The sequence below is a fragment of the Prionailurus bengalensis genome, chromosome B4 (assembly GCF_016509475.1).
Source record: "Prionailurus bengalensis isolate Pbe53 chromosome B4, Fcat_Pben_1.1_paternal_pri, whole genome shotgun sequence".
Lineage (NCBI taxonomy): Eukaryota > Metazoa > Chordata > Mammalia > Carnivora > Felidae > Prionailurus > Prionailurus bengalensis.
The window spans coordinates 43,374,186-43,518,364 of record NC_057358.1 but is presented as its reverse complement, the minus strand read 5'-3'; the positions used below and the strand labels follow the sequence as shown (position 1 = coordinate 43,518,364).

Genomic DNA, 144,179 nt, shown 5'->3' with positions numbered 1-144,179 from the left:
TCTCCAGGATGCTTCTTGGCCCTCAAAGTATTCTACAACCTGCATAATAGTTTTCTGCTAGTCCCATTTTCCTCTAACTCCCGGGAAAAAACGATAACCCACCTGGCATGGTAAGCTCTCCATCCTTGAAATGGCTGAAGACAGATTTCCACCTGGAGCCTTCTGTTTTTAAAGGCAAGGAAATCGCATTAGCATTCACCAAATCAAGTCCATCAAGTCGTTACAGGAAGCTTGGCTCTCACCTTTATCCCTGATAACATGAGGACCTTCCAGACTCTTTCACCATGAAGATGATACTCCCACTTTGATTTGAGTGCATACGTTTTCTATGGGTACCTTGGATCCCTGAGGCCCATTTATGGAAGTCATGTGTAAACTCCCTGGATAAGTGAATTTTCCCTTCAGAGTCTAGTTCCCAAACACAGTCATATGGACCCCGCACCTAAATTTTAGGAAGATTCATAGCAGAGCCCAGGAAGACTGAGTGTAACCGTGACTATTGAGAAGCTAGCTACAAAAGAATTCTTCAGTTCAAACTGTCTGTTGTTCCCTTCCAGAATTTTGAGGTCAGAAAGAAAATACAAATTTTGCATTGCAGAGTTGGCTTTAAAATATTTGATAACCTCCTAAGAATTTATGTGTTTACTCTGTCAACCAATACAATGGCAGTGTTTTTGTCAAGGCGATACAAGTTTTTCGAGTATTTTTATCAGGCTCAGCCAACTGAGATCCTACAAGGAAATCAACTAAAGTTCCTGTGTCCCCCGGGCACCTGGGTGGTTGAGTCAGTTAAGCTTCTGACTTCAGCTTAGGTCATAATCTCATGGTTGGTAAGTTTGATCCCCACGTGGAGGGACACTGCTGACAGTTCAGAGCCTGGAGCCGGCTTCACATTCTGTGTCTCCCTCTCTCTCTGCCCTCTCCCGCTTACCCTCTTTGTCTCTCTCTCCCAAAAATAAAGAACACTACAAACGAAATAGTTTTAAACCCTTCAACAAAACTACAGACAAATCATATTGATTAACATAGATTTGTTAAGATCTTAAAAGGTTGCTTAGAAAAGTAATGTGTTAGGGGCTCCGGAATGGCTTAGTCGGTTAAGCCTCTGACCTGAGCTCAAGTCATGATCTCATGGTTAGTGAGCTCCAGCCCAACTTCCTGTGAGCCCTGCTTCTCTCTCCCCGCCCCCTTCCCCTGGCTCACCTGGGCCCAGTCTCGCTCCCTCTCAAAAAAAAAAATCAAAAATAAAAGCAATATATTAGGAAGAAGTACACTTTACTGCAGGAATTCAAGAACGGTTCGGCATATAGGAATCAATTAACATTATCTGTTTAGGTTGTAAATTAACACTATAAACTGAGGAAGACAAGTCCCGGTGATCATGCCTATAGGGGCCAAGGAAAAGATGTGATGCTCAACAGCAACGTTCACATTTTAAAAAATTCTCATCAAATTAGATGCAGTGAAGCACTTTTTTTTTTTAATTTCAGACAAGTTAATTAGCATATAGTGCAACCATGATTTCAGGAAGAGATCCTTAATGCCCCTTGCCCATTTAGCCCATCCCCCCCTCCCACAATCCCTCCGATAACCCCCTGTTTCTTCTCCATATTTAAGAGTCTCCTACGTTTTGTAATACTCCATTGTATACATTTATCACATCAATGTATTACTCCATTGTATATATATATATCACATCTCCTTTATCCATTCATCTGTCGATGGACATTTGGGCTCTTTCCTTACTTTGGCTATTGTTGGTAAACACTTTTTACAAAATGAATGAATATAGATAGGACAGGTATTTTAACGCTGACGTTTGTTTCTTCTCTTATATTTTTGAGTATTTCTTCTTTTTTCAATTTTTTACATTTAATGTTTATTAATTTTGAGAAAGAGACAGAGACAAAGAGCGAGCAGAGGAGGGCCAAAGAGAGAAAGAGGGACACAGAATCTGAAGCGATCTCCTGGCTCTGAGCTGTTAGCACAGAACCTCACGTGGGGCTTGAACTCATCAACCACGATATCATGACTGGAGCAGAAGGCAGATGATTAACCGACTGCGCCACTCAGGTGCTACTTTATCTACTTTTTCTAGACCCGTGGTCTGTTCTTTCCAAGCCTTTGGTCCCTGTCCCATGGAGATCATATCTTTGCGTTCTGCTCTCTTGACGATGAGCAGGTTTCACTTTAAATTTCTATCCAATTTATGTAGTACATCATTTAAAAAACTGAGCTCCTTTTTGAGTGTCTGATCCTCCTTCTTCATATTTAACACTGTTTCTTTTTATAGTCCCCGTTTTGAAACATTTTTATTAATCTCCAATGGGTAGGATTCTTGCCAGACTCCGGGGCTAAGAGGCATGTAGATTTCCCTTGGGTGATTTCATTTGACATACATACGTGTGGGTTGAATGCCCTTCAAGGAGCAATATTTACCAGTCACTTGGTTGTCATTAGCATTTACCTCAATTCCTAGTGGTCTACCTCAAATCTTTCATCGAAGGCAGTGTTTGTTAAACTCAAGATCACAACGTATTAACAGAGCCTGATATCACTTTAGAAAATCACACCCAGAAATGTCCATGTGCATTGCACGTAACTGTGTAACGACTGCTTAGCCATGGCTGTTTTCAGTTGTATGTACGTATTCATGCATATGTGCGTAAAATGCGTTTCTTACTGTGGATGTGCTCTGCTAAAATCGGTTGATACCTTAGTCCCACCTTCTTAAATCCACCTTCTGATGCACGTGTGTGTCACACATCAAAAGAGATTAAAACTTTCTCTGATACTCTGACGCGTCTCTCCTTCCCTATTTCCTCAACGCTGCTGGCCCTGGCCTTTGCGAAGACTGCTTTTCAACACAGTGATAAAAGATTCAATGCAATGGATAGCGTCGATAGTACAGGGATAACTGACTGTTCCTTTAACAGGACCCTAAATCTCTTAACAAGGGAGAGGAAAGGAGGCAAGAGTGAAGTATCTTTCAGGCTCCTCAGGTACATGGAGCTTCTGTATCTGTTTCGAACCCATCATCACTATCTGTGCATTCAGTGGAAGGAAATCGTGATTTTCTAGTAGTCTTTTAGTTAACTTTTTTTTTTTTTCCCCCAACTCGTCTGTTTCATGCTGCATATTTCCTGGAGAAACTGCAGTAAAATTTCCGGTCTGACAACATTTGAAAGTACCCTTTATTTTATTTCTTTTTCTTTTTCTTTTAAATTATTCATGTTTGAAAGATAGAGAGACACACAGTGCAAATGGAGGGGGGCAGAGAGAGAGGGAGACACAGAATTCCAAGCAGGCTGCAGGTTCCAAACTGTCAGCACAGAACCCGATGCGGGGCTCGAACTCACGGACTGCAAGAGCGTGACCTGAGTCGAAGTCAGCCGCTCAACCGACTGAGCCACCCAGGCGCCCCTTCTTTGATTTTATTTTTAAGTTTATTTATTTGTTTGTTTATTTATTTATTTATTTATTTATTTCTGGAGATAGAGACATCACAAGTCTCGGAGGGGCAGAGAGAGAGGGAGAAAGAGAGAATCCCAAGCAGGCCGTGGGTTGCCCCCACCGAGCCCCATGTGGGGATCTAAGTCAGGAGAAGGTGGGATCATACCTGAGCCGAAACCCATAGTCTGACACTGAATCGACTAAGCCACCCAGGTGTCCCCGAAAGCACTGATTGTATTTATTTAAAATTGTCACCTGCCTGTTTTGTCCATCATTATATCCACGTTTTTTCTCTCATCTCTTTTTCTCTTTCATTTTGTGTCCTTTGCAACTTTGGGGAAGAATTTCAACCTCAAATTGGACCCAGAGGATCCAAAAGGAAATATCTCCTGCGTACGTGCTCTGCAATTAGGAAAACAACGTGTAAGAACTACGGGGCTGATTTTCCATAAGTGCCCGATTTACAGAAAACTAATAACTTTGACATCGTCTGAAATGATAGGGAATTGGTCAGGGGTTGCCTTGTGTGACCCTCGTGATGTGTTGATTCACCTACAGTGTCCAGACATGTGAACAGGAAATGCCCCCGATCAGGTCGGTCTCACCAAAGAAGCCCAAGGGAACTGCATTTGGATGATTGGATTGCTTTTGTCTGCTGGGGGAATTTTCAAAGCTGCTCTCTCTTTTCATTCTAGCAGATTCTGAGTGCCTCTCCCCTCTTTGGATTCCCAGCTCATTAACACAGCCTCCGCCACGCCCTCAACTCACCCACCTGTGCCTTGCCTCACTTTGCCCGGTTCAAATTGCAATTCCTCCTTACTCCCAAAGTCATCTGTTTTGAGTTTGGAGCTTCTTTTTTAGGTGAATATTCCTTGGATCAAAGTAGGATTCAGGGGGCTGCCTAGGTGGCTCAGTGGGTTAAGCGTCCGACTTCAGCTAAGGTCCAGAGCTCATGGTTGTTGAGTTCAAGTCCCACATCTGGCTCTGTGCTAACAGCTGGGGGGGTGGAGCCTTCTTCAGATCTGTGACTCCCTCTCTTGGCCCTGCTCCTGGTTACACGTTCTCTCTCTCAAAAATAAATAAACATTTTTAAAAATTTTTTTAAAGTTAATAAAAGGGGGTAATGGAAACTCTGAAACATGGGTTCTAGAAAGATCCTACTGCCCAGAGATCCATGGAACTGCATGAGGAAGTCATCTTCCCACATGAGGAGAGAGAGAACTGAAAACCATAACTGAACGAAAGGCTTGATTTCCCACTCAACACCAGCAAGAAAGAAAGAGAGTAATTGAAACCCTGTTATGCAAATTAACGATAGGGTTGCCACAACTAAGATTACGAACTATTTACAAAGAAATGAAAATAAAGACTCATCACACCACAACCACCAGGACAGAAGAAAAGTAGCACTGTGAGGACAAGGTCTGATTTCAAATATGCTAATAGAAGAAAGACTGTCAAGAATTCTCTCAATACCACATGTTATGAAATTAAACATCTTAAGAGGGGCACATGGGAGGCTCAGTCTGTTAAGCGTCTGACTTGAGCTGAGGTCACCATCACTCGGGTTATGAGTTAGAGCCACGGGTCCCCCTCTGTGCTGACAGCTCAGAGCCTGGAGCCTGCTTCAGTTCCTGTGTCTCCCTCTCTCTCTGTCCCTCCCCTGCTCATACACACACACACACACACACACACACTCTCTCTCTCTCTCTCTCTCTCTCAAAAATAAATAAAATAACAAAAACTTTGTGAATCTTACAAAAAGCTAACTTCCAAGAATTTCAAGAGTGACCTAACAAAGATCAAAGTAAAAAGAAATAAAATAGAAAATCGCACTTAAAAGAGCAGTGAAATCTAAACCTAGACTTTTCCGGGAGACCTGGGTGGCTGAGGCAGTTAAGCCTCTTAAGTTGGCTCAGGTCATGATCTCCAGGTTTGTGAGTTCGAGCGCCGTGTCGGGCTCCATGCTGACACCTCGGAGCCTGGAGCCTACTTCAAATTCTGTGTCTCCCTCTCTCTCTACCCCTCCCCCCACCTATCCTCACTCTCTCTCTCTCTCTCTCTCTCTCTCTATGTAGTCAAAAATAAATACTTGTTAAAAATTTTTTTCAAATGGAGACTCTTCCTAGTATAAAGTAAATGGCTACATTTGACACAAGGTAATCAAAAGCTAGAACAGATTCCATACCCAGAAAAGATCACCAAGATTGCTTGACAAATAGAGTCACCTAGACATGGCTTCCTACCTGAGTTACATACTTAACCTTGACAGAGCTGGGCACTTACAATAATATTTCAACTGTTATCCCAACAAGGGACTCGCCTTCATTTGATCAAGTCAGCTTAATGCCAAAACGCCCAGATATGGCCCCAACAACGAAAACTAATCAATACCAAATAGGAGTAGAGGTGAACAATTCTACCTAAAATACAATCAAATACAATCCAGCCACACATCAAAATAATACATTTTATTTACAGATACAATAATCATTGAACATCAAGACACCTTTTGGTACAACCTCTTATAACAACACCGTATATTCATTGGACTCTCCACTTATCACAATTGCAGTTGCCTTTAAAACATCATTTCTCAAATTTCGATGCGGCCGTCAGACCTCTAATGGCGCTGGTGACAAGTAAGCCCAGGTCGAGGTACACAAAAGTAACACGGATTCACAGTGTTGCACTCTCTGAAATCTTGAGTCGATGAAAGCAAGTCCACGAATATTTCCAGTGGCTGATCTTCTACAAGCAGTGGTCATTTCAGAGCATGTAGCATATTTGAAACAAGTTCTTCCTGGAAGAAACGTTTAAAACATGTTAAAATTAATTGTGCACTTCCGGGGTGCTGTGGGTAGCTGGAGACTTGGATAAAGTCCACACTTCAGAAACAAAATGTGAAAAGAAATATTCTCTTCAGTGACCTGACACGTGTGTTCTGTATACTCTCACGGTATTCTCAAGATGAACACAAGTGATAAGTTTCGTATTTGTAAGACTTTGCATCACAACACTCAGACAGACAGGGATGCCTGGGAGCTATGTTGGTTAAGCCCCCAAATCTTGGTTTCAGCTCACGTCACAACCTAATGCTTTCTTGAGTTCGAGCCCTACGTCCGGCTCTGGGCTGACAACATGGAGACTGTTTGGGGTTCTCTCTCTCTCTCTCTGCCCCTCCCCAACTCATGCCCTAGCAGCCATGTTGCCTCTCTCCCTCTCTCTCTCTCAAACTACATAAATAAAGTTTAACAATATATCTATTTTTTAAAAAGTTAATAAATTGGACAACACAAAGAATGAGGTGTCTTATGGGTTTCATTGTTGATGGGGATCTCAGCCCACGGCCGCTGGTCAAGCCAAAGAAACCGCAAAGAAACACATAAAGGTGTTGGAAAAAGACAGAATTCAGTGACCATGGAGCAGGTTGGGAGTACTCACACAGCTCTTCACTTCTTCCATTGTTTCGTACAACATTTTGAGAAACTGTCTCCTCTTTTTATGGTGCGAGATTACCTTAAGGAAAACACAATCAAATGGGACGTATTATTCAATCTTATTTCATGCAAAATTTTGGAAACTCTATTCTTTCATTGTCCACGTTTTCATCACTGCAAACTGTTCATGTTGCTGTACTCTCCAGATGAGTACAACTCTGGGAAATTGCAACTATTGGAAACGACTCTCTTTTCTTTCCTAATAATACCAAGTTAGAGGCTATTCTCCTTGGAAGGAGACCTCTGACATCAAGACACATGGCCATTTTGGGGAGACGAATTTTCCGCACGACTTGCCATCGGCCTTACCTTTTTCCGGCCATGGTGGCGAGTTTTCCTGAGTTTCTTCTCTGTTCTTGATTCCCACATTCCATCCTGGTCCCGCTCAGGAACCAGCGATGTTTTCTCTGCCTCCTGATCATCCGGCTTCCAATCTGACACTTCAAAGAAAGCCAGCTCTGAAGGGGAAATGAAGAAGGTCAGTTTTTCCAGACTTGGGGATATTTGAGATTAAGATCCACCCATGTAGAAATATATACATGAAAGAGTGACTATGTGAATGAACAATCCAACTGATAGAGGCTAAAATCCTGAAATCTGTCCAAAGCATATGCAAGAAACCAGAAATACAACATCTGGTCTCTGATGTCTCATCCCTAACTTTTGCCCCACCCCAGTCATCTTCAAAACCTCTTAGAGACACAGACAAACCTCGTGAAGGAGCTTGACACACATCTTCCTTTCCTGTCATTTCTTTTTCTCCATTTGCTGGCATCTCCAACAGCATTTTAATATCATCTTCCATTTCATAGTTTTGGAGAAACTGGGCTAGAAACCCATCGCCAACAACGGGTTTATCTGATAATACAGAAAAGAAATGGTGAAATTTGGAGACTCCAGGGATATTATATTTCCCAAAACATATTTTTCTGTACAACACTCAGTAATACCCCTACATCATGAATTAGAGTTAAGCCATGGGTGGGTGCTATGGAAAACAGAGCAGAAAACAGTTAGATAACAAAGAGAGAGGGGCGCCTGGGTGTCTCAGTCATTAAGCATCTGACTCTTGGTTTCCAGTAAGGTCATGATCTCACAGTTCTTGGGATCCAGCCCGCGTCCACCTTTGCACTGACAACATGGAGTTTGTTTGGTTTTTTCTCTCCCCCTCTCTCTTCTGCCCTCTCCCCCCCGCCCACCCTGACACAAATAAACAATTAGAAACAAAAAAACATGAGGGATACAGGTATCATCTGAGAGCGATATATTCACTCAGGTCTTAGAGTAAAAGACAAGTAAAGATTTCAATTCCTACAAGGCTAAAAGCTCTCACATTTAAACACATAGTCTTGTCCTTGGCATTGAGTTCTTCCTTTGCCTAACCAGCAGAGAAGTGTTGAAAGGTCAATAGATAGACATTAAGGATCTTAAAGGCAACAGCTTAAAGGAATAACACACACAAATTCTAAAGAGAAGGACAGTGTTGTCAAAAGAATACCTGTATGGGAGATATCCTCTCTTTGACGTATGTTCACGGGAATTTCCATTGAACGATTCTGGAAAACAAAATGGAGAAGATTTTCAATATGGTGGGACTTCTGAGCCCATTGGAGCAGATAGATTTCTTAGACATGGTGGACGACCAAAGGCGATATTTGTGAGGGTCTTTTTGCTCAATACTGTCACTCGGAAGGTGAACTGAAACTAAGGCTGTAATCTCCACAAACTTTAATGGTATCTGATACGTTTAGTCCGGACACTGGTAGGCAGTTAGGTCCTTGAAGGCAAGTTGGAGACAATTGCACAGTCTATGGCTTTGCCCTGATGCCACCCGCTGTGACTCTGGGCCCAGCATTTGGCTCATGAAACATCCAATACAGTTGCAGACTATCAATCCAGCCTCCATTGTTATACTCCCATACTCCTCACAAGCACCTTTACAATTCTAGGTAATTCTCGAGAGCCCCCAAGTATTAAGCGGTGCCATAGTTCAATGCTAATCTTTCCTTCATGCAACAGCCCCTCCGTGTTAAGCATGCCCTCGACATGGACTCACTAGTATTTCCACGTGCCCAAGGTCAAAACTCCCCTAGGCATCTCCAGGATGCTTCTTGGCCCTCAGAGTATTCTACAACCTGCATAATAGTTTTCTGCTAGTCCCATTTTCCTCTAACTCCCGGGAAAAAACGATAACCCACCTGGCATGGCAAGCTCTCCATCCTTGAAATGGCTGAAGACAGATTTCCACCTGGAGCCTTCTGTTTTTAAAGGCAAGGAAATCGCATTAGCATTCACCAAATCAAGTCCATCAAGTCGTTACAGGAAGCTTGGCTCTCACCTTTATCCCTGATAACATGAGGACCTTCCAGACTCTTTCACCATGAAGATGATACTCCCACTTTGATTTGAGTGCATACGTTTTCTATGGGTACCTTGGATCCCTGAGGCCCATTTATGGAAGTCACGTGTAAAATCCCTGGATAAGTGAATTTTCAGGGTCAGAGTCTAGTTCCCAAACACAATCATATGGACCCCGCACCTAAATTTTAGGAAGATTCGTAGCAGAGCCCAGGGAGACTGAGTGTAACCGTAACTATTGAGAAGCCAGCTACAAAAGAATTCTTCAGTTCAAATTATCTGTTGTTTCCTTCTAGAATTTTGATTTCAGCAAGAAAATACAAATTTGGCATTGCAGAGTTGGCTTTAAAATATATGATAACCTCCTAAGAATTTATGTGTTTACTCTGTCAACCAATACAATGGCAGTGTTTTTGTCAAGGCGATACAAGTTTTTCGAGTATTTTTATCAGGCTCAGCCAACTGAAATCCTACTAGGAAATCAACTAAAGTTCCTGTGTCCCCCGGGCACCTGGGTGGTTGAGTCAGTTAAGCTTCTGACTTCAGCTTAGGTCATAATCTCATGGTTGGTAAGTTTGATCCCCACGTGGAGGGACACTGCTGACAGTTCAGAGCCTGGAGCCGGCTTCACATTCTGTGTCTCCCTCTCTCTCTGCCCTCCCCCGCTTACCCTCTTTGTCTCTCTCTCCCAAAAATAAAGAACACTACAAACGAAATTGTTTTAAACCCTTCAACAAAACTACAGACAAATCATATTGATTAACATAGATTTGTTAAGATCTTAAAAGGTTGCTTAGAAAAGTAATGTGTTAGGGGCTCCGGAATGGCTTAGTGGGTTAAGCCTCTGACCTGGGCTCAAGTCATGATCTCATGGTTAGTGAGCTCCAGCCCAACTTCCTGTGAGCCCTGTTTCTCTCTCCCCACCCCCTTCCCCTGGCTCACCTGGGCCCAGTCTCGCTCCCTCTCAAAAAAAATAAAAAAGAAAAGCAATATATTAGGAAGAAGTACACTTTACTGCAGGAATTCAAGAACGGTTCGGCATATAGGAATCAATTAACATTATCTGTTTAGGTTGCAAATTAACACTATAAACTGAGGAAGACAAGTCCCAGTGATAATGCTGATAGGTATCAGAGGAAAATATGTGATGCTCTACAGCAACTTTCACATTTTAAGAAATTCTCATCAAATTAGATGCAGTGAAGCACTTTTTTTTTAATTTCAGACAAGTTAATTAGCATATAGTGCAACCATGATTTCAGGAGTAGATTCCTTAATGCCCCTTGACCTATTAGCCCATCCCACCTCCCACAATCCCTCCAATAACCCCCTGTTCATTCTCCATATTTAAGAGTCTCCTACGTTTTGTAATCCTCCATTGTGTATATTTATCACATCAATGTATTACTCCATTGTATATGTATATATCACATGTCCTTTTCCATTCATCTGTCGATGGACATTTGGGCTCTTTCCTTACTTTGGCTATTGTTGGTAAACACTTTTTACAAAATGAATGAATATAGATAGGACAGATATTTTAACGTTGACGTTTTTTTCTTCTCTTATATTTTTGAGTATTTCTTCTCTTTTCCATTTTTTACATTTAATGTTTATTAATTTTGAGAAAGAGACAGAGACAAAGAGTGAGCAGAGGAGGGCCAAAGAGAGAAAGAGGGACACAGAATCTGAAGCTATCTCCTGGCTCTGAGCTGTTAGCACAGAACCTCACATGGGGCTTGAACTCATGAACCACGATATCATGACTGGAGCAGAAGGCAGATGATTAACCGACTGCGCCACTCAGGTGCTACTTTATCTAATTTTTCTAGGCCCATGGTCTGTTCTTTCCAAGCCTTAGGTCCCAGTCCAATGGAGATTATATCTTTGCATTCTGCTCTCTTGACGATGAGCAGTTTTCAGTAACTTTCTATCCAATTTTTTTAGTATATCATTTAAAAAACTGAGCTCTTTTTTGAGTGTATGATCCTCCTTCTTCATATTTAACACTGTTTCTTTTTCATACTCCCCTTTTTAAAATATTTTTTTCATCTTCAAATGGGTAGGATTCTTGCCAGACTCCCGGGCTAAGAGGCATGTAGATTTCCCTTGGCTTATTGCATTTGATAAGCCTATGTGTGGGTTGAATGCCCTTCTAAGAGCAATGTTTACCCGTCGCTCTGTTGTCATTAGCACTCACCTCAATTCCTAGTGGTCTACCTCAAATCTTTCATCGAAGGCAGTGTTTGTTAAACTGAAGATCACAACATATTAACAGATCCTGATATCACTTTAGAAAATCACACCTAGAAATGTCCATGTGCATTGCACGTAACTGTGTAATGACTGCTTAACCATGGCTGTTTTCAGTTGTATGTACGTATTCATGCATATGTGCGTAAAATGCGTTTCTTACTGTGGTCATAGTCACAATTGTTGAAGAGCACTGCTCTTGGCTGGATATGCTGTACTAACATCAGTTGATACCTTAGTCCCACTGCCTGTCTCTCGAATCCTTTGAAATACAGGAACGTAACAAAATTTAAATCCACCGTCTGAGGCACGAGTTGTCACACATCAAAAGAGAATAAAACTTTCTCTGATACTCTGACGCGTCTCTCCTTCCCTATTTCCTCAACCCTGCTGGCCCTGGCCTTTGCAAAGACTGCTTTTCAACGCAGTGATAAAGGATTAAATGCAATGGATAGCGTCCACAGTTCAGGGATAACTAACTGTTCCATATTATGCTTTAACAGGACCCTATATCTCTAAACAAGGGAGAGGAAAGGAGGCAAGAATAAAGTATCTTTCAGACTCCTCTCAGGTAGATGGAGCTGCTGTATCTGTTTACAACCCATCATCACCACCATCTGTGCATTCAGTGGAAGGAAATCGTGATTTACTATTATTCTTTTACTTAACTTTTTTTTTTTTTTCCAAACTCGTCTGTTTCATGCTACGTATTTCCTGGAGAAACTGCAGTAAAATTTCCAGTCTGATGACATTTGAAACAACTTATTTTATTTATTTTTTTAATTTCTTTTTTTAACATTTATGCGTTTTTGAAAGACAGAGTGACACATTGTACGAATGGGGGAGGGGCAGAGAGAGGGGAAGACACAGAATTCCAAGCAGGCTCCAGGTTCCAAACTGTCAGCACAGAACCCGATGCGGGGCTCGAACTCATGGACCCCAAGAGCGTGACCTGAGTCGAAATCAGCCGCTCAACTCAGGTGCCCCTTCTTTGATTTTATTTTTTAAGTTTATTTAATTATTTATTTTGAGATAGAGACATCACAAGTCTCGGAGGGGCAGAGAGAGAGGGAGACAGAGAGAATCTCAAGCAGGCTGTGGGCTGCCCCCACAGAGCCCAATCTGGGGCTCTAACTCACGAGAAAGTGGGATCATACCTGAGCCGCAACCCACAGTCTGTCACTGAATCGACTCAGCCACCCAGGTGTCCCCGAAAGCACCTATTTTATTTATTAAAATCGTCACCTGCCTGTTTTGTGTATCATTATATCCACTTTTTTTCTCTCATCTCTTTTTCTCTTTCATTTTGTGTTCTTTGCCACTTTGGGAAAGAATTTCAACCTCAAATTGGACCCAGAGGATCCAGAAGGAAATATCCCCTGCATACGTGCTCTGCACTTAGGAAAACAACGTGTGAGAACTACGGGGCTGATTTTCCATAAGTGCCCGATTTACAGAAAACTGATAACGTTGACATCGTCTGAAATGATAGGGAATTGGTCAGGGGTTGCCTTGTGTGACCCTCGTGATGTGTTGATTCACCTACAGTGTCCAGACATGTGAACAGGAAATGCCCCCGATCAGGTCGGTCTCACCAAAGAAGCCCAAGGGAACTGCATTTGGATGATTGGATTGCTTTTGTCTGCTGGGGGAATTTTCAAAAGCTGGCGTCTGTTTTTATTTAAACAGATTTTGAGTCAACTCTCCCCTCTTGATCCCCTGCTCATAATCACAATGGTAATATCCACTTCCTTCAGGATGCCTACACTTCTGTCTTTAGAAATAATTACAGGACATTGAAGCACTTAGGCCCTCCCCATACACACTTGTTCTTACCCACAACTAATGAAAGGGCATATACTAAATCAAGCACTTAGAAAACATTCACGCTCTGGTAGAACAGTCTTTCCACAGTCCGTTCCAGATGAAGACACACCTCACAACTCACAGCCTGGAAACTTTTTCTGTTGGAAAGACAGCTCCAAAAACACTCTTCAACGTCACCGGCAAGGCCTCTACCAACTATTATTATTAACCAATCTCTGTGCAGCCAGACTTCAAGGCACAGACTCCTGGATTCATGGGTCCCACCCCAAGTAAGCCCCACATCTGCATGGACTTGTACACCAACTAGTGACCTGACACTGAAAATTCCTGGGAACTGAAGCAGACAGCATCTGAAGTAGACAACCTACCCGAGGTATACAGACCAGACCTGTATAACTTGACATTTTTTTAAATTACTCTAGGCTTAATATTTCATCCCATTCAGGCCTTCCATTGATCTTGCTCTAGTTTTCCTGACATTCTTTACTTTAGCTTTAACACATCATTTTATCCCTACCTTACAGAAACTCTGATTCTGCTACCTTACTGATTATTGGATTTATGCCAGAGCAAATAATGCTCATGATGAACCCGAATTGTGGCGCAACTATTGTCTTTAGAAGGATGGCGAAACCTATCTGGCAAAGATAACGGATCTTCCTGTGGTAACTTTGAAACCATTCACGTCCTCTTTCTAGAAGTGTGGCACCAAATATTATGGCTTTCCATTGGGTTTCCCTTACTCATAAAGGGATACCCTCACTCAGGTCTGGACTCTTACCCAAAATCTGTTTTGAAAACTATTATGAAAGTGGAAACACTCTAGGATATCTCCCACTAACTACTTATAACTATGTTATTTTATATAACCAAATAAACATGAGGGAAACTTAATTCAACTTGCTTCTTCCCTAGATATCTTTTTCCCCCAGATATCCAGACTTCCAGCAAAACCTTACTGATATTACATCAACTCACTTGTTACTTCAGGTCTATACAAATTTAAGATGTTCACATAACCATTCCCATAATGCTAGTAAACCAGATTATCATATGCTCCATGTAAATGATTCTATTTCTGGTCATGCTATTCTCTCTTTCATTTTAGGAAAAAGAATTTGGTCAAAGGGACCCAAGTATGCTCGACTATGCTTTATGCTTAGAATACATTGGATATTTCTTTCTATGTGGGAAAAAAAAAAAAAAGGTATATTCTATCCTTTCCCTTAATTGGAAGGGACATTGTGGGATCATTGCCGTCACCCCTGATGCCAAAATTAGGAACACTCTTTCCTCTATTGCTTATATATCTAATCTAGAGTCTTTCTCCTATCAACTTAAAAGGACACAGCAGAACTGGGAAGTTTACACTTTTGGGTGGATATCTACAAATAACCCTATAGAAATGGTTTGGGGCATGCTTTCTCCAGGGACTTTTGAGCTTGGATTGGAGTAGCAGACCTTGAAAAAGCAATTTGTGGTCTTTCTAGAATCATGTCTACCACTTTCGATGCTTCTGTCTGAGCTTTTAACTACCAACAAGCCCAAATAAGCCTCGCAGGAATAAGCTTTACTACAACTTTAGGCTGCAGAGCCCTAATCCTGCTTAGCAGGGGGGAGCATGTGCCCTCCTTAAAAAGTTGTTTTTGATGTTGTTTTGATGTCAGTAACCTGGAAAATGTTGTTTTGATGTCAGTAACCTGGAAAAAATAACACAAGCACTAAAAATAATGAAAGACACTATCGGGCAGAATACTGCCTTCTTCTGCTAGTGGAAGTTAGCCAAACTCTTGGAACCTGGGACACGTTTGATCTACTAAGCATAAGCAATTGGGCAAATTGGCTGAGAAGTACATTTTAATCACTAGCTATCATTGAGGTTTTGGTCATCAGTTTACTTGTTTTCTTAAATCTCTATTGTTTTGTATTAGTAAGCAAATGTCTTCTTCCCAAATATAGGTACAAAATAAAATTCTTTCCTTTTCAAAGGCTTTTCCTGGAACTCAACTAACCATGGAAACTAAACCATCCACCCTAGAGGGACATAACTGGGATTCTTCGTTTTCAACCCTCTTGTTCAAATAAGGCCAGTGAAATCCCATATCACGTTCCTCCTCTGTGGGACAAGACGCAAAAAGATGATCCTCCTCAGCTTCATGGAAAAAGACCCCTGCACCTGAGAACAGCCCTTCTCAGCTCCAGGGAACATACAATACAATCTGCATTGTATACAAATGAATACAATGAATTGTAACAATGAATACAACCAACATTGTTTTCTATGAAAGATCTTGATCAAAGGAGGAAATGGAGGGGGGTGGGGGGGGGGAAGAAAGGAGGAGAGGGATATGAAAGAATTTGGAAACGGAAAGTGGAGAATGGAAAGTCTCATGTATGTGCCTTCAAGGGGAAAAGACATAAGGAATGAGAGAGAGACTGATTTCCCATAAATGCCTGATTTACAGAAAACAGATAATGTGGAATTTTCTTAAATGATAGGGAATTAGTCAGGGGTTCCCTCTCATGAGCATTGTGGAAATTTTTGCTTGTGGTTTCCAGAGACACGAACAATGAACCGGGTCAGGACGATCTCACAAAAAGCTGACTTGAGCTTTATGTGTATGATTGAACTGGTTCTGTCTGCTAGGGGACTTTTCAAAGCTGGTCTATGTTTTTTATTCTAAATGAATTCTCCCCCCTTTCTATTCCCTGCCCATAAATGCAACCAATCCCAAACCCTCAACAGTAGCTTGCTCGAGTTTGTGTGTCCCACAATGCGATTCCTCTGTTATTCCCAAATAAATTCATCTTTTTTGAGCTCGCCGCAGTTTACTTCTTTACTAGGTCGACAATTTCTTTCTGTTTTTTACTACTTTACCTTATTTTTCATATTTGACCTTTTTTCTTTAGCATACATCTATTTTCCTCTTTTTCAGTTTTCACTTAACTTGTTCATTATTTTAACAGTTTGTTACATTCTTTTAACCATGGCTCTGTTTCACCTTTTCATGGACTTATCCATGTTTTGCATTAGAAAACGTTATCCCGGGGCGCCTGGGTGGCGCAGTCGGTTAAGCGTCCGGCTTCAGCCAGGTCACGATCTCGCGGTCCGGGAGTTCGAGCCCCGCGTCGGGCTCTGGGCTGATGATGGCTCAGAGCCTGGAGCCTGTTTCTGATTCTGTGTCTCCCTCTCTCTCTGCCCCTCCCCTGTTCATGCTCTGTCTCTGTCCCAAAAATAAATAAACGTTGAAAAAAAAAAATTTAAAAAAAAAAAAAAAAAAAGAAAACGTTATCCTGAAGGTACAGTTGTTTCAATTTCTGGACTTTTCTTCTCACAGTCTCAAAAAAGTTCTAACTTCCTTAATAGTCACTCTGTTATCTCACCTGCAGTTTCCCCTTTCTCAATCCCCATGCAAAAAATTTGAAATTGTAATTCTAAAGATTTACAACCCAAAATCTGCACCACGATCCCATGATACTCACACGTCAGTGACCACCGTAATGTCTGTTTTTTCCCACTCCACGTATAGTCCAATTCTTCCAAGAGAACGAATGAAATATAAAATACGTAATATCTTACGTAGGATCATTCAGCGCTGATTAAATCCTGAAGACGCATTACTGCATAATAGGAAAGAGAGATTACAATTTATGAGAATCTTAAAAATAAATCTCAGATTTAACCGTTAAGAGTAATCAGCTTACTTCCAAAGGCTTCGTGAGGGTTGCCTTCCCTGTTTCTTGTAATAAATTTGTCAGTTGATTTGCCAACAGATAATTAAGAGTAAGAACCTATTTCTGTTACTCTACGTTTTTGGAAAATAGCGTTCCATCTTTCTGTTTCTGATTTGGTGAAAAATAATAATAATCATATCATAAATACAATAATACAATAATAACGTTGGATTGATTTCTCAGGCAAGATGTGAAATGAAATGCATAAGAGGCTCTTCTGGAATTTATTTTAAACACTTAAAACTTTGGGGGGCCTGAGTGTCTCGGTCAGTCATCTGACTCCTGATTTCAGCTCAGGTCTTGACCTCAGGGTCGTGAGTTCAAGCCCTGCATTGGGCTCGGTGCTGAGTGTGGAGCCTAACTAAAAGAAAGAAAGAAAGAAAGAAAGAAAGAAAGAAAGAAAGAAGAAAGAAAGAAGAAAAGACAAATAAAGCACAAATGGCTCGTGGATTTTCCTTGTCCGAAGGAGGGGCACTTGCCCTGATGCAATTGCCCCATCCTTGAATACAACCTCGTAGTTGGAGAAGGCGCCTCGGGCTTAACTTCTTTTCCTCCCAACATCTGTCCCTCTGTCCTCTAGCTTGGAGCTCCTTTAGGAGATCTGGGTGACTCAAAGATCCCTTTTAAAAAGATTTTCAACCTAGAACATCTGTCCCTGAAAACACTACTTTTCTGAGTAGTTCCTTAAAAATGTATGCTTATTGGGGCGCCTGGGTGGCTCAGTCGGTTAAGCATCCGACTTCAGCTCAGGCTATGATCTCACGGTTCATGAGTTCGAGCCCTGCATCAGGCCCTGTGCTGACAGCTCAGAGCCCGGAACCTGCTTCGGATTCTTTGTCTCCCTCTTTCTCTGCTTCTCTCCCACTCCTTCTCTCTCTCAAAAATAAATAAATAAATGTTACAAAACAAAACAAAACAAAACATTTTTTAAATGCAAGTTTATTGTCTTCTTAGAAAATTGCAAAATAGCATCTCTCAGACTCACATTTTTGTTTGGAAAAAATCAGGGTTCAAAGATTGTTATGTTACTCTTAGTTATTGCTGTATAAAATCATTTTATTACAAAATCAATCAGGAAAACATGTTTATCACTGAAACTGACCTTTGACATTGACTCTCCGGTCATTCACTGACTATGGAATAAGCTGCCTGGACTCCAAAAAGAGTTTTACATCATTTTACAAAATCTTTATTTCAATACTACCTCAAAAATATTATTACATAGCAATATTCCACCATCAGAAACAATAATAAAGTGGAAGAGTGCAAAAGAGAATTGCATGTCTATCTTTCTTACATTAGCTAATATCTTAACCATTTAAAAACATGCTTACAAAGGGGCGCCTGGGTGGCTCAGTCGGTTAAGCGTCCGACTTCAGCTCAGGTCATGATCTCACGGCACATGAGTTCGAGTCCTGCGTCGGGCTCTCGGCTGACAGCTCAGAGCCTGGAGCCTGCTTCGGATTCTGTGTCTCCCTCTCTCTCTGCCCCTCCTCCTGCTCAAGCTCTGTCTGTCTCTCTCAAAACTAAATAAAAGATTAAAAAGAAACATGTTTACATGTACAAGACAATGTATGTTTACCCGTGTCCTTAGCAAAAAGGAAGGACTGTTGTGTTCTGTTGATAAAAGTATGTAATTGAATCTTGTTAATTGATTTCTTGCAGAAAGACAAGTTTAACAACACATTAGGTACATCTTAACTCATTCTCCTTGAAATATTATTGTTCCATACCAAATATATACATACAGTTCAATGGATTCCTTTATAATTTTTATTTATTTTGTAAGAGAGAAAAAGCAAGTGTCGCATCTCGTGGGCCCATGATTCTTCATTCATTTACTCGACAATGATTGAATGCTTGCTATTATTGGATATGGTTCCCATTCACAAGGATCAGTGATCAACAAAACTGCATTTAAAATGGCAGTCTACCGGGGCGCCTGGGTGGCTCAGTAGGTTAAGCGTCCGACTTCAGCTCAGGTCACGATCTCGCGGTCCGTGAGTTCGAGCCCGATGGGGCTCTGGGCTGATGGCTCAGAGCCTGGAGCCTGCTTCCAATTCTGTGTCTTCCTCTCTCTCTCTGCCCCTTCCCCATTCATGCTCTGTCTCTCTCTGTCTCAAAAATAAATAAAAACATTAAAAAAATTTTAAAAAAATAAAATGGCAGTCTACCTCCTATCTTGTGGCATTACTGATCTCTCTTGTTCTGCTAGTAACTGCAAGCATTATGAATAAATGGATGAAGAATCATGTGCCCATGAGACATGACACTTATTTCTCATTGAGAAGATGATTGAGAAGATGATTGAGAAGATGATTGAGAAGATGATGAGAAGATGATGAGAAGATGACGGGTGAGCAAAAGTAGAAGAGAGGAAGTTAGCGAAGTTAAGTTAGCCATGTCAGTATCTGGGAGAAGAGAAATACAGGTGAAGGGAACAAAAAGCACAAAGTCTTTAAGGCGGGAAAGCTTCTAGGCTCTGGAGGAAAGCAAGTGCCGTATGGCTAACGCAGACAAGGTAGAATCAGCAGTTTGGGCGTGAGGAGACAGGGGATCACAGGACCGTGGGGGAGGGTTGTGGGGGGAATAGAAAATGTCACGCTCCTGACCAAAATTTCCAAAGATTATTCAGAGGCAGGAAATTGAGCTGCATCGAACGTTATTTTGCCACTGGGGTAGTTTTTAATGATGTCCATGAAGAAAATACTACTGCCATCTAAAGGAGAAATCACAGCTCAGCTGACAAGCCCATTGGCCTGATCTCTGAATCATCATGGTGACATTAAACATGAGTCTTTCTAATAAGACCCCCCCGAAAAGCATCTTCCTTATATTCTTATTATCATTCACCTTGCTTCTCAAAATCTGACTGGAAATCCTTAATGGATAGAAATGTGTCCTTTACGCTCCAGAATTTTCCAGCTTGCTCTCTACTATAAGGATAAAAATGTGTCCCTTATGCTCCAGAATGTTCCAGCTTGCTCTCTACTAAGCCAAGTATTCACGGGGAGAAAAATATATATATACCCCAAATCAGCAAGTTACTATAGAGGGTAAATTATCACAGCCAGGATTTCTGGTTCTTTCATCCATTAAAAACATCGCTATGAATGTCCCACATGTGTTAAAACAAGTTTCAAGTTTATTCTACACCTGGCAATGCTGCTAACTCTACCCCCCTACTCCACGTACACTAAGGTGGCAAGGACACTCATTCGCATCCGCTCACGGTTGCTCAATGCTCTGTAAACATACTTTTCTTTGAAAATAACATTGGTTTAGAGCTGTGTCCAAAGGTAATGACGTCTTTCATAGAGTTTTTTTAATAGCTTTATTTTAAGAATTTTTAAAAATGTATTTGTTCGATTAACATTATATCAGCATGATCAGTGATACAAAGTCGACTCTTGATGTTTACTTACTCTCCTCTAGTCTTCGTTTATGTACATATTTAATGCCATTATTAGAGCCATAACTTAGCTTTTGTTCTCTTTTTCACGTAGCAGCAAATAGCAGTAATAATTTACATGTTAACTAGTGTGATCCAATCATGCAGGAATTATTGTCATTAAGTCAATGTTACAGGTGAAGAAGCAGAAACACTGAGAGGTTGCGTAATTTGCCCAGGACGGCACAGGAAGTGAGGAACCTTGGGATTTCATCCCAGACGGTTCGGCAAGTGAGTCTATTGTGTGAACCCCTGTGCTGTCCTACCTTAAGTCCAGTTAAAATATTCTCACATTGTATTTCAGATTTCTTCTTTTCCAGACACTTTTCTTGCTTATATGAACACGATTTTAGCCAGGAAATGCTGTCAAATTATTTTATTTATTACTGCATTCAACAAATATTTATTAAGTCTCTATTAAACTGATGCTTGGAATTCCGTTACTGTATGTTCTTTCATGTGAGTTTAGTGGCTACCTACTATTAAAAATTGGAATGCTGGGACACTGATCTCTGACCTCAACATTTGGCTAAAACCTGCCATTCAGGTTCAGCCTTGGCCTCAACCTATTTCAACATCATTTCTGGATCCCTCAAATTGTGCATGATCAATAATCCAATGGTCTTTGTGGGTCATAATTATATAAAATCATTATCATAATGTTGATAATATAATCCAAGTATAATTTGTGGATCTATTTTAATATATGAATTTTCACTTACGGTTATATGTATTTTAGATCTATCTTGCAGTGGAAAACTTCTTGCTCATCTCTTCCAAAAGGACAAATCAAAATATTGATATTTGCAAAAACTCCCTTGAGACATCAAAGCCCACTGTTGACGTTATTCATCCATCTGTCCTAAACATATTCTTGGTATAAAAAATATAACATTATAAATATAGGGTAAATTAGGCTCACTTTTGAATTTTCTGTACTCACACATTTCATAAGGGTGGGTGGCAGAAATAATGACAACTTTCATGTAAATCCCCACCTCTTTTCTGCAACTCTTGTCAATGTCTATTGCGCCTGAGAGTTCTGTAGGAATAAAGCAGAGAGCATGGGAAGAAATACTGAAGCCTGGTGTCTTCATCTAGGCAACAAATCCCCAGCAAGACCCTACCTTATCTCAGAATTTAGAAGTCAGACAATTGCCACAGGGATGTATATTTATAGGCTTAAGAGAATTAAAAATGAAGCAATATCTGTCCTATCAGAAATGTTTCATTCGACCAATTATTTTGACAATGAGAACTGGCTTTGCAAAATCAGCTTATCGGTAAACATTTTCTAGAAATGTGATCAGCTAAATGTGTAAGTCATCATTTAGAAAATAGGTTAAAGAATTTTATAAAGTTTTATATTTTAAAAGTATAATTGAATTAATATTTCAATTTTCCAAAATTTCTTGAGTATATTAAGTGTGTGTCTTTAAGTAAGAAAGTAACCATCAGTAGCCATTTATAAGTGCTGATAAGTCTTTTTTGTGTGCTTTCTAGAGACTGAATATGAGGATGATTCTAATGGCTGAGTTCCAAATTCTTTAGCAATTGACCTAGTTTCCAGTACTTTGCTTTCAACAAAATTAAGGAGGCTATTTGTTTTTCAGCCGAAAAGTAATTAAAATTATATTTAATTATGATCATAGTGTGCCTTTTGGTTTATAACCTAGATGCCTAAATAATTAAATGATATTGTTCTAATAGAACTTCTCTCATTTCTGTCTCTTTATGTGAAAAAGTTGCTTTGGTGCCTACACCTTTATGACAGGAAACAGAGCAGGGATATTCTAGAATAGAAGTAGAATAGAATCGGGTTGCCTGCATGGCTCAGTCAGTTAAGCATCGACTCTTGCTTTCAGCTCAGGTCATGATCTCACAGTTCGTGGGTTCAAACCCCACATCGGATTCGCCCTGACAACGTGGAACCTACTTGGGATTCTCTCTCTCCTTCTCTCCCTGCCCCTCCCCTGCTCATGCTCTCTCTCTCTCTCAAATAAATAAATAAACATTAAAAAGATTTTTAGAATAGAATAGAAAAAAAACGGAAGTAAACAAAGAGTGGAAACTTGTCTCAATCGAGCAATAAGTAATATTTATCCAAAGATAAAAAATCTGATTGGGGGAACCAGATGGGTGAAATATACAATTTCTTTCATTAAGAAATTATTTTCATACAAAATTTTATCTCTTGTGTTTAACATTTATTAAGATTGTAGTAGATATGTATGATCTTGATAAGTAATATACTGATAATATTTGTAATGATAACTCAAACCAAAAAATCGTATTTCTACTCAGAACCTTATAGCTACAAAAAACTTTTTTTATAATTCTGATTATCTTTAGTTATAGAAATGAATGATAAGGTATTCATTAAGGTGTATTGAAGAATAAAACACCAGGATAAAATTATGTGGGGAATTAGAATGGAAATACAAGATCAAGAAGAAACAAGATTGATGTAAAATTTCCAGCTGGTAACAAAGGAGTTCATGTGTGTTTTAAATGGATGATGACTATACCAATAAATGACTATGGTATTCACATTTCACTGCATGTATTTGAAAAGCGATATTACAGTTTTATTTTAAAAATATCATTATTTATAACATGGTTTTTGGCATCTTGCACATGATGACAAAGTTTTAAGTTAAAGAAGTGTGAAGATTTATATGTTTAATAAAATTCTTTTAAGGAATATAAGAAAAAAGGTTGAAGACCAAAGTGTATAAAAGCCATCGTTGAGAATCCTGAGAAAGAATTATTTACAACATATAATAAATATTTTAAGTGTACCTAATAAAATTCGCAATTAAAAATCAAAATGATAGGGGTGCTGGATGGTTTTGTTGGTTAAGTGATTCACTCTTGACTTCAGCCCAGGTTATGATCTCACTAGTAGTGGGATTGAGCCCCGTGTCGGGCTCCATGCTGAGCTCCAGCCTGGGATTCTCTCTCTCCCTCTCTCTCTCTGCCCCTCCCCTGCTCATTCTCTCCCCCCGCCCAAAATAAGGAAATAAACTTAAAAAGAATCAAAATAATAAAGTTTGCATGACACCCAATATGTCCTTCCATTCTCAAAGTTCAAGCTATGAGTTTTGCTTCATCCAATATGGATTTTTATTTTCCATTATTAGGCATTTGGCCAACATATAGGGTTGTTGCACATCCAAAAAGTTTAATTATGCCTAGGGAAAAGAACATGGAGGCCTCTTAACATCATTTATTATTTATTATAAGTTCATTGACCCCACATGAAGTCTGTAGAGTGTAAAGGTATTATTTATGACAGTGCAGGAGTGAAGGAAGAAAGCACTGAGGAGATCGGTAGAAAAGAACATAAAGATTCTAGTGAGGGCACAACCCAAAATGAAACAGAAGAGATTTGTACTCATTCAGCAAGCAATTTACCAACTAGTAAGGGCCAGGACAATGTGTTATTATGGTTTATTCTATTTGACTTGGCATTATATCTCCCATTGAATTTATTACCCTCCTTGAAGTTTTAATATCTTACCTATCTGTAGTTTTACGGTTCGCAAGAGTTGCCATGTAAATTATCTTCACTTCTCACTCTTTCAGATTATTTAGAAAAATGTATGTCAAAACCAAAATATACTTCATCCACAGAAATGCCTGTTTCTCATCACATCATATTTTTTAGAGTTTAAATTGATTCTCTATTCAAAACACGCACACTTCATTTTGGGGGGGTGTTAAATTCATGTAATAGTGTGGATCTTTCATATTTTCAGGATCTCTTACAAATAGATTCTAACACCGGAATAGCTCTTGGGAACTCAATAGGATGCTGAGTCACTATTGATAAGATATTTTTACATTGCTCAAGGTAAAATTAAACAAGAACATTCATCAAATAAAGGTCATTTCCTTGGGGAATAAAATGAATTAATTGGCTTTATAGTCTAGATGTTCAGTGAACTAAGAAACAATAAGAATGTATTATATGGGTGGTATTCTAATGAACTAGTATTTTCTTTATAAACACACATAGGGTTACTATAAAATGCAAGCTTTAAACTGCTAAACAAGGGAGAGATTGTCTTTAGAGTTATTGTGTTTAAAATCCTGTGATAAATTTCACTTCTTTGTTTCACCAAAGAACCATATGTATCACCCAGCGATTGCACTACTAGGCACTTACCCAAAGGATACAGGTGTGCTGTTTCGAAGGGACACATGCACCCCCATGTTTATAGCAGCACTATCGACAATAGACAAAGTATGGAAAGAGCCCAAATGCCCATCGATGGATGAATGGATAAAGAAGATGTGGTAAATATATACAATGGAGTATTACTCGGCAATCAAAAAGAATGAAATCTTGCCATTTGCAGCCATGTGGATGGAACTAGAGGGTATTAAGCTAAGTGAAATTAGTCAGTCAGAGAAAGACAAATATCATATGACTTCACTCATATGAGGACTTTAAGATACAAAACAGATGAACATAAGAGAAGGGAAGCAAAAATAATATAAAAACAGGGAGGGGGACAAAACAGAAGGGACTCTTAAATACACTGAACAAACAGGGGTTGTGGGAGAAGGGATGGTCCAGATGGGTAGGGGCATTAAGGAATCTACTCCTGAAATCATTGTTGCACTATATGCTAAGTAACTTGGATGTAAATTAAATAATAATAATAATAATAGATTTTTTAAAAACTTAAAAAAAAATAATAAAGAACCATATGGGATAAAGCTTGTTCCCTGAACTACCAAGAAGATATTTAGGACATGTGTTTACATTAATAGCTATTTTTAAAAAAATGAAAGTCAAGAATATTCACTGAGGGACACCTGGGTGGCTCAGTCGGTTAAGGATATGACTTCTGTTCAGGTCATGATCTCACGGTTCACGGGTTCGAGCCCTGCATCAGACTCTGAGCTGTCAGCTCAGAGCCTGGAGCCTGCTTGAGATTCTGTGTCTCCCTCTCTCTCTGCCCCTCCCCTGCTTGCATTCTATCACTCTCTCAAGAATAAATAAACATTAAAAAACTTTTTTAAAAAAGAATATTAACTGTTTTCATCAAGTCATATAATTTATTTTGCTTCTTCTTCAAAATAGGTTAGGTACCGATTGATAATCAGAGACAGTGTAGCCTGAAAGCAATATTTTTCAAGGACAGAACATTTGAGAAAGTGGATAAAAGAATACTGATGGCCATAGAAATAATCTGGAATTGATTTTTTTATACTGGAAGTAGTTAATATGTTACAAAAATAAAGGGTTAGCAGTTTACTTTCACTGCCCACCAGGTAAAATAAAAACCAGTGATTCTAGGACAAGACCAGAGTTCAAGGAATCAAGGGGCTCAGATTCCTCTTATTTCCTATTTCTCTCCACACCATGAGGGGAAATCAGCTGCCCAGTCCAGTCTTGATTCTACTTTTTCTGCTTCTTCCCAGAGATGCCTTCACTGCTTCAAAACCGTAAGCAACAACATTTTCAGAAAATTCCGTTGTCCTTCTCTTTCCCATTGTTTTATCTGCTTCTTAATGTCTCTCTTATTTATCTTCTGATTTCCCGTGAATTTATCGGCTGTTGAAGGGGCTTAGAAGGGTCAATAAGTTGTTATTGCTCATGTGGAAAGAGGCATCCTCTAATTCTAGAAAACACAGAGACATGGGGCAGTCACGTTTACGAAACATTCACCGAATAAGAATACAGAATTATACAACATTTATTAAATAATAATCTAGAACTCCTGCCAAAAAGAAAAAAAAAAAAAAAGGATACATCCTTCATTGGCTCATGAAAAGGGCTGCAGTGCCCGTCCAGTGTGAAATAACTCAATCTCTGTATTTTCCCCTGGTCGAAGATCACGGAGATGAATAGATGACTTTCAGAGAAGCCAGGATTTTTGTGTCAGATCACTCAAATTCTTGAGCAAACCCGTAGGGGCTGGTGTCTAGATCTTGGGAATACACAGATTAACACAACGTGGACCCTGTCCTCAACACTTCACGGTATAGAGAATAGAAAAAGTGTGCAGGGAAAGGAATACAGTGCAAAACCAGAAGCTAGCCTTGCGGGATTCTGTGAGAACGCTCGCAGACAAAACCTACCTCCTCCTGGAAGCTGCGAGCCATATAAGGGAAGGGACGTCGCCTAAGTCTTCAGAGAGAAACTTGTTTGGAAAGAAGTCTTACGAAGCAAATAGGACTTATCCAGATAGACAAGGACACTTCAGGAAGAGAGAGAGAGGCGCGGGCAACCAGAACATCGCAAAGCGCAGCATGTGTGGTGGTAGTAAATGGTGGGCGAAGCAACTGGAAAGTGGTAGTTTCTTCTGGGTGTGCATGTTAATATATTTGGTGACTAGCCTCGCATGGCTCCATCGACTCCGCTTCCCTCATCACAGAGTGAAAGAAAGAAAAGAGCCAACATTGCTTCTGAAATAGTACTGAGAAGCAATGCCACTCCTCCTTATCCATTAAATATCATCTATTTAGTGTCCTAGAATAAAGAAATTCATATCGCCCACGTGAAACCCAAGACCACATGTAGACAGGTTCTTAAGGCTTTCGATGATAATTAATGGTTAATCACGTTTTGTTGTTGCTCAAACAAACATTGTTTTAGCTTCACGGGCATACAATTGACAAAATTATGAAATATTTTAAAAGTCCAACGTGATGGTTAAATTTACCTATATACTGGAAGGATTCCTCCCATTGGCTTAATTCACACATCCACCTCTTGAGTATTTATTTACTCTTCTTTTTTGTGTGTGTGAGAACAGTCTAATTCTCCTTCCAGCAGATTTCATTCATACAATGCAGAGTTATCAACTGTAGTCACTGTGTCACACATTATATCTTCAGACTTTATTCATCTTATTATAACTGAAAGTTTGTACCCTTTTACCAACTTCTCCCTATTTCCTTCAACAGCGCCCCCTACCCTGCCCCGCCCCTAGTAATCACACGACCATTGTCTGTTCTGTTTCTGTGAATTTGATTTTATTTAAAAGGGTCTATATAAGTGACAGCATGCAATATTATCTTTCTCTGGCATATCTCACATATATATATTTCTTTAGAGAGAGAGGGAGAGTGCACATGAATGGGGGAGAGGGGCAAAAGGAGAGAGAGAGAGGAAGAGAGAGAGAGAATCCCAAGCAGGCTCCACACTCAACACGGAGCCCAACACAAGGCTCAATCCCACCACCCTGGGATCACAACCAGAGTCGAAATCAAGAGTTGGATGCTCAACTGACTGAGCCACCCAGGCACCCCTGGCATATTTCACTTATAATGTCCTCAAAGCCCATCCATGTTGTTGCAAACAATGGGATTTCCTTTTTTAAGGGTGAATAATATCCCATTATACATCATCCCATTTTCTTGATCCATTTCTAAATTTCAAAGCACATGATTCATGGATTGCTTATCCATAGCTTAGGAATAGTTCTATGATTGGTGATTACAGAAAAGATTATCTAGAAAGCAGCCACAATCATGACATCTTTTTAACCTTTCCATGGTTGACCCAGAGCCCTCTTCTCCACAGGCAGTACCTGGTGCTGGTCCCATCTCAGCTGTACACTGGGGTTCCTGAGAAGGCCTGTGTCATGCTCAATCACCTGAATGAGACGATGACACTGAACATAACTCTGGACTATGGAATGCAGATCAGTACCCTCCTCACCGAGCTGGTGACAGAGAAGAACTACTTCTCCTGCAACCCCTTCATTGTCAGTAGGACTCTTTGGGATATGGAAGCTCGTTAGAGAAAGAGCGTATTAGCTGATGCCTTGTATTCTGACCCCCAGCAATCAAAAAGCATAATGAAGAAACACATGAGAAGTACAAAGTGAAAGTTTCTACTGAATACGCTTTCATAATATTTACAAACAGTCCTAGTGCAATATATGAAAAGTAATGGTAGTTATAGGAAAGGTTTCATTGGCTCCTACAATTTGGAGATGAATAAAGGCCATGCCGTTGCCCATTACAAACACTGAAATTCATAGATTTAAGTGACTTATTTAAGATCTCACACGTGGTTGATGGTTAATGTACTGTCCTTCTAACTTTGTGCTACATAAGGTATTAAATAGTTAATTAATCACACTGGCTTGCTACCAGTGATAATATGTAACGTTGACATTGACCATTGGACAATAACATTTGATAATTACTTCAACGCCATCATCCTGCTGTGGAAATTAGAGTTTGTCATTGCCTTCACTGTCATCACTATTTGAAGACTTAGTTGGTTTTATTTCGGTGACATTTTCCCTTTAAATCAACAAAGTGTTCCTGTCATGTTACAGAAGCATGAGAGTCTATAATTCTTGACTTATCCCTTACTAATTCTCTGGGACTAACCAGAGCAAGAACAAAGTCAGAAAGGCTGAGACATTCAGACATGGGTCCGGGCAGATTTGTCAGTGCTTTTCTGTTTTACAGATCCCAAAGCTGTTAACTTCCTCAGGGTTCATTACCGTGGAGGTGAAAGGGGCAACCCAGCAATTCATAAAGAAGAAAATCATACATGTAAGGAGAGCAGAGACCGTTGTCATTGCCCAAACAGACAAACCCGTCTACAAACCAGGACAAAAAGGTATAAGGAACCAAACTGGCAAGAGCAACTTTAAGGGGTGGGTGTGTGGCTACCTATTACTTTATTCTGCAGTCATGAAAACACAAGCATGCTGTTATCTGTGTTACTGCCTTGGATTCCCGCGGTAGGGTTTCACGGGGAAAATCTCTGTGTTTCAGTGAGATTCCGCATCGTCTCTGTGGATGTCAATTTTCACCCTGTGAATGAAACGGTAAGTCTCCTGACAGTGGATGAGTGTGGGGAAAACAAGCACAAACTTAAGGCCCATTCTTTTGAAAAACATGAGACCAATATGATCTCATAAGTGGTACCACTGCTGGAGAATGAGATCAGTTCATCAACCACATTATCAAAATACAATATTCCGTTGAAATTATCTTTTTAAAGAGCCCAGTCATTTTGGGGGCGCCCGGGGAGCTCAGTCTGTAAAGCGTTCAACTTCAGCTCAGATTATGATCTTGCAGTTCCTGAGTTCAAGCCCTGCCTCAGGCTCTCTGTTGTCAGCCCAGAGCCCACTTAGGATCCTCTGTCTCTCTCTCCGCCCCCCTAACCCCCCTCCCTTCCTCTTCCGCTCCCGTGTGTGCACACGCTCTCTCTCTCTCTCTCTCTGTCTCAAAAAATAAATAAACATTTAAAAAAATCTTTTTTAAATGTTTATTTATTTTTTGAGACAGAGAGAGAGAGAGAGAGAGAGAGAGAGAGAGAGCCTGAGTGGGGGATGAGCAGAGAGAAAGGGAGACGCAGAATCTGAAGCAGGTTCAAGGCTCCCAGCCATCAGCACAGAGCCTGACACGGGGCTCAAACCCACGAACTGTGAGATCACGACCTGAACCGAAGTCAGATGCTTAACCAACTGAGCCACCCAGGCGCCCCAAAAATAAATAAATATTTTTTTAACCCCAGTAACTTTTATTAAACAAAGGAAAGTAAGTGAACTTGATTTCTCTCTTAGAGAGATGGAGAATTTCTCAGAGATAAATTTCATCTGCAAAATAAACTCACTCTTTTGACCTTTTTACTTAAGTGTAGGTTTCCTCCATTGTACATTATTTCATAAAAGGAAAGTCATGACTTCTCAAGAGATATATACGAGAACTAAACATGTAAAACTAAACTAAACATGTAAAATGCATGTGAACCAAACTGGGGCACATTTCCTTGTTTGGATAAAAAATATATACAGACTCACTTCCCCTGATCCAGATAGGCTATCAATGCTGAGGTCATGGCTTTCTTTTTCTAACCTCCATGCCACACTCATACTATCTTTTTTTTTTCTTTACAGTTCTCCGTGGTTTATATTGAGGTAGGTAAGATCTTATGCATCTCCGTTGGGATGTGAACTTACTACAAGTTAGGTTCCACTGCCTCTCCCGCCTCCTCCGTCCCCTCTAGCACTCCACCAAAACTAAACACTGTTTTCCCTATCTATCTTAAATCCTCTGGAGACTGGGTAAGATGTAAATGAAAGAACAAAATCCCCTGAGATGATACAATTTAGCGACTTTTCCAGTATTTCTAACCAAAATGGGTACCCGTTGTATGTAATCTTTAACATCTCATAGCTAGTAACCTTGATGTCCTTTTCTGAGCATAGAATTCCTAGAAAACTTTGCTCACTACCTTTGATTTGTAGCAGTCAAAGTACCTTTGATTTGATTTGATGTAGTCAATTTGCCAACTGTCTTACTATCCGACTCCCAATGTGCCCTCCCTGGAAAGCTGCCCCTCTACTCAAAATACCTGTTTCAGTGGTTTCTATGAACTCTTGTTTTTACCTATAGAATCCCAAGAGGAATCGAATTTTCCAATGGCAAAATGTCAGACTGCAAGGGGGACTCATCCAGCTCTCCTTCCCACTCTCGGTGGAGCCCACCCTGGGTACCTATCATATTATGATGCAGAAGGAGTCAGGGGGAACACGACAGCACTCCTTTGAGGTGAAGGAATATGGTAAGAATTCGGCATGCGCTCGAGACATTTATGACATTAAGAGTATTTAAAGGACCTCTTGCAGGAACAGCTAATCTTACACAACTGTGAGAGAGGCCGGAAAAGTAAGGGTCCAGCAGGAGGAGCTAATGAGTCAGAGGAAATTACTAACCAGTTCTCCGGAAGCATGGGTGGGGACAAATAAGTTAGCACCCGCAAGGGTCCCTTCAGATGCCAAAGTGGACCCCCAAGGGCCACCGCCATAGAAGAATCTATGGAAGGCCGTACATATACATATCTCTTCATATCCACTGCTTCAGTATTTCTGTAGTCAAGCGTCTAGTGGTAGATCTTGGGCCTCTATCAGTCAGCAGGACTCGCAGCTGGGAGGAAATGGACACAGAGAAGGACAGAATTAGGACAAATTGGAATCAACTGGCTTCTCTGTACCTGTCACCACATCCAACCATGCGGATCTTTAGAGACTCAGGGTGCTTCTTTCCTTCCGTCTTTGAAATCTTAAACAAATTCAAAGGAGATGCTAGGAAAGGTAATCCCAGCTTAACCAAGTTAACGCAGGACAGACTACCCGTGGTCATAAACACATCACCCTCGTCAGTGGTGGCTCTGCTGCTCCTTATTTCCGTTGACATCATTTCATGTGATCTTACATTATAAGGTTCTGCAATAGAATCATTACTAATACTTGCGAGATATCCCGCCCACCTTCATGTCTTTCTCCCTTCTGTTGACAACAGTTTTGCCCAAATTTGAGGTCCAAGTGAAAATGCCCAAGGTTATCGGCTTTCTAGATGAAGAATTTGTGGTATCCGCCTGTGGCCTGTGAGTTACACTTTTTTTTTTCATTCCAATTCTATTTCCCGGCTCTATTTGCATTGGTAACTGGACTTGAAGGTGTTTTAATTCGAGAATGACTTTCTCCAACTAGGGAGCATGAGAGGCAGCATATGACATCCTACTAATAATAAAACTATTGCCTGACCCCTGAAAATGTGCAAGACCGTGTTTTAAGTGCCTTGCCCCTATTAACATTTATTCTCACACTAATCTTGTGAGATGGGGATAGTTATCCTTAGTTTGCAAATGAGGAAACTATAACACATAGAGGATAAAAAAAAAAAACTTGCTCAAGTTTCTACAGATAGTAAATGACAAACTGGAATTTAACCCAACAGTCTGGCTCCAGGGCGTGAACTCTTCACCCCTATCCTATATTGCTTCTGCAATTAAATACAAAAAAAAATCTAGTTTCATGAAACTTTCTACAACCAAAATTGAATGCAAGATGTCCAACTCAAGGTCATGCTCATGCTCATAAATTCTGTGTTATTCTGTGTCATACAATCCCCATTTTTTTTTATTGCTCCTGATTTCCTAAACTATGGGAAATTAGAAAAAAAATTAAGAACTTTTCTTAAGTAGATATATAGATATATAATGTATAGATATATAGATATATAGAGATGTATACATGTGTCACAGTTATTTCTTCCCTGGTTACCTTTTGGTGTAGTAAGACACTCTTCACGTGTACTGAAGAGACACTTTACCTCTTGGTTTTGAAAGCAGTGTGAGGATCATCATATCTTCATCTTTCTCGCCAGTTTTGATGCCGTAGATCTTTCCCTTAGAAGGGGGAGCACTTTCAGTCAGGTTTAAAGATTCCTCAAAGTGAGAGTTAGTAAATCATTTATTGCTTTATCAGCATTGCTAGAAAATGGGGTGGGGAGGACTATAAGAAGAGGAGACTTGGGGCCATTGAAGCCAACTGTCACCTACCCCACAGTTTTGGCTAAAGCAATAAGTCTCAAACTTAAGTGAGCAGCTGGATCTATTGAGGTGATTAGCTAAAATGTAGTTTCCTTGGCCACGCCTCTGGAGATTCCAATCATGAACCTAAGGAAAGACTGAGGACTCCGAATCACAATACCTATCTCAGGTAACTTCAGGGTAGATGGTCCATGAAGCATACGTTGAGAAAGAACAGACTAACCTGGCTTCACATCATATCTTCATTCAGCCTGCTCTGACACATACCACAGAATGGTTAGTTTATAAACAACAGAAATTTGTTGCTCACAGTTCTAGAGGTTGGGAACTCCAAGGTTAAAGTGCTGGCATGGTCACATTCTGGTGAAGGTTCTCTTTCTTGCTCATGGCTGGTTGCCTTCTTGCCATGTCCTCATATGGTGGAAGGGGCAAGCGATCTCTCTGGAGCCTCTTTTATAGAGGCACCAATCACATTCATGAGGGTTCCACCCTCATGATCTAAGCACCTCCCAAAGACCTCACGCCTAATGCCTTCATCCTTGGTGTTTAGGATTTTCACATACAAATTGGGGGGGTGCAAACATTCAGAGCATACCATAGCATATCCTTCCCTCAGATTTGGCAGAATCAGACTAAGTCATTATGATACTGTTCATTTATAACATTTCTGTTCGATAGCTAGTGCTTTTGAATATTTAAATTTCCAGTTAAGTTCTCATTTATCTTCTTAAAATATATACGAATTAGAGATGACTTAGAAATAAACCATCTAGAGACCCTTAAATTTTTGCCCCAAACAACTTAGGAGGCATTGTCAAAGGTGGAATTATAACTTAGATAATCCGATGGCAGAGAAAGAAGGAAATAAGACAGAGTAAAACCCCAACTGGAAAGGAGGAAAGATCTGAGAAAAACCACATTGTTAATTTTTCATTTGGCGGTGTTTCAAAAACATTCAGTAAGTATTTTCTCTTAGAGCTGTAGATGTATATCCACTTGGATAATTAAGACGGTTTCAGAACAAGTGCTTCTAAAGAACAAATGCTATAGGGGCGCCTGGGTGGCGCAGTCGGTTAAGCGTCCGACTTCAGCCAGGTCACGATCTCGCGGTCCGGGAGTTCGAGCCCCGCGTCGGGCTCTGGGCTGATGGCTCAGAGCCTGGAGCCTGTTTCCCATTCTGTGTCTCCCTCTCTCTCTGCCCCTCCCCCGTTCATGCTCTGTCTTTCTCTGTCCCCCCAAAAAAAAAAAGTTGAAAAAAAGAACAAATGCTATAGAAGGAATCACGACAGCTATAGATGAACAAGATGGATATATGAATGGATCAAATTATGTGAAAAAATACCTGAGTTATTTATATTAAACATATTCTCATCTATAACTGCTTGACTGTCACAGATACACATATGGAAAGCCGGTCTCTGGTCTGGTGACAATTAACGTATGCAGAAAATATTCACGATACCATTCCAACTGCCATGGAAGATATTCGCAACAGATCTGTGAAGAATTCAGTCAACAGGTATATGGAAACCACTCTGCCCAGGACACTAACAACAGATCTTGTTTTCTCAGGGATTATATAATGCAATAAGGAATATCATACAATAGAATACAGTATGGTATTGTGAAAACGGTATAACAAAGAGTAGTGTTTGAAATGGTCCCCTAGAGGGGCGCCTGGGTGGCGCAGTCGGTTAAGCGTCCCACTTCAGCCAGGTCACGATCTCGCGGTCCGTGAGTTCGAGCCCCGCGTCGGGCTCTGGGCTGACGGCTCAGAGCCTGGAGCCTGTTTCCGATTCTGTGTCTCCCTCTCTCTCTGCCCCTCGCCCGTTCATGCTCTGTCTCTCTCTGTCCCAAAAATACATAAATGTTGAAAAAAAAAAAAAGTTTAAAAAAAACCAAAAACTGAAATGGTCCCCTAGAAAAAAATATAGAATAAGGGAAACATTGTAAGATTGCCTGGCAACGTTAGGAGGTTTCTTGATAGTTGGGTTCATGAATTTATACTGGTATTTATGCGGCCACTTTTGTAATTCCTTCTGACAGCGATCAGCATGCCAGATATAAAGCCATAAAATAATGCGAAGGTATCCAAAGTTGGCTTTTATCAAAAAGATAGCAGAAAAAAAAAAAAATGTAGCCAATGTTAAGAATTTGGTCAGTGGGAGGAGGGAGCCCGGCTGGCTCAGTTGATAGAGCCTTCGATGCTTGAACTTGGGGGTTTGCATTCCAGCCCCATCTGGGGTGAAAAGCTTACTTAAAAAAAGAATTTGGTTTGTAGGAGAATCAAATGACATGCTATCGAATCGAAAGGGCATATGGAAGAATATGAAACCAGCATCCGGTTTAAGAGAAAGAGACCTACAGGGACAATGAAGCCCTCAATGACGTCAAAGAATGTAATAACATCAGAAAGTAGAATCTGTCGTATTAAAAAAGAAATGTATAGGGGCGCCTGGGTGGCTCAGTCGGTTAAGCGTCTGGCTTTGGTTCAGGTCATGATCTCACAGCTGGTGAGTTCAAGCCCCGCCTCGGGCTCTGTGCTGACAGGTCAAAGCCTGGAGCCTGCTTCGGATTCTGTGTCTCCCTCTCTCTCTGCCCCTCCCCAGCTCATGCTCTGCCTCTCTCTCCTTCAAAAATAAATAAGCATTAAAAAAAATTAAAGAAAAAAAAGAAATGTATAAATTACCAAGTTCAGAAAAAGAGTACACAAAAGCCCAGAGAGTGGCATTATCCATGATAATGAATGTCAAGACAAACATCAATAAGCGACATAAACATGAGAGGAATTTAGTTACAAAACCTTTAAAATATCAGGGATAAGTGATGAATTTTTATTTTCAAGTGAGTAAATTAAAATACGATTAAGTAAATTAGACGTAAATTAAGTATGATTACATTTTATTATGCAATGAATATTTTCATGGAAATAAATAAAAAAATGAAAACAAATCTTTCTTAAGGTATGGATCCCAATATTTAGTTGGGAAATCTATTATAATGATTCATATATTCAATGAATATATGTTTTGATTAGTGTCCTAGACATGGAGAAATATAGTGAAGAAAACATAATCCTCAGTCGAAGTTTAGATGAAGGTGGTCACAGAGGAGATGTTACATCTTTTTTTAATTAATGTTTTATTTATTTATTTTGAGAGAGAGAGAGAGAGAGCAAGCAAGGGAGAAGCAAACAGAGAGAGGGAGAGGGAGAATGCCAAGCAGGCTCCACGCTGTCAGCACAGAGCCTGATGTGGGGCTCGAACTCACAAACTGTGAGATCATGACCTGAGCTGAAACCAAGAGTCAGATGCTTAACCGACTGAGTCACCCAGGTGCCCCAGAGATATTATGTCTGAGCTGAGTTTAGAAGAGTAGTAACCGTTAGCCCGGATAAGAATGGGAGCAAGAACGTCATCGTCGGAGGAACAGCATATGCAGAGAGGCAGAATTACAAAATATGGCAGTGCATTTGGAAACCAGGAAGTTTAAATTTGTTTTTAATGTTTATTTATTTTGGGGACAGAGAGAGACAGAGCATGAATGGGGGAGGGGCAGAGAGAGAGGGAGACACAGAATCAGAAGCAGGCTCCAGGCTGCGAGCCATCAGCCCAGAGCCTGACGCGGGGCTCGAACTCACAGACCGCGAGTTCGTGACCTGGCTGAAGTCGGATGCTTAACCGACTGAGCCACCCAGGCGCCCCAAGGAAACCAGGAAGTTTAATTGGGCAGAAGCAGAATAGGCTTTCAGAAGAGGAGAGAGAAGCCAGAGGCAATGAGGAACTCGATTAATGAAGAAATATGATGTCTTCTTTGGCTTGGGAAGGGATAAGCACCTGAAAGATGTTCGGAACATTTGTAAAATTGCCTTTGGCAGGAAATGTTGAGCACAAAATTTTCGTAGATTGCTAACTGACTTTTGTGGCAGCAAATCAGAAGACCCAGGAATTCTCTTTCTTTCCTTTCAGGCAGACGATAAAGGCTGTTTCACACAACTCGTAAAGACGAAAATATTCCAGCTGAGACAAAAGGGGTATGACATGGCAATACAAGTGGAAGCCAAGGTCAAAGAGGAGGGAACAGGTTGGCATTGTTTTTAAATATTGATTAATTCATTAGGTTACTAGTTTATTAACCTTTTTTCAAGGTTATGTATGTATGTGTGTGCATGTGTGTGTCTATGTGTGTGTGTGTGTGTGTGTGTGTGTGTGTGCATATATTTACAACCATAATAACATTTTCACAAGAAATGTAAAAACTAGGAGCACCTGAGTAGTTCAGTGGGTTAAGCGTCAACTCTTGACTTCGGCTCAAGTCATGATCTCACGGTTGGTGAGTCGGTCGGGCTCTGCCCTGACAGTGTGGAGTCTGCTTAGGATTCTCTCTCTCCCCCTCTCTCTCTGCCCTACCCACCCTTTCACTCTGTCTCTCAAAATAGATGAACATTAAAAAAAAAAAAAAAAGAAATGTAAAACCTAAAGTCCAAATGAGCATGAAGAGAATTAATTCTAATAGAGAGGCAAAGTTTATAAAGTAGCATGTGGGCTGATTTGTACAGAATGGATAATATTTTGAAAGCTAGCAATGGACTGAGAAAAAAACATGATTCATGTAAAATAAATGTGTTTGGTCTCAGAAGGATCTGAAAATGTAGGTAGGGGCTAAGGTGTGTAAAAAGTAAATCATATGCCAAAAAGGTTAGACTTTATTATGAAAAGCCTTGGATATCTTCAGATATATTGGAGTAGAATGTTCTAAATAAATTGATCTTTTAAAAATATAATTCTAGCAGACATGAAGGGGACAGGCTAGATGAAACAATTTTAAGGTATCACAGTGTGATACAGCAGAGTATTCAAAATCGCTTCAAAGATTACAAATCTGGGGCCTGGAAAATTGAATTGCCATTAACCAAGATAAGGAGTAGATGTGAAAAAGTTATGGTAAGGAGAATGTGTCAAAGACAATTAATTATAATCTGGAACACCAAGGTAGAATATGATTCGTTCATCCTCAAAAATAATTTTAAAAGAAAACCAGAGAAAAATCAGGACCATAAATGCAGATCTGAAACAATTCCTATTGTATCTAGACCCTTGTAAAAGTAAATGCAATTGTTCTGAAAGAGAACTCACTTAGCTTTGCTAAATTGAGGCTAGAGGCAGACAAGGAGAGGCCCAAGGACAAAAATAACTACATTTAGGACACAGTATCAAATCAGTCAGAATAATAAAATTAGAAGTCCTAGGGATGGGGGGAAATAATAAAGTAGGGTTTCTTAGAAGACACTGGAATGGTTTCAGTGGTACCGATGTATGAAGTATTTCTGAGAACTCACTTGGATGAAGTCTGAGATGAAAATACTATAGTGGGAGAAAATAAGGGATTTTTTAGACTTTGATAGAACAGTGCTTTAGATGATGAAGAGAAAACACAGATTACACTTGAATAAATGGAAAGGCACCAAGTGTTGGCTATATCTTGGAAGGGCCATACAAGTGAAAGGAAGGGTCTTTCTGGGTAAGAGGTTTGTGATAGAAAATAAGCATATTTTAAACATGATTCCAATGTAAAGAATCATGTTGCATGCAGAAAGTCATGGGGAGAGGGCAGGGATCTGAGAGAGATAGAAACAAAAATGGCGCAAGATCACAGAAGAGGTGAGAAGAGCTTAAGAACGTAGAGCAAGTAAGATGTTTGCGAAACCAGAGGAATTGGGGAATGAGGTAAAATAATTTCTTATACGAAGGTGAAGCTAAGGTCATGTTGCTTATATTTTCTAAGTGTGAGGAATTCTAGAAAGGAGAAGATATAGAATAGAGATAGTAATTTGTTATGATGGAGTGAAGCTGGCTTGGAGGTGGGAGGTGCGTTGAATATATAGAAGAGTTCAACCTCGCTTATTTCTTTTTCAGAGTTGGAATTAACTGGGCATGCATCATGCGCAATCACAAGCACCTTAAGCAAATTGAAATTTACAAAAGTGGATACATTTTACAGACATGGGCTCCCTTTCTTTGGACAGGTAAAATATCTTTTCAATAGAATCATAATGTGGGGGATGTGGCCTTTAAGAAAATGAATTTTTGTACCCCAAAGTATAATTTGTTCTAAAAATAAATATTTATTTTGAGTGAGGAAAGAAATTATGGCAAATGACAAACTTAAAAGGCAAACACTATCACATGCAGAAACATAAAGCACACTTTTATTAACTTCTAACACACCTCTAGAATACATTTTTCCCTGTGTAGTTTGACTGCATACTCTCTACCTGTTTATAAACAATGATTTTGTTTTATAATTTTTTAAAGATACTCTTTCATCTAGATGATTGAGATTGAATTTTTCATATCGATAGTTTTAAACACATTTTTTTCAGCTTCAAAGATTAGTATCGGTCATCATATTGGTAAATTTTCAGACTGATATCCTGCTGAGTAAGTAAGCTATCAGTTTTCTTTCGTATAAGAGATAGAAGTTTTCTGGACATTTAAAATTTTCTTCTTTAGTAACTAATCTTTAACCTGACAGTTGATAGGCAATTTCCTTATTTTAGTGATGTTGTGAATTGTATATTTTCTTCATTTATTGCAGTATTTTGCATCAAATTGGCAAAAAATTAATAAATGTATAGATATGGCTGTGTAAGACCGTTTCAAACCAAGAGGAGGACATGAGCGAACTGAGGACTTAAAAGATGAATATGACTTGGCCAGAAATTTAAGAAAGAGGGGAGAATGGCCAAGGCTCTAGGTTTCAAATAGCTTTTAAAGACCAAGGAAGCGGGGCGTCTGGGTGGCTGAGTCAGGTGAACGTCCAACCCTTGATTTCGGCTCAGGTCATGATCCCACAGTTCATGAGATCGAGTCAGCGTCAGGCTCAGAGCTGACAGTGAGGAGCCTGCTTGGCATTCTTTCTCTGCACCTCTCTTGCTCGTGTTCTCTGTCTCAAAATAAATAAACAAACAAAATTTTTTTTATTTAATTTAAGCAAATTATTTTAACTGAAAAGCGAAGAGCTAAGAGGTACCCAGGGTGACTGGCTGAGATAGAAGACATAACTGGATTGACTGTATAGTTGTAGGTAAACCAGAGCAGCCCTTGAGGGCCTTTTAGAATAAGCTCAGAATTTTGTACTGAGGAGTTACTAAAGGTTTTAAGGAGAATAGCATGATCAGTTTAGCTCAGGCGGTATAGAGAATGGTTTGAAGCCAGCAGGAAGCAGGAAGGAGGTGAACTGTGTAAGATTAAATAAAATGGGGGCGCCTGGGTGGCGCAGTCGGTTAAGCGTGCGACTTCAGCCAGGTCACGATCTCGCGGTCCGTGAGTTCGAGCCCCGCGTCGGGCTCTGGGCTGATGGCTCAGAGCCTGGAGCCTGTTTCCGATTCTGTGTCTCCCTCTCTCTCTGCCCCTCCCCCGTTCATGCTCTGTCTCTCTCTGTCCCAAAAATAAATAAACGTTGAAAAAAAAAATTTTTTTTTAAAAAAAGATTAAATAAAATGGTATTGGAAACCAGATGGAGAAAAATATCGTGTCCTGTCATCTGAGAAAAGAGGTAGAGTTAAAATAAAAACCAAGCTTTCAGAATTGCAATTTGGGAAACGTGGATTTGGGCAACAATTCAAATAGTGCCCCCTCGCCCGCAAGAACAAAAACCAACGGTTTTTCAAGACAAAGGGGAATTCTTGTACATGTCTTTTATGAGGAATTTCGATTGGCGTTGGTGGCAGAAGACTAATCTTGACTGAATGTAAGTGGTTACTAAGGATATCATCGAGCAAAATCTCCTGTAGCAGGTTGCAGGTGTTCGGGCTGAGTTTGGTCCAGTTCCGAAGTTCATGGTTCTTCTGGTGAGGACGTGCCTAAGGCTGATCTCCTTAATGGCCTCCCAGCTCCATTGTAAACCTTTTGATAAGAGACCTCATTTTATTTCACTTTCACAGGTTGTAACTGGAATGGCAGCAATGAATCTAGAGAGAAATGAATAGGAATAAAATGCGTTCAACAGGGAAAGAGATAGCATTTGGCCAATGGTTAGATACAGTCAGTCAAAGAGAGAAAAATGATTTAAAAAGAGAAGAAAAAAAGCCTATGGGATGAATAGAAGCACCATATACTGAGACAGAGAACAGCGGGGAGGAAGAAAATTGGGAAAGGTAATATCACGAGTCCCTTCTGGGATATTCACAGTTGTTTCAGGCTCAGGGAATATCTATATAGAAAAGCCAAATAGTCTAGAGCCCAGAAAACAAGTCTAATTTTCAGATTCTAAGATCTTCGGTAAATGACAGCAGCCACGAGGTCAAGAGGTGAATGCGACAAAGAACGGAAGATGCCATTGCCACGTAACCCTTGACACCAGCTATCTCTTCCTCACTTCTAGGTTCTTCTAGTCAATGAGAAGGATCAGCCAATCCCCAATAAAACTGTAGTCGTCACTGTGGATGGAAATGCGTATCATTCCAACTTTATCACGGATGACCATGGTTTGGTAGACATTTCCATTAATACCACCAGGTTCACATCTTCTTCATTCACAGTTTCGGTAGGTGGGAAGGGGCATCTGGGGCTGCAAAAAGATTGCTGAGGCCGCATAATTTAAGGGTATATGGGAAGCAGGTAAATTCTACGGAAAAAGAAATGGCAACACAGAGGAAAATAGAAATGAAGCAATGTGGAGACCTAACTCAGAAGAAAACATGATCTGCCAGAAACCTTTTACTTTAGATTGACTCCATTTACAACCTGCCGTAGACATTTATTGGCTCCTCTTGACCTTCCCTCGTAAAATTCAATGTTTTCGCAATTCTGTTACAGATTAGATTTTCTTGATTTCTTCGATGTGCCGCTATTGTTTGTTTTCTGTAGAAGGTTCAAATAACTTTATGCAGTTTATAGGCACAAGGGTATGAAGAAAAAGTAATTGGTCTTGACTGTGAGTGAATATCATCTACTAAATCAGTATGGCACAAGCATGAATAAAGTTAAGGGAAAGTCACTCACAGATTATGCTTTATGTGGGAAAACAAACTGTAATGGAGCCAAATAAACATGGTTCACATAAAATCTTTAGTAAATGAGGGAAACCTGGGTGGCTCAGTCAGTTAAGCGTCCGACTTCGGCTCAGGTCATGATCTCACAGTCCGTGAGTTGGAGAGCCCGCGTCGGGCTCTGTGCTGATGGCTCAGAGCCCGGAGCCTGCTTCTGCTTCTGTGTCTCCCTCTCTCTCTGACCCTCCCCCGTTCATGCTCTCTCGCTGTCTCAAAAATAAGTAAACATTAAAAAAAAGAATCTTGGGGCGCCTGGGTGGCGCAGTCGGTTAAGCGTCCGACTTCAGCCAGGTCACGATCTCGCGGTCCGTGAGTTCGAGCCCCGCGTCAGGCTCTGGGCTGATGGCTCGGAGCCTGGAGCCTGTTTCCGATTCTGTGTCTCCCTCTCTCTCTGCCCCTCCCCCGTTCATGCTCTGTCTCTCTCTGTCCCAAAAATAAATAAACATTAAGAAAAAAAATTAAAAAAAAAAATAAATAAAAGAATCTTTAGTAAATGACCGAGTGACCAACATGTACATAATGTATTTTCAAGACCTTTATTCTTTCCACTAGGTCACTTACAAAAAGAACAGCCGCTGTTTTGATAACTGGTGGCTTGAAGAATATCATATGCCGGCACAGCACACTGTAAAGCGTATTTCCTCCCCGAGCAAGAGTTATCTACACCTTGAACCTGTTACTGGTACCGTGGCCTGTGGACAAATCCAGGAGATCCGGGCACACTACATCCTGAATGAACAGATTCTAAAGGATGAAAAAGATTTGACCTTCTATTATTTGGTAAGAATAGAAGTAGCTCTTCCTAATTGCAAGACCTCAAAAAGATTGAGTTCTTATCGAAGTGATACGCTTTGTAAGACATCAGTGAAAACCTTTTCTTGTCCTTGTTTTTATGCTTGAAGAGAAGTAGTTTCCTAATACATTATCAATGCTTTCATTTCTCATTTATGCTCTGGTCTCCACTGGAATTCCTAAGCTTTTTTCTGAGTTCCAATGGAAAATTATTGAAGGAGAGAGGAAAAAGCCAGGGAGAATGCCTTGTTAGACAAAAATAATGTTTTTCTTAGAACTCAATAGATAAATAAGCAAAGGGTAAGAAATCAAGAACTTATTCAACAGGAAATAAAATTATAAACAAGCTTCTGGAAAATATTCAGTTTTGACATTAATTGAAGAAGTGAAATATAAAACAACAAAGCAGTAGCAATACACCTGTAAAGCTTCTAAATAATTACAAAGCTCATGACCAGTGTTAAATGAAGGGAAAAAGGGCATTGACAGACATGTCATAAATTGATATGATACTTTTGAGTCCAATAAACCTATTTGTGCCCTGAGATTAAAAATATAATCCCAAACTGGCAGTTACTCAGATAAGTCATTTTAAGAAAAAAAAAATTACATGTAAGAGACTCTGTATAGGAAGATTAACTGTAGACAATATTTGTTTTTAATTTTTTTTAATGTTTTTGTTTATTTTTGAGAGAGACAGAGAGAGAATGTGAGCGGGTTAGGGGCAGAGAGAGAGGGAGACACAGAATCCGAAGCAGGCTCCAGGCTCTGAGCTGTCAGCACAGAGCCCGACGCGGGGCTCGAACTCTCGAGCTGTGAGATCATGACCTGAGCCAAAGTCAGACGCTCAACCGACTGAGCCACCTAGGCGCCCTGTAGACAATATTTTTAAAAATTCTATTGAAGTTTTTTAAAAAGTTGACAGTAAGTCAGAATCTTAGTTTTATTGCTTGTTAGTTATGTGACGTTGGGCAATTTACCTGATCTCATTTGTAAAGACAAACGTCAATCATCTTACCTGAATACTAGGGATGAGATTTATACCCACTTCATGGGAATACTGTGCACATTAAATAAAATCCTATAACTAAATAATTTAGCTCAATGCCTGGCACAAAGAGAGTGTCAATACCTTTGGTTTTTTAACAATAGAGAATACTTACATCTATTTTATATCTATCTGCCTTTAGTACCTATTGCCTTGTGTATGTTTAAAATATTTGTTGAAAGAATATGCAAATTTGAAATATCAATATTCAAGATAAGTAGCAAATACTAAATAAAATACTAAAACATTGCAAAACATATATTTGTTATTTGAAGTATGTAACTCTAGGGGCGCCTGGGTGGCTCAGCCGGTTAAGCGGCCAACTTCGGCTCAGGTCATGATCTCACGGTCCATGGGTTCGAGCCCCCCATCGGGCTCTGTGCTGACAGCTCGGAGCCTGGAGCCTGTTTCGGATTCTGTGTCTCCCTCTCTCTCTGCCCCTCCCCTGTTCATGCTCTGTCTCTCTCTGTCTCAAAAATCAATAAGCGTTAAAAAAAAAAAAAAATTAAATAAATAAATAAATAAAGTATGTAACTCTACATATAGGAAAATACTGAAAGACAACTTTAGTGCTCAAAACTTCTGGGTTGCAGTAGTGAGATAATTTATTTATATATTTTGCATAGGTTCTTGTAAGTTTAATATGTGCCTTTTAAAACGATAATGGATATCTTTCCGTCTTCAGATCAAAGCAAGAGGAATCATCTCCCGATCAGGAATCCACGTGTTGTCCCTTGAGCACGGAGAATGTAAGTACTTCCAGGATTTCCCTTTTTTTTTTTTTTTTCTCTCGTATACTCAAATTCTGTACATTCTAGCAAGACGGAGCTACTTTTACATTTTACATTTGCATTTTACAGAGGTCATGGTCACCAACCTTCTTCCATCAACCAAAGACGAGGATAAGCTAATACAAAACAAATAAACATTTTAAAGGTTGCGGGGGGGCGGGAGGCACCTGGGTGGCTCAGTTGGTGAGGTGTCCGATTTTTTATTTCAGCTCAGGTTGTGATCTCACAGTTGTGAGATCTAGCCCTGTGAGATGGAGCCTGCTTGTAATTGTCTCTCTCCCTCTCTCTCTCTCTCTCCTCCTCTCCCCTACTAGCCCTCTCTCTCTCTCTCTCTCTCTCAAATACATAAACATGCAAAACGGTGGCATACTAGGTTCATTTTAGTCCATTTAGTAATTTCTCTGATTTTTGTAACATTTCTATATTTTAAATCTTATTCCTAAAGTAAAATATATTCATTTGATAATTAAATGTTTTCAAATGCATATATTTTTATTAAAATGTTAATTTTTATTAACTTATTTATTTAAAAGCGCAGAAAATCACCAAGGAAAAATTTTACTGTGTACGTCTTTGTATTCATTTCCTATTGCTGCCGTAATACATTACCACCCACTTTCTGGCTTCTAACTGCAAATTTATCATTTTACACTTCTGTAGGTCAGAAGTCTCACTGGGTTAATATCAGGGTGACAGCAGGACTGGCTGCCTTCTAGTGTTCTAAGGAGTTACCCGTTTCCTTGCCTTAGGTCCTCCTGCATTCCTCAGTTTGTGGCCCCTCTGTCTTCAACCCCAGGAGCACTTCATCTTCAAATCTCTCTCTTACATTTCTGCCCCCTTTTTAAAGATCACTATGATTCAGGGGTGCCTGGGTGGCTCAGTCGACTGAGCGTCCGACTTCGGCTCAGGTCATGATCTCACAGTTGTCTCCCTCTCTCTCTCTCTGCCCCTCCCCGACTCATGCTCTGTCTCTCTCTGTCTCAGAAATAAATAAACGTTAAAAAAAAATTTTGGGGGGGCGCCTGGGTGGCTCAGTCGGTTAAGCGTCCGACTTCAGCCAGGTCACGATCTCGCGGTCCGGGAGTTCGAGCCCCGCGTCAGGCTCTGGGCTGATGGCTCAGAGCCTGGAGCCTGGTTCCGATTCTGTGTCTCCCTCTCTCTCTGCCCCTCCCCCGCTCATGCTCTGTCTCTCTCTGTCTCAAAAATAAATAAATGTTAAAAAAAAATTTTTTTAAAAAAAAATTTTTTTTTTGAAATAAAGATCACTATTGGGCTCACTTGGATAACCTAGAATGATCTCCCCCTCTCAAAGTCCCTGACGTAATCACATTTGCAAAGTCCCTTTTGCTGTGTAACATAACATGTACACAACTTTTTCAGATTATATCTTTGGGGAGGACGTTAAGCTGCCTACCACAAACTGCCCTCTGGCCCCAAAGATTCACATCCGTCCCATACGCAAAATGCACTCACCCTATCCCAACAGCCCTAAGAGACTCCATCCTTTACAGCATTAACTCAAGTCCAAAATCTCATGTAAGTCTCATCATCTCAAAAGTCCCAAATTATCATCTTATTGCCTAAGTTAGATATTGGTGGGGCCTTAAGTGTAACCCTTTCTAGGACAAAAAGAGTTATCAGTCCCAAGAAATTTTGAAAGCCGGTTGGACAAACAACGTTAGGTTTCAGAATACTGCTTAAGCTGCAGCATACAAGTATTTGCATGGGATATTTTCATTTGTGCTCAGTTCGAAACATTGTCAGATTTCCCTTTTAATTTCTTCTTTGGACTCTGGGTGAGTCATAAAATAAGTATGTTTTTTAGTGTCTAAATATTGAGGTATTTTTCAGAAACTTTTCTTAGTGATTTCTAACTTCATGCCATTGTGGTCATTTCTTTTAAATTTACTGAGACATGTTTTATGGCCCCACATATGGTCTATCTTGATAAATGTTAGTATTTCTATTCTTCTGCTCTTCAGCGTTTTCTAAATGTCATTTAAGTCAAGTTGGTTCATAACATTTCTATATCTTATATGGCACTTTCCTTCTGAATTTTCTTGAATCACCAACATCTCTCGATTTCTGTTATCCCAGGAAGGATAATTAACTTTAAAAAAGGGGGGGGGGGAGGGTCGTTACAAAAAGATAAATACATTTGGTCTGTTTATTTGTTATATGTCCCTAGGCTAAATCTCATAAATAGCTTCCTTTTTTTCTGTTCATTTGATAATTATACGCTATAATTTTACAAAAACAAAATAAAAATAAAATAAAAACTTTTATTAGCAGCATGTTTAGGAATCAAAAAGCTCATTCACCCAAGGTGAATCAGGATATGCAGGAAAAAATGAAGGAGTACCCATTACAAAAATTAAAATATGTTTGTCTTTTACCTTTGAAACCCCATTTCCGGGGCGCCTGGGTGGCTCAGTCGGTTAAGCGTCCGACTTCAGCCCGGGTCACGATCTCGCGGTCCGTGAGTTCGAGCCCCGCGTCGGGCTCTGGGCTGATGGCTCAGAGCCTGGAGCCTGCTTCCGATTCTGTGTCTCCCTCTCTCTCTGCCTCTCCCCCGTTCGTGCTCTGTCTCTCTCTGTCCCAAAAATAAATAAACGTTAAAAAAAAAACTTTAAAAAAAAAAAAGAAAAGAAACCCCATTTCCGTGTCCTTGGCACAGAGTGGGTACACAAGAAATATTTTTAAAGTAATTCATAAATAAAGGATAAGATATCTCTTTGTCTACAACCTGTGGTAGCTAAACTTTATTTGAAGTTTACATATTTGAACTATATTTGAAGAGAACTAACTTTGAAAATAATATAGCTTCCTGTCCTGATATATCTCTATAATAAGAGTTTTGGATAAAAAGTCCATGCCCTCAAGATGTTGTTATGCTATTTTTTATGTTTATTTATTTTTGAGAGAGAGAAAGAGAATGCGAGCAAGGGAGGGGCACAGAGAGAGGGAGACACAGAATCCGAAGGAGGCTCCAGGCTCCGAGCTGTCAGCACAGAGCCCGACGCGGGGCTCGAACCCACGAACTGCGAGATCATGACCTGAGCCAAAGTTGGATGCTTAACCACATGAGCCACCCAGGCGTCCCTGTTGTGACACTTTTTATGTGCTCTTTATATGGTTTTAGTATTCTGGTTTCAAATTACTTTATTGAAGTATAATTAACACACAGTGCTGTAGTAATGTCAGGTGTCCAATATACTGGCTTGACAATTCTTTACATTATTCAGTGCTCACCATGATAAGTATAGTCACCATGTGTCATCATACAATGTTACTACAATATCATTGACTATACTCCCTAGGAGATCTGGCCATTAGCGGCAACATGGATGGACATAGAGCATGTTATGCTAGATGACAGAAGCCAGAAGTTTCGAATTTATTTTGACCCTGCTGTTTCCGTGCTTCTTCACCCCAAGCTGCCCGCCAACTTTCTGAAGATACAGGAAAGCTATACTTTTGAAAGAATTTCCTGCTACCCAGAACTTAGCTCGTTTACGAGAAAATTAAGTGTGGACATCACATAAGCACTATGCAATGCACGCAGAAAGAAGCAACTAAGATAAATATAGGCAATTCCCGGGAAAACTCAGATTCACACCTGGTTTTGTCGGTAATTATTCGTACCCATATCTCTGCGGTATTGAAAATGCCCTGAAGGTCCAGACGAGGTTGCGTTCTTTGCCTTTTCCTCGTGCATATGACAGGAATTGTGTTGATGTGGATCATAGGTAGAGGTAATTAATGATATCTAGAAGTTCTTCCCTCTTGATTTCTTTCTTAAGAAATCTTTTTTTTTTTTTCCTTCCAAGATTTTATTCAAATTCAAGTTAGTTAACATATAGCGGAGCCACTGGCTTCAGAAGAATTTAAGTGATTCCTTACTTCCGTATAACACCCAGTGCTCATCCCAACGAGTGCCCTCCTCGATGCCCATCCCCCATCTAGCCCATCCCCCACCCACTCCCCTCCTACAACCCTCAGTTCGTTCTCTACAGTAGAGTCTTAAATCTTTTTTTCAATTGAAAAACAGAAAGGCGCATTAAATGCGTTTTTCGACTTGAGCAGAGGAAATGCACAATGGATCCTACACTTTTCCGGAAAAACGTCAGTGGCTCAGCATGTCCGCACTCAACACAACTGCATACACGATGGTGTGAATGCAAGTCTTCTCTTCCTTTAGTGTGCTCCAAATGTTAGAAGGAGTTAAGTCATTAGAGGGTCTCTTCGGTATAAAGTTGAGAACTCCTCCCTCTTCCTAATCAAGTATCTTGAACGTTTTCTTCCTCTCCAGTGAAAGGGGTATTTTCCTTCTCCTTTCGAGTGGAGTCGGACATCGCTTCTGATGCCCAGTTGCTGCTGTATGCTTTTTTGCCTGATGGAGAAATCATTGCCGACACGGAGAAAATCAACATCGAAAACTGTTTTGCCAATAAGGTGAGTCACCTGTATCAGCAGTCCTTTTATTCATCTTCCCTTTTGAAGGACGGAAAAGAAAGATGCCGCGGCCGTTTCTAAAACTGCCACATAGTGTCCCTGGAACTTTCCTCCGAAGGACATCCAGAGGCCGAGAGTGATGCCATACCCTGAGAGGGCTGGTGAAGAAGTTCAAAGCAGGTGGCCCTAGACACACAATGTTTGACAAGTTTCTTGTTTTATCTCAAAATTCATGTGCAATTCAAAATCTATTCTGTTATGCAACCTGAATAGTTTTAATCTTGACGTTTCGTTCCCCAAATTTTCAGTTAAAAATGATGTCTCCCCAGGATGTGTCCATTTTATCCCATCATACCCCCGATGCACCTCAGTGTGCTATTGCAGAAACCAGTAACTCATTGTGAGTTTAAATTCAGTTTGATAATACAGAACAGGGGTATATGTATGTGCCCCATGTTGAGAAACACAGCCTGGGCACTCTAATAATGACTATAGCATAAAAATATAACATAGTTGCAGATGGAGTCTTCTCATGTTTCCAAAGAATATATAGTTGTAACAAGAAGCCTTTATCCCAACAGAATTTGGTGCTTAACGTGAACAATCAGAGAGCATCCACCAACTTCACTTATCTTTTTAAAAATATACCTAGGACTCTTTAACATGAATTTTATGAAGATTCAAACTATGCAAGGTACCTGGGTGGCTCAGTTGGTTAAGCGTCCGACTTTGGCTCAGGTCATGATGTTGCAGTCCCGTGGGTTCGAGCCCAGACTCAGGCTCTGTGCTGACAGCTCAGAGCCTGGAGCCTGCTTCAGATTCTGTGTGTCCCTCTCTCTCTGCCCCTCTCTGCTCACGCTCTGTCTCTCTCTCTCTCTCAAAAATAAATAAACATTAAAAAAAATGTTTTTACGAACAAACAAAAAACTACACATTTAGGGGCGCCTGGGTGCCTCATTTAACTGCCTGACTTTTGACTTTGGCTCAGGTCATGATCTCACGGTTCATGAGTTCAAGCCCCACATTGGGCTCTGCAATGAGAGCGCAGAGCCTGCTTGGAATTCTCTCTCTCTCCTTCTCTTTCCACCCCTCCTGCATGTGCCCGTGCTCTGTCTCTCAAAATAAATAAGGAAACTTAAAAAAAAAAAAAAAAAAAAAAAAACTACGCTTTGATGGCAAGTGAACGTTTCTGCAATGCGAACTACATTAGATTATCTTTTTTAAAAAACATACAATGATCTAAGAAAAATACACAATGGATTCTGATATAAAATCTTAATTCTATCGTACTAAAGAATGCTAGTAAACAGGACAGGTGTCCAAGGGCATAGTTTCTTCTGCTCTGTTTGGATGTTCTTTGTGTTCCATGTGAACCTAGAAGAGATTCCTGTCTCAAACTTCAATGCCCTTACTGCTAATCGTGGGTAGTTAGTTGTTGGTTACACCTTGGAATGGCCATGTTATGCTATAGCTTTCGGCACACTTTGCTTATTCCAGCAGGGACTTCTTGCTGGTAGAAAACAGGTGACCATTCCTGAGTAACACCAGAAAATTGCCACAGAGGAGTGCAAGCCCCTGGATATCATTCTCAGTCTCTTCGTATCAAATATCTCGTAACGTATTCATCACGAGTAGAGAGACGCTGTGAAAACCAGAAAAGTATTTAGAAGAAAGGGGGCTATTTTCATTTGCCACCAGAAGTTAGAAAAAAAGAGGTATGAAAAAGCTAAAAACTGAGGACCTTAGAAGGTAGACAGCCTGGCAGGCTGATGAACAAACAGAGGCAAGAACAGGCTGAGAATGGGAGGGAAGAGCCAAGTCGGTCTGAGACGTGTGTTCCCTCAAACCAATAATATACTTCAAGTATTCTCTTCAATCTTCATTAGGATAGAGAAAAACTGTTTTCTATCCAAAATTCGTATCTCTCTTTCTTACTTTAACAATAACAGATCTAGTATATAGGTTAAATACCACGTAACACTTTGCCTGTCATTCTTAACTGGATCGAATTATTTACGAAGGATAACATTGATTAACTCTCTCTCTTTCACAAATAAATAAACATCAAAACAAATTTTTTAAGGGGCGTGTTGGTGATTCAGTCGGGTAAGCATCTGACTTCAGCTCAGGTCACGATCTCATGGTTCGTGAGTTCGAGCCCGGCGTCAGGCTCTGTGCTGACAGCTCGGAGCTTGGAGCCCCCTTCGGATTCTGTGTCTCCCTCTCTCTCTGCCCCTCCCCTGCTGATGCTCTGTCTCTCTGTCTCAAAAAATAAATTAAAAAAAATTTTTTTAATTTAAAAAATAAACATTACAAACATTTTTAAAGGATAACACTGATTAATATGGATAAGTGCAGACTCTCCAACTATGCCTTAAAATCCTTTGTTCGCATATCAGTAAAGCATTTTACATTTTCTAATGTAGTCACTTCTTGATTAATAGTCGTTTCGGTGGATTATAATGCCAAATAATTCATGTGTTCATTTGAAATAGGCACTCACAAACATGTTTTCATACGCTTAAATTTTCTGAAAACAAAAACAAACACGTTTTGTTTGAATTCTCCATACGCCATGTTTTCATAATATAGTGAACTACCGAGATGAATACTCCCTCATTTTGAGAATAAATCTATTAATTGTTTTTCGTGTAGCTCTCATGATACATGAATCCAATTGTTACGTTAATTCACAGACCGCATAGCAGGATGATCACGGTTAAATTCAGCAACGCAAGTTAGATATTATTTTAACTAAGCATACGGACATTTCATTCCAATCCAAATCACCTTGCCGTTCAAGAACCCAGAAAGTTTCCTGGTGCTACTACAGACTCTAGATTATAAATTATTTTCTTTTCTATATTGAATATAAAATAAAACTCAGACTCTGCTCCAGAAATATTTACAGAAACATGAAGAACGGATAGGTTCACTTATCAGTGAGTTTCTCCTGGCCGAAGTGGCCCTGCACCCCTTTAGAATGTCAGACGACTAAGACTGCGACCTGGAGGAGGCTTCAGGCGGCTGGTCTCAGAGGTGGAGCGTGACTTTTCACGGCACCGTGCAAACTGTGTGCCTTCACCACGAAAACACTGCACGGAGATAGGTCAACTGCAGCAGAGTATGTATCTTTGTTAGCAGTGTGTGCTCTTTTCCCCGTTGGGGATTCTGTCTCAATGTGATCAAAACCAATGTACATTTCACCAGTTACCCGAGGACCAGGAAACCTCAGTGAACTGGAGCTACATTTCCAATTTATCCCAGAGATCGTTCACTGGTAGTCCCCACGGGTACGCACCTCTTAAGCCTGCTCCAAAAAGGATGAAGGGAAACCAAGCGTAGAAAGAATTAGTCCTCGTCTGGGGTAGAGGTGTTGAGGCTGTAATACTTAGAACATTTGCTGTCATAATCATATCTTTTTTACAGGTCAATTTGAGCTTCTCCTCAGCCCAGAGCCCACCGGCCTCAAACATCAACCTGGAGGTCACAGCCACTCCCCATTCTCTCTGTGCCCTCCGTGCGGTTGACCAGAGCGTTCTGCTCATGAAGCCTGAAGCTGAGCTCTCGCCTCATTTGGTGAGTCCCCTTTCAGCCTTGGATGTCAGAAAATGCACGTATGCTAAGACCAGTTATAACTGAGAGGGTGCGTCCTTCAGAGTGTCAGGCATACTCTGGCAAGTTATGTATGAATTGGACTTGAATTCAGTTCCACAAAAGACATTGCGCCAGGTGCTTAACATAATCTGCTCTCACTTCATTCTCTCTCCTGATATATTCTCAGTGAGGGAGCAATATGGTTCCCCACTGCATTCACCGCCTAGCACAGTACTTTATGAATAAAAGGTGCTCAACACATTGTTAGGGAATCAACACATGAGTAATAATTCCTTAAGGTGGTCATTATTACCTTAATTTTATGAATGAAGAAAACACAGCTATGACAGATAAAGCCACTATAGAATATATTAAAATATAATATATATTATATATAACGTTATAATATATACTGTATATAATATATATTATATATTATATAAATTATATACTATATATAATGTTATAATATATACTATATAATATATATTATATAAATTATATATTATATATATTTAAATATAATGTATATGTTATATTACATAATATAACATACATATATTATGTAAAATTACATAATATATATTATATATAACATATACATTATATTTAAATATAAAATATAATATATATCATATAAAATATATGTAATCCACAAAAATATTATATAGTATATATTATATAGAAATACATATTATATAATATATAACATAATTTATATAATATATATTTATATTATATTAATATTATATAATATATATTTAATATAGATTATATACAAATTATATTATTTATAATATAATTATAATAATTATAATAATAATATAAACTATGTTGTATATAATATATAATAATTATAATTGTATATTATATATTTATATTATATTTATATAATATAATATATATTTATGTATCCACAAATATATAAATATAATATATATTTATGTATAATATATTATATAAAATATATAATATATATTATATGTAAAATATATAATATATATAAAATATATTTTAAGGGTGGAGTTTGAATCAAATCTCATTCCATGCCACCTTTAATGCACCACATCAAGATAGTATGTGAAATGCCTGATTTTTAAGCTTCCCCTAAAATCTAGGTGCTTGCTCACCGGTTTGAAGTATGGACAAAAGAGAGTTTCCATTCAAACTTGTCTTTTACAGATGTCTCTTGTAATAGAGCACTTTCAAAAGGCCTTATAGTTTACTTTCTCTGTCTGTTTATTTATGTCACAAATCTTCACTGCCTCTTCCCTAGAGGCTGGATCCCGCTCTGGGAACAGGAGTTCTAATGGTAAACTTTCAGATGTCGGTTTTGACCATCTTAGACTAATGGTCTTATGAGGCATTAACGTAAACAAGTAAGCAACAAAAACATAAACATATAATAGTTCCCAATTTGGGTGAGGATAGTGAAAGAAATAAAAAAGATGCTGAGATAAAGAAAAAAAGAGTTGGACATTGTTTCAAGTGGAGATTAAGAGTGTCTTCTCGGGGCACCTGGGTGGCTCCGTCGGTTGGGTGTCCAACTGGCTCAGGTCATGATCTCACGGTCCGTGAGTTCGAACCCCGAGTCGGGCTCTGTGCTGACAGCTCGGAGCCTGGAGCCTGTTTCAGATTCTGTGTCTCCCTCTCTCTCTGCTCCTCCCCAGTTCATGCTCTGTCTCTCTCTGTCTCAAAAATAAATAAAAGTTAAAAAAATTTAAAAAAAAAGAGTGTCTTCTCATGGTCAGAGAATGAAGGAAAAAGGACAAGTATTACAAAGAATGAGGGCAGCGCGCCCAAAGGGCTTGAGGTCAGAACAAGACTGGAGTGTTCTAAAAGGAAAAGGTAATAACCTAATAAGTAATGGGGAGAGACGCGGATGGTAGGGACTGTAGGTAAAATGGAAAGTAAGGAAGATTGTGACGAGCTCTGTTAGCCTGGAGTGGAGTTTGGAGGTGACAGCAAATGCTATGGTAAATCTGAAGAGTTGTAAGCAGAAGAGTGCCAATTCCGATTTATCTGTTAAGGAGATGCTGTTTGCTGCTGAGCGAATGAGAGCAAGAATGAAAGAATGGGAACAATTAGTAGGTTATTGTAGTAGCATAGGCAAGAGGTGAATGCAGCCACATTAGAAGGTCTGTGTTTATTTAATGGGCCTGGGTACTATGTGACTGAGCAGGTGGCCTGACACCAGGCTCTGGGCAAAAACTGAACTGCAATTGATTTATTTCTAGGTTGCCTGGGCACCTAGTTTTTGGTCAAGCTAGAGTTGGAACTAAAATAGTAGACTAAAACAAACAAAGACAAAAAACTCAGTAAGAGTTCAAAAGAACTTAATCATAGAAAATGGGAAAAGGAATGAATTGGGAATGTACGGAAATTATTTCTGACTGTTGGGATTCTGAGTGGCTTTTGTGCTCCTGTCACACTTCTCTATGCTGTCCACATTTTTGGCTTCCTTTTAAAAGCGGGCACTTGGGGGGCACGTGGGTGGCTCAGTTGGTTAAGCATCCAACTCTTGATATCGGCTCAGGCTGTGAGCTCATGGTTGTGAGATCGAGCCCCATGTTGGGCTCCACACTAGGCATGGAGCCTACTTGGGATTCTCTGTCTCTCTCTCTCTCTCTGCCTGTCTGTCTGTCTGTCTCTCTCTCTCAAAATAAATCAATAAACTTAAAAAAAAAAAAGATAGGCATTTGGTCTAGGAGACAGGAGACGAGTTTTATTCTTACTCAACCAAAATGGGCTCTGAGACTTTGATCAATTAATTTCATTTCTCTATGTATTAATGTCTTTTGTACAACAACAGGATTAGGATCCCTAACATTTATTATCTCCCCATGATTTGTCTGTGGTTCTTTGTATCATTGGCATGGGAGTATTCAATAAACAGCACAATCTTTTAAATCCCAGATTGAACATTATCACACTAAAAATGAACTCAAAAGGCAAGACAAAACAAGAATTTTCCCTTTGTTCTCTCAATTTTGCAGGTCTATGAATTGCTGCCACCAAAGAGGGTCCCTAGCGTTGCACACGGAGGTCCCCTGAATGCATATGGTGAAAAATGTATCAATGCAGAAGACATAGTTCACAATGGAATTGTTTACACACCAAAGTGGGCCGTAAAAGAGGATGACGTTTACAGTGTTTTTGAGGTAATTCACCTTCCCAAAAGTATAAACAACATTGAGTTTTAAGTTTTTGTTGAAGTGGAGAACAAATGGGCTTCTAAGCTCTAGAATCTGATCCTGCACCCCGCAAAACAAAGCTAAGCTTAACAGAAAAACACTGAAACCTCAGAAGCACGGGGAACTTTGTACACATACGGATATTCAATCATCAATGTATCTTGCACTCTTTAGTGCAAGTGGTATGCTTTTAGGGCCCACAGCCTCAACCAGGTTGATCCCAAAGCTGTTTACGACTGCCATAGCCCCCTCAGCAATTGTCAGAGATTCTAGTGTGCGAGCATAGTGAAACATTTTCCACAGTGAAAGGTGAGTACCTTATTGGCGGCCATTATTGTCAGTCTGTTGCACAATACATACAATGTTGAATAAATAAATGACTGAATACACAAAGTATAATACTTTCATCATCTTTACTGCAGTAAAATTTCCGGGAAAACTGAAAGTAGTCTTTCACAAAGAAAAGATTTACAAAACTTGGGTCGGAATGTGAGCAGGCCTGGGGCGGGTTACATAAAATGTCTAGCTTTCAGATTAACTGTAACTAGACAGTGTCACGAAGGGAGACTTTGTCCAGCTTTGAGATGAAGTCTTATCACACGACCAAAGAGGGCTTAAAACCCTTATTGTAGCTTGAGGAAACGTGCCCTTCTTCCGCAGCGTAGCGGAGAGCAATTTAAATCTCCTTCTTCTAGAGCCTCCGGGATCGTAAATCAGTTGGTGAGAGAGGGGTAGGTAGAGGACTCTTTAGGCTCATTAGCTAACTGTTTCATCTTTAAACATTTGCTTCTGACTTCTTTCTCCCTATTTCATGTCACTGCCACCACTGATAACTGTGTCTCAGCCTCGCACAGTTTCCCGCGTATTCGGAGGTAAGACAGCGAGTGGTATTTCCTGGTGACTAATAGTGAGGAAAGAGGCCGCTGGGACCAGGTGAACTCGAGGAATGAGGCTACTGTAGGCATCTGCATGTATGTTTTGGATGCAGAGATTCAAGATACCTGCAAGAAAATGAGAAAGAAAAGAAGCAAGACTAAATTAGGAAAGGGATGGGCTGAGCATAGATATTTAGGGAAAGACACATTTTCCAATAAAACTTAAAGAATACAAAGTGTAACTAACTGTGAAGAAAAATCTCCAATGTGCAACCCTATAATTTCAAATGAAAAGAAACATAAACAATTATTCTGTGCACACACACACACACACACACTATATATATATATATATATATATATATATATATATTTGTTTGGAGAAACAAATATTGGTTGGTTGGAGAAAAGGAAGGGAAGATAAACATACAGGTGCAAAATAGTTTCTTGGATGCAAAAGATAATTAAAGAGGCATCAGCGTATAGCAACAAAATTCAGAAATAGGAATCAGTGGAATCAGGGTTCTAATCCCAACTGCTAGTCACCAACTGGATGAACTGGACTGTCTGTGACTCCGTTTTCATATTTATAAAATAGCTCTCTTCCTTTTTGTGTGGCACTTTCATGATGATCCTATGGGCTAGCATGATAATAATGAAAGTGTGATCGTGTAGGGAAGGAAAAATTCCTCCTCTACGCCTCGGGGTGTTCCGGCTGGACTAAGAATTCGATTTCCAGGAGACAGATTAACAGGAGAGAAAAACGGTTTTATTACATGCTCTGGGGGCCCAATAATGAAATGGAGACCTAAAGAAATGAACAAACAGGAAGCTTTTGTACTTTTTAGCCAAAGAGAAGACAAATCTGTGGGAAACTGACAGGATAAAGAAAACATGTTCGGGAGCTTTAGAATTCTAAATGGAATTTGGGCTGAGGTCATAGATTAAAAAAATAATAACGGGGTTTGTTTCTACAACATTCTTGGCTTTAAAGTTCCTATCTCTGGTGATAAGGATTTTTATTTCCCTTACCCTTTCCATGAAAGGGTACCTTTCATGTGGGAGATTTATTTACCACTGTGAGGAAGACCGAGGAGGGATTGAGTGTCCTTGAACCAAATGTTTCCCAACTAGCCTCAATTCAAAATAATCAATATGCTATATTCGCTTTGGGCAGCCTGCTCTTGACCCCTACAGTACAAATGTAAGAAAAGCTTCCATTCTCAGGATTGGATTGCCAATATGCTTTAATAACCCATTTTCTTCCAGTCTGCAGGATTAAATATTTTTACCAACTCAAAACTCCACAGTGTGTCTTTTTGTTGGCTGCCTCCACCATATCCTGTAGTCTATGAAGACGGTAAGGAGGAGATACCTTTGCCTGCTAGGATAATAGGGGAAAAAATGATGTTTTGCTGGGGTGGGGTGGGATGAAAAGTTATTTTTCTGAGTATTGAATCTTGTGACTCTTGTGAATCTGCAGCGACTTCTTGGTGAGTTTTCTTCAAATAACACCCCCTCCCCTCCAAAAAGAAACAATTTTTAAAACAATTATCGTTTCATTTTTTTACTCTGTCTCTGAAATCAAAGTTGACTGCTTTTTTGTCCTAGCCTTCAGTAGTCGCGATTTCAAATCCTCCCTATCCAGTGTGGGTTCAACACCTCAATTAGTCAGCATAAGACAGATTTTACTGCAATAACAACCAAACTCCCACAGCTCAGCAACTAAGATGACAACAGTTTGCTTTTCTTTGTTCGCTCACACAAAACTGCATATGCATCCAGTAGCTGTCCAGAACGGCTCCCTCCCAATCAGTGAGTTAGGGGTACCTGTTCTATTTTCATCTTGTGACTCCATTTCCCCTGTGCCATCCAAGACCATTACCATGGGAAAGGAGGGAAATGATTATTTTGTCCTGCTGTGGAAGTGGCATATCTGCCCTTCCTACAAGGAAGGCTGAGAAATGTGAAAGATCGTATGGACATTAATTGTCTCTGTCATATTCTTTTATGAAAATCAAAGTGACTTTGATATGTCGAACGAAACAGAATAGCCCAACTTTTGGCAGTTAGACTACTGGTCTCCTTGTGTGTTTCAAGTATACCTGGCAAAGAGGAAAATTTGAAAAGATGCTGAGTATTCTTTTCTATTGCTGTCACGTCTAGAGAAAGTTTTCTCTACGCATTTGTATATCCACTAGTCCTACTTTCTAATAAGAAATGTTCTAGTATAAAGTGTTCCTTAAAAACAAAATAAACACGGACTTGACTACAGTAGACATTATTTACCTAAGAAGACAAAGAATCAAGTTCTAGTTGGCAACAGAGGAGCAAATCAGAATATTCCCTCAACAGAAAGAAAATTCTGTATCGTGAAAAAAGCAGTGTGCTCAGGGCCAAGGGACGTGTTCTTATCTGTGTGGTAGGTCATATGGGACTTTCCAAATTCACAGACTAAGGCTCAACTTCTTCAAATCTGAAATCAGAATGACAACATCAAAGTTACTGAGCATGTGTTGTGAGCATAAGTGAAAAAATGTAATCATGTTGCCATGAATAGTATATGTTTAAAAAAATAATTGAAAAGAGGGGTGACTGGGTGGCTCAGTCAGTTAAGCTTCTGACTCTTGATTTCAGCTCAGTTGATGATCTCGCGGTTCATAAGTTTGAGCCCTGCATTGGGCTCTGCACTGGCAGTACACAGCTTGCTTGGGATTCTCTCCTCTCTCTCTCCCTCTCTCTCTGCCACCCAACCCCTCTCAAGATAAAGACATAAACCTAAAAAATAATAATGATAATAATAATAATTGAAAAGCACTATTACTTTATTTTCCTATCCCTCTTAATACCAAGTGTGTATTTTCTTTCCCAACATAAGAGAAAACGTGCTCATAGAATGATCCAGAAAACCTAAAAACAGAGTAGTGTCATTACATTCTTACCCCAAATATTCTGTAAGACTCTATGCAAACTTTGCATTTGTATTTGTCACCTACCCATTCTTTCCTTTTCCTTCTCAGTTATACCACCTTATTCTTGTGCCTCATTATTTCATAACGAAATTACTTACAAACCACCCTAATTTACTTTTCTTGCCTCCGGTCCTTCTTCACGTCGGTCTATCCTGGATACTGTGAAGGGCACTATCACCCTTAAACGTTGCTCTTATCATGTCACTTATTTCCCATAGATGGTCACCATTTCCAGAATTCATAGAATTATTGTACTTAAGGCTTTAAAAAGGCATGTTCCACTGTATTATTTTATGTGTATGTAAAATATATATCATATTTATATTTATATATTTACACCCGTGATCTTTAGATCTTCTGATCTCTAGAGTGTCACTTTTTTTTTTTAATTTTTTTTTCAACGTTTATTTATTTTTGGGACAGAGAGAGACAGAGCATGAACGGGGGAGAGGCAGAGAGAGAGGGAGACACAGCATCAGAAACAGGCTCCAGGCTCTGAGCCATCAGCCCAGAGCCCGACGCGGGGCTCGAACTCACGGACCGCGAGATCGTGACCTGGCTGAAGTCGGACGCTTAACCAACTGCACCACCCAGGCGCCCCTCTAGAGTGTCACTTTTATTTAAATCAAGCTAACTCCTGCATTAACAGATCTACTTTATTTGCCCTAATCTTCCTGGTACTTCATTATATAACTACACCTACTGTTTACTCAACAAACCCTCAAGATAGACATCTCACTCCCTTTTCCCTGTGGAGGATCCCTTCTGACTTCTGTGTACATACTTTTAGAGCCCTTTCCTTCAAATATCTCCTCGATTCTCCTTTGTTTCTCATCTTTCAATGATCATCGAAAATTCTACTTTGGTAAAGTCGTTCCTGGTCACTCAAAAGTTCATTTTCTGTCCTTTATTGAGTTTCTGGGGTCTATAACATCCTCTACTGTATTCTAGTGTTTGTGTCCCTATCTCATTCACTGTCAAGGAAAAAAGCGTTTCTTAAATCCCTTCTGTAGCTACTACTCATTCTTCTCATTCAGTTCTCACTGCAAGTGGAGAACACGTGATCATCCTTTCAGTGTAAAGGCACTATTTGGTGTGTTATTCCTCCCGTTGCTAGTTGAATAATCCACAGAGAGCTACATTTGTTTTCATTTCTGGAGACAAATACATTTACCTCCAGACTCTTTGAAGGAGATAGGATTAGCTTTCCCAGAGAACAAATGGGTAAGTGAACAAAGTAACAAGCTGATAGGTTAAATTGCTCTGATGATGAACATTCCCTGAGCAAATGACCATATTCTGCTTGAGAAACTAGGCAACGCGAAGAAATTCATGATAAAAATGAGGTTTACGTTGGGCCCTTCGTATTGTCTTTCCACAGCCCTTCCACAAGTCTTACCACAAGTAGCACCTGGTGTTGGAGGAAGAGCTCAATCAATAGCAATGAATGAGAATGTTCCAGCCATAGTAGAACGTCCCATGAAAGAGACAATCCGAAAGTACTTCCCTGAGACCTGGATCTGGGACTTGGTACCCCTCGAGTAAGTTGTGTGTTGCCCAGAATTTAGTTTAGGAAAAGATGTGACTCCTCCTCTTTGATTCTGGTGTTAGCGTTGGTTCCTGAGCCCTTCAGTGCTGTTCCATTTCTTTCCAGTAAACATTTAGGCTCATAGTTCATTGATCTCATAGATCAGCAATGCGAATTTTTTTCTAATTTCATCCTGAGATATCTAAAACAATGGAAAGTGGGAAGCTACCCTTGCCTCTAAAAAGAAAAGAAAAACTTCCAGAGACCTCCTGAGGAGTCCCAAGTTTAGCACTGGCCACACTGGGTTACTAAGTTGCCCCGCTCTGGAATCAGCTACGGCCCGTGTTAAAAAACGTGTTGACTCACAGCGTTCCTCTTTTTTCCTTCTCCAGTTTATCAGGTAGAAGTGAGTTGGCAGCGAAGGTCCCTGACACCATCACTGAGTGGAAGGCCCATGCACTCTGCTTGTCTGGAAACACAGGGCTGGGTCTCTCCCCCATCATCTCTCTTCAAGTGTTCCAGCCCTTCTTCGTGGAACTCACTCTCCCCTACTCCGTGGTTCGAGGAGAAGACTTTACCCTCAAAGCCACCGTGTTCAATTATTTGTCCCACTGCATTTGGGTAAGGGCCCTTCTCTGGGAGCAAGCAAGAGTTCAAGGAAGGCACCCAGTCGCCATTCATTATCCCGGTCTCCTACATAATCCCCCAGCAAATCATAGCTGAATAATGATGTAGGCTAATTTTGGAATGGAATAGGTGCTAAGAGCAAAGCTACCTGGCCCGTCCAAGGTGGCAACGTTATATTTGCTTGGGGTTCTATATTTTCTGCGTATTCCTAAATTCAGATATTATTTCCACCTGATTCCTTCTTTCCCCCCCCCCCCCCCCGTGTTCTTTCTCACACTTGTGGGCGGGTATGGGGTTCAGGTCAGTGTGCAGCTAGAAGCCTTCCCTGACAACTCGGCCGACCTAGTGAGAAAGAACGAAGCCAATCACTGCGTCTGTGGAAGCAGGCAGAAAACGGTGTCCTGGACTGTGACTCCAAAGTCACTGGGTGAGTGATAAGGTTGTTGGCAACTCCCACTCCCTGCGTTGTAGTGATTTGCTTTCCGCCCTGACCCGGATACGTGGGGGTTTTCCCTCCTCCTTCAACCATGAGGCACTGAAAGAAAACCATCGTATCTACTGGAGAAACTTAAAAAGAGAAACCATTCAATATGGAATCACTGTTTAACTCCTTAAGGACCTTATTTTCCAGGCAAGGTGAATTTCACAGCTACCGTGGAGGCCCTGCAGTCTGAAGAATTGTGTGGCAACGAGGTGCCTAGAGTCCCGGTAGCTGGGCAGAAGGACACTGTAGTCAAGCCCTTATTAGTCGAGGTACGTGGGTAAACTTCCTGAGTCTCAGAGGCCTTATTATATTATATAGCACTACCTACTATGTATGTGAGTGCCATTTCGTTCCCAAGAATAGAAATGGATCTGCAGCTCAGTGTCTTACTAACATTTTCTCCTCTCCTTTCGAGTAATTGGGTGGTTTTTTCTCTACACTCAGTATGACTTTACTTTTTCACTTTTTTTTTTTTCCCAACGAAAAGCCTGAAGGAATAGAACAGGAGGAAACTTTCAACACACTCCTCTGTGCATCAGGTAAGGGTCAAAAGTAGACAAAATTCGCACGTTCAGCCGCTCGCGCCCAAGTGTAGAGTTGTAGAATGCCATATGCGGTATGGTTTCCTCTGGAGAAAAAAAGTAGCATACTCTCCCAAGGGCAAACCTCAGGGCAGTTGATTCAGAACGGTCTTTTCCAGATGAAGACTCAAAGAAGTTAAAAGACTTACCTAAAAGCTTCCGGCTAATAAGGAGAACCAAAGCTGATGACCGCAGAACAGGATTCTTTCCAATGCACCTGCGTTTTCAAACTTCTCCCTAAAGAATTTTCAAAGTATTGAAATACCTGTGTGGCAAGAGTAGTCATTATTCAATGACTAGTTTAAATGTACTCAAATTTAACTTACTCATGTAAGTCATTTGAAGAAGAACTTCAGGTCACTAGCATATATAGAAAGCCAATATCTTACTAATGCTATCAACAAAACGATATAAAAATTACCATGAAAATGTTCAACTCTGCACCATCTAGAATCCTCTTGAGAACAGTGCTCCGTGTGCAGATCTCTCCTGTATGTAAGCATCCCTTGATAATCTCATTCAGTCACAGAACTTGAATAACTTGAATAACTCCAGCTTTGCACTGGAGACAGCAAAATGTACAACTTGGGTCCACACTGCCTTCCCAGTTCAGACTCGTGTATTCAGCTGCCCACTTATCAACTCCACTGACGGGCCTGTGGACTCATAGGTATTTCAAAGCCAGCATGTTCAAAGCTACACTTCTGGTTCCCACAAACCTGCTCCTCCTGCCATTTTTTTTTTTTTTATCCATCTCAGATGATAAAAATCCCATTCTTCTACTTGCCTGAAGCAAAAATTTCATAGTCATCCTTCACCATCACTTCATTACATTCCACACCCAATCTGTTTTCAACTATGATCGGCTCCACCTTGACATTTTATCCAGAACCTTCTTACTTCTCACCATGTGCACGTCTACTCTAGTCTTTCCTCTCCTGGATCATCTCAATAACCTCCTAACCGGTCGCCTGGCCACCTGCCCTTGATCCCTGACAGCAGGAGGGATTATTTAAAGCACACTTCAGATCATGTGCCCCGTCTGTTCAGACCTTCCGAGAATTTCCCATGTCCCTGAAAGTTACAGCCTATTCCTCCAGTGTCCCCTCCAAACCCTCACGAGTGCCATGACTTCATACCCGTGACTCTCTCCCTCACTCACCCTCCTCTGGGCACAGTGGACTCCCAGTCTGGTCTCGGAACACAGCCAGCATGCTCTAATCTCTGGAGTCTTTTCGCTTTTTGTTCCTTTTCCCTGGAAGTCTCTTCCCCCAGATATGTGTAAATCATATCCCTTGACATCCTTCAAATCTCCGGTCACCTATGATTTTATTGAAGAGAGGAGCTTACTTCACACCAGCTCTGTCTTTGTCTTACCAGCTGTCCCATATAAACATTCTGCTTTAATTTTCTCTATAGAACTTCTTTTTTTTTTAATTTTTTTAACATTTATTTATTTTTGAGACAGAGAGAGACAGAGCATGAACGGGGGAGGGGCAGAGAGAGAGGGAGACACAGAATCGGAAGCAGGCTCCAGGCTTTGAGCCATCAGCCCAGAGCCCGACGCGGGGCTCGAACTCACGGACCGCGAGATCGCGACCTGAGCCGAAGTCGGACGCTCAACCGACTGAGCCACCCAGGCGCCCCACTATAGAACTTCTTAACGCCTATCATACTAAATATTTGTTTGTTATCTGATTCCTCCCGTTAAAATGAAAACTCTGGGAAGTCAGGAATTTTTTTTTTTTTTGAAAATTGTTGTATCATTGCACTTGAAGCAGAAGCCGGTATATCGCGTGCACTTAATGCATATTTATGGAATGGAGGTATTTTTATAAAAAACACTCATCATATATATCAGCATAAACAGTTAGGGGAAGAAAATCGTCATAACATAAGGCATGTGCTCAGAAGGAAATCGGTACAAATTTAGCACGGACATATATTAGTTAATACGGACTTCACTGCGAGATGAACCATGACTTTAGGAGAAACTTGGACGGCATCAAAGAAATTATACAGTGATCCAGAGAAAGGACAGGTGGGAATTTGATCAAAAAGGGGAAGAACTTGAAACAAAAGTAGGACATTGCTCTCTTGTTGTCCCTCCCTTGTACATATTTGTCTTCTTTCGTTAGAAACTGGAGTGTCTGAAAAGCTGTCACTCAAAGTTCCTTCGGATGTGGTTGAAGGATCTGCCAGGGCGACATATTCGGTTTTGGGTGAGTCTGCCAGCCCGAGGCAAACAATTTTCCATCTCACTATTCCCGTGCACGCAGCCTCACTATCCACAGTTAAGGCATTGGCTGTAGGCATTCGTTTGAGAGCAAGAGTGCTAAGCTAAGAATCGCATTGGGTATTAGTCAGAAGGGGGGCTGAACAGATGTTGTGCTACCTTGACACACTCTAAAAAGTACCAAGGGTCACCTCTCGGTGCCCTCAAATTCAAGAGACTGACTAGGTGGTGAGGCATCCTAAAAGTCGGTTTTTACCGGACAAGTTGTTCATCAGAAAAGATGGTTCCTGCCAGATTTTTCCATCCTTGAACCACTGACTTTATTTTTTCCACTTTTCTCTATCCTTTCTATTTCTTGTTTTTCTTCGCCTCTTATGCTTTCCTGTCCTTCTCTCTATAAGTGATTTGACCTCACACTTTGCTAGTAATCTATCTTCCTATCCCAACATAGACCAGCTCTGAGTGCCTCGGATTGTTTTTTATGTCTCTCATTCCCCAGGTGACATACTAGGTTCTGCGATGCAAAATCTCCAGAATCTTCTCCGGATGCCATATGGTTGTGGAGAGCAGAATATGGTCCTTTTTGTCCCTAACATCTATGTTCTGAACTATCTGAATGAGACAGGACAGCTGACGGAGGATATCAAGTCCAAAGCCATCAGCTATCTTGTCAGTGGTGAGAGATTACCCCGAAAGGAGAAATCTTAACTGATTCCCTAAATAGCTCTTTCACTGAACTCCAATCAGTTTCTCCTTGGTTAAGATTTAAAAAAAATCACCGTTGCTACGATAACCAATCAAATGCCCCACTATACCTCCAGAAAATTCAATGGCATTATCCAGTCTTGGAGATATCTTGATAACACAGTAGTTTTCCTAAGGTTCCTAACCAAGTTTTGAGGAAAAGACTGATTAATTCTCCAATGTTTCTGCTATTTCCTAAACCTACGAATACTTCCTTTTCAGGGTACCAAAGGCAGTTGAATTACAAGCACAAAGATGGTTCATACAGCACCTTTGGGGATTATGATGGTAGAAGTCAGGGAAACACTTGGTAAGATAATTATTTCCATATGCTCACTGTGGATTCATTCTATTTGGGAATTCTGGAGATAGTGATTCTCTGATACCTGGAGTTGTTTCATGGAATGCGCTATCCTTTAAAACTCCACAAGCCTGTCATCGCTATCGTGTGATCTCACCAATTCATGTATGAATGCTCACCTGTTGCAATAGTAGAGTAAATAGCAGTACAATAAAGATCCCCCAAAATGGAAAAATAAGGCAGGAAGCATTGTAATGTGAATGGCAAGAGAAGAAGCTTCTATACTGTGTATTAAGGGAAGGAAGAGGGAAAGGACCGAAAGAGACTGTGATGTGATAAAGAATCATTTAGGAAATGGCGGTTTGGGTGACGGACAGCGTTGTCGGGCAAACATTTTGCACGAGAAAAAAGTGAAAAAAAAAAAGTGGAAAGTTCTTCATCAACTCTGAAGAAACCAGTTAAGTCGAGAGATTCAAGAAAGAACTCAGAGAGTTGCTGCACAAACAAAAGAATATTTAGCGTGCACGTGTCCTGTCCCCCCCCAATTCCCCCAATGGTTGCTTCCACTGAGTTGTGAAGACCAAAGTCTGAATGCCGTTGCCCAAAATGAGCTTTGAACGTGAGATGGTCCTCATGTCTGTCTCTTCTGTGCTGGACAGGCTTACTGCGTTTGTGCTCAAGTCCTTTGCTCAAGCCCGGTCGTACATTTTTGTGGAGAACTCGCACATCACGGATGCCCTCACTTGGCTCTCACAGAAGCAGAAGGAAAATGGTTGTTTCCAACGCTCCGGATCACTGCTAAACAATGCTATTAAGGTGGTGCCATTAATTTTGTCCTGGTCCCTGGAAATAGTCACATGTAGGGACAAAGATACTCCTACTGATTCCTCAAGTCTCGGTGACATAGATTTGAGGTAGGGCAGTAGGTTCTAAAAGCTTCTGCAACCTGACAACAAATCAGTAGTTTTTTAGGGAATTAAAATAGTGTGCGAAATGCCTCAGCATGTTACTAAGAGAGAGGGTGAGTGGTTTGGAACTGATTCAAGAATTTTAGGGTGGAGGAGAAAGAGAGGAAAATCAATCATACTGCACAAGAAAAGATGCTTTCTGGTGAAAAGTGAGCAAGGGGAAAAGTAGAGTTAGCCAACTCCGGCTAATGAATATTGGAATGTTTGAGTATCTCTGCCTGTGATCTTTACAGGGTGGGGTAGACGACGAAGTGACGCTCTCTGCCTACATCACCATTGCTCTGCTGGAGATGCCACAGCCTGTCACTGTATGTACCAGCACAGTCCCTATATCCTGTCTCACAAATATAAGGAATACAAATCACGAAATTATGAATCTCTGAGGACAATGAGTCGTGGTTTTTATGGTATTTAATTTTGGTATATTTTCACTGGCACATAAAAGACTGGATACTTTTGGAAGCCGCAGAGGAAATTATTCTCGGGTCAGAACCGTGATGTTACGTGACACGTGGAGACTATCAATCCGGTGTTAGCCTGGAGACCGTTCATTAGCCTGGTTGTGCTAGATAAAGATCTTTTTTCATCTGTTTTAGCACCCTGTTGTCCGCAACGCTCTATTCTGCCTGGAAAGTGCCTGGAGATCCATCTCAGACTCAGAGGCCCCAGGAAATCTTGTCTACACCAAAGCATTATTGGCCTATGCCTTTGCCCTAGCAGGAAACCAGGCCAAGCGAAGTGAGCTGCTTGAATCACTGGACAAAGATGCTGTGAAAGAAGGTAAGAGCTGCTACGGTGAAAGGAGGTAGAATTTACCTCCAGAGTCACCAGTGATCAAAAGAAGGAAGAGAACCTATCATGACTATAGTACATCACATATAGCACATTATATTATTATAATGATGATAAGAATAATTATCATTGATCCAACGCTTCAATTCTGTAGGTGACATGGAATATTTTTTCAGTTCACACATTATAGACTCTGCAGCCCGACCTCTAATATCACACCAGTATGTAACAGACACAGAGAAAAAAAACTGTGATTTACTGGAAACGTAAATTGGCAGAGCGTTGCTCGATTGGTGATTACTGTTTTTACACCGGCTCACTACGACGTGAGCTCTAACGCTAATGAATATTCATGAATCAGATTTAAAAGTCATTCTTTAAGTTGAAGATCATACTCTTTTCCCTTTCAAAGATGAGTCGATCCACTGGCAGCGTCCTGGGAAAGTTCAAGAAGTTCCGTCGCTCTATTATCAACCCCGGGCTCCTTCTGTTGAAGTGGAGATGACCTCTTACTTGCTCCTTGCCTATCTTACTGCTCGGCCTACCCCATCTTCGGAAGATCTGTCTGTGGCTTCACGTATTGTGAAATGGATCACCAAGCAACAAAACCCCAATGGGGGCTTCTCCTCCACTCAGGTCTGTGGAGAGGCCCTGGGAAGAAAAATAAATACCTGACTACCTATGTAGACACAACCATATTCTAGGAGTTGGATAATTGGATAATATTTCTAATTCATACTTGCTCCATTCCTCCATCAGCAGAAGGGTTCCAGCCCCCTGTCTTAATATATTCATTACTGCGCTGCCCTTCGTACAGTCTTTCTTATCTTCTCTCCTTAGTGGACCCCCAACTGTAAAATAGATCAATCTTTTTAACGCAGTATTTCATAAAATTACTTCCTCGTTAAAGTAAATCTTTTTTTTCACCCAAAGACTAGAATCATCTAGTATTTTATTCAAAACATTTCCTCTCCCCAGTAAACACGAAGACTCCTATCTGCTTGGGCTGATCCCTTTGCTTTTTTCTGGAATTGGCTCTCTCCTTTTTCTGTGTCTTCCCACCCTGGTAGTCCCTGATGCCCCTCTTCTGTCTATATAAACCCTTCTCATGATTCATTCATACTCTTATGTCTAACATTCTTCACAGTCTCCTCTGACTATCTAGCTCCGATTTCTTCCCCTTTCTTCGAATGTGTCCACATGTATTATTATATGAATTTATAAATTATCGAGATAACCTCTGCTTTATGTCAAATATCTGGGTCGAATTTCCATGTGTTGAGTGTAAATTACTTGAATGGGGAAACTTTTTAATGTCCCCCCCCCCCACCAAGTACATAGAATAGTTTATGATTAATAACGGGTCTGCGTTTGTCACTAAATAACTCCGAGAGAGAGTAGGGTTGATATGATTTACATCCAGTATGATTTTGGTACCTTCTCTCCCGTGATTTCTGCCCCATCGCTTTTCAGGACACAGTGGTAGCGCTTCAAGCCCTGTCCAAATATGGAGCCGCAACGTTCAGTAAAATGGAGAAAGCCGCTGTAGTCACTGTCAAGTCTTCGGAGACGTTCTCGGAAAAATTCCAAGTACACAATGCCAATCGCCTGTTGCTTCAGGAAATCAGGTTGCCAGAGATTCCAGGGGAGTACAGCACGACCGTGTCAGGATCAGGATGTGTGTACCTCCAGGTGAGACTACCAGGGCGTAAGGGAAAAGTCTCAAGAATTAGATACGAACCTCCAAATGGAAAAAGGCATGTGGGCTAAGAAGAGATATGAATCATCTAGAAGAGACAGACTCTTAAAGTGCAAAGATAAGGGATGTTTTTAAATTTGTTCTAGACATCCCTGAGATATAATGTCTTGCCCAAGAAAGAAGGGAAAGTTCCCTTCGCTCTGAAGGTTGATACTCTCCCCAAGAATTGTGATGGCGTAGAAGCTCACAGGAAACTCCAGATTCACATCAACATTAGGTAAATCCTTGTGTAGGTAAGACCTTTCGTAGAATATTGAGAAACCGATTTTCTTGTGCGGGGAACTTCCGTTGTCCAAGATCACAATTACACATTGTGAATGTGTAATTCTTGCAATATTTACTAGCGAGAAAATGTTCTTCACTCTTGCTGAAAAGCCTTAACACTGAGAACATGATGTTGCCATACCTGCAGAGTGTGAGTTCATAATGGTGGGTTTTCCAAACAATAGCAGAAGCAAATAAAGTAGATGGGGAAGCTGCGTGGTGGTTAAGGATAGAAAACACCAGAAATAAAAGAGAAGGGGAGACTTCTGTCTTGAACAAACTCCAAAGGATTTTGTTTGAATGCCTTCTCCCGATGCCTTGACTTTGTAGTTACACTGGAGAACGACCAAGCTCCAACATGGCCATTGTTGACGTGAAGATGATATCAGGCTTCATACCTGTGAAATCATCAGTGAAAAGGGTAAGCCCTATATCCCTTACAGATATCAAAGTCATGATAAATACTGACATTTGTGCTTGTCAATTTTATTTTACTGATTCAGTTTTACTTTATTTTACTGATTCAATTTTCAAGAGGTGTACTCCCTCAAACTTACTTCCCTAGAGTGTGCTTACGTCATTTTAATAGTGAATCATCCCTCTTATGTGGTATCAGGTATAAGACGTAAGTCCTAGACATGGTGAATAAGGCTCCAGCAGGCCCGGAGACATCTAGATACGTGGAGAGGTATTGAATTATCTTCCAATCGTGTATGTTAAAAGGGGAAAATATATCACATATATACACATGTATATGATATAAAAAGATGCCAGAGAGAGAGAGAGAGAAATGTGATACTCTCCCTTTTTCTTTTTATATGTAAAGGATAATTCTCTCTCATATATTATGAAAACAAATATGTTATGGATAGATTAGTTAGATGACAGATTGACAGGTAATAGATACAGAGATACAGAGGTATAAATAATGGTGTATAATATAGAAAGGGCTTAATACATATTACTATATTCCTGAAGAAATCACAATTAGCAATTTGGATGTTTCCGAGCAGCCCATTGGATCATAAATACCTGAAAAGTACTCTCAGCCTGGAATTTCCTCATCTCATATATCTGCCTTATGGTCTTGATCAACAGCTCCAAGAAAAGCCTCAGATTCAAAGGACTGAAGTGAGCACCAACCATGTCCTGATTTACTTTGAAGAGGTGAGATTCTGTAGACTCTGCCAGATCCGGGAACACTACTAGAGGTTCCAACACACCAATCCAGATCCTAGACAATAATGTTTTTCAGACACCCAGGTGAAGGAGGCTGAACCAGTCCACAAAGTTCAAGCTTACTACATTTCACTGTCCATAGAATCATCTTTTTTGTCTTTCCCGTATCTGTCACTGAGTCCCGAAATGCCATTCTCTCCAAAGGTTTGGTTACAGACGGATAGCGTAACCATAAGATTTGATGATATCGTAGGAAGAGAGGATGGTAACTGGTAACTAAGTTAATCTTGGATTCCAATTTGGTTTTCCTGTCTCTCCAGCTAACCAATCAGACCCTGAGTTTCTCCTTCTCAGTGGAACAAGACATCCAAGTAAACAATTTAAAACCAGCTACTGTAAAAGCCTATGATTATTATGAGACAGGTAAGTGGGATTCATACATGCTGAACCTTAAAAAGAAAGAACTAACCTGGTAAAGGGTCACCTTAACTGAAACAAAACTGCGCAGTCTTTCCCTGGAGGAAGAAGTGAGTCTGTGGTCATTGGATAGGTACAGCTCCAATAAGAAGAGCAGGGCTGCGAAGAGGGCTACCCGGTGTCCAAAGAAAGCCTTCCATTTGTGAAACCTGGCCCTGAATTCTGTATCCAAGCCCACCTTCTTCTTCCTCCCCACTCCACCAATCCTACATGGTTTAGCACAGAAGTTCTTAGTTTACAGCTTATTTATAAGTAACTGCCCAGATGCCTGTTTACTGGAGGTCTTCACTCTTTCTGTCTTCTCATTTTGTGTTTCAGAGGAATTCACTATTGAAGAGTACAGTGACCCCTGCAGTGCTGGTAAAGTATAAACAGTAAAATCTAGTGCCAACATGAAAAAAAAAAAAAAAAAAAAGCACCTGTGGTCTGCATAAGGCTGTTGCTTGAGTCTATCCTTATCATATGATAAAAGTCCATGGTGTGGCATTTACGAAGCAAACTGTTTCAAATGTATTATCGAATTTCTCAGTAAGAAAAACATGCATGTAAAGTATAATTTCTGAATCTGGGAGTACTTGTTTGCAGATGAATCCAGGAATTTGCCACAGATGAAAACTAAATCAGCTAATATTTAGTTTACATTGTATACCCAATGGTGATAGATTTGTCACCTATGACATTTTTAGGATGTTTCTACACTTATACCATTTAAGGTCAGGAAATTTTTCCCTGTAACCATCCATATAGCACAGCAGAAGAGATAGGACCTACAAGATTTTCCCTTAGGCTGGTCAACGGTGTTCATCTTTGACAATATAACACTTGCTTTGAGACCTTCAGTTTTCCATTCTAAAATTGGCGGGGGGCGGAGAGGGGGGACAAGAACATCCCTATCATTGAAAGTAATTAAAATTTATTACATTTGAATATTTATGATTGAAATATGAAAATTATTCCTTTAGTAGATGACAGAATTTCCCTAATTTTCCTACCTTTTATTCTACTATTTAGAATCTGAACACAGAAGTGCTTAAAAATGGGAACTTGTGGACCTCATCAGATGATCTTCTCTAGCAATGAAGAACAAAGATTGATCAGCAGAAAATATAGAGAAACAGGAGACAGGAATCGAAATACATAAAATTTGTATGTGGAATAAATTTATGACATATACACATCTACAATTTCTTTTGTTCTTTAGCAATGTTACATTTCCCTTCTGAAATCTGTATCTATTCCCCATAACATTTTTAAAAACACTATTAAAGCTCTACAAAAAGCTGCGCTCAAAACACTATAGATAAATCAAAATGGAATTCCAAAAAGTGTTCAGATAACCCACAGGAAGGTAAGGTAAAGAAAGCAATGTTTCCAAATATTGAAAACATCCAAAATGTCCATCAGTAGGTGAATGGTTATACTAACTGTGGTGCATTCATGCCGTGGAATACTACTCAGCAATAAAATGGAACAAACTACTGATTTACACAATAATTTGAACGGATCTCAAAAATATTATGCTGAGGGGCGCCTGGGTGGCGCAGTCGGTTAAGCGTCCGACTTCAGCCAGGTCACGATCTCGCGGTCCGGGAGTTCGAGCCCCGCGTCAGGCTCTGGGCTGATGGCTCAGAGCCTGGAGCCTGTTTCCGATTCTGTGTCTCCCTCTCTCTCTCTGCCCCTCCCCCGTTCATGCTCTGTCTCTCTCTGTCCCAAAAATAAATAAACGTTGAAAAAAAATTAAAAAAAAAATATTATGCTGAATGAAAATACAGCCAATTGCAAAAGGTCACAGTGCATGTTTCCTTTTGTCTAACATTACTGAAATGACAAAATGATAGAAATGGAAAACAAATTAGTGGTTTCCAGGGGTTATGGATGGTAAGGCAAGGGAGAATTGGCATGACTATAAAGGGCTAGCTTTAGACAGATCTTTGGGTTGATGAAATCCTGTGTGTGTTTCTCACAAGTAAAATTTTTGAATTTGTGTAGCTTAATAAAATACAGCTTTTAATAACTATTATGGCTGGTCCGTCTCGTTTCTCTGTTTGCATCTTTTCTTTGCAAGACTGTTTATTATTTACTCCAGGTAAAACTTTAAAATCCTTTGTGAAGTTAATTATCTCCCTAGTCTTACTGGGTACCATTTAGTATTGCATTGAATATGAATCGATTTCTAATGATTCTGAAAGTCAACATTTTACAATATTTAGCCTTCCCTGTTCAGGCACAGTTTATCTTCATTTATTCAGTTCACAAGAAAGTGAATTCTAAATTTGACTTACTCTCTGATTTTGGACTGAACTACCAAGTTAAAATTAGAGGTTGACTTCATAAATATACATAGTGTGATAAGATAAAAGCATGAAGTGGGACGCCTGGGCAGCTCAATCAGTTAAGCACCCAACTCTTGATTTTGGCTCAGGTCATGATCTCATGGTTTGTGAGATCCAGCCCCATGTCAGGCTCTTCACTGACAGAGTAAAGCCTGCTTGGGATTCTCCTTCTCCCTCTGTCTCTCTGCTCCTCCTCTGCTTGTGCTCTCCCTCTCTCTCAAAATAAATATTTTTTTAAAAATAAAAATAAAAAATGAAAGCATAAAACAATGTATATACATGGAGACAAATTAAAAGATAAATGCAAGAATAAGATTACGAGGGGCTCCCGGGTGGCTCGGTTGGTTAAGTCTGACTCTGGCTAGGGTCGTCATCTCACAGTTCGCGGGTTCGAGCCCTGCATGGGGCTCACCTGAGAGTGCAGAGCCTGCTTGGGATTCTCTCTCTCACTCTCTCTCTCTCTCTCTCTCCCCTCCCCTCCCCAAGCTCATGCTTTCTCTCTCTCTCAAAATAAATAAACTTAAAAAAAAGAATACGATTACAAGATAATGAAAGACTAGAAACCGTTGAAAGATTTTAAAGCCAGAGAATATTTCAGACTTGCATTCTGAGAGTTCACCTCCTTGGCCAAGGGAAGAAAGGAGCTTTTGCTGATGTCCAAATACACAGGCCATTTGTGCACAGCCAGGCTATCTTCTTCACGCCTAATCACATGGTTTAGCACACATATCTCTCTTCCACACTTCTACACACTTCATATAAAACAAACTAAAAGATTATTTTCCTCTCATCTCCGAATCAGATCTCTTTGAAAACGAAACCTGGGAGCGCCTGGGTGGCTCAGTCGGTTAAGCGTCCGACTTCGGCTCAGGTCACGATCTCGCAGTCCGTGAGTTCGAGCCCCGCATCGGGCTCTGTGCTGACTGCTCAGAGCCTGGAGCCTGCTTCAGATTCTGTGTCTCCCTCTCTCTCTGACCCCCCCCCCACCCCGTTCATCCTCTGTCTCTCTCTGTCTCAAAAATAAATAAACGTTAAAAAATTTTTTTAAATAAAAAGAAAGAAAGAAAGAAAGAAAGAAAGAAAGAGAAAGAAAACGAAACCTGTATCTTAATCATGCCTGCGGCCTATTCACTTAACACAGTGTTGTGAATATCGCAAAACAAAAGTGTGACAGAACAGGTCACTGAGTGAGCCTGTTCCCAAACGTGGGTACGTGCAAGAGAAATGGAGTAACACAAAGGTGTTGGAATACATCAGGAAAGAAAATGCACTAGAAAGATCATTTCACCCCAAGCTGAGTTGAATTGCTTAATGTGTCACAAATGTGTTACAGAAAAGATTTTCATACTTTTCCCAAGTCAAGTAGATGAGGAGAACAAGGAATTTGGCTTATTTATGAACATCTTAAAACTTGTTTAAAAGTACCTTTTATGTATTCACTGAGCTCAAAGAGGAAAATTAGCGCCTCTGGCTTGCGAAACTAGCTGTCAGCAATCATCAAAGGGGTAAAGACACATTATCTCTGTTGTGGGTTGAATTGTGTCCCCCCAAGAAGATACGTTGAAGTCCCAATCCCTGGTACCTGTGAATGTGACCTTATCTGGAAATAGGGAATATCTGTATCTGGAAATACATCTGCAGATGTAATTTAGATGTAAGTTAAGACGAGGAGCACCGGGGTGGCTCATTCGGGGTTAAGCGTCTGAGCTCTGGTCGTGACCTCGCGGGTTTGTGAGTTCGAGCGCCACATGGGACTCTGCGCTGACGGTTGGAAGCCTGGAGCCTGCCTCAGATTCTGTATCTCCCTCTCTCTCTGCTCCTCCCCTGCTTGCTCGCGGTCTCTCTCCCTCTCTCTCAAAGAAATACACAAACAAACATACATTAAAAAAGAAAGGTGGAAATTAAGAGGAGATCAGACTGTGGTAGGACGGACCCTTTCTCCAATACTGCTGTTGTTCCATAAGAAAAGGTGACGATATACAGAGGCAAACATGCACAGAGGGAAGACGATGCCAGACTTGCAGGAAAAATGCCACGTGGTGATGGAGCAGGGACACAAATACCGGGACTGCTGGCAACCAATGAAGCTAAGACAATGGCATGGAAGAGACTGCCCCTGAAAGTATTTGGAAGGTGCATGGCCGCGGTCGGTCAACACCTCGATTTGTGACTTCTAGCCTCCAGAACTACGAAAGAACAAATTACCATTGTTTTAAGCCACCCCGTGTGTGGTAGTTTGTTATGGCCGTTGTAGGAAACTGCTGTAAATGTCCCGGGGTCTAGTTTTTCACGTCTGGCTTTCTGCCATGTTGACAGCTTCTCTCATAAAAGATGAATCAGTTCTTGTTATTAAAGTTCGCCAGGAGGAAGTTCTTGTAGATTTCTCCTGTGGTCATAAGGAAAGTAAAATGATCCGAAATAAAAATAAAGGAACCCATGGGTCATTCATATTACTTGAGTTCAAGGCACATTTGGGTGAAAATGCTGGCAGGTTTTAGTTGGTTCTGGTACACTCCCTCAAGAAATATTCGATTGGGGGGCGCCTGGGTGGCGCAGTCGGTTAAGCGTCCGACTTCAGCCAGGTCACGATCTCGCGGTCCGGGAGTTCGAGCCCCGCGTCGGGCTCCTGGGCTGATGGCTCAGAGCCTGGAGCCTGTTTCCGATTCTGTGTCTCCCTCTCTCTCTGCCCCTCCCCCGTTCATGCTCTGTCTCTCTCTGTCCCCAAAATAAATAAACGTTGAAAAAAAAAAAATTAAAAAAAAAAAAGAAATATTCGATTGGTTCTTAATACAACACAGAAGTACTGTTGTGGACCTTTCTTCTTCGTGATTCTACAAATATAAAGAAGTCACTGTTATTTAAAGGGTAATAGTGTGCAAAATATCCTTATGCTTTTCACTTAATTCCCTCAGGCATTTTTCTTATAACACTGAGGAATCCGAATTCATGAGATAACATTAAAGAACACTCAAGCCACTAAATGCACAAGCTCTGCAAGCATTCACGTGATGGTTGAACACAGCTTCGCCTGAAAAAATCTGTACCAAGAGGTAACGTGCACTTAATGTGACAAAATGAAACTTGTCATGTTCAGTAAAGGATCTTTGATTACCCAAACTCTGTTAATATATAAGCCACACAAAAGACTTTCATCCTCAGCACGCTTAGCTATCATTGGGCCTAAAGGTTCTCTCTTCAAAGACAGTGAGCAGCCGAATATAAAATTAAACTGCCTCTTGATGATCAGGCATCGAAAAAGAAAAAAAGATTAAAAATAAAAGGGAATGCTTTTCCCAATTTGTGTAAAATAAAACAGCACCCTCTCTGGAAATTTTTTTATAATTTATGTAGTTATAATTTTTATAGAATTTATCATTTGAAGCCCTAATTTATACTGGGACTCATAGATGGATATTATTAACTCTGGTGTCTTCTTATTTTACAAACTGTCAAAGTGTAACTTTCAAAAAGAAAATATATATATTCATATACTTGTAACTTATATTCTGAGGCAACCATAAACTGAACACAGTGTCTGAGATCTTATTTAACCTATTAATTAAGTAACCAGTAAAATGTTATAACAAGTCCAAAAAGCTAGGAAACTTACAAACAATTTTTTAAAAACTGTTAGGAGAAGAATGATGGGTTACGTACAGCACTAAGTAATGCAAAATAAGCCATACAATCTTAGGGGTTATCTGTTCCACTGGGCAGAAGTTATTTGCGTGTGTACCTAACAAAAATCAACAAGTAACTTCACTGAGTCTAGAGCCTTTCGTTTGTAGTAAATAATGAAATGAACTAAGCATATGCCCCTGGATAATCTTTAAGTGGTCCTTGACCCCAAGTTATATAGAAAGAATGTGCTACTCCCCATTTTTGCCTTACTGCTGAGTTTCTGGTAGTTTTTTCTGACGGTCTCCCCTCTATAAAATTATTCTTGATTAAAAAAAAAAAGAAGTGGCCTTCTTATCAGGTTCGTACTGTTTTCACAAGTGCCTGGGAAGGTTAAGGAGCCATGTAGGCCTCCTTGGGTTTGTCTGAAAATCTCGAGCCTTCAGTATTAAACAGCTATTAAGGCCACATAACTAACTTCTGTCCAGCAGCTTTCATAAGGAATCTTGGCTTAGACTTTTAAAAACCTCCATGACTTATTATTTCACCTATAGTACCTACAACGTTAGATGAATTCCTCTCACCTAAAAGTCCCCCAAATTCCAAGATCTTTGGCTTGCCAGGGAATGATCTTATTTATTCTTGTGAGATTGAAGCCCTATAAGTCAGGTACCAGGTCAGTTTCACGAGAGAACTTTGTAGGCACCACTGGTATTTCTCAGTAGCGAAGGTATCATGTCTGATTAAATGAGAATTATTTTCAAATATTATTGCTCCAAGTATGACTTGATTACACAATCAACCTGTCCAATTATATCCACGTTAAAAGAAAACAGCAAATTCTTATTAAACAATGCAATCAATGCTTGCCGTGCAAAGTATAAAGATTCAGTCAAAGTATGTGTTTGAATTCTAAGGGTATCAGTGGGAATCAGCTATCATCTTTAAATGTTTTGTTTCCATCCACGGAAATAAAATCTACTAAATTAGGGGTTAGGTATAAGGTAAAAAGAGTGAGAAAAAAACTTTTCCTATATTTGTTTAAAATACAACATTAAACTAATACCTACCTACCATATTCCAAGGAGATAACCACATTTTAATTTCCCTCTTTGGTTTAGTCAATCCTAGTAATTCTCATTCTCCTTGACCTTAAGTCAAGCATTGTTCTCACCTGGAGTATATTTGTTTCTAAACTGAAAAGAGTCCCAGAAATCTTGCCTGATCCATTAGGACAGTCTGAAAGTTGTCTAAGGAAGAACAGCTTAGAAAACTGAATCCAAGAGTCTGTTCTTTGAAGTACCAATGTCCATAGTATCTAGTAGAGAACTTTCCAGAAGCATTCGGCAAGCATCAAGCAGCAGACAACTGTTTGATGGTGAGATTAGTTTCTTACAGTAACTTATAATGTCATAGTGAAGGACAGAAAATTTCTCATAGGCCTACTTCACATAGCTATTTCACACAGGTTTGCTCGATGTTTTCATAAAAGTGAGAATATACACGGACAATGAAGACATTGACAAATCTCCAGTATCTTCACATAAAAGCCACAATTTCTGAAATATTTATATTGACGTTTTGCCTGTGCACATTTAACCTAGAGAAGGCTGAGGATATCTTCCAATTTGATCATTCTTCACAAGTAGGTCTTACAACAACATTGCTAAGCTAACTAATAAAGACAATGAAAAATATCCTGACTTTATAATTTCCTTTTATAATCAGGATGCTATCTGAGGCAAGCAAAAGAAAGTGGCCAGATTGATTAAATAGGGGAAAGTAGATTAAATAGGGGAAAGAATACATTATTACTTATTACCTAATCAAAGTGAAAATATTTTCAAATTAACATAGAAGAAGAAAGATAACATGATTGCAAAGTCAACACAAAGCAGAAAAAAATATTCCGGTGCAACACTGAATAACTGCTATCTAGACACGTTGCAACAGAAAATAGGTAATAGTCTCAACCATCGTTGAAAACAGAATCTACTAAATTGAGGGTTAGATATAGCATAAAAGGAAATAAAATAACTTTTCTTATATTCATTAAAAACACAATATTTAGAATAATGCCTACTATATTCCAAATAAATAATCACGATTTAATTTCTAGGACCACTATACCATTAAGAGAGAAAGCCTAATTTTAGTTTTGCATTGATCTAAAATTTTGCAGTAAATGTTTCACAAGTTTTTAAAAACTAATAAAGCCATCAAACTTGAGCTAAGAATAACATCAGCAAAAATGGTGGAGGAAGGAACTCCAAAATATCAAATGTTCATGAATTGAAAGACTTACATATTAATATAAAATATATTGTATACAGTAATAAAATATTAACATATAAATTGTATTTTACTAATTTATTGATATTAAGATGGCACTATCCCCCAAACTGATCTGTAGATTCAGTGCAATCCCCACCAAAATTATAACTGCTTTTCTTTAACAAATGGACAGGTTGACCCTGAAATTCATTTGGAGATGCAAGAAACTCAAATTAGTCAAGCAATATCGAAAAAAAAAGAACAAAGAAGAAAGACTTTTGAAATTCTCTATTTCAAAACTATTTTCAAAACTAGGTCTAGGATCCCGAACACATAAAAACCTCTTACAACTCATCCGTAAGAAAACAAATTAAACTATGATTTATTTAATTTATTTTATCAAATTAAACTACGATAAAGAAGTTAAGTAGACCGGGGCGCCTGGGTGGCGCAGTCGGTTGAGCGTCCGACTTCAGCCAGGTCACGATCTCGCGGTCCGTGAGTTCGAGCCCCGCGTCAGGCTCTGGGCTGATGGCTTGGAGCCTGGAGCCTGCTTCCGATTCTGTGTCCCCCTCTCTCTCTGCCCCTCCCCCGTTCATGCTCTGTCTCTCTCTGTCTCAAAAATAAAAAAAATAAAAAAAATAAAAACGAAAAAAAAATAAAAAAAAACGAAAAAAAAAAAGAAGTTAAGTAGAAACATCTCTAAAGAAGATATGCAAACAGTCAATAAGCCCGTGAAAATATGCTCAGCATCATTAGTTATTAGGGAAATGCAAATCAAAACCACCATGCGATACTTCTTCACGCCTGGTAGAATGGGTACAATAAAAAAAAACAAAAAAAAACGACAACAACAAAACAGAGAATGACAAGTGTTGGCAAAGATGTGGAGAAAACGGAAGCCTCGTTTATCAAAGAGACAAGGCAAAAAGCCGCATGCAGCTGTCTGGGAAACAATTCTGCGGTTCCCCAAAATGTTAAACAGAGAGTTCCCATGTGACCCAGCAATTCTACTACTTACATACCAGAGGCAATTGAAAACATATATTTGCACAAAAACGTTTACACAGCTGTTCAGAGAATTATTCATAACAGTTAAAAAGTGGAAGCGACCCAAACGTCTTATCAACTGATGGATGAATAAATAAAAGAAGGTACAGCTGTACAATAGAGTATCTTTCATCCATATGAAACGATACTGATATATACCACAGCATGCATGAACCTTGAAAATACCGTGCTAAGAAGCCAGACACAAAAAGCCACATAAGGCATTATTCCATTTATTTATTTGAAATGTCCAGACAAATCCATAGAGACAGAAAATAGATTAGTGGTTGTCAGACACTGAGGAGTAAAAAATCGGGAACAGGTCCAACATTTCTTTTGGGGGTAATGGAATCTTCGATAATTAGATAGTGGCAATGATTGCCTAACACCACGAATATCATTTAACTGTACACTGGAAAATGGTGACTTTTGTGTTATGCGAGTTACGTCTAAATAAAAAATTAAAAAAAAAAATGTGCCAGCTATGGAAAAAGTTACGTTGCTTTTTTCCAGATGCAATGTTATAAATGAGGGTGAAAAAAAATCATTTCCTACAGACGTTATTCTACATTCAATGGATTTTTTTCTTTCACTGTTCTGTTTCACATTATGAAAGAACCAGGCATTTTATTTTTATTTTTTTGATGTTTTATTTATTTTTGAGAGACAGAGAGAGACAGAGACAGACTACAAGCAGGGGAGGGGCAGAGAGAGAGGGAGACACAGAATCTGAAGCAGGCTCGGGGCTCTGAGCCGTCAGCACAGAGCCGGACATGGGGGTTCGAACTCATGAACTGCGGGATCATGACCTGAGCTGGCTGAAGTCGACGCTTAACCGACTGAGCCACCCAGGCGCCCCAAGAACCAGACATTTTAAAACAAAAAAATATTCTCTTTTTTCCCTCGGAAAACAAACACGCAGCTCATTACTCTGCATAATTGCGTTTATTATGTTCCCACAATAGTCAAAACCATCCCTGATTATGACTTTTAGCCCTATATACGGAAAAACAACGGGCAAGAGAGATCATTAAGTTATCTTCTGTATCTCGCATTTTCACTGGCTAATAAAGCGCTCAAGAACCATAAAATACAATTTTCTATGGCCACACATATCCTTTTTACAACGTTTCAAAGTTTGGAGTTGTAAAAACAAGGAATAGGAAACAGGCAAGGAAAACGTGGCTGATGTGAAAAGAGACCAGCTATAAATAACTCAAGAAATACGAAAGGAACTCATGGCAATACAAAAGAAATCAGCTAACGGTTGAAGCCGTAGCTCTGACAGAAATAAAATGAAACGAACAACTTTACAGTAAGACGGGCGGAAATCACTCCCAAGGCAGAAGAGAATAATAAAGGGACACAAAATATCAAAACCACGTTCAAGGACAGAAAGCACCGAGGGGAGTCAACCCTTATTTCCGACACGATGAAACACTAGCGCCGGCTGTTTCTTCCTCCTTCCAAACAACCCGGGAGAAACAATATAAGCAAAAGAGAAACATGGGTTTTAGGAACCAACAAAGTATCAGAAAAACCTGGAGAAATGAATGCACTCTGGAACTGTTGAGGAACTGGCGGGGGGGGGGGGGGGGGGGGGGTTGGTAATCAACGAGAAAGGAAGCTGGAAACGGCCTGACTTGATAAATTGAAACACAGTTACTTAAACGCTGCCCTCGCCTTTCTTTCCAGTTGGTTTGGGATGGTCATTATCCCTTCACAGAAATCGGCAGCAAAAGCCTAGAGTGAAATCCTGTTCACCAAAAAGCTCTGCAAGTGTAAAGAGTAGATGAAATCAGATGTGGGATAACCAGCCGACCTGGGCATTTGCTTTTCCGGTTTGTCCCCCTGTGAACCCTCAGAGCTCCAGGGAGACGATCTCTTTTCTTTCTTTTTCTTTCTTCCTTCTTTCCTTCCTTTTCTTTTCTTTCTTTCATGTTTATTCATTTTTGAGACACAGAGCGTGAGCAGGGGAGGGGCAGAAAGAGAGGGAGACACAGAATCCGAAGCAGGCTCCAGGCTCCGAGGTGTCAGCGCAGAGCCTCATGCGGGGCTCGAACTCACAAACCGGCGAGATCTTGACCTGAGCCGAAGTCGGACGCTTAACTGACTGAGCCACCCAGGCGCCCCGAGAGGATCGGTTTTCATTGCTGTCTCCTTAAAGATATAGAAATGTAAAAAGTATCATTATTACACCATGTGTTAACCAACTTGGGTTTAAATTAAAAAAAAAAATTAAATTAAATTTTTACAAAATGTAACAAGTAAAAGTGATCAATGGTGGTCCTTGATGACTGGGGATTTCCTCCCAGGACTCTTTCTCTCCCCAAACTTTACACTCACTCTCCAGATCACACACAGGATCTGATCCTTGGCTCTTCCCCAATATATGATGCGAGACAAAGTATCCCATTTATAATGGGCTCACAGCCAAAATAACAATAAATTTCAGCTGTTCAAGTCCTATAAAAGAAACACAACAGGGGCGCCTGGGTGGCTCAGTCGGGTAAGCGTCCAACTTCCGCTCAGGTCTTGATCTCAGGCTTCATGGGTTTAAGCCCCACATGGGCCTGTGCAGCGCACTTCAGATTCTGTGTCTCCCTCTCTCTCTCTGCCCCTCCCCTGCTCACATTCTCTCTCTCTCTCTCTCTCTGAAATAAACATTAAAAAAAATTTTAAAGAAACACAACAAACTGATCAACATGTATTATCTGAGGAAAAATTATCAGAATGAAATACCAATATAAAATAAGCCTAATGAAGTACACAATAAAAGGTATACAAAATGTAAATTAAACACAAGAAATCATAACACCAAAAAAGTGGAAATATTAGATATGACTACGTAGTATTTGAAATTTCTGAGATTACTATCCTGATGTGTAGAACTGAAGCAAAAAATAATGAGCTTGAAGGTGAAGTTGAGGAATTTTTGCAAGAAAGCAGCAGGAACATTTAAACACATAGAAAAAGTAAACGGAAAGCTAAGTAATACGAAAGATTGAAGTAAAAGTCTGAACATTTACATCTTCAACTTCATGAGACGAAAGTAAAAAGGAAAAGGAAAAAAATATGAAGAAGTAATGAAAATAAATTTCCCAGCATCGAAAAAAGTAAATAATTACACAAAAGAGATAAACAAAAAAAAGACACATACTAAGCTTTTAAAATATATAAGATAAAGAAAAATTCTAAATCGTTCAGGAGAAAAAGACTAGGTACAAGTTCTCAACAACACTGGACACAAGAATACAATGGGATAACAGGTGAAACCACTAAGGAAAAACTTCACATCATGAATTTTATGCCCACAAAAATCGTGACTCAAATGTGAGAACATAAAAATCTTTGTAGGTGTGTACAGCCTGGGAAGTTTTGCTAGATAAGAGCCCTACCTTGAAAACTGTTCAAGAAAAAGTTTGCAAGCAAAACAGAGAAACAAACCAGAGTAGGCTATAAAAGATATGAAAGTTGGGGCCCTGGGTGGGTCAGTCAGTTATACATCTGACTCTTGGTTTCGGCTCAGGTCATAATCTCATGGTTTCGGGAGTTTGAGCCCCGCGTTGGGCTCTGTGCTGACAGCTCAGAGCCTGGAGCCTGCTTCGGGTTCTGTGTCTCCTTCTCTCTGCCCCTTCCCCACTTGTGCTCTGCCTCCCTCTGTCTCTCCAAAATAAACAAATGTTAAAAAAAATTAAAATAAAGTATTATAAGCAAAAACAGAGGGTTGGGATAATAAGAAATTATTTAATACAGAATAAAAAGAACTCTAAAAAATACAGGAATAGCAGGCCTATGGAGCAGACACTGTGGAGCCCCTATCCATGGGCTGAAATAGCACACCAAGGAAAAGACAGATCTAAAGTACAGCCAGAGAAGGAATTCCCAGGGTGCCTGGGTGGTTCAGTTGGTTACACGTCCTTCCTACTCTTGGTTTCCGCTCAGGTCACGATCTCACAGTTCGTGAGTTTGAGTCCCGCATCGGACTCTGCACTATTGGTGAGGAGACTGCTTTGAATTCTCTCTCTCTCTCTCTCTCTCTCTCTCTCTCTCTCTCTGCCCTTCCCCACCTCCCATGCACTCTCTCTCAAAATAATCAAAATAAATAAATAAACTTTAAAAAAAAAAAGACAAAAACGAAACACACACACACACACACACACACACACACCAAAAAACAAAGAAGGAACTCCTCAATGCTGAGTACTAACCATTGTTGGAGAGGGAGCAATCCTGGCCCCCGGATGATAGAGAAGTTCACTCAGGCTTTAAACCAGGTGACAAGGGAGGGTGCTGGGCTGGTGGCACTCTTGCTACGAAGCCCTTCAGAAGGTGTTGGGAAAAGTCACCCACAGGTGACTGCTGTCAATGGGACACCCTAATAGCCTCGTGGTGCAGAAGCCACTGGCATTGCTGAAGATGGGTTTTAAACATATCACGCAAACTGCAGGAATCAAGACGCGGCCATTAAAATTATACGAGCATAAGTGTTAATAAATTGCAATGCAAAACAAGTATCACCTTCCCCTCTCAGCAACTGACAGAGACTACAGGGAAAAACAACAACATATCAAATGAATAAGCTCCCCCTCTCTCCGTCTCCCTTTCTCTCTCTTTCTTTCTCTTTCTTCCCCTCCCCCTCCCCTCTCTCCCCTCTGTCTCCCTCCCTCTCTCTTTCTGTCTCTTCCTCTCTCTCCTTCTCTCTCTTTCTCCCTCTCTACCTCCTTCCCTCTCCCTCCCTCTCCCTCTCCCTCTCACTCCCTCTCCTTCTCCCTCTGAAAGATAAAAAGAAAAAGAAAACAAGAAATGAGTAAGCTCACTATATGTATGTGGGGGAGATTACTGGTGTAAGAATGAACAAAAAGACCAGCGGTCAGAAACACAGAGTTCAGAGATAGATCTATGCAGATATGAGACTTTAAAAGACCTTACAAGTGGCACCACAAGTCAATGGGGTTTAAAAAGATTGTTATGGGACACCTGGGTGGCTCAGTGGGTTAAGCTTCTGACTCTTGATCTCAGTTCAGCTCTTGATCTCAAGGTCGTGAATTCCAGCCCCACACTGGGCTTCACTCTGGGCACAAAGCCTACTTAAGAATAAATAAATAAAAATGGGGCGCCTGGGTGGCTCAGTCGGTTAAGTGTCCGACTTCAGCTCAGGTCATGGTCCCACGGTTTGTGGGTTTGAGCCCCACTTCGGGCTCTGTGCTGACAGCTCAGAGCCTGGAGCCCACTTCAGATTCTGTGTCTCCCTCTCTCTCTGCCCCTCCCCTGCTTTTGCTCTGTCTCTGTCTCTGTCTCTCTCTCAAAAATAAATAAACATTAAAAAATTCTTTAAAAAAGGAATAAATAAATAAAGTTGGTAGTAGAAGGGGCTAGGAAAATTAAAGATTAAAAACATAACTTGGATCTGCAAAGAATACCATATACATAGTGAGAATACAGTTAGCTTGCTGAAACACTTGTGAAAAGTCAAACTATAAAATTAACAGGAAAGTCAAATTGGGGCTGGGAGGAAATATCTTAATCCAAACTGCAAAAGCATAAATCACAAGGAAAAGAAGCTGAAGTTGATCAGTGAAACATTAAGAAATAGAGGATACTATGGACAGAGTTATAGATGAGAAAATGAACAAAAATGTTTATGTCTAAAACTGACAAGGAATTGGTATGTAGATTTACACGAGAAATTCCAGCAAAATCAACAAGACTGGGATAGCAACTATAATTTTTCAAAATGAGAAAGGGGGTGGGGGACGCCTGAGTGGCTCAGTAGGTTAAGCATCTGACTTTGGCTCGGGTCATGATCTCATGGTTTGTGCGTTGGAGCCCGCATCTGGCTCTCTGCTCTCACCTCTCAGCGTGGAGCCTGCTTCAGATCCTCTGTCTCCCTCTCTCTGTGCCGTATGCCCATGCTTGCTCTCTTACTTGCTCTCAAAAATAAACATTTAGGGGCACCTGGGTGGCGCAGTCGGTTAAGCGTCCGACTTCAGCCAGGTCACGATCTCGCGGTCCGTGAGTTCGAGCCCCGCGTCGGGCTCTGGGCTGATGGCTCAGAGCCTGGAGCCTGTTTCCGATTCTGTGTCTCCCTCTCTCTCTGCCCCTACCCCGTTCAGGCTCTGTCTCTCTCTGTCCCAAAAATAAATAAATATTGAAAAAATAAATAAATAAAATAAACATTTTAAAAAAATCAAAAAAATAAATATGAGAAAAAGGAAATGAACAGGCAATTTACAAAGTATAGCCATAGTTAAAAAACAAAACAAACCCTTGAAGTCATTGTTAGTCAGATAAACACAAATTCATGGGTAGGCAGTGATATTGCCATTTATTTGGCAAAATGTAAAGACCAGCTGTTGGCAGAAGTTTGAGATTATGAAAATCCTTATGCACTAGCTGGTGGAATCACAGTGTGTTACAATCATTCTGGGGAGTAATCTGGCAGCATTTAGTCAGTTAAGTACACGCGGCAGATCGAGCAATCCCTCCTCTGTGCGTGCATCCTCCAAAAAGTTTCGCCTAAGTGTCTAAGGAAACACGTTAAAAAGACACTTATCCATTCATCGGTTGATGGACATTTAGGCTCTTTCCATATACACAGTGGAATACTACTTGGCAATGAGAAAGAATGAAATATGGCCTTTTGTAACAACGTGGATGGAACTGGAGAGTGTTATGCTAAGTGAAATAAGTCATACGGAGAAAGATACCATATGTTTTCACTCTTATGTGGATCCTGAGAAACGTAACAGAAACCCATGGGGGAGGGGAAGGAAAAAAAAAGAGGTTAGAGAGGGAGGGAGCCAAAGCATAAGAGACTCTTAAAAACTGAGAATAAACTGAGGGTTGATGGGAGGGTGGGAGGGAGGGGAAAGCGGGTGATGGGCATGGAGGAGGGCACCTGTTGGGATGAGCACTGGGTGTTGTATGGAAACCAATTTGACAATAAATTTCATAATAAAAAAAATAAAAAATCTACTTATCAAAGCATTACTTGTGGTGTCAGGGAGATGGAGACAATGTTGATTCTATCGCCTGGCAAGTGGCAACATAAAATTTGGTTGGCGATGGGGCACCTGGGTGGCGCAGTCGGTTGGGCATCCGACTTCAGCCAGGTCACAATCTCGCGGTCCGTGAGTTCGAGCCCCGTGTTGGGCTCTGGGCTGATGGCTCAGAGCCTGGAGCCTGTTTCCGATTCTGTGTCCCCCTCTCTCTCTGCCCCTCCCCCGTTCATGCTCTGTCTCTCTCTGTCCCAAAAATAAATAAACCTTGGGAAAAAAAATTTTAAAAAAATTTGGTTGGCGATGACCAAAAAGTGCTGCGCTGTAACAAAATAAACTGATTTACTGTATGTATGACATGGATGAATGGTTTAGAACTAGTCTCTCACCAGGAGCTCTGCCGTCAAAGTAAAAAGAAAGTTCATGCCAATTACATATGAATTTCATCCTCTGGAAATGCCCCAGAGCCGGTCAGAGGTTAGCCTTGAGGATAATGAGGCAATCACTGAGAGCAATGACCTTTTTTAGGGAAGCTCTGCCCAACTCTGAGTGCTATTTGGAAGCCTTGGGGTGGAGCTTGTTTGCAAATAGCAGCCACAGAAAGCCTGGCAAATTTAAGACGTCTCAAGGGACCAGGCTGAAGGCAGGGAGTTGGGCACGATACAGTCCCTGCGCTTTGTCCCTCACTATGGAGAAAGGCAGACCTCCTCGTTCACGTTTCCCGCTACTTCTCCTTGTCCTGCTTTCTACCAATGCTTCAGACTCTGCAGAACCGTGAGTCTCTCTTAGAGTCCCCTCCTCAAGAGTCCGTTCTTTATCTCTGTCTCTTCTTTATATCTTTGCTTTGACCTTCCCATTAAATGCTACCCTTCCATTTCTTAGGATACCTTCCGGTCATAAGAGATTACTCATAACTGATTATTTTTGTCCTTTCATTTGTCGGACCCTTTTAATTTTTCTCATTGGGTCATCACAGTCATAAATAGGGTAAGTAGTCACGAGAAGGGGTGATTTGGTCAGACACTGAAACCTCAGATCCCACCTTCCCAGAGTCATTCTTTAGGACGGAAAGTGTTGACTATAAGCACAGTTAAAGTGTTGGGGCACCTGGCTGGCTCAGTCAGTTAAGCGTCCGACTTCAGCTCAGGTCACGATCTCACGGTTCATGAGTTCGAGCCCCGCATGGACCTCTGTGCTGACAGTTCAGAACCTGGAGCCTGCTTCAGATTCTGTGCCTAGCTCTCTCTCTGCCCCTCCCCCCCCCCCACTCACACTCTGTCTCTCCCTCTCTCAAAAATAAACATTAAAAAAAGAAAACAACAAAAAAAGTTAAAATGTACAGTGGGGTGCCATTTAATTCATACTGTGGATCACACATGCAGAGGGAGCACAGGTCCTTTTCTTTTTCTTTTTCTTCTGTTTATCCAATAACTTACTGAGTCCTCAGCAAGAGACCCCAGTGACAAATCAGTCAGGGAGAGGGGCAAGGAGTCACTTAAAACTAGTCGGTTGTAAAGTCGGTTGTAAATCCAATCACTGCAAAGCTTCTCTTCCACCTCTCCCCAGTTCCTCCCCAATAGTATCTAGACACTAGATACGGCCTCCCCATAGTATCTGGAAGGTTGTGATCTCCATTCCTTCCTGGTGGAGAAAAAGGCTCAGAGTCTGAAACCTGAGAGTTTTCGTTCTTCCTCGGCCATTGCTAATCTAGCCTCTCCTTACCTGCCAGCATTCATCACTTGGGTCTTCAGCCATCTGGTTTGTCTCAGCTTGCTTCCTTGACCAAGAAGTCCCAGAAGCCCTCTCTGGCCGACTCTGATCCACCTCAGCCCTTTTTTTTATCCTATAGAACCCCGAACTGGCCACAGCATCCTTCCTCCAATCCCTCGGCTGTTCCAATACAACCTGTACTGCAGAGTCACCTCTCCCGTTTGAAGTTCAGACCCCTACCCACTCCCCTCCAGGTTGATCATGGCAGCCTCCAGAGTCCTAAACGCCAGGTTGATCATGGCAGCCTCCAGAGTCCTAAATGTGCAGAGGCATCAAAGGTCAGAACACTGGCCAACTCACTTTCCTTTCTTCTTCAAATCCCTTCAGCGTACAATCTCCCAGTAACCGGTCAGCGTACGTTTCTCTCCCATCACTCCTCTACCTCATCTCCAACTATGGATGGTACCACCAGCCATATGGTACCACCTCCCACTGCATTCCACCCAGAGAGCATCTGGAAATATGGCGGGGGGCGGGGGGGTGCTGTTCAGATTTCTGCGTGGAGCCTGGATGGATGAAGCAAGGGGCAAGCGGTCTGTGTTTTCAGTCCAACACAACGCAGGATGACTCTGCCCACTGAAAACTGTTGCTTTACATCCCATCCACCATTTGGTAAAGAACAACAAGCCTCATGGCCTAGTTGTCATAAACAGAAGAGGTATCGTCTATGTAGAAGACATTCTGCGTCGCCCCAACCTTATTAGCCCTCGATGCGATAAATGAGAGACATTACCCAAAAGCCCGGGTGACTGTTCTCCTTTGCCTTGGGGCAGTAAGCTTCAGAGTCATGGAGGTTTCAGGGGAACATGACGAAAAGAGAAAACTAAAAGTCCTCTGTTTAATATTTGCAAAATTCAGTCACTCCTACAAAGGCAAATATTTAAAATGCCAACATTCATGATTAGGTAATATTTTAAGGGTTTAATTGCTCACTTACAGAGGAAATCTTGGGCAAATTGCTCAACCTGGATGGGTCCCAATTTCAATATCTATTAAATGAATGCTCACAAGCCTTTATGAAATAGTTGTTTGAAATATCTGGTGTATATGGAATTACTTTTTAAATTATGATATCAAACAGGCTTATAACTAACAAGAACAAAAACAGTACATTGAATAAGTTATTATACACTCATGCCTTCTTTCCTATGAACATCAAAGAACTGGAGGGAAAAAAGTGTGGACGAGGAGGTAAAAACCGATAATTTTTATAAGTTACCACATTTTTGATAAATGTGATTTACATTATATATATATACATATATATATACACACACACACACACACACACACACACACACACACACATAGTTCAGAGTAGATTATTCAGGTCAAAAACTACCCAGATGCCAGAAAGGGATTCAATGAGAGGTACCATCTGAGTGATTATGGACAGGTTATTTAACTGCTCTGAGCTTCTTTACTTTAGAACAAAACTTTAGCACTTATCCAATAAAAACACCTGAGATTTTAATGAATTTTTTTAAGTTTTTGTTTACATTTCAGTTAGTTAGCATACAGTAAAATAGTTTCAGTTGTGGAATTCAGTGATTCATCACTTACATACAACACCAATGCTCATCACAAGAAGTGACCTCCTTAACACCCATCACCTATTTAACCCATCCCCCCCAACCTTTCCTCAATGTCAATCTATTTTTTTTAATGTTTATTTTGATTTTTGAGAGGCAGAGACAGACAGACAGGGTGTGAGTGGGAAGAGGCAAAGAGAGAGGGAGACAGAATCTGAAGCAGGCTCCAGGCTCTGAGTTGTCAGCACAGAGCTTGACGTGGGGCTCGAACTTGGGAACTGTGAGATCATGACCTGAGCCAAAGTCATTCTGTTTTAAGCGTTGGATCCTCTGTGTGTCTGAATCGTAGCTCCCAATGTGCAATGTTCAATATATTACTTCATAGTTTAATTATAAGTGTTTGTTGGTAATTTGGAGTGATTTGCCCTTGAAGTTTATTAAAAGAGAGAATATGTGCAGATTTTTCTATTTCCGCACGAATGTCATTGGGGTTTTGATAAGGATGGTACTGAATCTGTGTATGAGATTTTAATTATTGAAGAGCAGATCTAAAGATCCATGGCATACAGTTTTGCCAAGGAAAAACTTAAAACACATACAGCTTGATGAACGCGTTGGAAGAGACCCCTTGGAGAATGAGAGAACCAAGTCTGACTTCTAGATTCCACAACTAAACTGTCTCTGTTATTCTCTTCTGTGAGTCTCATACCTATTAATTCTGAAAAGTAATAAAATAGTGTTTCGTGTGTCAAATTGCCTGCTGTTTCTTAAGCGTAAGAGTCCATGTCGGAGGCAGAAGGGAAAGGGTAGTAAAACAATATAAGGAAAAATAGCCCTGGTTTTTTTTTTCTTAATTGTAAATTAACGCCAATAAATTAAGGACTTAAATCTGCAGCTATTGAATCACTAAAGTTTTGCAAAGTCACATTTTGTGTATGATTTATTGGTTTAGTGAGTAGGCAGAGCAGGCAGTATCTTACTGTTGCGTATTCAAATTTGGGAATTGGCGAGGGTCTCACGTTTATCACGAACATACAAAAAATGATGCATGTACCACACAGGATTGTTAGGAGGATTAACACAGAGACTGCTTAACACAATTCCTTGCAGGTACCAGGCACTTAGGAAACACATTTCAGCCCATAGGGGTTCAGGCTATGGGGAGATTATATGGCGTCGAATGTTTCATGAACGGTTTTTTGGTCAAACGTGTCACTTGGGAGGGTTCCTGAAAAATGGCTAGAATTGTGACTGGAACTATCCGGAGGGGGAGGGGGGTGTGTAAGAATATGATAGATAAAGGAAACGTGTCAGTAAAGTCAAGAGTGTAAACTCACAAGGGTGCCAGGCTGGCTCAGTCAATGGAGAAGGTGATTCTTGACCACGGGGTTGTAAATTCAAGCCCCGTATTGGGTGTAGAGATTACCTAAAAACACAACCTTTAAGGGGCACGTAGGTGACTCAGTCGTTTGAGCATCCATATTTCGATTTCGGCTCTGGTCACGATCCCAGCGTAATGGGATCGAACCCTGAGTCAGGCTCCACCCTGAGCTTGGGCTCTGCTTGCGATTCTCTCTCTGGCCCTCTGTCCTCTCCCCCAATCGCATGTGCACTGTCTCCCCCTAAAAAAAAAAGAAAGTAAACTCACACAAAAGGTTGCCCATACCTCTGAATGATTAAATACATTCAATAATTAGAATAAAAAAGACTAAAGTAATACGTTTTGGATGAACTTGGTTTTTTAATAAGATAATTTATTGACCCATAGAGGTTTGACCACGAGGATATATTTATGAACGTAGAAGTATTAATATCAATATATTAATATTGATTACCTCAAGAGGGTGAGGATGAAGGAGAATGTTAATCAAGTGCAATGTGTCCTTGTGAGTGCGTGTGTGTGCATGCAAATTAATAACAAAAATTAAAACTTGTTGAAAAAAATACCATTGATTTTGGCTAAGGTATGTCTGAAGAACCTTAGAGAAACAGCAAATACATTATGTCTTCAGTACTGCTGTTACAAAGAAAACAATTTCACTGAGGTTTTCCAGATGAATGTATTCAATCATGGTGTTCATGCACAAGGGATGTTTATAGAGACAGAATTTAATGTAAATCTTTTTATAAAGTGAATAATCATCAGCAATTTGTTATATATATGTACTTTTATGGGTATATATTCAGGAACTCAGATATTAATGCCCTTTAATACAAAGAGTGCATGTAAAACTATAACATCCTTGAGGCCAACTTCTGGTATAGGCTGTGCGGGTGAGGGACTACTCAGGAGTGAAAAATAGAATTAGTGTGCCCGGCAGCGATGAACCTTCCATCATCCTGTTCTTTGTTCATTGACAGTTGGTATGGGATCAATCGTAGCAAGAAATACATATGGTTACGGAAAACACGTTTATGGTTGAAAATGCTTGTTATTCTCCATTTCTGTCTCTGACTCAGCCTTCTCTCCCCAGGCAGTATATGGTGCTGGTCCCCTCCCTGCTCCACACCGAGACTCCTGAGAAGGGTTGCGTCCTCCTGAGCTACCTGAACGAGACAGTGACTGTAAGTGCTTCCTTGGAGTCCCTCAGGGGAAACCAGAGCCTCTTCACTGACCTGGTGGTGGAGAAGGATTTATTCCACTGCGTCTCCTTCACTGTGAGTACTATTTGCCTGTCCTTGTTTGATACGTTATATCGAATCATGGTGACGGGAGCTGGTGTTGAATCTGCAAAGAACAACTTTAAGAATGTTAGTGAGCTGGGGCACCTCGCTGGCTCAGTTGGTAGACCATGTGACTCTTCATCTTGGGGTCACGAGTTTGAGCCCACGTTTGGATGTGGAGCCTTTAAAAAAAATACAATATTTTTTTTAAATGTTGGTGGGGACTTCATAACGTACGAAAGAGAGTGAGTTTTTAGCTACTAAGAAACAAAGCATGGGGGCGCCTGGGTGGCTCGGTCGGTTAAGCGGCCGACTTCGGCTCAGGTCGTGACCTCGCGGTCTGTGGGTTCGAGCCCCGCGTCGGGCTCTGTGCTGACCGCTCAGAGCCTGGAGCCTGTTTCGGATTCTGTGTCTCCCTCTCTCTCTGACCCTCCCCCGTTCATGCTCTGTCTCTCTCTGTCTCAAAAATAAATAAATGTTAAAAAAAAATTAAAAAAAAAAAGAAACAAAGCATGGAATTTCCAACCACAGAGGAGAGAAATATTTTTCTGCATGCGAAAGTTCAATTTAAATTAAAAAGAATTCTATTGGCCATAGAAAGCATGACTTAGTCAAAGAGATTTTCTTTTCTTTTCTTTTTTAAATAAAGGTTGTTTATTTATTTTGAGAGAGAGAGAGAGAGAGAGAGAGAGAGAGAGAGAGAACCCCAATCCCAAGCAGGCTTCATGCTGTCAGCGCAGAGCCCGACACAGGGCTCGATCTCATGAACCTTGGGATCGTGACATGAGCCGAAATCACGAGTCGGATGCCTGAACCACCCATGCGCCCTGGCTTAGTCAAAGAGGGTTTCTAATTTTGATATGTAACCATCTCTTTAAGGTTAGAGCAAGCAATACCTGGAAAGAGATTATACAAAAATTTCATGGTAGGACAGCAGAATTTTGTAGCAGAATTTTTCTCCTATGGCGAAATGTTAGGTGTCTTTGTCCTCTGAATGTATTAATAGTACCAGAAACTCAAAGCAAACATCCAGTACCTCTTCGAGGTCGCCCTCTTTGTGCTTGGGATACTCAGCTCCCATATTCTCCCATATTTTTATAAAGATGCTTCTTTCCATTCTTTCCGCATAGATTTTACTCTGTTAAAAGGAGTGTGATTTAATAACTAGAGTTCCAGGTTAGCTCTCTGGATATTTGGGTTCCACTGACGGCTGTTCTCACTGACATATCTCCCCTATATCTTATGTTATTATCTTCATTCATGTCTGGCAAAATATTCATACTTACCTAGCCCTTGGTGAAGCTGAGAGAGAGGTAGAAAATAGTCATGGATGAAGGATTCAGAGAAAGAAGACTGTGCAACTCCTCGGTGGTATTTTTTGTTGTTCAGCTCCCAAGGAGCTCATCCTTGTCAGAGATGGCATTTCTCAGTGTCCAGATAAAGGGACCAACACAAGACTTCAGGAAGAGGAACACAGTGCTGGTAAAGAATGCTCAAAGTCTGGTCTTTGTCCAGACAGACAAGCCCATCTATAAACCAGGACAGACAGGTACGTAGGGAAATTCTACTACTGGGGCACTACTGAGAAGGAGAGGCCACCCCAAAGCTGGTTTTCCAGCCAGGCGCCATTAATTATCCCCATCTCTTAGCCTCCTGCCCTATCACTCACATGACCTGCCTTATCATATCATGTCTGAGTCTTATCAGAGTATTTCTTTTTTAGTAAAATTCCGTATTGTCTCTGTGTATGAAAACTTTCACCCCTTAAATGAACTGGTAAGGATCTCAGTAGTTACGGTTTGGGTTGGTGGTGGGGATGGGGGGAGGGGATGGGAGTACTCACCCAAGCAGGGGCCGGAAGGTCCAGGAAAAGCAAGAAGATGAAACACATTCCTTTTGGAAACTGGGATCCTAACTCCCTACAAATCTAGAGTCTTATGGAAGGCATTACTGAGGAGTAAACAATGGAGGAAGCTGTCTCTCTTATAACAGTAATTAATGAGCTCAACAATAGTCAGCTACATTTATTGCTGTGACCATAATACATTAAACACAATGATGAGTAAAAAAGTGAGATGTTATCCATATCCATACTCTCAAGGAGTTTATGATTACTAAAAGCACAGAGTTTCACTGTTTCTGAATATATACATAATAGACAAGATTGTAATATGGTAACAAGTACGTGTATATACTATATACACATGTATTTGTCATAGATATTAACACATAATATAATATACAATATATATCACATGTAAAGATTTCATTTTTGTTAATTGGGTGATCCTTGCTCCAACTAGCTTTCAACAAGGAAAGAAACAAAGCTGCTGTAAAAATGCAAGTTTTTAAAATAGGAAAAAATGTTCTTAGTTAACTGTTAACCAAAATCCTTATTTGGTCTAAGTCATAATGACATATCACGCTATTAATATATAATTTATATAAGTAAGCAGTATAGTCATATTCTTTACTTACAGGTCATAAGTACCTAGTATTACTGATTAAAAATATGAGTAAATTAATAAATATTAATAAAACTTATTCACCAAAAATATTTTTCCGGGAAATGGCAACACAATGATTGTTGTGGAAATACGTTATTTATGCTTTTCGCTCAGAACTATTTACTAGTTTCCCTGAACAGTTCTAGCTCTTTAATGTTTCAGGTTAAATTTTGTTATAACTTACTACAGAATCCATTTTCCCATTTCCCTATTTGATCACAAGTCTGAAATCATAGTCTTCGGTGAAATTCTAATCACATCTCTTCTTTCCTTTTTTTATATAGATTCCACTGGTATACCTTGAGGTAAGCATCAGAGTCTTGTATAAAGAAACCAGTGCATTTAAGAATGGAAGTTCTGATACTCCTGACAGATGAATTACTATTAAAAAAACCAACTGTCAGATCTAAAATCCCCTGCTCCCAGATGTCAGGTTTACCCTGTTTTATCTTTCTTCTGTGTTTATCTCTTCTGAAGGCAATGCCAGTTACCAACCCCAAAGTCTTTTGTTCAAGGGCTATCATAGCTACATGATTATTCTCCATGCTCCCTGTTTCTGTCTAGGACCCAAAAGGAAACCGTGTTGGACAATGGCAAGGTGTCAAGTTGGAGAGTGGCCTCCAACAGCTGGCCTTTCCCCTCTCGTCCGAGCCCATTCAGGGCTCTTACAAGGTGGTGGTACAAAAAGAATCAGGCAAAAGGATAGAGCACTCCTTCACTGTAGAGGAATTTGGTATGGATTATGAACGATGAAAAGGACATAACATTTTGTTTCTTACCAAGCATTCATTTAGATTTTTTGAATTCTGCGTAGGTATGTTGAACTTGGATTAGAATCAGCTTTAGCTGTTTGTAAAGTCATCGTAATTCTGTGCACCAGAAATTCATGAGAGTCTGATTTCCAGTAGCAAGTTGCACTTTGCCAAGTATCAAAATTCTTATTTCAGTGGAACCATCATCATTTGTTTAGTGTCATTTAGATCTGCTGTCACCACGAAGTCAGTTAAATTTTGCATGAGTTGTTAAACCTTATTATCTTAAAGTTGGCACATTGAAAAATGCATCTATAAGAGACTGAGAACAAACTGAGGGTTGATGGGGGGTGGGAGGGAGGGGAGGGTGGGTGATGGGTATTGAGGAGGGCACCTTTTGGGATGAGCACTGGGTGTTGTATGGAAACCAATTTGACAATAAACTTCATATATTGAAAAAAAGAAAAATGCATCTAGGCCTTCAGGATATTATTTTGGGGAAAATTATAGACATGAAAATATTTGTATTTCCATTAAATATTTACCAACCTCCCTATTTCCATTATCTCTACCAACAGTGCTTCCCAAGTTTGAGGTCAAAGTTCAGGTGCCAAAGATAATCAGTATCCTGGATGAAAAAGTGAACATAACAGTATGTGGGATGTGAGTTAAATTTCTTTTGCCTGAAATTTCAGATTTTGCCTCCATTTGAGTCATTATTTAGCTAGGTACCTAAGTACAAATTAATTTTTAACTGAATTAAAAAAACATTTCAATGACTTATTTCAGCTGCTTATTATTAAAATTTTCAAATATGTAGAGGAATAGAGGACACCCATAATTATGATTTAACAACTAACACCTTTCTATATTTGCTACATCATTTTTTTTTTTGCTTTAACATTTCAGGATAAATTACAAAGATCATTACATTGTCCCCTTGATGCAGCACTATGTACCTTTAAAAATTATTGACATTTTCTGGGACGCCTGAGTGGCTCAGTTGGTTGAGCGTCTGACTTCAGCTCAGGTCATGATTTCACGGTTTGTGGGTTTGAGCCCCACGTCGGGCTCTGTGCTGGCAGCTCAGAGCCTGGAGTCTGCTTTGGAGTCTGTGTCTCCCTCTCTCTATGCCCCTTCCCACTTGCGCTCTGTGTGTGTCTCTCTCTCTCTCTCAAAAATAAATAAACATTAAAAAAATTTTTTTAAATAATAAAAATAAAAAATTAAAATTACTGACATTTTCCTACGTAGTCATGACGTCATTATCATACTTAACAAAATCAAAAGTAATTTTCTAATACTAATTCTTATTTTATACTCAAGTTCCCTCAATCTTTCTAAAACTGATTTACTCATTACTCTTGATTACTATGACTCATACGTACCCCTTTTTTCCAGCTCTCCACAATGGAAATTTTTTTGAATGCAAAAGTTAACAGAATAGTAAAATGAAAATCATGCACCCATCATGATTACCCATGGACCATTACACAATAATGAACTTTTGCTTAATTTGTCCCATTTGTTCTTTCCTCCCCCTTCCAGTTTTCTTCCCTAATATTTTTTAGCAAGCCATGGGAATCTATAAATATCTTAAAGTTTTAAAAGTCTGGAACCTCCTTTTCTCTCCAGGATGTTAACTTATTGTAGAGAGAGTGGCCAGTTGGCCTGTAAATGTCCGTTTTGCTGGATTTGCCTGAAATGTCCCTTTTGCTGGATTTGTCTCAATGTCCTAATGAGACATTGAATTGATTAATTTTAATTTCTCCTCTGACCAATTTTAAGAAGATCCTCGGAGTATTTCTTTTCTTTTCTTTTAATTCATTTATTATTTAATTTACATCCAAGTTAGTTAGCATATAGTGCAACAATGATTTCAGGAGTAGATTCCTTAATGCCCCTTACCCATTTAGAACATCCCTCCTCCCACAACCCCTTTTTGTTCTCTATATTTAAGAGTCTCTTATGTTTTGTCCCCCCCTCCTGTTTTTATATTATTTTTGTTTCCTTTCCCTTATGTTAATCTGTTTGTCTCTTAAAGTCCTCATATGAGTGAAGTCATATGATTTTTGTCTTTCTCTGAGTGACTGATTTCACTTAGCATAATACCCTCCAGTTCCCTCCACGCAGTTGCAAATGGCAAGATTTTCATTCATTTTGATTGACAAGTAATACTCCATTGTGTGTATATATATATATATATATACCACATCTTTATCCATTCATCCGTCATTGGACATTTGGGCTCTTTCCAGACTTTGGCCATTGTTGATAGAGCTGCTATAAACATTGGGGTGCATGTGCCCTTTCAAAACAGCACACCTGTATCCCTTGGATAAATACCTAGTAGTGCAATTGCTGGGTCGTAGAATAGTTCTATTTTTAACTTTTTGAGGAAACTCCATACTGTTTTCCAGAATGGCTGCACCAGCTTGCATTCCCACCAGCAGTGCAAAAGAGATCCTCTTTCTCCACATCCTCACCAACATTGTTGTTGCCTGAATTGTTAATGTTAGCCATTCTGACAGGTGTGAGGTGGTAAATCATTGTGGTTTTAATTTGTATTTCCCTGATGATGAGTGATGAGCATTTTTTCATGTGTCTGTTCACCATTTGGAAGTCTTCTTTGGAGAAGTGTCTATTCATGTCTTTTGCCCATTTCTTCACTGGATTATTTGTTTTTTGGGTGTTGAGCTTGATAAATTCTTTATAGATTTTATATTAACCCTATATCTGATATGTCATTTGCAAATATCTTCTCCCATTCTGTCGGTTGCCCTTTAGTTTTGCTGATTGTTTTCTTCTCTGTGCAGATGCTTTTTTATTTTGATGAAGTCCCAATAGTTCGTTTTTGCTTTTGTTTCCCTTGCCTCCAGACACGTGTTGAGTAAGAAGTTACTGCGGCCAAGATCAAAGAGGCTTTTGCCTGCTTTCTCCTCAAGGATTTTGATGGCTTCCTGTCTTACATTTAGGTCTTTCACCCATTTTGAGTTTCTTTTTGTGTATGGTGTAAGAAAGTGGTCCAAGTTCATTCTTCTGCATGTCGCTGTCCAGTTTTCCCAGCACCACTTGCTGAAGAGACTGTCTTTATTCCATTGGATATTCTTTCTGGCTTTGTCAAAGATTAGTTGGCCATACGTTTGTGGATCCATTTCTGGGTTCTCTATTCTGTTCCATTGATCCGAACGTTTGTACCATACTGTCTTGATGATTACAGCTTTGTAATATGTCTTGAAGTCTGGGAGTGTGATGCTTCCAGCTTCAGTTTTCTTTTTCAAGATTGTTTTGGCTATTTGGGGCCTTTTCTGGTTCCATACGAATTTAAGGATTATTTTTTCTAACTCTGTGAAGAATGCTGGTGTTATTTTGATAGGGATTGCATTGAATATGTGGATGGCTTTGGGTAGTATCAACATTTTAACAATGTTTGTTCTTCCAATCCAGGAGCGTGGAATATTCTTCCTTTTGTGTGTGTGTGTGTGTGTGTGTGTGTGTGTTCTCCAATTTCTTTCATAAGCTTTCTATAGTTTTAATTGTATAGATTTTTCACCTCTTTGGTTATGTTTATTCCTAGGTACTTTATGGTTTTTGGTGCAATTATAAATGGAATCTACTCCTCGATTTCTCTTTCTGTTGCTTCATTACTGGTGTATAGAAATGCAACCGATTTCTGTGCATTGATTTTATATCCTGCAACTTTTCTGAATTCATGGATCAGTTCTAGCAGTTTTTTGGTGGAATCGTTTGGGTTTTCCATATAGAGTATCATGTCGTCTGTGAAGACTGGAAGTTTGACCTCCTCTTGGCTGATTTGTATGCCTTTATTCCTTTGTGTTTTCTAATTGCTGAGGATAAGAATTCCAATACTATCTCGAGTAACAGTGGTGAGAGTGGACATCCCTGTCGTGTTCCTGACCTTAGGGGGAAAACTCTCAGTTTTTCCCCATTGAGGATGATATTAGTGGTGGGTCTTTCGTACATGGCCTTTATGATCTCGAGGTATGATCCTTCTATCCCTATTTTCTTCAGGGTTTTTATCAAGAAAAGATGCTGTATTTTGTCAAATGCTTTCTCTGCATCTACTGAGAGGATCATGTGGTTCTTGTCCTTTCTTTTATTGATATGATGTACCACATTGATTGTTTTGAGGATATGGAACCAGCCCTGCATCCCGGGTGTAAATCCCACTTGGTTATGGTGAATAGTTTTTTTAATGTACTGTTGGATTCAGTTGGCTACTATCTTGTTGAGGATTTTTGCATCCATGTTCATCAGGGAAATTGTCTATAGTTCTCCTTTTTAGTAGGGTCTTTGTCTGGTTTTGGAGTCAAGGTAATGCTGGCTTCATAGAAAGAGTTTGGAAGTTTTCCTTCTATTTCTATTTTTTGGAACAGCTTCAAGAGAATAGGTGCTAAGAGACTCTTAAAAACTGAGAACAATCTGAGGGTTGATGGGGGGTTGGAGGGAGAGGAGGGTAGGTGATGGGCATTGAGGAGGGCACCTGTTGTGATGAGCACTGGGTGTTGTATGGAAACCAATTTGACAATAAATTTCATATTCAAAAAAAAAGAGAGAGAATAGGAGCTAACTTTTCTCTAAATGTTTGGTAGAATTCCCCTGTAAAGCCATCCAGCCCTGGACTCTTGTTTTTTGGGAGATTTTTGATTACCAATTTGATTTCTTTACTGGTTATAGGTCCGTTAAAATTTTCTATTTATTCCTGTTCCAGTTTTTTTTAATTTTTTTTAATGTTTTATTTATTTTTGAGACAGAGAGAGACAGAGCGTGAGCAGGGGAGGGGCAGAGAGAGAGCGAGACACAGAATCCGAAGCAGGCTCCAAGCTCCGAGCTGTCAGCACAGAGCCCGACGTGGGGCTCAAACTCACAAACCGCGAGATCATGACCTGAGCTGAAGTCAGACGCTTAACTGACTGAGCCACCCAGGCACCCCCAGTTTTTATTTATTTTTTAATTTTATTTATTTGGGTCCTTTCCTTTTTCTTTTTGATCACACTGGCTAGTGGTTTATCAATTTTGTTAATTCTTTCAAAGAACCAGCTCCTGCTTTCATTGATCTGTTCTACCGCTTTTTTGGCTTCGATATCATTGATTTCTGCTCTAATCTTTATTATTTCCTGTCTTCTGCTGCCTTGGGGTTTTATTTGTTGTTCTTTTTCCGGCTCTTTGAGGTGTAAGGTTAGGTTGTGTATCTGAGATCTTTCTTCCTTCCTTAGGAAGGCCTGCATTGCTATATAATTTCCTCTTATGACCACCTTTGCTGCATCCCAGAAGTTTGGGGCAATGGTGTTAAATATCCAGTAGTGGAATTATTGGGTCATATGGTAATTTTTTGAAAATCTTCCATAGTTTTTCACGGTAGCTATACCAATTTACATTCCCACCAATAGTACACAAGGATTCTTTTTTCTCCACATCCTTGCCAACACTGGGGTATAATATTCTAAATATGTTTCTTAAGTCCATGTAGTCTAAGATTGTTCAGTTTCACTGTTTCTTCTTGATTTTCCGTCTGGATATTCTATCTATTATTGACAGTGGGGTATTGAAGTCTTCTACTATTGTTGTATCATTGTCTGTTTCTCTTTTCTGTTCTGTCAGTGTCTGCTTCTTATAGTTAGATGTTTTGGTGCTGGATGCATATATTTTTATAATTGCTATATCTTCCTGGTGAATTGAGCCTTGTATCATTATACAACTTCTTCTTTGTTTCTTGTGACATTTCTTGACTTAAAGTTTATTTTCTGTGATGTTAGTATAACCACCCCTGATCTTTTTTGGTTACCATCTTTATGGAATATCTTTTTCTATCCCTTCACTTTCAGCCTATACGTGTCCTTCAGTCTAAAGTGAGTCTCTTGTATACAGCATATAGTTGGATCTTGTATTTTTATCCATTCATCCCCTCTATTTTTTTTATTGGGTAATTTGATCTGTGTACGTTTAAAGTAATTATTGATAGCGAAGGACTTACTAATGCTATTTTTGAAAATTTTTTTCTGTCTTGTAAGGGTTCCCTTCTTCTTTAACCTTTTGCATTTACAACTAGCTCTTACAGTTCATTTCAACCTTGAGAATTAAAACTCATTTCCTATAAATCATCAGTAGCAGAGGGAGCATGCAGGTGCAAAAATATGCCCATCTAAATATTATATACCGGAAGCATCAAGGCATCTGGACCTTTGCCTCAAGGATCTTCCTAACTTAATGGCATCCTAGTGCTGATATCTGTGTCTTAGAAAGGGGTTTCAGAATAAGTTGCTCTGATTTTATTTGAAGTGATATTGGAAGTATTTACATATAAAACTAATGCCCAAAGCAAACTGATTATTAAGTATTCCATTTTTATCGAGAGAGGAAAAAAAAAAAACTAATAGAGAAATAGAGTGCATACACACACACACACACACACACACACACACACACACACAATTTTGTTTTATATGCCCCATGGTTGTTTGGCTTTATCAGAGCTTTCTTTCCTCTCTTTCTCTCTCTCTCTCTCTCTTTCTGTGTGTGTGTGTGTATGAAAGCACATTACGGTGTTAGCTTTATTATTTCTATTATTTATTTATTTTGATTCTATTTATTATCTAAGTTTCTCACTTGGTATAAACAACAAGTTTTGATTTTATAATGACAGAATAAAAAGAACGATAAAAAAGTAGGCTACAAGGAAGAAATTTTTCTAAATGTTTATTTATTTTGAGAGAGTGTGCAAGGGGAGGGACAAAGAGAGAGGGAGAGAAAGAATCCCAAGCAGGCTCTAGGCTTAGCACACAGCCCGGCACAAGGCTCAGTCTCACAACTGGGAGATCACGACCTGAGCTGATGTCAAGAATTGAACAGTTAATCAACTGAGCCACCCAGGTGCCCCAAAGGAAGAAATTTTTTAAATCCCGAAGGAAACTTGATTATACATTGCAGCACAGTTTCAAATGCCTTACTAAGTAGCACCTCTTGATAAAGATACTTTCCAGACTTATTTCAACTTGATATGAGCCCAAAATGATGAAGAAATACAAGGAACTGCCAAGAGTATGTGTTTGATCTGTGGTGGGTTGATGCAGTGGAAAAGGTAGATACCCTTCCTCAGTTCCTGATTTATTTCTTACATGACAGATACACCTATGGGAAACCTGTCCCAGGACTTGCAACTGTGAGCCTGTGCAGAAAATTACTTCATCATTCTAATTGTCAAAAGAACGAGTTCTGTGAGAAATTCAGTCAACAGGTTAGTCTACAACGTTCTCGCTAGGGACTATCATTGTTGACAACAGCCACCCTGTTTTACTAACTAGAAAGAAGACATCGGAGCAAGCTTATCCCAATATATTCCCCACCAAAAAAAGAAAGACTTTCTATTCTTAGTCAATAAAATTCTCATTTTGATGACTAACCCTTAGAGAGCAGATGTGAATATTAAAGGCCAACTAACATGTTTAACCCAAAGAAATTGTCTCGGCATCAGAAAGAAAATGATAAATTTAGTCTTCGTCAGTATGGTCTTAATCAGTATGGGACTGATCAATTTTTTTTTTTCCTCTCTCAGCTCGACAGCAATGGCTGCATCACCCAACAAGTAAACACAAATGTACTCCAGATTAAAAATATGGGTTTTGAAATGAAACTTAAAGTGGAAGCCAAGATCAGAGAAGAGGGAACAGGTGTGAACTCCAAATTAATGTGGGGAGTGAAACCATAAGCATTGGTTTGTTTTCCATAACAAAACAACGGCCATAAAGAAGGTGGAAGGACATGAATTTTAGGACTAAAGTAACTTCCAAGAGTACTTACTCTTCTCTACATATTTTTAGACATAGTACTTACTGGAAACGGGACCAGTGAAATCACCAATACTGTAACCAAACTCAGGTTCGTGAAAGTGGATTCACACTTTAGACGAGGAATCCCCTTCTTTGGACAGGTAGAGTATATTGCAATTCACAAATAATGAAGTATCTAGTTGTACCTACCATCAGGGCATGATGATGTAGCCTACATCTAGTTAGCGATATCAATTAGACCCAAAACATGAAACCAAGAAAAAGGACCTTCCTTTGTAAATATCACCAATAAAATGTACAAACACATACGACAGTATTTTGGGAATCAGAGGTACTATTTCTTTTTAGAACATGTAGCTAATGAAGATTCTTAATGTGATATGAAGTAGTGATTATGTCAAACCTTCTCTACCAACCGTCTTACAATAAATATATTTCTGCCATTATCCAGCCAGCTTCAGAATTTTAAGAGAATTTCTCACAAATCATTCTCAATTATGGCTGCGAGTATCCTCCTTTAAATCCGTTGTTCTATTTATTTTTTTTTTAATTTTTTTTTCAACGTTTATTTATTTTTGGGACAGAGAGAGACAGAGCATGAACGGGGGAGGGGCAGAGAGAGAGGGAAACACAGAATCAGAAACAGGCTCCAGGCTTTGAGCCATCAGCCCAGAGCCTGACGCGGGGCTCGAACTCACAGACCCCGAGATCGTGACCTGGCTGAAGTCGGACGCTTAACCGACTGCGCCACCCAGGCGCCCCTCCGTCGTTCTATTTAGAAGCAAGTGGATAAGTGGCTTTATTTTTAGGCATAGGACCTGTAATAGCATATATTTCATGGCCATTATTATTAAATTATTCTCATGCCTAAGGTATACATTTTAATTTTAAGTAATAATTTTACCCTTTTTATAGTTATTTATAATTATTCACCCATTTTATAACAATGTATTTAAAATAACTTATAATTCTTCTCAAAAAGAAACACTTTTTGTGGGGCTGCTTATGGGGTTTGTCTGCAGAGACGAAAAAGACATGAGGATCCAAAAACAGAGTAAAAAGATGAGAGAAATGAGGATACAAGTGGAAAAAAATTTGATTTTGTAGTAAATATGGAAGGGTTGTTTTAGAGGTTTGCTTTTGCTTTTTTCGTTCAGTTATGGCAGCAAAGGAATTTGTTCCCATGAGTTCTGTCTTCTCTGAGTATTATCTATATAACTTATCAAGTACGTTTCTTCTCTAGGTGCTTCTGGTGGATGGGAAAGGTGTACCCATCCCCAATAAACTTATCTTTATCTCTGCAAGTGAAGCCAATTATCTTTACAATGCAACTACCAATGAACAGGGTCTTGTACAGTTTTCCATCAATACCACTAACGTCTTGGCCAACAAAATTTCTGTTGTGGTAAGTATGAAAGAAAAAAAAAAACACAGAGGACAAAGAGACACCTCGGTGACCATTATTTATTCAAACACGAGGAAGCATACATTGTATTTAAGAGATAGAAATGAGAAGCTGTCCAACTTAGGGATAAACTTGGGAATTAAAATTTTCATTTAAAATAACAAAGACAGGGGCGCCTGGGTGGCTCAGTCGGTTAAGCGTCCGACTTCAGCTCAGGTCACGATCTCGTGGTCCGTGAGTTCAAGCCCCGCGTCGGGCTCTGGGCTGATGGCTCAGAGCCTGGAGCCTGGTTCCGATTCTGTGTCTCCCTCTCTCTCTGCCCCTCCCCCGTTCATGCTCTGTCTCTCTCTGTCTCAAAAATAAATAAACATTAAAAACAAAATTAAAAAAATAAAATAAAATAACAAAGACATTAGAAGAGATACTATAGAAGTGTCTGATCATTTCATTCGCATTATCTTTAAAATTTTATGTATCGTGCAAAAAAAAAAATGCATATAGGATTTGGTCCTGAACAATATCAGTTCCTCAATAGGTGAGTAATTCATGTAATTTGTTTTCTGTTGTTTTTCTCTATGTCTACTCAAATAACTTTAAGAGTGATTGGAACCCCCACACATTCTTCGTATATATTGCCTAATGATGAGGATCAAAAGATTTCTGTAACTAAAAAGACTTTGCTCTTGGGTTTTTTTTTTTGTTTTTTTGGTTTTTTTTTTTTCAACGTTTATTTATTTTTGGGACAGAGAGAGACAGAGCATGAACGGGGGAGGGGCAGAGAGAGAAGGAGACACAGAATCGGAAACAGGTTCCAGGCTCCGAGCCATCAGCCCAGAGCCTGACGCGGGGCTCGAACTCACGGACCGCGAGATCGTGACCTGGCTGAAGTCGGACGCTTAACCGACTGCGCCACCCAGGCGCCCCAAAAGACTTTGCTCTTGTAATCTCAAGCAAAGAAGTGGTAAAAAGATAATGATTTATTGATTCCAGGTTAGATAAATAGCATTGAAATTATTTCCATTTCCCAATGTTGACATGTTAATTCAATTTAAAATATGGAATGATGCTTAATGTTTTCTATGTGATAGATACCTGCTCTTCCTTAGGATTGAAAGGATGAATAGAGTGTCCCTATATTTGAAACTCTACAATCATAGTTACAATTATTAGTATGATATATTTCAGGGCAATCATAAAAAAATAGGAACTTTATCATGATAGCAAATACAAAGGTCCACAAAATACACCTAGTAAATTCAGAAAAAGAAAGGATGTGTACTCATAAAATAGCTAAGGAGCAACCACTGCGGGGGCAATACATAGAATTATCTCCTAGACAACATTTTCAAGGTGTAAATGTCCCAAAACTACAAGGGCTTAAAAATCCAAAGTCATAGTAATGATAAGAAGCATAGATGATAATTGGCTGGGATTATTTACAAACAACTTTGAAGCCCTTACAGTTATAAAATATTACATGAATACATACAACATAATTTCAATGAAACCAATTTACAAGGCACTTCTCTTATCTAAAGATTTCCTTTTATGCTTGTTAAGACTACTTGCCATTCTCACTGGGACGTCATTGTTCCTCCGGCCTTGCGCTACAGAAGAAAAGATAAATCAATGACGATTTGGCAAATTCAGGGCAAAGGAGATTAATTTCTAGATATTTCCTTTTAATCTCTGCAATTTGAGAGGCTGATAGTTTGTTTATTCGGTGGTGAACAGGGATGAGGATGATGCACAGTATATGTTAGAAGGGAAGACACAAAATTTTAACTGTTCGTTTTGGTGGGAAGCTAAAGTGAAGACTATCGAAACAATATTCTTTGTTTTTCTGTTTTATCAGGCCTTCCACGAGCAAACTAGCTTTTGTTTTAACTATGTATGGTTAAGAGAAGAACACCAGGGTGCTCAGCACCTTGCGAGGCACGCTTTCTCCTTCAGCGGGAATTATGTTCACCTGGAGCCTGTGGCCGGTACCCTGCCCTGTGGCCAAACTCAGATTATCAAGGCATACTATACACTCAATGGGCAGGCCCTTGGGGAACCAAAAGAGCTCATTTTCTATTACCTGGTAAGAATAAGGCTACAAAATATATTTGGAGTTCATCGGTAGACGAAAGTGGTTAAAAAGCCGGGAATGTAAGAATTGCCTGTGCACCGCCATCTTGCTTTCTTACCCATGTTCCCCTTGATTCTTTGATTTTCAGGCCGTTGATTCTCTCTGGCAGAGATTCAAGGACAGAAAGCAGGTCTTGTGGGGAGTACGATGTTGAGAAGTGTGTTAGGCTCAAAAGGTTGTTTTCGTATTGGTTTTTCATTTCAGTTCATGGCTAAGGGAAACATCATCAGATCAGGAACGCATGCTGTGCCTATAGAGCCGGGAGACAGTGAGTATCTTCAAATCCGTTCCCCGCCCCCCATCTCCTTCCCAACACATCCAGCTTTACACTTCAGTGACAGTTCACAAATGGGGAAATTATTCTCATTATCCCTTGTAACAAGGACACCAAAGAAAATATAGATTCTCCTTATGACCCTAGCATTTTTTTTACTCAACACAGTCAACGGATAAATGTGATTGCCTACTATGTGTCAGGCATTCTGCTTGAGTCACACTTTTTTTCTCCCAGTCTGTCTCTCCCAGCTGTCATTCAATTCCAAGTGTCCTTCAATTCCAAAATTCAGAAAATCGAAGCTTCCTTCTTTTTTTTAACCCTAACAATAAACGTGTATTGGCCATCTTTAACCTTAGTATTGCAGAGGAGAGAGTTAGGTATCATGGAGAATGAGGAGGAAATGGTGATAGATTTTTTTTTTTCCCCTGCTGTGCCAGAACTCTGGGCTAGGCTCTCTTGTCTCTGGGAAGGCTCGCTCCCTTCAGCACTTAATGAGGATGCATACAGTGCCGCCAGCATGAACTTGGGAACCTCACACGTGAACCTGAGTGCACTTCATTAATAAGTCGTGGGAAAGGCAACCAGGATTATTTTCCACTCTAATTAAATCATGTCAAGATTTAAATCACCGAGAAAAGAGCCCATGAGCATGCTCGTAATTAACTAAAATTAAGGCAAATATTTCACCAAACTCCACTGCACCCCAGAGCTAAACGTAACGATGCTTGAAATTATGATTTTCTTAATAGTTTCCTCCCCTATCAGGCTGGAAAAATAAGACATCAATTATATTTTTATTTTTCCATATTGAAACAGTATTGGAGAAGGTTTAATTTAAACGAAGTTACTGGGGCGCCTGGGTGGCTCAGTCGGTTAAGCGTCGGACTTCAGCTCAGGTCACGATCTCTCGGTCCGTGAGTTCGAGCCCCGCATCGGGCTCTGGGCTGATGGCTCAGAGCCTGGAGCCTGCTTCCCATTCTGTGTCTCCCTGTCTCTCTGCCCCTCCCCCATTCATGCTCTGTCTCCCTCTGTCTCAAAAATAAGTAAACGTTAAAAAAAATTTTAATTTAAACGAAGTTACTAATTAGCACTCTCACTAATTAAAAATTATTTGGGGGGCCCCTGGGTGGCTCAGTCAGTTAAACGAGGGACTCGTGACTTCAGCTCAGGTAGTGATCTCATGGTTTGTGAGATCAAGCCCCTCCCCCCCCATCGGGTTCTGAGCTAACAGGCTACTTGGGGTTCTCTCTCTCTCCCTCTCTCTCTGCCCCTCCTTTGCTCACACTCTTTCTCTCAAAATAAATAAACATTTTTTTAAAAATTGAATTAAACATTAAAGAGTCTGCCAGCTTTGAATATCATTTATCCCAATATTTATATAGGGATACTTTGATGTACAGAATGGACCCCACGGTGTGCATTATTTGCCTTCCATGCATCTTGTTGCCTGCTTTTCTATTTTCTATGTTCTAAGACTGCAATGTGTAACCGTTTATAGAAATAGATGACTGCCTGAAAACGTTATGTGCTGATCTGATTTTTTCCTTTCTTGACATTTTAATTCGTGCATCATTCAGAAAAGGAAGACTCTCTACGTAGTAGTATAAGGAAGAGTTTATTAATTATTTACTCCATGAAGGTATCACAAAAATGTAATGAAATTAATTCCGCCAATAATTGAAAAGAATTTCTTTATATAACCAAGTGAATTCACAAGTATTTATAATAGCACTATTTTATTTATTTTTATTTTTTTTTTTTAATTTTTTTTTCAACGTTTATTTATTTTTGGGACAGAGAGAGACAGAGCATGAACGGGGGAGGGGCAGAGAGAGAGGGAGGCACAGAATCGGAAACAGGCTCCAGGCTCTGAGCCGTCAGCCCAGAGCCCGACGCGGGGGCTCGAACTCACGGACCGCGAGATCGTGACCTGGCTGAAGTCGGACGCTTAACCGACTGCGCCACCCAAGCGCCCCATATAATAGCACTATTTTAACCACACATTGTTATTAATTATCGATTTGTTCTCGTGCTCGCTTCGGCAGCACATATACTAAAATTGGAATTATCAATTTGTTCTTCATAAAGACACTGCAAATCCTTGACTCTAGCAGATAAAGGAACCAGCTTTGTTCAGAGTTTGTCTATATGCAACCTTTTTCATTGCTTACATTTAACTTACTCATATCATTCTTTTCTTATACTACTCTGCAGTTTTGATATCAAGGTGCAAATTACTAATTTCAGAACAATGTCTGAGTCTCTTTTAAGTGCAGAATTCAGATGTTCAGCGACCAAGCCTTCACAAAATTCATTACTTAAAGGTTACCTTCTTTCCAGTATTCCCTGGGGGGAAAAAATCTGCCATAATTTCTTTTTCTGTTTTTGTGATACTTCAACCTACTCTTACCTGCCATGGTTCACTCCAGACACAGCACTACAAGGGTTGAAATCACCCTCTTTTCACAGCAAAACTTTCCTTTTTAGGGATCGAAGTTAAAACGTGATCCCTCCAATGAGACAATGATACGAATGCCATGACACTGCCTCGGCCATTCCAAAGGACTGAGGGAGGGGGGAAGTGAGTGGTCAAATGGACATTGCATTTCAGATTTCCAACATGAGAAAGTTCTGGAGATTTGTTTCACAACAAAGTGAATATCCTTAATACGACTGAACTGTACACTTTAAAATGGTTTAACATGGTTGGGGAGCCTGGGTGGCTCAGTCTGTTGAGCGTCTGACTTCTGCTCAGGTCATGATCTCGCAGTTCATGAGTTCGAGCCCTGCGTTGGGCTCTGTGCTGACAGCTCGGAGCCTGGAGCCTGCTTCGGATTCTGTGTCTCCCTCTCTCTCTCTGCCCCTCCCCCGCTCACACTCTGTCTCTCTCTCTCAAAAATAAACATTAAAAAAAATTTTTTTAAGAAAATAAAATGGTTAACATGGTGAATTTTATGTGTGTTTTTTACCACAATAAAGAAAACATGTATTTGGAAAAAAAGTAAGCCCTCTGATTATATCTTACAAATTATAATTCTGAGAATCACCTCTGGCCTGAAATGGTTTCTAAAAGGAATGGTTTCCATTCATCATGTAAATATATGATATAGATACTCATATATAACATATATAATAAATTTCTTATTGTAAAGTTTTTAAAAATTTTTTGAATGTTTATTTACTTATTTAGGGAGAGAGAGAAAGAGAGAGTGCAAGCAGGGGAGGGGCAGAGAGAGAGGGAGACAGAATCCCAAACAATCTCCATGCTGTCGGCACAGGGTGACGTGGGACCCAATCTCGCCAACTGTGAGATCGTGACCTGAGCTGAAATCAAGAGTCAGACACTTAACCGACACAGCCACCCTGGCACCTCCCTTATTGTATCATTTTTGATTGAGCCCAGCAGCCTTTATGAAATATTCTTCGTACACATATATATGTAGAAAAACGTAGAGCTACCCTAACTTAAGTCGCTTCCAGCCCTAGTTAAGTGGAAAATCAGACACAGACATGAGTGTAAGGGACTTTCACTTATTCCACAGTCGACGTGGCAAAGGGGAAAAATAGCCTGTTAATTTCACCAAATAATTAGAATGGCGTTAAAGAGACTACGCCATTGAAGGAGTAGGCACAGGTCTAAACTGGGTAAGATCTAACACTAGTGCTCTGACCCATGACCGTCTTGTCTCATTCTCTCCACGTCCCAGGGACAGGCAGCTTTTCCTTATCCTTCCCTGTGGAGTCGGACGTTGCTCCCATCGTCCGATTGTTCATCTTTACTATTTTACCGGACGGAGAAGCTATTGGAGATTCCGAGAGTTTTGGGATCGAAAACTGTCTAGCCAACAAGGTGAGTGTGTTCGGCATGAAGTGACAACACCAAGAAATGGAACTATAGGCATCCTCCGTTTGGCTCAGAGAAAACCGAGCCCAGAAAATGAAATTAGTTGCACACAGGATCCCAGCCAGTTAACGGCAGAGTGAAACCTCCGGGCACCTAGTAATTGACAAATAATAATTTGTCAATTACGCCAAAATGCTACCAAATTTGCTACCGAATTGCTACCACATAGCTAAAGCATAGTCCAACCTTGTGTCCGTGGCGCCCTGTCCACTAATTCCATTGCATGAGGTACGTAACATGCTAAGATTCCAAAGTTCCAAAGACCTTAAGGACAGACACAAATACCTCGAACCGCCTTATAATGGGTCAGAGGTAAAGACGGGCCTCTAAATATCAAACAAGCTACGTATCCCTTATGAGCTACCAGTTGTCCCTTTAGGAAAAGACTGAGCCATTGAAGGAAACTTTTCAACAGCAAAGGGAACTTGGGAAAATAGGTTCCTGACTTTAATGGAAAGATGACTCGGGAAATGTGGGTGACGGCAGGGTCCCAAAGGTCGAGGAAGCGCTGACTGACTTTTCCCTCTGCTCTCACAGGTGGACTTGAGCTTCCGTCCAGCACAGAGTCTCCCGGCCTCACCTGTGCACCTGCGAGTCTCAGCTTCTCCTCAGTCCCTCTGCGCCCTCCGTGCCGTGGACCAAAGCGTGCCGCTGGCGAGGCCCGAGGCTGAGCTGTCCCCGGCCTCGGTGAGTTCCCGGCAGCCTCGTGGGTCAGGAAGGGCCGCGTAAGGGACCACAGGAGGGTTGGGGGGGGGGGGGGGGAGAAGCCCCTCTTAAGAGTAAACTATGATGGGGCGCCCGGGTGGCTCAGTCGTTTAAGCGTCCGACTTCAGCTCAGGTCAGGTTTACGGGTTCGAGCCCTGCGTCGGGCTCTGTGCTGACGGCTCAGAGCCTGGATGGAGCCGGCTTCAGATTCTGTGTCTCCCTCTCTCTGGCCCTCCCCGCTCGTGCTCTGTCTCTCTCTCTTTCAAAAATCAATAAAAACATGAAAAAAATAAAAATAAATAAATAAACCATTTTTGGTCAATGCAGTAAGTAAGCTTTTTAGACAAAATTGATATTTGCAAGCCTAAGCCATGTACCTCCCGGCAGATCTATTTATCTCTCTAGAGTACTTCTGATCTGTGAAAATGGTAATAAGTGATTCGCAAGTTATTTTCAATTCAGAAAAAAAGTGACCTACTCCAGCTTTGTCAGCAATGATGAGCCCCAGACTAACTAAAATTTTAAGTTCCTTCTTTTTTTTCCCCTAGAAGTGTATTCATTAATAGTGGTGATATTGAGGGTATCACATTGGTTTTGATTGCTATCATTGTCGTCGTCATCATTATCACCAGCTTGCAGGCCTACTATGTGCTAGGTCTGTTTTAGGAGCTGGGGAAATCGCAGTAAACAATCACAGTCTTTGTCCCTTACAGAGGTGTCGTTTTAGAGGGACGATAATAAGAAATTGCATGTGGCTCCAAAAAATAAAAAGGGAAAAAATGGTCAGTAATTAGCATCAGGTGAAAATACTTTCAAACATGCGGTTTTTGAAAACTATCAGAAGTAGAGGGAAATTCAGAAACCGATTTTCTAACCTATTTAAAACCAGATTACTGGGGACGCCTGGGTGGCTTAGGCAGTTGAGCATCCAACTTTGGCTCAGGTCATGATCTCATGGTTCCTGAGTTCAAGCCCCACATGGGGCTCCGTGCTCACAGCTCAGAGCCTGGAGCCTGCTTCGGATTCTGTGTCCCCCCTCTCTCTCTCTGCCCTTCCCTTATTTGCAATCTGTCTCTCTCTCTCAAAATAAATTAACATTAAAAAAATAAAAAAATAAAAACACTAGATTACTCATCTTTCGAAAATGCTCAGCATGATGCACGAAAAATGACATGTTACTGGAATTTGATCATTGTCAAAAAGTTATCACCGGTGAGTTTTATAACCTTAATTGCCTTATGCATGAATGTTTAAATAGATTAATTCATTAACTTGCCTACCTGGGATTTATTATTATTAGGCAATACTGGAGGATAAACCAGTAATATTGAAGTTTCTTTTGGTGTTTGTTCTAGTTTCTACTTCTCAAAATTCATTTGTAGGTATTAAATTTTAAAACTGTGGGATAACTATATCAAGAATCACTGTCTTGTTTCTAATCATCAAAATTAACATTCTTCGGAAAAAAGGGTATCATAAAAAATTTTTTCAACCTTAGCCTTGTATTAACAGGTCAAAATATCTCCTCATAGCATCATAATTATTATAGAAAAAGACAGATTTCTCTTACTACAGTTTTCTTTTTTTTATTTTCTTTTTATTATTTATTTATTTATTTATTTATTTTTAATTTTTTTTTTTTTTAACGTTTATTTATTTTTGAGACAGAGAGAGACAGAGCATGAACGGGGTAGGGGTAGAGAGAGAGGGAGACACAGAATCAGAAGCAGTCTCCAGGCTCTGAGCCATCAGCCCAGAGCCTGACGCGGGGCTCGAACTCACGGACCGTGAGATCGTGACCTGGGCCGAAATCAGACGCTTAACCGACTGAGCCACCCAGGTGCCCCTTACTACAGTTTTCTATTTGAATTAGAAGATGGCATGATGAAGTTAACCTGAAAAAAAAGGGACTTATTCTCTCTAGGTGCCTTCTTTGGAGAAATGCCTTTTTTTTTTTTTTATTTTTTACACTCTGTATTTGTGTAGTCTATTCTGAGCTATTTTTCAGCTCAGCTTGTATTGAACAAGTTTAGTCTACTTTTCAATATTTTTGTGTTTATCCTATTTTGTTTAGTTCTATAAATTTAACAGTTGATTCAATTGCATAACACAGCTTTCAACATTATAGAGATAAAAAAAGGAGTATGAACATAATTGGAGACTTGGGCTCTTACAGTTGTCTTTACGTCACTTGCTTGGACAATAACCTGGAAAATATTCGTTTATCCAAAACAGATGGAGCATGCTCACTTATGCGACCATTTGGTTCTCCTACTCAAGAACAAAGTAAATAGGTAAAGAAGTTTAGAGAGTGTTTGTGGTTAGTTATCAAGTGCTTCATAATAATGCTTCCCCAACGTGTTGGCGTTAAACAATAAACCTGTATGGTCATTCGCACTTTCTGTGGATTAGGAATCCAGAAGGGACTTATCTGGGCTAAGTGACTGGCTTGTGATGGCACCTGTTCGTCAACATGGCAACAAACATGTTACTAGGGCTTGGCTGAGGTTGGAAGTCTACTTCCAAGATGTGTTGCTCATACAGTTGTTCCTCAACCACACTGACTGAGTGTCCTTGGGGTTACCTGAGTGTCCTCAGCACATGGCAGGTGATTTCCTCTAAAGCAACTGATCCAACAGAGAGCAGCTAAGGCTGCAATATATTTTATAACATGGCCTTGGCATTTACACACTATCGCTTCCACAAAATGTTATTAGTTATAAGGACCCCTGGGTGGCTCAGTCGCTTAAGCCTCCGACTTCGGCTCAGGTCATGATCTCGTGGTTTACGGGTTCAAGCCCCGCGTCAGGCTCTGTGCTGACAGCTCGGAGCCCGGAGCCTGCTTCGGATTCTGTGTCTCCCTCTCTCCCTGCCTCTCCCCGCTCACGCTCTGTCACTCTCTCTCCTTCAAAAATAAATAAACATCAAAAAAAAAATTTTTTTTTTAATGTTATTAGTTATAGATGTCAGCCGTATTCATTACGGGAGGAACTACACAAGAACACAAATACCAGGAGGTAGAGATTACTGGGGGCAATTTTGGAGGCTGTGTTCACAGTTTGCCCTCTGACTCCCAATGACCTATTACCTTCCCACATGTAAAATACACTCACTTTCCTCCTATGACCCTAGAAGTTTCATTCCCAAATTAGGCCCAGGTACAGTTGATGTTCCTTGGGCGTTGTTCCTCAAGTACAATTCCTCTAGCTATGAAGACCTTGACCTAGCGCGTACTTAAGGTGTTTACCTCCACACATTCAGCATACAATGGTGGAACTGACATACTGATACTCCTGTTCAAAAGGGGAAACAAAGGCACATAGGAGGTATTGGTCCGTGGCAGTTCTGAGATCCACCCAAAGGCTGAAAGCCCTTTGGTTAGGACTCACTCTTACTCCAGCCTAGGAAATAAATATCCAAGCCCCTTGGCTCCACCCTACGGATTCTTGGTTCTTTCATTTAAGTCATTCTTCTTCAAAAAAAGAAAAAAAAAAAAGGTGGCCTGAGCTTGCAATTGTGTAGACATTGTTCTGTTGAATATCAGTGATATTCACCTATGTACCTATGTGGTTTTTCTAGCCAAGAACAAAGCCATATAGAAATAGAAGCTTAACAGATTGCAATAATTCCTACCTAAATTAGCGTATTTTTTTCTTTTCTTTTTTTACAGTTCATTTATTTATTTTTGAGAGGGAGAGAGAATCCCAAGCAGGCTCCATGGTGTCAGCACAGAGCCCCACGCAGGGTTCAAACTCATGAACCGTGAGACCATGATCTGAGCTGAAATCAAGAGTCAGGCACTTAACTGACTGAGCCACTCAGGTGCCCCTAAATTTGTCAGGTGATTAACTATTCATCAAACACAGAGACAGTTTAGATCTTTCTTTATTTGGTCTAGTTTTACCTCTAAACACTAGAATGAATTTTTCAGTAATCCTTGGTAATTTAAGTTGTACAATCCTTGGAAACATCTTCCCAGGTAGGTTTTATGTCAATAGAACCACAAAAATAAATAAATTACAAAAATAAAACACTGATAAAAACAAACAAAAATTTTAACTTCTCTCTAAGGTACCGACTACTTGAAGGTACTCAAGAAAGGACTGATGGTGATTATTATCACATTTCTCTCAGTTCAATGGCTATTTCAAAAGAAAAACAGGTAAGAGCTCTGTCTTTGATCTCCCCTCTGTTCCAGGTATATAATCTGCTAACGATGAAGGATCTTACTGGTTTCCCTGACATACTGGACCAGCAGGAAGAAGAACATGCAAGTTGTAGCAATCCTTATATCATTCTTGAAGGAGCCATCTACATTCCCCTAGCAAGTTATGATGAAGAAGATATGTATGACTTCCTAAAGGTAAAATCCTTATTACCTGTTAATGTACCAGCTTATGAACATTTTTATGTTAGTAAAACTATATATATATAGTTATATAGTAAATATATAGTAAATATATATTTATAAATATAAATATATATATAAATATATATATAAATATATAAATATATAAATTTATATATATAAATATATAAATATATAAATATATATAAATATATATATATAAATATAAATTACTATTTATATAGTAAATATATAGTTATATAGTAAATATATATAAAACTATATATAGTTATATATGTATTTACTATATAACTATATATATAGTTTTTTATATATTTACATACACATTTATATATATTTATTTATAAATATAAATATATAATATACATATATACACATATATATAATTTAGAAATATATAGTTTTAGAAAATGTTTAGCCTAACAGTTGGTAAGTCAGAGACAGGGCTAGATCCAACCTCTGCCATTTCATTGAAATATTTTCGTTATATTTAATTTGCAAAAGGCCCTAAATTATAAAATCTTGATAAGCCATAAAGCATTATAATTTCACCACTCTTTTATTGAGTCTGTGTATCCCTAGGGAATTAATCTAACATTAAGGCTATCGGGGTTACCTAGGGAAATTTCTAAGGAAAATATATTTCATGGATTCTAATCAAGTTTACAAACCTACTGAGTCACCATTTTCACAGGGTATGGGATTAAAGGTGTTCACCAACTCTAAAATCCGAAAACCACGGTCGTGTTCAGTGATCCAACCATCTGCAGGAGTGGAAAGGCAAGGAATGTATGGAGGTAAATAGCAAGTTGCTTTCAATTTTGTATAGCATCCAACAATATTAATTTGCCAAGAAAAAATGTAAAATGAGATGGATCATGTGGCCTTATCTCCATTTGATACATAGAGAAACTAGGATTCAGATGTTTCTTGCTGAGATCATTTAGCTGGTAAGTGGCATAGACAGAACTGACCAGTTTGTTAAAGATCAGCCCGATATTTTATTTTATTTTATTTTATTTTATTTATCTTATTTATTTTGAGAGAGAGAGAGAGAACACAAGCAGGGGAGGGGCAGAGGGAGAAAGAGAGAGAGAGAGAGAGAGAGAGAGAATCTTAAGCAGGCTCCACGCTCATCATGGAGCCCGATGCAGGGGTCGATCTCTTGACCATGAGATCACGATCTGAGCTGAAATCAAGAGTCAGCCACTTAACCGACTGAACCACCCTGGAGCCCCTACATGAATCGGATATTTCAGGGCACAAAATCAGATGAAACACCAGATTCTACCATACTGTAAGAAAGGAAAATGTTTACCATGTAAGGAGAGAATAATTCTAATTACGGAATCTGGAGACATTTTTAGAGATGCTATATCTTAAAGAATAGAAAGGAGGGGCGCCTGGGTGGCGCAGTCCGTTAAGCGTCCGACTTCAGCCAGGTCACGATCTCGCGGTCCGGGAGTTCGAGCCCCGCTTCGGGCTCTGGGCTGATGGCTCAGAGCCTGGAGCCTGTTTCCGATTCTGTGTCTCCCTCTCTCTCTGCCCCTCCCCCGTTCATGCTCTGTCTCTCTCTGTCCCAAAAATAAATAAACGTTGAAAAAAAAAAAAATTAAAAAAAAAAAAAAAAGAATAGAAAGGAAGAGAACAGGCCTTGCTGGTGAAAAGAAACAATGCGAAGATGGCAGAAATATCTCCTAATCCAAAGCCAAAAGAAAACGAAATAAAATATCAAAGGAAGCAGCCTCTTTCTACACCCTTCACTTTCCCAGTAAAATACAGGTTTTAATCCCCAGATCTGTTTATACTTACAGCCCATTAACCAATCCTTTTTCCTCTCTCTGTCTCCCATGATTCTGTCTTTTCTTCCAAAATATTCTTGATGTGTGTTGTTAATGAAGATTAACATCTTCTGAGTTTTGTATTTACGAATCAGAGGTTTTATGTGTCCAGTGAACATGACAGATGGCTTTATTGAGATATAACTGATATAGAACATTAAATAATTTTAAGGAATACAATGTGTTTATCTGATGCACTTATATATTACAAAATGATTATCACTCTGGCATTAATTAAAATTTCTGTCACCTCCTGATTTCCATTTCTTCTTTTTTTCTCTTTTAAATTTTTATTTTCATTCCACTTAGCTAACATACATTGTTATACTAGTTTCAGGTGTAGAATTTAGTGATTCAACACTTCCGTACATCACCCTGTGCTCATCATAACAAGTGCACCCGTCAGTCCCCAACGCCTATTTAACCCACTGCTTTCCCCCCCTCTTCCCTGGTGACCATCAGTTTGTTCTCTATAATTAAGAGTCTGTTTCTTGGTTTCTCTCCCTCTTCCTTATTTTTTTTCCCCTTTGCTTGTTCGTTTTCTTAAGTTCCACACATGAGAGAAATCGTATGATATTTATCTGTTTCTGACTGCCTTAGGAGTACTACTCATCCATTAAAAAAAAAATGAAATCTTGCCATTTGCAACAACATGGATGGAGCCAGAGAATATAATGCTAAGTGAAATAAGTCAGTCCATTTCTTTTTTCTGGTTCTCAGCACTTTTCAAATGGAAAAACTGAACCCAGAAAGGTTAAGTAACTGAAGCCGTTAGGATGCCACGGCCAGTAAGAGATGAGATGGAGATTCAGATCTGGCTGTTTGACTCCAGATCCTTGTTTTTTAACCTCTACATTATTCTATCTCTCAAAGGCTTTAAGGTGAGAGCTTGCCTGGAATGTTCTAAGGGTAAGGAAACCAGCATGGTTGGAACAGAGTGAACAAAGTAAGTGCAGTTGGAAAGAGAGATCAGCGGAATAATTGAGGCCAGATTGTATAGGGCTTTGCAGATCATTGTAAGAATTTGACTTTTTACTCTGCATGAGATGGAAAGATTTTCCGAAGTGGAGAGTGACGTGATCTAATATGTTTCTTATAAGGATCACACTAGATACTGAATTTAGAAGAAAATTAAGTTTTCAGTTTTTATGCTTTTTTTGTTTGAAAGTAGTAAAGGTCAAAAATGAATACAAGAATTACAAAGCTAAATTGAGTGGCCCTTTCACAGCCATGAACAGAATATCCAGTTGAAAGTATTTTGTGATCAGCAGTGAAATAGAACGTAAGTGAACGTGTCCAGGGATCAACACATTTCGATGAAGTCAGATGGGAAAAAGAAGCAGAATAATAATAATAACGACAACCATAACATTTTGTCTTGGGAAATGAATCTAAAGGCATTTAAAGTAGAGTGTATGAGTTATGACAGAGGAAGAACAGAATTTTAACATACACACTGTGAAAGGATCCGTAGAGAGTTGAAGTTGACCTTGAGAATGAGACAATAAGGAAGGTACAGTCATCATCCAATACATGGAGTTAAAATAACACATTAAGCCACTGTTTGTTAACTGGAATAGCTGGAGAAGTTGAAGGGTCTTTGACATCTGTAGCAGAAAAGAGAAAATAGCTTATTTAGATGCATCATCCATTTAGATAAATTTAAGTACCAATAACAGATTTACGTATTCAACGTAAGAGTAAAAACAGAGACAATAGAGCAACATCAGGGAGAAATCAAAGTCAGAGACAGAGATGGTTACCACGTGGAAGGACTTCTAGGAAAGAAGTTGTATGATATTAATTAAAGAAATTACTGTGGATGCTTTTTTTTTTGAGAGAGATATCAAAGGAAAATACCTGGAAATGTTTTTTTTTTTAATTTATTTTTTAGGGCGCCTGGGTGGCGCAGTCGGTTAAGCGTCCGACTTCAGCCAGGTCACGATCTCGCGGTCCACGGGTTCGAGCCCCGCGTCGGGCTCTGGGCTGATGGCTCAGAGCCTGGAGCCTGTTTCCGATTCTGTGTCTCCCTCTCTCTCTGCCCCTCCCCCGTTCATGCTCTGTCTCTCTCTGTCCCAAAAATAAATAAACATTGAAAAAAAAAATTTTTTTTAATTTATTTTTTAAATTTTTTTAAAGCCTTTTTTTTTTAATTTTTTGTAATCTTTATTTATTTTTGAGAGAGAGACAGAGTACAAGGGGGGAAGGAACAGAGAGAAAGGGAGACACAGAATCCGAAGCAGGCTCCAGGCTCTGAGCTGTCAGCACAGAGCCCGACGTGGGGCTCAGACTCACAAGCGGTGAGATCATGACCTGAGCCAAAGTCAGACGCTCAACTGACAGAGCCACCCAGGTGCCCCATGTTTTGTTTTGTTTTTTAATAAATATTATTTCACAAGGCAATTCTGAAATATCACCTGGGGTGCTTGGATGGAGAGCCTAAGCCAAACTCAATTTATAAGCATGACCTCAGGCACAACAAGGATCAGAAAGCTTTCATGTTTAGTTCTCTATCCCCTCACTTTTGTAAGTAATTTCTCTGTCTCCGTCGTAGCAAATGGAACCATCTTTCTATGGCATCTTGAATTTTTCATTTCTCCTTCCCAAGACATAAAGAGAAGAAAATCAAACGCTCTAGCCTTCTTATCAGGAGAACAATGAGTTTACAAGCTTCATTATAGTACAAAGAATTGATGTTATTAAATTCTATTCACCCATTGGTAACTCAAACAATTGAACACATGTGGCCCGAAGAGAGTTTTGCGTTTTCTGCTCAGTCCTTCTTATGGAGGAAACAATACTCTGTGACCTTGGAAACCCTAACTATATCTCTCACAAACTATAAACTCATGCCCAAGTTCTCTTGCTCTACGAGCCTCCACTCATACACAATTAGGCTATCTCTAGGGTACAGGGAATTTCTACCTTTAACAGAGACTCCTGTCTGCTCAAAGAATGAGGGCTCAACAAGTTATTTCCAAAGTTCTACAACTCTTTGGAGACCATCTGAGCAGGAAAAGTGAAAACTTGGTCTTCTAACTCTCACGCATGCACCATGAATGGATGCTTTTTCTTTAACTAGATTGTAACTTTCCTTTATTTTATTAGTGGGAATGGCAACGAGTCCATACAGTCCTCAATTTGACGCATATAATATAATGCCCATAAATAATCCAGAGCCAGTCTCTGAAACGGTACGGACTTATTTCCCTGAGACCTGGATCTGGGAGTTGGTGGCTGTGGAGTAAGTAATTTCACTCTCCTCCATTTGCTGTGGGTGAGCCAGTGAGAATCCTCCGGCATTTTCAACTCTAAGATAACCTTTCTGAGAAATTCTAAATCATCATCTTAACCTCTCATCCTTTCGGGATAGGTCTAAGAAAATGCTTTTATTATAGAGGTTTTATTATAGAGGTTTCAAATCTAATATAAAAATATATTTTACTATATAGGTAAAATTTTCTCAGAGATGAGCAGTTCTGGAATAACTATTCCTGAGACCTCCAGAAAAGAGACATGGGTGCTAAAAATATCCAAATGCTAGACTGCCTAATGCTATGGGGGGAGCCTTCCGTAAACGAGATTGGAACGCGCGCATAAACAAATCAGGCTACGTAAATGTAATGGTCTGTTTGTTAGATCGTGATTCTTAAATATGCTTGTTTATGGGATTGTACAACAGTGAGGGACATCTATGGACCAAACTGAACCACATGAAAGTATTTTTCTTTTAAGGTACAGACATGTTGATGAGGGAAAGAGGCACCGTTGAGTACCTTCTATTTTCCCAACTCAGTTTCCCGATACATAATCTGGTGTACTCGTGTGGACATACTGATTCTCGCTTGAGAAAGGATGTTTCACCTGCTTACTTTCTGTTCTTCACATTTCTATCCTCCCCAGCGCATCAGGTGTGGCTGAAGTGGGAGTAACAGTCCCTGACACCATCACGGAATGGAAGGCAGGGGCCCTCTGTCTGTCCAATGACACTGGGCTTGGTCTCTCGCTTCCCGCCTCCCTCCGCGCCTTCCAGCCCTTCTTTGTGGAGCTCACAATGCCCTACTCTGTGATCCGCGGAGAGACCTTCACACTCAAGGCCACTGTCCTAAACTACCTTCCCAAATGCATCCGGGTAAGGAAAATGAGGGTGAATTGAAAGGGGGGAAAGAATCAAAGACTTCTTCGGTCGGTCAGCTCCCGATTCCGTTCCCAAGACTGTGGATAACACTGGGAATTCTGCCCTAGAACTGCAAATAGATAGTGCTAAGCAGGGCAGGACCTGATCAGGAAGATAACACAATGACCTTTGGGCTACAGGTACAGGATCTCCAAACCACATGCTTTTAAAAAGAAAATTGCCCGCATCTGGCCGAATCCTTTAACACAGGGTAGGCTTTTTGCCAGGAAAATTCTTGATGCTGACGGGAAAAAAAGTCTGTTTTCTTAATTCCATGAGTGTCATCCTTCAAGTTCTTATCTCTAACCTCCCACAACGTGCTTGTAACTTCTACAGCATGTATTTCTTTGTAAATTTCGTCACGGTTTTGTATATAGATTATCCCCTTTGTAACACAATATCCTCAAGGTCCGGAAGCCCTTAATTTGCTCGGTCTTGTATATAGTAGACAGGTGATATTTGTTGAGGGAAGTGGGAAGAAGGGAAGAAAGAAGTCAGGAAGAAAATCTACACGGGAGGTAGGAACCAACGGGTAGAACCAGTAGGTAATGCTCCCATGGGCCATCTTCCATTGCGGTTTTCCCCTCCCCTCCACTGTTGCCATACCTGCAAATTTCTCCAATCCACCCTAATGCAAAGGCCACATCCTCCTAGTAAGGAATCATTCTTGCTTTGTATCACTGCCATTCTTAAACTCCTCAAAGCATGCGTGGACTTGCGTGACATAATTTTTCCTCCAAGTCCCAGTCTAGTGCAGCATCTCATATGTGGTCCCAGTTCTGTGCATTCATTGTCTCTCCATATTCTGACCATTTGTTTCTATGCCTCGCTTGCAAATGATAGGTCAGTGTGCAACTGGAAGCTTCCCCAGCCTTCCTACAATCCCAGAATGAAAAGGGAGAGGAATCTCATTGCATCTGTGTAAATGAGAGGCAAACCCTGTCTTGGACGATAACTCCCAAAACACTGGGTGAGTGACGTTCCCCCAACACGTTCTCCGATCAACAAGCGTCGTAGGTATCTGGACCCTACGTACATCACATTCTCCTTTCTGCTTTCCGCAAATATAATTCCGTAAGGTCAGTTTGTCATTTCTTTTGCTTTCTACCCCCAGCGGCCTCCCAGTACTCCCACTGCACCTGGGTCCCGTGATCATTGTGGCTTGGGCACAGTGGACATGAGCCTTGAGGTTTTTTTCAGCTTTATTTCCCACTTCCGGCCAACAGTAAGGTTAAAGGGCAGCCCTTCAAGATGATGACAGAGCACAGAGTCATTTTCCGGGGGTAATAGCTCAGTGGTAGACCATTTGACAAGCACACATTTTCAGCTATTAGGGATGGCGTGGACTGCTCTCAAGGTGAACGCGCATGTGTTTCTACGTTTTTCTGTTCCAGGGAATGTGAACTTCTCGGTGAGTGCAGAGGCAGTGCCGTCCCTCGAGCTGTGTGGAAATGAGCTCGCTGAGGTCCCTGAGATGGGGAGAAAAGACACGGTCATCAAAACCCTGTTGGTGGAGGTAAGTCAGTCCGGACCACTTTGACATATTTTTCTGAGACCCTAGCAATAATAACAATGAAAAAATATGGCCATATTCTTGAGATAATAAAGGAGAATTATACCATACTCACACAATCCCCCTGGGAAGACTAACGGAATTTCCTGTCCTAAAAGTTTACAGGAGTCGGTTAGGCACCCGACTCTTGATTTTCGTTCACGTCGTGATCTCACGGCCATGGGATCGAGCCCCGTGTCAGGCTCCACAATGTGGAGCCCGCTTAAGACTCTCCTCTCTCTCTTCCTCTGCCCCTCGCCCCTGCTCACTCTCTAAAATAAAATAGAATATGAAAAAAAAGTGTTATAGTCAACTTTGCTAACTAACCTTGTTAGCTTATTGTAAATACTTTTTTCATAGATTAATTTAGAACTATTCTCTTTTCCTGATCTCTACCTCTCTTCTAAGATTCGCTTATTTCTCACCCCTTGTACCTTTGATTCTCTTTCCTTATTATCCCTCCTTTCCTCCTCTGCAGATCTCCCCGGTTTTTCGAATTGTACGGATTTATAGCAATTTGATCATAAGTGGGATGTGAAGATTGTTTAGTGTAAATTCCAGCCTGCAATGCAATGAATCTACGGTTGTCCCTCAAAAACCCGGATATTTATCCATTTTCTCCTTTTTTTTTTTTTTTTTTTTTTACTCCAGCCTGAAGGTATTGAACAAGAAGAGACTTTCAACTTTATGATCTGTGCTTCAGGTAACAGTCAATCTTCATAATCATGGTGAGAATAACGCCTCACGGGGATATGTATGTCAAATTACAATGCAAACTCGGTTCACATTTAGCCTTTACCTCCGTAGCCCAGGGACTGACCGTGAACCAGTCAGGACATAGTAGCTTAGAGTGTCATAGTTTAGGTAGAAAGGGAGCAAAGTCATGATAAGTTTGAATGACAATAATATTCCCTAAAATAGCTGACGATGAAATATGTGGCACTTTGTACTCATCTTACTAAAAAAAAAAAAAAAATGTTTTTCATGGCAAAAAGAAAACCCGTTTTATATCGGGAATTTGTCATATCACTGAGAAACACCTGTACCTTGCAAATTACATTACCACATTCGTATTAGCGCTACGTCATATGTGTATATGTGTATATGTGTATATGACACTTTTCTTGTCACTTGAGGAGGACCATTTTAAATTTTTTTTTTTCAACGTTTATTTATTTTTGGGACAGAGAGAGACAGAGCATGAACGGGGGAGGGGCAGAGAGAGAGGGGGACACAGAATCGGAAACAGGCTCCAGGCTCTGAGCCATCAGCCCAGAGCCCGACGCGGGGCTCGAACTCACGGACCGCGAGATCGTGACCTGGCTGAAGTCGGACGCTTAACCGACTGCGCCACCCAGGCGCCCCGAGGAGGACCATTTTAAAATATAAACTCAGAGAACAATAAAAGCAGAGAATCGTGCCATTAAATCAAAGAACTGTACACCCTCACCAGTTCCCAGGCTCCTTTGAGAGAGCCACTATGCACGGCAACACAAAACATAGCAAAGTGAGAGGGGAAAGGGCTCTGGTAGTCATACAGCGCCAAGAAGAGCTGGACTATTAAAGGTGATCTCACCATAAGCCACAGTCCTTATCCCTTGGACCCCGAGTCCCTGAAGGAGACATAATAACACTGAATATGATAATAACAACCATAATAACTGCTCACGTGTATGGAGATTCGACATATTGCAGAGGCTGTTCTAATGCACACACGTTTCACATGCATTCTTCCTTGAATCGTCATACGAGCAAGTTAGACGATGAAGAGGTTAAGGAATTTGTCCAAGGTTTGTAGCTAGTAGTAAGTGGCAGGACTGGTACCATATCCAAGCAGGATGGCTCTGACCCCCTCCTAACCACTACATCATGTTGCGATAAGAGATGCCGTCTTTTGATATGGGTTGTCTGTTTCCAAAGGCACTGAAATATCTGAGCAGTTATCTCTGAAGCTCCCACCTAACGTGGTCAAAGAATCGGCCAGAGCCTCCTTTTCAGTTTTGGGTGAGTCAGCTTGCACCCAGAAAACTTGAGACAAAAGGGCAGCCATAATACATTTTTTTCTATCTATCTATCTATCTATCTATCTATGTTTGTGCTTGAAATCTCAACTTATTGATAGTATCTATTTCTATTGGGATTCTGGAAGTCTCACTCTCTAAATAGAACTTTTCCCTTGCCTAAATGATGGTATCTATAATTCTAAATAGGAAAATCACTTGTCTTTAATGGTGTGAGCTACTTATGAGCTGCAATTACTCTGACACCTCATCTTTCACATCCCCCAGGTGACATATTAGGTTCTGCTATGCAAAATATACAGAATCTCCTCCAGATGCCCTATGGCTGTGGAGAACAAAACATGGCCCTATTTGCTCCGAACATCTATGTTTTGAACTATCTGAATGAAACCCAACAGTTGACCGCAGAGATCAAGTCCAAGGCCCTCGGCTATCTTATCAGTGGTGAGACAAAGACGAGTTTACTTTGTTACTCTAAGGAGATTTTTCCCGATTAAACTTGAATCATATTACCAGATATTAAGCTAATGATGGTGATTTTGGGGGAAATGGTAACTTTCCCAACATTTGATAGGATGTTGTGTTGTGATATATCCATATCACCATGACAGATCCTATGCACAAGAGACCGTACAATGTCTGGGGCTTCTGACCAACCTGCACGTATGGGTGGCTTGCCTTTCTGTAATATTTCTTGAACTAACTGAACCTTTCATTCCAGGTTACCAGAGACAGCTGAACTACAAACACCAAGATGGTTCCTACAGCCCCTTTGGACAGCAATATGGCAGCAGCCAGGGCAACACTTGGTAAGAGAAGAAAATCTGAGTCTCAACGATGAGCTCACAGCATGTACATATATTAGCCTATCTAATTCTTACAACTACCCTGTGAAGTGAGAGCCGCTTCATTTTACAGAGGAGGAAATGCTATACAACATGGATAAATAAACGTCTCTGGTATAAACGGCTCCTAGGTGGCAGAAATGAGAACACTTGGAACTTGATTCTTTTTTATATCTAATATACCAAGCGTCTTTTCTTTCTCGTGTTGCTAAGAGACCATTGTAAGTTTGTGGTTTTTCCCTCTTGAGTTGTTGCTTAGCACGGAGAGACACTAGAGACAGGCAAGAAGAACAGTAGCCATTCCTCACAGAGTGTCCTTTACTAACTTTTACTAAATGATTCTCTCTGTCTGTCTGTCTGTCTCTCTGTTTATCCATCCATCGTGGCCAGCCCATCCATCGATCTTCCATCTGTCCCTCCATCTATCTACCTGTCTGTCCATCCACTCATCTGTTTATTTTTCTATTCGTCCGTCTTGAAGAAGTCTGACCACAAAAGAAAACGAGAGGAAATCAATGACCCAGAAAGTGGTGGAGAAGCTGGGCAAGGTGAAATACTTACTGAGGCAGGACATTAAAAGCAGTTCATTAGACTATGAGCTGCATAAGAGGAGGTAAGAAATCTGTGAAAAGAGCCTGGGTAGCTCAGTCGGTTAAGCATCCGACTCTGGATTTCGGCTCAGGTCAAGATCTCATGGTTTGTGAGTTCAAGCCCCGCATCAGCACAGAACTGTCAGCACCAAGCCCGCTTAGAATTCTCTCTCTCCCCCTCTCTCTCTGCCCCTCCCCTGCTCAAGCACTCTCTCTCTCTCTCTGTCTCTCAAAATAAGTAAATAACTTTAAAAATGGAAATCTGTGAGAAGAAATAAATACAGAAAGTCCAGAATGTGAGAGCAAATATCTCAACTACCCAAGAACACTAGGAGACACCTGAATCTCTGAAGTGACACAGAAATGCTTTAGGAAGTCAGGACCAGTTGGTAATGCATTCGACAACAGGTTGCGACGAAACAAAAAGAATATCGTTAACAGACAAAGTCTCCAGACTCTCAGTAATAGTTCATTGACTCCTCAGGCTCACAGCCTTTGTACTGAAGACTTTTTCCCAGGCTCGGACCTACATCTTTATCGATGAAGCACACATCACCCAAGCCCTCAGCTGGCTCTCCCAAAGGCAGAAGGACAATGGCTGTTTCAGGAGCTCTGGGTCTCTGCTCAACAATGCCATTAAGGTGAGGTGTTCTGAGTACTTATCCCGAACCTCACGACGATACACACATGCCAACATTCCTCCAAAGGTGATGGGAGGGAAAAAGGCACAGGGGGGGTTGAAAAGATGAAGTCCAGTGTTTTGTGAGAGGGCATCAGGGAAGGAATGTTAAACCTGAAGATGTAAAACCTGAGAAGAAAGAAACGGTACTTTGCATGAGGCTGTTAATTTGCTTGATAGAGACAGATACTGAGGAGAGTCTCCATGAAACAGCAGACAAGAATATACTAACATCTTAAAGTAGGATTAATAAAAATTCTCTCTCTCTCTCTCTCTTCCTCTTTTCACAGGGAGGAGTAGAAGATGAAGTGACCCTCTCTGCCTATGTCACTATTGCTCTTCTGGAAATTCCTCTCCCTGCCACTGTAAGTTTCACCTCACTTCCACTTCCTACCATGAAAACTACAACCCTGATGTCGGAACACGCCCTACAAAAAGCCAAGTCTTCGCTCAATGCGGAGGCATTTCTCAGCTCGCAGAGCTCTGTGGTTAATCCAGCAAAGGGAACTTACACTTGCCTAGCAACGCCCTCAGGCTATGTACAAAACTCATCCTAAACACTCAGGTTCTGTAGACTTACTCTTTTAAGACTTAAGTATAAAGCTAAGAGATTTAAAACACTTTTTCAACTTCAAAATCGTGGATATCCGGCTGTCTACCTGGCTGGCTAACAGCCGCGAATGACATCTGTCACGCGATGTCCAACCCAGGGCCCGCTCCATCCGCGACTTGCCCTAGCTTGACATCATTACCTCCTGGTCTTTGCAGCACCCGGTTGTTCGCAATGCCCTCTTCTGCCTGGAGTCTGCCTGGAACACGGCAAAGGAGGGGACCCATGGGAGCCATAGCTACACCAAGGCGTTGTTGGCCTACGCTTTTGCCCTGGTGGGAAAGCAAGACAAGAAGAGAGAGATACTGGAGTCTCTTAGGGAGGAAGCTGTGAAAGAAGGTGAGAGCGAATGGTCAAAAAATGTCCCCCTCCTCTTCCCCTGACACTGCAAAAAGAGAATTGTGTTCCTGCTGAAAGTAATAAGTCTCCTTATCCAACTCAGGTGTTATGAAATCAGAGCACCTCTCATAAAAATGTCTCTGCGATGTCATACGTTATACAGTGTGTCACATACTAGACAGTGCGGCAGGTAAATTGTGGAAGTTTATTCCTCACTGCGACATATATATACTTTTTAAATTTATATATATTTCCCATGGTATCTGCCTGCTTGAATGAAATTATACTCGAATGAAAAGAGGCACAACCAAAAAGCCATACTCAGGGAAGTGCAATAACATTTTCACAGTGTTTTTATCTCTATCTGCACAAGAGATGATCACAAAAAGTCCTCTGGGATCAATGCGTAGGTTTTATATGCCAATTTATCCTCCAGTTTCCACGAAATATCTCAAGCAATAAGGGAACTCTCTTGGGTGCCTGGGTGGCTCGGTCGGTTCAGCGTCCGACTTCAGCTCGGGACATGATCTCACAGTTCGTGAGTTCAAGCCCCACGTCGGGCTCTGTGCTGACAGCTCAGAGCCTGGAGCCTGCTTTGGGTTCGGTGTCTCCATCGTTCTCTGCCTCTCTCTCTCTCTCTCAAAAATAAACATTAAAAAAATTAATAAAAAAATAGCATTTAAGACACTGCTAAGGATGTTCCGTGCTTCGTCCTCCAACAACATTCTTCAACTTAGCCCCACAGGACTAAACCAAGCTTAGTATGGAAATGTGACTCAGGGAATTTGTGGGGCTTATGGAAGAGAGGACCTTACTCCATCCCTGTATTATTTTCAGCTACACATGATACAAATGTGTTTTCATGTATCATCTGCGAATCATCATCCTTTTTCTGACCCTTAAGGCAACTCAGTCCACTGGGAGCGACCTGAGAAACCCAGGGCACCAGTGGGGCCTCTTTATCAGCCCCAGGCTCCCTCAGCTGAGGTGGAGATGACGTCCTATGTGCTCCTCGCTCACCTCACCGGCCCGACCTCCGAGGACCTGACTTTGGCCGCGGGCATCGTGAGCTGGATCCTAAAGCAACAGAATGCCCACGGGGGCTTCTCCTCCACCCAGGTCTGTGGTTCCCAAATAGTCTTCTCTTCCAGATTCACTTGGCAGATGGGAAGCTTGAAAACAGAACAGTTACGAGGAAATGAGAAGAGACCATTAAATCATGGGGAGGGTTCTTTAGGGATATTTGAGGACAGTGGGAATCTGAAGGAAACAGACCTGAGACATTCCCCCAAAACGCTGTTCCCAAGTGCTATGTTGACACCCTATCCGTGTGGCTACTGACCATGAACATCAGCCCTCTCTAAAGCTTACACACATGGGTCACTGGCCACACTCTAGACTCGGGTTTTTGAATATCGGTGCTCCTGACATTTTGGGGAAGCCAAGAACACTGTTGTGAGGGGCTGTCCTGGGCACCGAAGATGTTTAGCAGCACCCGTGTCCTCTCCCCACTAGATGGCCCATAACACCCTACCTACTCTCGGTCGAGATAAGGTCGAATCACCGCTGGATAAGAAACAGTGTTCTTGGCTCCTGTAGGATTCTTCCAACAAGAAACCCTCTAAGGTGAACCAGAAAATTGTATGATTAAAAGGAAAGTGACCGAGGCACCTGGACGGCTCAGTAGGTTGAGTGTCTGACTTTAGCTCAGATCATGATCTTGCAGTTCATGAGTTCGAGCCCCACATCAGGCTCTCTGCCGTCAGTCAGCACAGGGCCTGCTTTGGATCCTCTGTCCCCTTCTCTCTCTGCCTCTCCCCTGCTCATTCTCTCTCTCTCTCTCTCTCTCTCTCTCTCTCTCTCTCTCTTTCAAAATAAATAAAGATTAAAAATTAAAAAGAAAGTAAAAGGGAAGTGACCAAGTAGAGTTCACTTTGATCTTCACAGAATGATTGAGAAGTTCTATCCAGCCTCTCCACGCCTTTCTGCCCGCCCTGAGAAATTTGTTCTCCTCTAAACCAATTTTTGTTTTCAAAGCTGAAGTTCTTGGAATTTTCTTTTTTTTCCTACCACAATTCTGGAACTATTTTACGGAGGATATGAGTGATTGTGTTAAATATCCAGAGAATCTGGGTTTTCCCTCCTGCAAAGCTCTTTCAATATTTAGGATGTACATAGTGGGACTTTTATTTTTCAGAGAAATTAGGTGTGGGAAATGAAAATACGCTATATAAAAAAGTGGGAAAGAAACTTGGGAAAGTGCCATGGTCTCAGATCACTACTCGCAGCCAATTTCTGTCACTCTTCTACCTAAATTAACACCATTCACTCTTTTTCCTAACTTGTCAATTTTAGACCCAATCTTGGACAGCTATAGCCAGGGGCACCGTTGATGAGAAAGGGTAGGCCGTAATCTCTGGACACAGGGGAATAGTCCCTTAGGACAAAACTAATATAAGTGAAAACAAATTGCCAGGCTAATTGGGATCAGAAATCTTTTATTTCACTTGCGGAAACTGTAGCATAACTTTGATGGTGCCTGAAAGGCAGACAAAAAGGAAACACAATTAGCAGATGTAAACTTCAGGGGGGAAAAGCCATCATCCCCTCGTGGTAACCCACACAGACTTTGGGGGCAGTCCCTGCTACCAAAAACTTACTCTTTGGGGGTGGGTTCTCCACTCCTTTCTTCCAGGACACGGTGGTGGCTCTCCATGCCTTGTCCAGATATGGAGCAGCCACATTCACCAGGACTGAGAAAGCTGCACGGGTGACCATTTGGAATTCACAGACATTTTTCACGAATTTCCAAGTGGACAAAACCAACTTCCTGTTACTGCATCAGGTCTCATTGCCAGAGCTGCCTGGGGAATATGCCATAACGGTGACTGGAGACAGATGTGTGTATCTTCAGGTGAGACTCAAGTTATGTTGGAAATTTTAACCTCACCGAATGAAAGAGGAGTCCTGGTCTCTCGTTTCTGAGCATGGAAAGGGCAAATCTGGAGGAGTGAAATGATGAAAAAGTGAGGCGTTCCAGGCAAACAGAGAAACTGATGGTGCATTGCCCTTCCGCAGGCATCCATGAAATACAGTATTCTTCCAGAGAAGGAGGACTCCGCATTTACTCTGAAGGTGCAGACTGTACCCCAAACTTGTGATGGACCCAAAGCTCACACCAGCTTCCAGATCTCACCGAGTGTCAGGTAAGACTTGTGGCTGAAACACGCGATCCTGAGTCTAAAAGCTACTTGGAACCATCAGTATTTAATAATATATTTTGAATTTATGATATAGATGAAGTGTCCAAAAGCTATCATGTGTTAACAAATGCAAACTACTAAGCTCCATTCCCAAAGATTCGGATTTGATAGTTTGGGTCTGGGGCTTCAACATCTATGATTTTAGTAAACGGTAGATCTGCTATACATTCAGGGTTCCAAACATCAGTGTCACACATGTCTGTCACACAGTGTCACAGATCTCTAGGAGTCATAATGTCACAGAAAACTTCAAGAAGATAGGCAGGTTTATGGTAGGTCTTGAAGGAGGGACTCTGGCTTTCTTTCACATACAAAGCCCTTACTCCTTTTCCCTTTGACACTGTAGTTACACAGGGAGCCGTCCTGTCTCCAATATGGTGATTGTTGATGTGAAGATGGTATCTGGTTTTATCCCCTTGAAACCAACAATAAAAATGGTAGGTGAGGGGCGCCTGGGTGGCGCCGTCGGTTAAGCGTCCGACTTCAGCCAGGTCACGATCTCGTGGTCCGTGAGTTCGAGCCCCGCGTCAGGCTCTGGGCTGATGGCTCAGAGCCTGGAGCCTGTTTCCGATGCTGTGTCTCCCTCTCTCTCTGCCCCTCCCCCGTTCATGCTCTGTCTCTCTCTGTCCCAAAAATAAATAAACGTTGAAAAAAAATTTTTTTTAAAAATGGTAGGTGAATTTTAAGCCTAGTAAATTTCATACAAAGGATGTTCTGTATATTCAAACTAGAAGCATACCAATAGCAAAGCCTTATTATTATCATCCTGCCCCCAAAATATTTTTCTCAAACCCAGGAAATTAAATTCAATAATTGTTTATTTGTCTCTAAGCCGAGGGACTTGTGTGATACCAGAGAAACCCAAGAGGAGTCCCTGTCCTTAAGCCATTCGCTGTCTAGTTAGGGAATGAAAGCCCATGGGTACAAAGCTGTATTTTACTATAACAATGCAAGAAAGACAGACTTTGATTAAGTATCAGATTGGCTGATATGCTCTCAAACATTTGGCAACGACAGAAGCAATGTGAACTAGAATCATTAAAGATTCCGGAGGGTCTAATGTGTTACTTGGACACTGAAGCATGATGGAAATCCTGATCTGAAAATACTGGCTTCCTTCTCATCACAGAAAGCCAGATGATTTTTTCATGGTCAAGACATGATTAACACTGAAGCCTGTATCCATATGTGATTTCCGCCCCCCCCCACCCATGTTTTACATCTTTAATGTACCCTGGCTATTTAATCATGAAAATGACTTATAAGAATCCTATCCCTGACATCATTTGGACATTCGTCCCTTACTACAATCTTCTCTCATTTGCTGGCTTTTTAAATTTTCTACTTTTCTTCAGCTCGAAAGATCTAGTCATGTGAGCAGGACGGAAGTCAGCAATAATCATGTCCTCATTTATGTGGAACAGGTAAGAGCTCTGACATTTTGGCTGAGACAGTACATCACGGTGGTCTTTTCAAGTGGGTCTCTTCATTAGAAAATAAGTGATATGAGGTAAGCAGTAATTAGTAGCACCTTTCCAGAAAGTTCCTTTATTCTAAAAGAATAAAAGTCTCCTTTTAGACCCATGGAGTGCTCTGCTCCCTTTAATTATGTCCAAATTGGAAAATGAATATGTCTATGAAATTGTAAGTAGAACATCAATGAACAAAAAGGTTATTGTGTCTGTTATTTCAGAGACCTCCCCCCAAAGAATAAATGTACGATAGCGGTTGACTAATGATAGTGTAAACATCCTGATACATCCCTCTCTATAAGATAAAATAAAATGTAGACTTCATGAATATCTGCAAATCTGACTATAAAGCAAAGGGAATGTCTTATCCAGTCACACAAAAAGAATAGCTTGATAATTACAGATGTTATGAAGCCAAGGCTCTGCATCTTGGCAAACACTCACACAGGCCCAGAGAGTTAATCTCATAGCTCAGCCTACCAGAGAATGTAGATTGTCTCAGCTACTTAGGAGAAAATCTGGGGAATTTGGGTCACAGTAAAGTGTTTCCAAAGTTGCATGTGAAATCCATCTGGTCACCCATAAATGTTTGCTCACCTAAAAGACACCAGTGCGTGAGAGTCAGAGGGCAAAGAAAGAATATAATTTACTCAAGGAAGAGGGAAGGACACTTTCTAGACTCTTCATTACTCCCACTTGTCCTTTCAGGTAACAAATCAGACACTAAGCTTTTCCTTCACGGTTCTGCAAGATATCCCAGTGAGGGACCTCAAGCCGGCGATTGTCAAAGTCTATGATTACTATGAGCCAGGTAAGTGAGAAGAAACTGAAACAACTGAATAAGTCTCAACCCAGAGCCAAGAAATAGAATCCGTTGTTACAACAGATCCTGGTTTTAGTCCATTCGGTCAGTGCTACATCTGTTTGTCTCTTTGCTGAGTCAGAAACTTAGAAATTTAAGAAGAAAGATAATATCTGGACACTGCTCTCACATATTTTAGAGACATAGGGAACATAATCCACATAAAAAGATAATGTAACGAGGAAAGGCAGTTTACGCCAGGTGAATGTTCGAATATAGGTATTTTAGCTCTCCTGTTCAACACTTGTGTATTTATGTAGAGTTTTGACAATCCTGATATGTACTTGTCTCCAAAAGTAAAGTGAACAGACTTAGTACGGGCTCCCGTTTATAGATTTGTCTTTTGTCTCCTTTCATCCAACGATTCTTTCAGATGAGTCTGCCATTGCTGGGTACATCGCCCCCTGCAGCACAGGTAAGAGGTGACACGCCAGGACCACCCTCATTCCGCAAGAACTATGCTCCCTAAAGTTTCTTCTAAATTTAAAATTCTCTGCAAATCTTTTCCTAGACCCAAGACAGTTCACGTGGCACATGCTCACACAAAGAGAAAACTGTGGCCTCTCCAATTTCAGATAGCCACACCATTATCAGTAAAGTCGATAAGTTCTGTTTGCGTGTTTGTTTGTAGGATAGCTATCACTGACGGGCAACATTGTACATCACAGCTAATCCGTCCCCTTCAGCCCAAGGGACAACTATTTAATTCTCCTGCCAAATCTAGCCCAACATCTATTTTTGTAAATGAAGTTTTTATTGGAACAGAGCCATGTTCATTGCATTATTTTCTACAGCTGTTTTCATATGTTGAATAGTTATGGCATAAGCCACATGGCCTGCGACATCCAAAATATTTACCATACGCCCTTTGAAAGCAAAAGTGTGCCAACCCCTGTTCTAGCCCAGGCTCAGCTGAGGGAATGTTCCTGAGGAAACCCCACCACCTTCCTATGTTTCTCTTCCCTCCATAGATGCAGAGCATGGCAATGTTTGAAGACCGTACTTAGGCTCCATATCTTGTTGGATTCCCTGTCCTATACTTCTGTTGAGAAGAAATGGAGTCGTTTGTGTCTGTGAAACAGACATCAAAGAGGCTTGTTGAATAAATACGTTTCTGGTCAAGCTATCATTTGTTCAATCGTTCATTTATCAAATATCAATTACATGCTTACATGAAATGTTATGTTGTTTTAAATAATGTGAAGAATACAGATGTGTAACATCTGCTGATAGTTCAGCTGTGGCTATTGCATATAAAGTCGAACAGAGAATAACTGAAAATAGTTTATGTTCCGAGAAATCTTAGGGAAAAAACTCATTCATTGGTCTAGGAAGCCTTTGTTTAGACGGAGGTAAGTAAGTAGTATTGATTAGTTAAGCATAAATATTTTTGGAGAGGAAGCAAGAAATGTTTATCTTCGTCCTTAAGAAAGTCCATCAGAAATGGACTTCACAGGAGACTAAAGTGATTGGAGTAAGAAAATGTGTTGGTGACTGGAAGTATTGTGCAGTGGCTAAAATCTAGACACTGGGGCCAGACTACCTAGAGTCAAATTCTGACTCTATCCCTGTCTCACCAGCTGAATGACTGGGGCTGTGACTCAACTCTCTGCTTCGGATTCCTCACAAAGAAATGGGAATAACAGACCCTATCTCAAAGTATTGTTATGAGGATAAACTATTCTCATGGAAGAGGGGAAAGAGAAAGAGCTGAATCAAGCAATGGCTCAGAAAGCTTTGGCTCAGGGGCACCCGGGGGGCTCAGTCGGTTGGACATTGGACTGCTGATTTGGGCTCAAGTCATGATCTCACGGTGCAGTTCGTGCGTTTGAACCCCACATCGGGCTCTGCACTGGCAGAGCAGAGCCTGCCTGGGATTCTCTGTCTCCCTCTCTCTCTGCCCCTCCCCCTGCTCACTCTCCAGCTCTCTCTCTCAAAAGTAAATAAATAAACATAAAAAAAAAAGCTTTGCCTCAAATGTGGTGTATATAACTTTCATTTGCATTCTATTGGCTAAAGCAAGTCACATGACCAAGCCCAACTTTAATGGGGCACTCAGTATGTTCTCACTTTCCCCCAGGGGAAAAGTCGCAGGCCACGGGGGTCTCTCCCGCCCCCAAAAATGTGCTGCTTTAGGGAACGGTGATGAAGGCAAAGTAAAAATATTCCTCTTACCTTTTTCAGTGCATCTATTCTTGGATGCTTTCCCAACAGTGGCCAGAACTTCCCCATTGGACTTCCCAACTCCCCCCAGCGTACTCTCATAACTGCTAAAATCCATGTTCTGTGGAGGGTAATGGTGGAGAACTCTTACCTGATACCCCCTTTCACTTTCAGCCCTACTGTGTGTTTCTTCTTGTCTTCAGCATCCTTTAAAAGGGGTTGAGAAAAGAATAGGAGGGAAATGGGTATACATTTTATTCAGAAGCCCAATTATCTTTCAATTGCTGTCCTCTTTATCAAAGAATTCTCAACCCATAAGGGTTGGAGGAATTTTGTCTATTTACTTTTTATTTCTCTCTTATGTGGGTCTCCTCCTCCTTCATAAGAAAATTCAATATTGATGTAATTTTATATTTGCATAGCATTTTAAACATCTCAGAGACTTTTCTATGTTTTCTAATTTTATCTAAACCCACTTTGCAACTCGTAATGAAACAATTTAAGTCTTGGACACCAATGATTGCTAACATCAGAAAGAGAGAAATGATTAGATATTCTGTGCATCCTGATGCATGAATATAATATTTCCTATGAAGTCGCATTGCCAAAAAAAAATGAAATCTAATTCTCTGTTCCTGAAAAAAGACTAGAAACAGTGTGAAAAACCATTCTCCTTGGCCTTCCTCAGAATCAAGGCACAGTGTTTCAAAATGGAAAATTTAGAAGAAATCTTTAAAGATGACCCAAAAGATCTGAATTCAAACGTGAGGATTTGGTAAGAAACAGAGGTTTCTCAATCACAAGGGATTAGATGGGAAGAGAAGAGGGAGGATGGGAGGGCAGGTCAGCCGGGAGGCTAAGAAATCCTTTCCCTAATCCAGAATGCTTTTTTATCTCATCCGAGGTTTTCCAAAGAGAGAAGAATAAACAGTTTATTCGTAATTTATCACTACGAATTCTGATCCCTTTCTTATGAGGTCAAGGTCCACTTTTACATAAGGAAAGGGAGAAGAACCAGAGATTAACATATTTTTCCAACATTTTACAGTTCCCGGAAAAAGAGTTAAGTCTTTTAATGCTAGGGCTCTTTATTGAATCCTAGGATTAAAATTCCATATTTCTAGGACCAGATTTTTGCTTGCCCAAACAGGGAAAATATATGTGTGGGACGGTAACAGCATTATCAAATAGGGACCAAAGAAGAAATCAGGGAGATGGTAAATTTATCCATGAAAATCATGACATGGGAGCCAAGCACCAGAAGTCTCTGCATGTTTTTATCCAATAATGTGAGGTTATAGAGATGTACATGTAAAAATGGAAGTTACCAAAATGATAACTAGCCTGTTCTCCCCCTTTATCTTTTCCTTTCTTTTTCGCCCCAAAAGATACATATGATATATATGATATATTCCGCCCCCAAAATATACACACACAGACACAAACACACACACACACACACACACACACACACACATACCTGAACTGAAACTCTGCATGCTCATTTTGCTTCTCCCAAAATAAGTGAAATATTTCTGTTTCCCAGCTTCCTTCCCTGAATAACATGGAAGGGCAACTTACTGAAATATGAACTGGTGTTTTGTTTTCACTCCTCAAAAGGATTTGCAAAGAATGTGATCTGTGCTGATTCCGATCCCTTGTTTTTCCCTTCCCTATTTCTTTTTTTTTTTTAATTTTTTTTTTCAACGTTTATTTATTTTGGGGACAGAGAGAGACAGAGCATGAACGGGGGAGGGGCAGAGAGAGAGGGAGACACAGAATCGGAAACAGGCTCCAGGCTCCGAGCCATCAGCCCAGAGCCCGACGCGGGGCTCGAACTCACGGACCGCGAGATCGTGACCTGGCTGAAGTCGGACGCTTAACCGACTGCGCCACCCAGGCGCCCCTCCCTTCCCTATTTCAAAGTGTAGCCAGGACCTTGTGTTCTTTGGCCTTAAAAGAATTTTCAAGGTCAGAAGTAGAGGTTGCTTAAAGATAACTATGTGAAAGCCCTGCCTATCTGAGCAAATCACTCTAGGCGCTCATGAAGAGAAGAAAGAAGTCTTTTGCAGGGAGGGAAGAGTGGGAGCCCTGCTGGCAGGGAGAATCCAAAGCCAGGAGGTGGGTGGAGGTTTGTGTGACCCGAGATAGTGGGCATCTGGGGTCCTCTCCCTCATTGCACCCGGGGGAAAGATAGGACCTCTGAGTAAATGACTATGTGAGGCCACCCTGAACCAAAGAGCTCCCAGTCTCAGCAAACATTCTTGGGCCCAAACGGCCAGGCTTCAAAGGGGCTGAGGGGTTGGACAATGACACAGTCACATCAAGAGTAACCATTTCAAGCGAACAGTAAAGCAACCTTCCCAGACATTTTGCTTTACAAATCCCAGTGTGAGAAAAGCCCTACTAAAAACTGAGATTAATTCTCACCCAGAAATTTGGAAAAATGGAAACAGAATTGGATTTCATTTAAAAAGTGGTATACGTTTTGAATGACACAGTTTGTGGTTCCTAATTCATATCTGCTACAGAAGTAAGTGTTCTTAAAAATTGTCAAAACTTGGGGCGCCTGGGTGGCGCAGTTAAACATCCAACTTCAGCCAGGTCACGATCTCGCGGTCCGCGAGTTCGAGCCCCGTGTCGGGCTCTGGGCTGATGGCTCAGAGCCTGGAGCCTGTTTCAGATTCTGTGTCTCCCTCTCTCTCTGCCCCTCCCCCGTTCATGCTCTGTCTCTCTCTGTCCCAAAAATAAATAAAAAAACGTTGAAAAAAATTTTTAAAAAAATTGTCAAAACTTCTATTTCCTTACCCCTGAAAGTTGAAATTTCTTATTCTTAGTTACCATTATTGTGAAACCACTATGACTAATTCAAGGCCTAGCGTAGTCAGTTAATTTCTTCCTTCCTTCCTTCCTTCCTTCCTTTATTTCTAAGTAGTTAATTTTCTTGAGTTATGATTGACATACAAAAAAGCCATATATAGTTAATGTATACATCTTGATGAGTTTGAAGATATGTATGTATATACTTATGAAGCCACCACCATATACAATACCATAGATGTGACTGTCATCCGTTTCTTCCCTCTTTCTTTTTTGATAAGAACATTTAATCTAAGATCTTCTCTTCTAAGACGTTTTTAAGCACACAATATTGTTAACTATATGCACTATGCTCTACAGATTTCTAACCTTCTTCATCTTGCATGAATGCAACCATATACCCTTTAACCAACATCTCCCTGATTCTCCTTACCCTCAGCTTTTGGTAACACTACTCTCTGCCTGTTGAGTTTCACTGTTTTCGATTTCTGATATAAGTAAGACCATAGAGCATTTGTTCTTCTGTGTCTGGTTTCTTTCCTTTAGCATGACGTCTTTCAAGTTCATCCATGTAGTAGCAAATGGCAGGATTTCCTTCTTTTTTTAAAACTGAGTCTATTTCACTACATGTATACATGCATTTTCTTTATTCTATTGTCTATAGACAATTAGGTTGTTTCCATGTCTTTGTTATTGTAACTAATGCTGAGATAAACATGGAAGCTCACATAGCTCTTTGAGATCCTGATTCCAATTATTTTGGGTATATACCCAGAAGTGAGATTGCCGGATCACGTGGTATTTCTATAAATACCTGTTTTCCGTAACGGCTTTACCAATTTACATGTCCACCGACAGGTGTAAGGGGTCACTTTTCTCCACATCCTTCTAAACACTTAGCTTTTGACTTTTTCAGAATGGCTGTCCTAACAGTTGTGAGGTACTATCTCATCGTGGGTTTGATTTGCATTTTCCTGATGATTATTGATGTCGAACATCTTTTCACTTACCTGTAGGCCGTTTGTATGTCTTCTCTGGAGAAATGGTCTTTTGCCCATTTTTAATCATTTTTTGGTGTTGTTTGGGGGGATTTGAGTGGCAGAGGGGTTGTTTTGGGGGGCTGTTGCTATTGAGTCATGTGAGCTCCTTATTACTTTGGATACTAACCCTTTATCAGACACATGATTCGTGAACTATTTTCTCCCATTGCACAGGCTGCCTTTTCACTTTGCTAATGATTTCCTTTGCTCTGCAGAAGCGTTTTTGTTTGATGTTGTCCCATTTGTTTTTGCTTTTGTCGCCTGTGCTGTTAGTGTCATATCCAAGAAATCATTGCCAAGACACTTGTTCTCTGTTTTCTTCGAGGAGTTTTACGGTTGTATGCTTAAGTCTTAATCCATTCTGAACTGATGGCTGTGTCACAGAGGGCACAACCTTCTTCTTTTGTCTGTAGATATCCAGTTTTCCCCCCAACATTTATTGAAGAGACTTTCCTTGCCCCATATGATCTTGCTCCCCTTGTTCAAGATCAATTTACTATAAACGTGTGGGTTTATATCTGCGCTGTTTTGTTCCATTGGCCGATGTGTCTGTTTTTAGGCCAGTACCCTACTGTTTTGATTTCTGTGGCTCTGTAATACAGTTGGAGATCAGGAAGTGTGATGCCTCTCATTTTGTTCTTCTTGCTCAAGATTGCTCTGGCTATTCAGGGTCTCTTATGGTTCCATACGAATTTTAGGTTTGTAAGTGGGCAATTCTAATAGCTTGTGGATCGGCCTTTCACAGAATTCTTACTTTAGAAAGGTAGGAAAGGAGGTGAATAAAAAGACTTCTATTAATTTTCCATACCACATCAGTAGTCTTTGTGTCTATCAGAGAACATACAATAGTTGCTGAAGGAGAAAAAAATGAAGAGAAGGAAAAAGTGGGTAGTAAACGCCTATCTTTGGAACTTTCTCTCTGTCTGTGCTCACTCCATGGGCATTTCACCCAAGGTTTATGCTTTAAACACTATTGCCATCGGAATGCTGATAACCTCCAAGCTTTTATTTAGCGTGGGCCACCCTGTGTAACTATGCAGTTGTAAATGCAACTGTCCACTCAACAACTACATGTAAATGTCTGTTTGACATTATAAACCTAAGACATTCAAAACAGAAATCCTGACTTCTCCCTTAAAAAAAAAAAAAAAAAAATAGAAAACTGCTCTTTCCAGAGCCTATCCAATATCAGTAAATGGTAAATTCATTCTTCACCTAATCAGACGAAAACCTTGGAATTGCTATATCATAGCAGCTCTACCTCCAAAATAGGTCTAGAATCTGGTTACTTCTCATTACTTCCATTGTTATCTCCCTAGCCCACACTGGCTGTATCACTTACGTGGATCATTGCGGTAATTTCCTGACTGAGAGCCCCCCGCTTAGCACCTCTGTCCCCACAATGTATTCTCTAAAGTAACAATCTTTTTTTCCGAACTTTTTAACGTTTATTTATTTTTGAGAGAGAGACAGAGACAGAACGTGAGCAGGGGAGGGACAGAAAAAGAGAGGGAGACAGAATCTGAAGCAGGCTCCAGGCTCTGAGCTGTCAGCACAGAACCCAACACGGGGCTCAAACCCATGGACCGCAAGATCGTGACCTGAGCCGGGAAGCTGGATGCTTAACCGACTGAGCCACCCAGGCGCCCCTAAAGTAACAACTTTTCAAGTGATCCACAAGATACTTCAAATAGCTCAGCATAAGAGACAAAGGCTTGGAATGGCTTATGGGCCCCACATGATCAACATGCCATTCTCTACCTACTACTGTCTGACTTCTCACTTCCCTTCAGTCACCCTGTTCCAGCCTTCCCAGCCTCCTTACTCTTCCTCAAACACCACCCCCCCCCCGCCACACAATTCTGTTTCTTGGAATCTGTATGTTTTACACCTTCACTTCTTTAAGTCTTTGTTTAAATGTCATCTTGTGGGGCGCCTGGGTGGCGCAGTCGGTTAAGCGTCCGACTTCAGCCAGGTCACGATCTCGCGGTCCATGAGTTCGAGCCCCACGTCGGGCTCTGGGCTGATGGCTCACCGCATCAGGCTCTGGGCTGATGGCTCAGAGCCTGGAGCCTCTTTCCGATTCTTTGTCTCCCTCTCTCTCTGCCCCTCGCCCGTTCATGCTCTGTCTCTCTCTGTCCCAAAAAGAAATAAACGTTGAAAAAAAAAAAATTTTAATGTCATCTTGAA

The 144,179-nt window shown here is 40.5% G+C and overlaps 2 protein-coding genes and 2 long non-coding RNA genes across 5 annotated transcripts; 2 read left to right on the top strand and 2 right to left on the bottom strand.

The window, feature by feature from the left end:
* Positions 1 to 5,913: 5,913 nt before the first annotated feature.
* On the bottom strand, positions 5,914 to 7,492 carry LOC122473855. Its single transcript, XR_006294729.1, has 3 exons — positions 7,263 to 7,492; positions 6,898 to 6,972; positions 5,914 to 6,256 (listed from the first exon to the last, which is right to left on the bottom strand). It is a non-coding gene; the product is annotated as an uncharacterized LOC122473855 (long non-coding RNA).
* An 18,395-nt stretch (positions 7,493 to 25,887) lies between these two features.
* LOC122472282 (pregnancy zone protein-like) lies at positions 25,888 to 72,792 on the top strand. Of its 2 annotated transcripts, none has more exons than XM_043561684.1 (36): positions 25,888 to 26,037; positions 28,121 to 28,304; positions 29,023 to 29,176; positions 29,335 to 29,387; positions 30,462 to 30,482; positions 30,961 to 31,129; positions 31,867 to 31,951; positions 34,295 to 34,418; positions 36,868 to 36,982; positions 38,815 to 38,924; positions 41,285 to 41,446; positions 42,504 to 42,731; positions 44,477 to 44,540; positions 48,895 to 49,037; positions 52,467 to 52,616; positions 55,631 to 55,795; positions 57,973 to 58,063; positions 61,057 to 61,216; positions 61,596 to 61,819; positions 62,126 to 62,257; positions 62,462 to 62,583; positions 62,802 to 62,853; positions 65,034 to 65,117; positions 65,631 to 65,807; positions 66,098 to 66,185; positions 66,836 to 66,992; positions 67,378 to 67,452; positions 67,741 to 67,924; positions 68,349 to 68,572; positions 69,410 to 69,628; positions 69,782 to 69,912; positions 70,290 to 70,380; positions 71,058 to 71,126; positions 71,459 to 71,561; positions 71,934 to 71,975; positions 72,627 to 72,792. In XM_043561684.1, exons 1-36 carry the CDS (start codon positions 25,955 to 25,957, stop codon positions 72,647 to 72,649), a joined length of 4,458 nt encoding a protein of 1,485 aa, XP_043417619.1. In that variant the 5' UTR covers positions 25,888 to 25,954; the 3' UTR covers positions 72,650 to 72,792. The 2 variants fall into 2 exon arrangements, with proteins under 2 accessions (XP_043417619.1, XP_043417618.1); XM_043561683.1 differs by having other exon boundaries at positions 61,596 to 61,824; positions 62,131 to 62,257.
* Positions 72,793 to 75,866: 3,074 nt separating this feature from the next.
* On the bottom strand, positions 75,867 to 90,467 carry LOC122473862. The gene is made up of 2 exons (XR_006294732.1): positions 90,395 to 90,467; positions 75,867 to 76,334 (listed from the first exon to the last, which is right to left on the bottom strand). It is a non-coding gene; the product is annotated as an uncharacterized LOC122473862 (long non-coding RNA).
* On the top strand, positions 88,471 to 137,092 carry LOC122473860 (PZP alpha-2-macroglobulin like). Its single transcript, XM_043564672.1, has 36 exons — positions 88,471 to 88,665; positions 93,668 to 93,851; positions 95,247 to 95,406; positions 95,581 to 95,633; positions 96,649 to 96,669; positions 96,929 to 97,097; positions 97,695 to 97,779; positions 104,260 to 104,371; positions 104,690 to 104,804; positions 104,955 to 105,064; positions 106,168 to 106,329; positions 108,185 to 108,412; positions 108,665 to 108,728; positions 112,445 to 112,587; positions 113,179 to 113,328; positions 117,545 to 117,709; positions 118,410 to 118,512; positions 122,665 to 122,800; positions 123,460 to 123,688; positions 124,577 to 124,703; positions 125,128 to 125,249; positions 125,937 to 125,988; positions 127,206 to 127,289; positions 127,574 to 127,750; positions 128,028 to 128,115; positions 129,226 to 129,382; positions 129,711 to 129,785; positions 130,189 to 130,369; positions 131,274 to 131,488; positions 133,065 to 133,283; positions 133,448 to 133,575; positions 133,979 to 134,069; positions 134,988 to 135,056; positions 135,813 to 135,915; positions 136,340 to 136,381; positions 136,938 to 137,092. Exons 1-36 carry the CDS (start codon positions 88,580 to 88,582, stop codon positions 136,958 to 136,960), a joined length of 4,428 nt encoding a protein of 1,475 aa, XP_043420607.1. The 5' UTR covers positions 88,471 to 88,579; the 3' UTR covers positions 136,961 to 137,092.
* Positions 137,093 to 144,179: the final 7,087 nt, after the last annotated feature.

What these genes read in the sequence shown, in the direction of transcription:
- LOC122472282 (XM_043561684.1), top strand. Translation starts at nt 25,955, where the DNA reads ATGAGGGGAAATCAGCTGCCCAGTCCAGTCTTGATTCTACTTTTTCTG. An exon ending in ACGTTTACAGTGTTTTTGAG is followed by an intron (nt 55,796 to 57,972) that starts GTAATTCACCTT and finishes ATTTTCTTCCAG; the next exon opens with TCTGCAGGATTAAATATTTT. An exon ending in GGCGACATATTCGGTTTTGG is followed by an intron (nt 65,118 to 65,630) that starts GTGAGTCTGCCA and finishes CTCATTCCCCAG; the next exon opens with GTGACATACTAGGTTCTGCG.
- LOC122473860 (XM_043564672.1), top strand. Translation starts at nt 88,580, where the DNA reads ATGGAGAAAGGCAGACCTCCTCGTTCACGTTTCCCGCTACTTCTCCTT. An exon ending in GTGAGAAATTCAGTCAACAG is followed by an intron (nt 104,372 to 104,689) that starts GTTAGTCTACAA and finishes TTCCTCTCTCAG; the next exon opens with CTCGACAGCAATGGCTGCAT. An exon ending in GATAACTCCCAAAACACTGG is followed by an intron (nt 124,704 to 125,127) that starts GTGAGTGACGTT and finishes TTTCTGTTCCAG; the next exon opens with GGAATGTGAACTTCTCGGTG.